Genomic DNA, 144,179 nt, shown 5'->3' on the forward strand with positions numbered 1-144,179 from the left:
CGAGCATCCTGGGTAATATCAGCCCACGGAGCACCTGCGTCCCTGTCCCAGAGCACTCACACACACACACACACACACACACACACACACACACACCTCTAATGGCCCCGTATCAGCCTGCCATACGGCTCTAATAGCCAGCTGTGTGAGCAGAAAACCGGTGGACCGTGCTGACACTCACTGATGCAGTTGTAATATTAGATCTGAGTTAACTGTGATCTCCAATTAGTTTTCATCACACTTGAAACAACCGATGAACACAGAAAACTACATGAAACACACAAAAGATATTTCACGCTTTAGCTTTGAATCCATTTTTTACAAAACGTTTTAGTAGCACAGGGCTCACGGCTTTACTTTTACAATAACTTTTTCTTGACTTTCCACCACTAGGTTGGCTGTTTTCTGAAGGATTTCCTCTCCAGTTTGAGTGAAAACATTTTCAGTGTGGGAAAGAAACCTGTAAACAAGTAGGTTAGAGTCGTGGTCGAGCGTGCAGGTCAGGGTTTTCACATGCAACTTAATATAAATGTCTTCCCGACAACAGCCTGCTACCACAGTCATTTCACACAAACACGTGTGACCTTAGAGGGGCAGACAGTTAGAGATACGAGAGTTTGCTCAGATGATTCAAATTGTTATCAGGTGCTCTGGCATGTAAGGAAGACACGGAGCTGCACAGAGTTAGCAAAACTCTTAATGACTCCCAGAACAAAACAACTCTGAACCCTCACAGCAGATATCATCACAGTGTCTCTGACAGATACGCAGTTCTTTGATAACATTTTTAAATGGATTGTATTCATTGGAAAGACTCAAGGACATCATTACACTCAGATTTACTTATGTAATCAGATCAGTACATTTTGCCATTAGTACACCGCAGAATGCTATAACACAGCGGTCCCCAACCTTTTTTGCACCACGGACCGGTTTATGCCCGACAATATTTTCACGGACCGGCAATAAGGTGTCGCGGATAAATACAACAAAATAAAACTAGTGCCGGTACCGAAAAAAGAAGATTTATTCATAACACACGTGAAAAGACCCAGGAAAACCGAGTTAACGATAAAAACGATAACAAAATAACGCTGAAAACCGATAAAAACCCTGAAAACCATACATTTCACACCTGAGCCTCAACTCTCGCGGCCCGGTACCAAACGACTCACGGACCGGTACCGGTCCGAGGCCCGGGGGTTGGGGACCGCTGCTATAACAATAGTATTCAAAAAAGGAAAACGGCTCCGGGAAATATTAAAAACTATAGGATGAGGCTTTCACTCGCACATACAATTTAAGTTAACAAGAACTTTCTTATTTCTGCAAACAATACCTACATTGACTTCTCTGGTCAGTAAACTCAAGCAGCTCTCAGTGAGTAAAAACTGCAGGACGGTTCACCTGCATGGTGTCATTTAACACGTGCTTGTGTCAGGTAATGTTTCTCCCTTTAATATTTGTTTCTACACAGTCCTCGAGTTAAATCTGCACGACCTAAATTTAAAAAAAAGAAAGAAAAAAGAATCCCCCCCCTCAATCCCTTTAATTGCTTTTGTACAATTTATATTGTGCAGTTTACAGCTGCTGTTTTTACAGTCACGTCTGTGGTCAGCGAGGCCTTTGCATATGACAGCTGCTCTTTTTATAATGTCGGAGGTTGGAGTTATTGCAATTGACTGCTTAGAATCAGTGATGGAATGACAGCTATTTTGATACGAGCTTTTACATGACTTTACATGCACCCTTCAGTCATTATCGAGATCAACTGATGGATTTCTGTGGAGCGCAGACATGACGACAACAAACAGGAAGACCCTTGAAAACAGCCGCCTTCGTAGGTTGATAGGTGTGTTTGATAAACACAGAGACACATACCGAGGTTTGTACAGGCTGCTACTGTAAGTGTCATTGCAGTGCTATTGAAATTTTATGATTCAAAAGATGCAAGATTTCCCACACAGAGAATGCATTAAACTTATCAGATTTTCCTGCCCTGCCTACAACAGAATCAGCAGTTCAACATTACAAGTGAAACTAACAGGAACTCTGTCCTGCAGATAAACTGTAAAGCGATTCATTGGTTTTCACAAAATCTCAACCTTGTTGCACAAAATGACACAAAACAGTGTAAAGTGACAGTGGTTGCATCCCAGTTTAATGGCAGATTCACTTTTGCAGGTGGATCACCAACATTTACATCATAACGTACATAAATGTCCAAAAAAAAGAAAGAAAAAAAGAAAAACAGTTTCCTTTTCAGCCAAAGTAAAAGTTCAATGTTGAGTGTGTAACAGTCCAAAGGTCCTCTTGGCATGTTTTAGTCCCATTTACAAAGACATCTGTAGTCATTGCAAAGAAAAGAAAATGTAATTACAACAATAATACTTAGATTTAAGTAAATACAAAGCTGGTAATAAATAGTAAAAGGAGCAAATTGTGAACTGGCTTTTTTTGAGTTTCACATACAGACAAGTCAATGCAGGGATCTCCAAAATAATTTTAAGGACAACACAAAAAAATTATATCTAGAAGGAAAAAAAAAAATCAGAACATAAGAGGTTATAGTATTTTTTTCCCTGCATGCTTGTATTTCTAAAAGGCGAATGCCTTCGCTGTGAGCTACCACTGCAGTTCAGTGCCGTTTATCCTTGGTCCCAATGTAGGTGCCTGTAACCTGAACCTGAAGGCATGTATGAGTTTGCTCCTCTGACCTGCTGTAAGCCTCTATCCCTGCAGTTATGTATTTATGGGGTTGGCTTTAAGAGGGGCAACATGCACTCAATCACTTTTTACAAACCGGATATGCACCTTTTATCAAAACAGTACAGCAAATACAAAATTTATTGCATTTTATCGACAGCAGACAAAGAGGATGCACATTCTTTGCTAAAACTGTTGGAAATGTACTTGGAGAGCTAGTAAGTGGGCTGTGTTTTAAATGCAGTCTAAGATGTAGAAGGTTTGAGTGTTTTCTTTTTTATCCTGTCAAAAAGTGGAAAACGACTCAAAGAATTAAATAAATCTGATTTTCAAAGACGTGTTGTCCTATGGAGCCTTTTCCCCATCCTCAAAACAAAATCCATGGCATAACTGAAGAGCATTTTCTCTCAGTGGCACTGAACATTGTCCCAAACACTGTTTTACAAACCAAAAACACTGGCTCTGAAGGTAGGTGGACTCACTTTTCAGTCAAACCATCCATAAATACTTTTCCCAAGTTTTTCAGATATTAAAGAGCTCTGATCATCAGCTCTATTAAAGGTGATGACAAAATTGTGTTTATTCACAGGTTGTCTGTGTGTGGTCTCTGCTGTTATCTCTGCTGCTCTGCAGACTGGGGGCTGTCCACGCTGCTGTAAGGGGACAGAGAGGAAGCTACTGGCCCTGAAGCTTTTGCATCATCCCCTTCCTCCTTCTCAACCTCCATTTCCACCTCACCTTCTCCTCCCACATCTCCTCCTTCTGTTCTGAACACCTCCACTGATCCTCTCCCGTCCTCACTTGACTCCTCAGACGGGGAGAGAGCCTCTTCCCCTCCCCTGCCCTCGATTGTGCAGACGCCTCCCTCGCTGGGACTGGAGCTCTCCCTGTCATCCTCCCCAGCGATATGCTCTCTGGTCTGGCTGTGGTGCTTAACGTTGTAGCGCTGGTTCTGGAAGAACTTGATGATTGTGTGTTTGGGTAGGTCGAGCTGGGCTGACAGGGTGTGGATCGCTTCCTGGTCCGGGTACAGTCCCACATCGCCAATGAAGCTCTGAAGGATTCCCAGGGCCTCCAGAGAAATCCTTGTCCGTGACCGGGCCTTCTTTGTTCCTCCACCTCCGAGGCCAGGGCTCATCCCGCGCTGAGGCCCATCTTCTGAGCTTTGCAGGGCTGGCGGGGGGATGGGCTGGGGGTCATCATGAATCGGGGATGGCGCCATTAGAGGTGGCAGGGGCTGCCTATGGAGGGTCTGTTTAGAAAATAAAAAAGGTTGAGTCACAGCATTTAGAAGATTTGTGTCGCCTATTCTGCAAACCAAGACAATGGATCCGTCTCACCTTAACAGAAATGTTTGCCTTTTCTTGATTTTCCATATCAGTTCATTTAAAACTTTGCCAAAAATGTACATTTAAAAAGCAGATTCAAGGTCAGCTCATCTTGTTCTGAGGCAGCTTAACACAAAGTTGACACTGTATGAAGTTAATAAGTGGCCCTTAGACATGATTTCTTTTATTTACTGTTAAATGTTATCACTTAAACTTTTTAAAACTTCCTCGGTGTCCTGTACAGATGAACAAATAAGACTCAAATCCTAACAAAGTATATATGTTATATGGAGTAACTGTTGTCAAAATAAAAGGCAACATCAGGTGTATGCTTTAAATACATTTAATGAAAATGTATTTAGATTTTGCTGGTAATTGATATGCAGCTTGCAAAGAAGAGTAAAAAAAAATATGTAATATACATTTGTTTGGCTTTTCTAAAGTTTTTGTCTTCTCGCTATACACAGTGAAATCAAGCTAAAAACAGTAACAAGATAAATTAACATATGTGTGTGTGTTTTCATACATGAGTGAACTGAACAAGTGACACAGACTTCACAAAAACTGCCTGTAGGTCGGGTTTTTAATAGTAGTCCTGCTGTAGATTTGAATAACTTTCACTGTGTGACAAAAGGAGACGGCGATTACTTTATCGCTGTTTTTATGAGTTTTTTTTAAGACAGCTGCATCACACGTGTATTTCCTGCATTAGAAACTCAGTAGGATATGACTGAAAGCAGTTAAAAAGGACATTTGGTTATATTTTTGTTTTGCTTTGTGTCACTGAAGAAGTTAGATGTGAAAGACAGGAGAAAAATATTTCAGCACTTAAAACACTTTCATCATTCCCTTTACACACGTTTCTTATATGCAAAGCTACAAATATACTGCCTTTTGATCATTTGTGTAGAGGGCATATTTGCTTTGCCATCCATGCTGAAAAAGGTTGCACATATTTGTTCATAAATAACTAAATCTCTTAAACTCTGAAGCTTTGAAACATCAAAATCTATTACACACTATGGTTTGCTCTGTCACAGTCTATCTGAAGATTATTCATTCTGTGTTCTCACACTCCTCATCGCCACGGGAGTAAGTGAACTGTTCGGCTCGTATTTCAGCTCGTGCCCCTCTGCAGACTCAAAGAAAATGTACTACAAGCGGAAGTGTTATCAACCAGCTTCCATCACCCGCCAACATGCACGCTAAACTCCCAGATTCATCACACAAACAAGCACGCTACTAGAGCTTATTAACAGGGTGGGGAGGCCTGCACACCCAAACACAGGAATCCAACACCATAAATCTGTGGTCCATCAAAATTAAAGGACCTAAATAAAGATAATGGCAATTCCTTTTTCTCTGCTTCAATAATTACAGGCTATGTTCTGAATAATATTGAGGTTAGGGCTAGACTGGAGAGCATTTTGGTTTTTGGGAGAGGGTGGGATGGAGGAGTGTTTAGCAGGAAATGTGTGGGCTGGTCATTTACCACTTCTATTTTCAATGACTTATGGGACACAAACATGACAAAGAGGAGGGCTGCTAAGAGGAGCAGGTGGTGGGATCAGACAGACGGAGGAGACAGAGGAAACTTTTCGACACAGCACAGCAAACGCTCACATGCTGGTTTTCCCATTTTCTCACTCGTAAAAACACTTTGATTGTGTCTTTTCTTACACATGGCTGCGCTGTGGTTGCGAGTGGCTGACTATTTTTAAATATCAGATTTTCACGCGTTTCTTTTGCTCCTCGGATTTTTAACCACATTTACCACATCAGTGAAACACAAAACAAACTTTCCGATTCATCCTTGAGGTCCCAAACTCCAACCACTGACTGCATGTTTGTTACCTGCGGCTCTGAGATGTGCAGGACGGTGTGCAGCCTGTCGCTGTGCTGCTGTCTCGACTCTTCTTCATACACCTGATCTCGGTCGGCTTGTGGCAACGCCAGGAACCTCCTGATGGTACACAGGTTCTCCCACAATGTGCGGTTCTCGGGGCTTGGGCTCTCTTTCCATCTTAGCAGCTCACATAGCCAACCCTGAAGGAAGAAGAGAGGTTAGCTGTGTCTTTACTATCAAACAAATTAATGTAGTGCCCACTTGTTTGCAGGTGTAACTCAAAAGGAAAGCATTAAAACTACTCTAGCCTCGTGTACTGAGCATTTTCCCAGACTGAGATCTGGATGGTTTACCAAAGGAATACTGGTGGTGGTGGACACCTGATTAAAGGGTGTTTACAGCAATTACATTGAAAGAAAAAGAAGGTGGGGCTTTTCTAACATGCTTCAGTAATTCGCAAAATCAGTAGTGAAATAAATAAAGAATCTTTTAAATAATGTTTTTGCATTCACGTAATCACCTACACAAAAATGCTAAAAAGTAAGTGAACTAGAATTACAATCCAAATAAACGCCCAAACAAACTTTATCTAGAGCAGCTTAGTTAAAACTAGTTTACAACTTTCCAAAACTGAAGGCAGGTAAGTTTAATGATTTCCCTGTGAAGAAAATGCTCTGTTATGGCATTTAGGTGACTAATATGAGATTTTAGGGCTACACACGAGGTGACTGTAACATTCGTTCTCTTTTAAGTAGCAAAATGATTTCAGTTACAAAGTGTCTGTACTTATATCCACAATACCTGAACCAAAGCATGACGTATATATGTACATATGTATAAACCACTGTAGACACGTATACACTGAATATATACTGTCAAGTCCTTATGTATATACAGTAAGCAGTTATCCATCCCTCGTTTATTCCATAATTTATCCCAGCATGTTTGCGCTTTTTCACCATTGCACATATAAATATAAACATACTATACAAGCTGCTTTTCTCTATTGTTTGTTCTGTCACATACACTGAGACCCTGCATGTGCACACATACTTGGTGAATAAAGCCGAGTCACTTTTTCTTCAATTTTACACTTTTTTTAAATATTATTTTATATATGTGCGAACATGAGTGAATCAAAGTTTGTCCCAAAGAGTGGAAGGAAAAACCAGAAGGAAAGTCTGATATGAGTGGGGCCTGCAAATGAGTGCATGCATGTGTGTGTGTGTGTGTGAAGATTGCATTATCTCTGCTAGGCTGACCCAGGATCTGCCACCAGCTGTTGTTTATACACAGCCTTCAGCCTGGAAATTAATGGTAATAATGTGATCATCCCTCCATCATCTTGTCTGTCTTCTCCTCCATGTTGCATCCTTCTGTTCGTCCTGTGTTCTCATCCTTTAGCGTTTCAGATTTAGTTTTTAAGCATCTCTCAGTGAGTCTCACACACCCAAACACACCAACTCGGTATTCATAATAAATGTAGTCTGTTGTCAGAAGATATTTAAACTGGTTTTAAAACCATAGCGTCCTCCTTCTCCCTCCCTCCCTCCCCGTCTCCCCCTTCAGAAGCAGACTATGCTTTGATCTCGCCCTCGATCGCCCGCATTGTTTATCTGAGGATGGAGTCATGATGGTATGCCACAAGTGGGTAATCAGATACCGCACACGCCCTCGCACAAACACACAGTCACACACGTCTACACTACACCCTCATCAGCTCCTTCAAACATTATCAACTCAGAAATTTTTACTCATGTTGAGACATTTTTATCTCAAGTTTGCACGTGTAACCTTCTGACTACATGCAAGTTTAGGCAGCCCACCTACAGCCCACACCCGTTCAGGCTAAGTTCACAGCAGTGGGCTGTGATTACAGATTCAGATTTGAGTATAGTTCGGTTGTGAAAATAAAAAAACGAAACAACAAAAACAAGGACTGACCTGACTTTTATTAGCAGCCACCTTAGCGAACAGAGCCTGGGAGACCTTCGCCCTCTTCATCTCCTGCTGGATCTCCTCATAGATCCCTGATGTGATGTTTACCAGCGAGTCCAGCTTTATCTGCAGCTCCGGGCCGGGCATGCTGCATTTTGTCTGCACAAGACCAAGAAACACAATCTGACGTCAATGAAAAATAAAGATATGTTGGAGTGAGTGACGTGAGCTAGACTGTAAGAGTCTAAGATTTTTCAAGTTTTAGTTGAAAAGAAATCTGTTAGCGCTTTATTTAATGTGCAGAGCTTGTATTTAAATGTGTGCTTGTACCTGCGCGTGTCTGTGTGTGTTGGCACTGGAGATGTGGTTGGTGGAGTGGTTGTGGTTAGTGCTGGTACTCCTCTCCCTCTCCTCCTGGTAGATCCGGTCTCGCTCGCTCTCAGGCAGGTTGAGGAAGTTTTGCATGGCTTTCAGGTTGACCAGGAGAGACTGAGAGGCAGAGCGAGGATCCTCCTCCTTACGGAGGATTTCTGACAGCAAGCCCTGCAGACGCACACATTTAAATAGTCATTCTTACATTATATAGAATGAAGTCTTTTATAATGATCTCCACATTTGCCTTAATTCCACGTTTACCTGTGTGCGGTTAAAGGCCACACGGGCAAACACAGCCTGGGAAACGCTGGCCCTCTTCAGCTCATTCCTGACCTGCTGGTAAATGTCGGAAGAGACTTCGGCCCCGGAGTTGAGGCTGGGCTCAGAAACAGCCCCGGAGATCTTGCAGCTCCGTGCGATAGGAGGATGGTTGAGGAACTGTTGGTTGACTCCCTGTGGGTGCTGGTGGGCAAGCAGCCGGCTAACAGCCAGCTGCTGGTTGATGAGGTGGGCCATCGCGAGCTGTTGACGTACAAGCTGAGGGGGGAGTTGGGGAGGCAGGAGCCCGCTGTGGCCCAGGAGAGGTGGAGCCTGTGGACGAAGTGGAGGACTGGGGTGATTCTGTCCACTAGGGTGAGGCAGGCCGTGAGGCTGAGTCGAGGTCTGAGTGTCCCCGAGGCCACTCTTGAGAGAATGAACTCCGGACCCACCCAGGGTGCCCAAATGGGTGGGAGAGGGCAAGAGAGAGGGAGGACGATGGCTGAGGACGCTCAGGTCCAAATCCCGCTCCACTACGTCAACACACATATACAACATTGTGTTAATATATCTGGATTAAACCCACACCAGGATGTTCAAAGGTTAACATTTCTTAGACTGCTGGTATTCAGTTTGAAGTTTCAGACAAATCTCACACAGGAAGCATGCAAACACTCTGAGACACTTCTTATTAGCGAGCATCATATGTAATGTAAATGTCAGAAGTATTTAATTTTCATTCCACTAGAAACACACAGACGATGGACGTACCTTTTATATCCGACTTCTCCTGTGACGACCACATCTTTTCAATGTATTCACCTACAAAGAAAGTGAAAGCGAGAGGACCAAGACTGTTAGCAGTTTCTTCAGAAATAAACTAATTTCTGCATACATGATTACCCACGTAGTTCAATGATCCTTTACTTATAAAAATGATCTACACTGTATCCACTCCATTAATGGTTACTTCATGTTTCTCATCCCACTCTGACATCAGACAGTGTGAGCAAAAGTTACATGGCTCAGGTTTTATCCAAGCCTCAGTAGTGACAGTAGAGGAGCTTGTGAGAGATACTATAGGGATCGTTCCAGGAGTTCTTACAGCAGCGGTTCTCAAATTAGGTCATGGGACCCCCAGAGGTCCAGGACCCGGAGTCAAGAATACCACAAAATTTTGCTCCAAGTCACAAAACTGTACTGTATCATTTCAAAGTGTGAAGATCTCAACTACAATTCCAGTCCTCAGGGGACAATCTGATCACAACCTCGGCTGAAGTATGGTCTTATTTTCACTTACTGTCTCCATATTCACGAGATAAGATTATCAAATAAGTAAAGAATGTTTCCTCTGAACTCTTTTCTTTCTGTTCCCCTGGATTTTAACAGCCTCTCCACGTAAGTCTGCTTCTTGTTAGGCTTCCACTCCGGTTTGGCTGTGTGTCGCATTTTTGGTTATTAAGGGAATAAAAAGTTGCAGCAAGGTTTGGCAGGGGATCAGATTTTTACCTTGTGTGTGTGTAATAAGTATTATTCCTGTGTTTTGTTGGTGTGTGTGTGTGTGTGTGTGTGTGTGTGTGTGTGTGTGTGTGTGTGTGTGTGTGTGTGTGTGTGTGTGTGTGTGTGTGTGTGTGAGCTTGGGGGGGGGTTACTGCTGTTTTCCATTAGGAGTTAAGAGCATTTAGTTTTGTCATGTGTATTAAGGGTGACATTAATGTGAACCATGTGTGACAGTTCCTTCCTACTGAGAGCTGTCACTGACAGACGTCTCATGCAGCAGATTAGACACACAGAGGCTGGCACACGTGCTCAGACACATACAGGGGGTGGACAGAAGAATGGAAAAGCTTCATTAGGAAGGATCACAAAACGAAGGCATTAAGGCAGGTGAGTCATATTAACTTGAGATGTGACTAGCAATAAGTGTCACTTCCTTCTTTTTTAAAAAAAGTGTCTGACAGTTTTTACCTTTATGAGTTTTCAAAGCAGCAGAAAGCAAATAAAGTATAAACAGCTGAACAGCTGGTGGCTGAGGTTCAGGAGAGTTGTTCAAAAAACTGTAAAAGTTTTTAACAAGGCAGGAGGGGGACACTTAACCGGGAGGTTACCAAAAGCCACACACCTAGACTCAAAATATAATCACTACATTGCAGCAACACCTGGCAGTGAGGACCAGAACTGTACATACACACAAGGATCCGGTACTCAAAAACCCATGTGTGGCCACATTTCTGCTCACTGCTGCGTAAAAAATATCATTTTAGTCACCAGCTTTCCTTTAAAAAAACAAACAAACAAAAAGATTGCAAGATGACCTCATTATCGAGTTTGTCATTTTTACTTGTTGTGGCAGGAAAAGCATGTGTGGAATCAACCCGGGAAAACAAACATCAGCTATTCTGATTTAACCTCCGGGGGAAACACCTTCATGCTCACACCTGAAACCTGCTCTAATGTTAATGGTCAACAAAACTCTCCTGTTATTTGGGTTTCAATTAAATTCTATTTTATTTTGTTAAATATATAGACTGTTACAATAACCAATGCTCATATTAAAGATGGCTACATTTTCAAATAACACGACCAATAAATGCAGACATATAAGGTACAGGTGTAGTTTCCACTTTTGAAAATATTGTTATTTATATTTTTATTAAAGATAAATAAGGATATTTTCAACTGTGAGAGTCGAGGAATGAAAACAGAATTAAGCGTTAAAGTTTAAATGACATGAAACTGTCATTAATGACATCATTAGTTACATTTCTTCGAGACAAAAGTGTTCACAGTGGAAAATTACCACCCATAGATTTTCACGTTGTACAAAATGGTTCACTGGCAAACTGTTTCAATATTGATCCTATAGTCAAAGAGACACATAATGAGCTTCTTTACCACGGAGCAGGAAAAACACTAAGGCAACCTTACATCACATCAGTCTTTATCTCGTCTTAAACATTGTTCCACTTTAAAACAACAGCGTTAGTAAAACCAGGGGAATCATTTGGTAAATCATAAAGCCAATTTACAACCGTAATGCCATTATTCATTTTTAAAAAGGATAATTAGGGACAAATTCCTTCCTGCTTCAAACTGTAGCATTTCAGCCAGGGCGTTAGAAAGCATTCAGTTGTCATAATCTAAGCGAGAGCGCACAAGCTGCAGCTAATTAACTACATTGTGGTCCCATTAGACTTTGCATGCTGTTGTCTCTGACAGCCAACAAATATATGCAACGCTGTTCCATAATCAGAAAAATACTGACGAGTCTCCCACTGAGCACCTTCACTTTAGCACTTTAGGGCAGGAATATCTGTGCCCAGCTTGAGGCTAGTTTGCAGATATAGCTTGCTTAAAAATGAAAGAAAGAAAAAAAGGAAACCGACTGCCTTAATTACACTCAGCTACCTGATAATGTGAGTAAGGCTTCAGAGTTACCTTTGATGCGTTTGTATCTCTTGTACCAGCGTCCAAACTCCTGGCACTTGGAGGTGGAGACGTTGGCATAGTAGGAACTGTTGACGATTGCTGAGATCATACTCTGACACAGAGACAATTTGACATAATACATTAGTCATTCATGGGGTTAGCCAAAATTTTTGAACCATTAAGCAACAGCTTTGTCTTTCAGACTGATTAAAAATCTCAAGTCTCCGCAAATGACCAACAACTGGCCACTTATACCGAGCAAGAGATGCAAAAACGCCAGCAAAAGCTCAACATGGGAAACACTGAGGATTAAAAGTCACATGAGTCAAGCTGCAAATGCACACCACCCACACACTTCCCCTAATCACTAATTACATCATGACTAAGTCTTATGTATAAATCACAAGTCGAAATGACACACTCTCGACTCTAATGACTGCAGGGTGTGTGTGAGCAGGATAATTGAGGTGTGCGTGTTTGCATCCTTTCCCATGGGATGGTACCAATATTTGTGTGTGTGTGTGTGTGTGTGTGTGTGTGAGAGAGCGACTCAGATTACACATTGCACTAAGCGTGTGGTGAACTGATGATGAAACCATGTGCTTAGAGACAAATACTTAGCATCTTGGCTATCAATAAGTGTGTGACAAAAACGGCAAAAAAAAAAAAAAAAATGGCAAAAAAAGAAAAAAGAAGGAGTTTAAACTTTGTCCTTGTGTTCAGTTCATCACAACACATCATAAAGAAAATCTGAATATCAAGCAACCTGCAGGAACATGTAAATATGTACTGCATGTGCTGATTATAGCTCACATTTGTGGCTTATGGGTGCTAAAACCTGAAGTATAAAGCATTTATTATCTGGGACTTAGCAAACTAATTCTTTTGAATGTTCTGTTTACACCATCTAATGTGAGTAATATGCAGTGACTGAATGGATTACCTAAAAATCATAAAAACATTCAGTTTATTCAGAGAAAGAGCGACTCGAGTCTGATTTGGACCCATGACACACTGTAACTCCTGCTGAGCTTGAACTCTGCCTGGACAGAGTTATGAAGCGGTTACCTGGGAGAGAGGACACTCCTTTGCCAGAGCGCTCTGGTTGGTCTCTCTAAGCAGCTCTTTGAGGGCGTTCCTCACGGTGGCGTGGGTCCACTGGTCTGACGGCAGCTCCTCCAGCCGGGCAAAGCTACATGGAAATGACAAAACTTTTCTGTTCACTCTTTCAAGAGCAGTGCTGATTACAGAAAGAAACAAACAGGAATCTGATGTAATCCAAGCATTTAGAAGACAAGACTAGTTTTGACCCTTGTTTTCTGCAGTCACTGGTTGTAAGAGGCTTTCCTCTTGTATTTTGCCCGTTCCAAAGTGATCTCTTGTATAAATTATACCTGCTGCACACATATGATGAATAATGTAATGTATAAAAATGTATATAGTGCATTCTAATGCTTAGAATAGGATTCTACTCAAGTGTATTTATTCTGTAACTCTTAAAAGTCACCACTATAATGAGTGGATGGGTAAAACTGTACTTTTGGGCTCCCAGTGACACCAGAGCTACTGGCCTGTGTGCATAGTGTATACATATGGTCATCTCCATATGTCCACCAAGCACACGCAGCAGATACACACACTGCAGTTCTGTTACTGCAAAGTGCCCTCTGCAAAATGAAATTAGATGAACAAAATCAAGTCAGCTGGTGTGCCTGGTAGTTATTTTGAGGGGATGCTCCACCAAAAAAAAAAAGCTGGATTCCTATGTACAATCTGCAATACACAGTGCTGACCTGTGCAGTAGGATCCGCAGTGTGACCATGTGGTAAACATCCAGCAGCATGTCCGCCACCGTGGCCTCCGGAGCATCTGTTAGGTAGTGGATGGGCATCGGCTTCCACCGGCCCACTTTAATGATCCCTGATGACACACACACAGGCCAATTACTGTTTAAAAGTTACCATTTTAAACTCTTTTGTTCCCGTCAATATATTAAAAACAGCTCAATCTGTTTGTGCCTTTTGACCTGTTGGTTAAACTCTTGGTGAATCTTTGAGCATCATCATGATTTGAACATTCCCCTGGCCTTCATACGGCCGTGACTGGAAGTGCAAATCTAAACAGACCTAATCACATTAGGATCTTCTAAATCAAACACAGACCCTGTCTAGTCTTAGCCTGCCAGCCTCAGTTGTGTGCGTGTGTGCGTGTGTGTGTTGCGTGAGGATGCTGGTGATAGGGGCAAAGAACAAAGTGTGTTCTCTTTGGCCTCCACAGTTGATTAATCAGAGGAGAAATGTAAAATCAGCTCAACATTAGGGCTGAAGCAGGCTGTGAATGGGTGCGCTGTTTTGATGCTGATGCTCCAAATAAACACTGTGAGGTCATTGCTCTCTTGTCTAACAGAATATCTTCTGATAACCGGCAGTTTTTACGTTTCCTAGAGCTGCCATGTCTTTAAAATTATTGATACCTTCACATGTGGTCAACTACACACTGAGATGCTACTTTAACCTTTTAAAAACTCTCACTTGAAGTGAATAAAGCTTAAATTGCTGCTGACAGGGCAGATGTTTAGGCTTTATCATTTTACCAATCTGCAGTCTTCCCTAGAGCCCAAACAATACCTCATATCAGTGTATCTGTCTGCATGTCAGGCGCAGAGTAAGATTTTGCACTACATATTTTGCAAGAGGGTTCGACTTCCTCCACAAAGACCCAAAAACAAATCTTTTTTTTGTTGTTAGAGCAAAAGGATGTTTATCAGAGATTAAGCTTAAATATTAAACACAACTTCCTGTCATCTTTTCATACGACTCTGCAAGGTCTAAAAGATGAGTACTGGATTCTTGATGGTACAATTTACTCACGTCATACACTATTAAACATACCTGCATGCACACCAATGCATTTCTCCCTGCATTTTTTCCCCACAGACGCACATCACAGTACTGTATCCAACAAAATCACAACTTTGTAGGTGGGATAAGATTACGAATACAGACATTTTTTGACAATGCAACAACAAGATAACGCAAAAATGCTAACTAACTGAAGATGACTAACAGACAGATGCTAATGACCTAAAAGCAGCACACATGTAATAAAACAAAAGGGCGTTTTAGTCATTTAATCTAATTATCAAGCAAGAAAAGGTTTTATGGAGAGAAAAAAGAGACACCTAAAGGAGCTACGTGTTCCACAAGCAGCAGTTTGGGGGATTCAGAGGTACCGTAAAATTTTATTTTAAACATTTTAAAATAAGTGGGTGCCGACATAATCTATGTTAAGTTATGTTAAGTGCAGTATCCTTCTTAAAATAAAGTTTGGGGTGTTTAAAGGGATCCACTAGTGGTTTGAACACTTTAAAAATAGTCATTTTTAAGTTTGTAATATCAGTGAATGTTTCCAAAAACTTGACCTTAAGTTAAATTTAGTTAGACTACTTCTCAGCAGTGCACCTAAGCCCACGTTACAACCCGAGCCTTAACCATATATTCCAAATAAGAAATAGCTGCTTTTTAATTAGCCATAATGTGCAAGTTAATTAAAGAAAAAAAAAAGCCCTGTGCCATTCAGTGAAGAGTTTAAAAATACTCATCCAGTCAAAGTTATGCAAGATGCAATTCAATCGCAGAAGAGACTCTGTATAATTTTGGTCGTGACCACACTCGGGGGAAAAATGCATGACTCCAGCCAAAAATTATTTATTTGAAAAGAAAAGGCTTATTTCTCAGAACAAAACCTAGCTATTTGGGACAGGCGAGGGGGGTCGTAGGGCGTCGGCCACATGGTTAGAGTACCCTGTGTTTATGGGACACACCAGGAATTTCAAACTGCCCTGCTCTGTGAGAGTGAGTGCGTCTCCCTGTGTGTGTGAAGGCAGTTGAACTGGATGTTGCTTGCTCTCCTGTTTTGATCTCTGAATTTTGGTGCTGGTCTGGGGTTTTCAGATATAGATTTATTGTTCAGTTTAACCGCCACGCAGCCAGGTGGGTGTACTGAATCACTGAAAATACTTTCCTGGTAAATACCTCTCCTGTGACTGTCCCAGAGTTTTGCGACATCAGTACTCACTGTACCGATGTGGAAAAACCCCACTCAGTAATATTTCATTCAGCTGCTGCTGGATTAATTACTCAAATAACTAACAGGGCGGTAATAATGAGTAAGGCATGAGGTTTCCCATCAGCGTGTAATAACAGAGAAGTTTACAAACGCATGTTTCTCACATGTGAAGAGGCTTCAAATTAGTCAACATCCGATCATGTTTTTTAATTTGTATTTAAAAGATGTGGCATGACTACAGTTTGGCTTTGTTTTCACTGCTCTGCTGTCTGGGTGGCGTTTAAGGGGAAGTTAAAGCCCTGAAGATGCTCACAGTAGATCCCCTCGTGTCTTGGATGTTCTTAGAGAAGCAGTAAGTCATTCAGATTTAGAGGCGTCAGTTTTATGTGGATAAAATTTACTGATTTTAAATTGTAAGTCAGGGCTGCAGTTTGCCTGCTATTCCTTGTCATGTCATCTGTGAGATTTCTTAAAAATATATATAATGCCAAATCGCATAAACTATCACCTCAAGGTGTTTTATATTGTAAGGTAATGACCCTACAATAATAGAAAACAATAATAGCAAACCCCAACAACCTATGAGCAAGTACTTGGAGACAGTGGGAAGGAAGAAGCCTCCAGCAGAACCAGGCTGAGGGAGCAGCAGACATGCGCTGATCGGTTGTGGGTGAGAGGAGACAGACAGAACAAAACAACTATGGATTAAATTTAGCTCCCTAAACCTGTCAGTTTAGGGAGAAATGTCTAAATACATTTAGAAATGCATTTAATAAACCCAGGTATGATCTTAAATTCAAACACATGTCTGCACCTCTGGATCACTTCTAGTGCAACTGCAACTTTTAGATCATTCCCTGGAAACGTCCCAGCCAGCTTGACTTTGAGATTGTGAATCAAGGTTTCTACTCCAACATCTTGAGGGATCCGAGGGTGAACATTTGGTACAAACCACCTGAACTGTGACACACGACACTGTTTGGCAGTACCCACCATATAATTTTTGGCTACACCAACATTATCTGTGCACACCACCTGTCCTGCTTTACAGATTTGGCTCTCAGTGACTTCATCCTTAATCCAACAAATGAAAATCTAGTTGACGAGTCACTGTTTCGAGGAGCTCCAGTACACCTTACAGACCAAGAAGTGGTCAGTATGGGACTTCCAGAGGAGACTAAAAATACTAGCAGTGTCAGGAGATGTGCCCAGATAGACAGGGCGATGAGCCAAATTTAAAAATCAGTTATGGTTCATTTTTAAGGACAGAGTTGAGTCCTCTTCATAGTGAGTAACATCTGAATCATCTGAAAACCACATGAATTTACCTTTTCAGACCTACCCACACCCACTGCTTACCTCGTGCCTGCACAGCTGAGTTATGAGAGTATCCGAGAGCAACCAGTGCCGTCTCTACCAGCTGTGTGAACAGGACATCTTTACGAACCAACACAAACTCAGCGTGGCGGTCGCTACGCCCCTCACAGTTGCCTGCCATTCCCATGTCTGCATGCTCCACCACACAGTAGACTGGGATCATCAAACCTGGCGCAACAAGACAGAGGGAGAAAGTTACAGCGCTAATGTGTAGCTCACCCTCTTCCCAGGTCCTCGCATTTAACGGGAAATCGCAGGTCAGGCCTTACTAGCGTTTCACAGTGTTTCCCTCTACCCCACCTGTTAATGTGTTTTTATCTGAGGAGGGGAGAAAATTTCCATGATACGCATGACAAACAGAATATTTCAATATTCAACACTTTACAGGTAAAAGGTAGAAAAAAATCCTTTCAGGATTTCCCATCCCTGGCCTTCTTGTTGCTGTGGGTCTCGCAGTTAAAGCCGTGTGACTGGAGTGAACCAAATCTAATTATCTGCATCAGTCTGGAAAGTGTGGGAGAAGAAAATGTGGGATAGTTTACCCTTTTAGCAATTACTATCAAATGCTTGAGCACTCCCCTCTCCCACCCTCCCTCTTATCAATGAAGCGATATTCTTACTCTGTTAAACGGTGACAGAGAAAATGTCTTTTTTGCTGTAACACAATGTATCATTATAGTCATGAAAACAACTGTTACTCATCTTATAAAAGGTCTACAATTATTTGTATAATAGGCAGACAAAAAAATAGTACATTTTCAAACATGTTAAGTCCTCCCAGTTGGGCTAAGGATTTGTGCTAATATGTGGACATATTTAAGATTTAATGCTACATTACTGACTGGAAATTCATCCGAGGGAGTAACACAAACTTAATGTTATAAATTACTTTCTCCAGGGATTCCTCCAGAAGTTGAAGCTCACAGCCACACTTCAACAAATTTGTCTGTTCAGTATTTAGTGCATCAGCACTGCTGCACTATAGCAGCTTGGTGGTCTCATTGTGTTACACTGGGCAGCTGCCAGTGTCAGTATAAGTCAGTGCAAGATCGTACAACTGTATTTGTGTTTGAACCACATATTAAAAGCCACAAGGGTTAAGACTTGTTTCCAGAACCGCTATTAAACTGCTGCATCTAGCGCTCAGGAGCCATGCCACGACTCTAGTGGTGAAAACGGTTCCTATGCATCGGTCTGAACTTGTTATCGGGTAAGTGCTTAGAGATCCTCAAAGCACAGAACCACTCACACCCATCCAGTCCACTCGTCTGTCCCACAGGAGCTGCTAATTAACAAGCCATCAATCCTTCTCCCCCAGTGTGCGGAGCAGTGACAGATCAGCCGGAGCCAAACCGCAGCAGCATCAGGCACGCTATCAGCCAATAACCAGACCGCTGAGTGGAAGGGTGGAGGGAGGTAACTCAGCAGTGTGTGTGTGTGTGTGTTTGGGTGTGCGTGTATGTTCCGCTACAGTGTTTGTGTGATGATGCATGATGATGTTTTCAACTGCATGAGAGAATAATGGGCATCTATGACTGAGTGTTTTCTGTACCTTCTGCTCTGTAACACTATCCATGAGCCGACGTTGCACAAACTCTCTATAAAGCTCTTTACAATGTGTTTCTTTTTCTGCCAGGGGGAGAAACTTGGGTTCAGTTTCTTTCTCAAAGCCATGCCCGTGATTGTGATGTGATTAGCAGACAACCTGCTTTGCCACCAGAGCCATGGCTGTGTCTTTTAGCCATTATATCCAATCATTACAACATATGAATGCGCTAGAAAGTAGTATGCAGTGATAATTTTACTACATATATCCTCTTTGATTAAGGCTGGGACAGCCTCAGAACAAAGCAGTTTTTACATAGTATCAAGCCTGCTGGATGTTCATATGCTCAGTACACTGATGTGGAGTGGAAAGCACGCCGTAGACAAGATATCATAAAGATTTAGACTGACATACATTTTTAAACAACCTCCTGTCAAAGGCTTTCATGCCGAGCTCACCTTCAAAGATGGACTCATTCATTTGTCACATGTCCAGTTGCATGAAGTAAAAAATAAATAAAAATAATTAAACATGTATGATCACTAACCAAGCAGAAATACCAAATATTCTGATTTGAGGTTAATAAAATTGATGTAAATACATTTATAATAATTACATGAATAAAACTAGAAGTGAGCACTTTAGAGATTCTTTATGTTCCCTTTACACTGCTGAATTTAATTTAAGGATAAAAGTCATTTTAAATGAGGCAGGTGTGGCAGGACTGCTGGGTGTCTTTCAGTGTCTGACCGTTTAGACAAAGTTGGCTCAAGTGTAGCATTTTACTGTGTGTTTATGGCATAGAGAGAATTTGGGGAGACTGATATAACTTCCGTGGAGAATCCAATGCAGAGTTGGAGCCACTAAATGTTTATTAACTCCTTTCACTGTCTGTCGACAGCTTTGACACTAAAATAACTTTTATTAAAACAAACATGTACACCTTTATCAAGCTATCCTGTTGACAACGCACCTCCAAGTGGTCTCAGCGGTGTGCAGTTCTGTCGGGTCCGTGGGTTTGTTGGGCTGCCATTGACCTCCATACGGCTCAGCTTGCACTGAAGACCACCGCTAGAAGTGGGACTTTCCCCTTTCTCCCCCATCTCCTCTGGGCTGGCGCTGTCCTGATGGCTGGGGCTCTCCGCTTCCCCCCCTGCGTTTCCACGCTGCTCCATCCTCTTGCAAACTCCAGGAGGAACACACAGCACAGCCTGTGAAGCTGGCAACACACAAGAGCTTTGCTTTAGCACAATTGAATCTACAGCGATTAATAACTACAACATGAATTAGTCAGTAACAGCTCTACAGCAGTGAGGCCACAATTAACAACCTAGAGATAAGAGACACATGGGTGGATTACGAAATACAAGAAGTCTTTGTATGAGCTCACCAGTCTGGAGTGAGGTTAAAAAAACTCAACAGAAGCTACTTTTGGCTGAACCCTTATTCACCAGCAGTCCCCACAGCAGGTAGTGCCACATGTTTGACTTCACTACACATCCTTCCTGACACAATCCCACAGCTGTTTGTGCATCCTCCCAGGATCTAACCGGGGAGCTTTCATTTAGTAGGTGAATGCATAAACTACACCATGAGGAGGAAGAAGGAATCAAAACCTCATCAAAAAACTGCAAATCACAGATCCTTATAACAATGAGTCAGTAACAGTGATGTTACAGTAATTGTCCTAGACAGCTTCTCCTGAGAATTAGCCAAACTTTGCAGCCTTCAAAGAAAGTGGAGCGGGAGGCTAGCTTACATTTTATTACACATCCAGGTGGTCCAGAGATCTACCATATGCATAAATAGCTTGCACTGTCATCTTTTCCAGTGTTTTCTTCACGATGGAAAGAAAAACCCACAGCACTAAAACAAAACAATCGTAAAAAACAAAAATAACAAAACACACGATATAGTTGATCTACAGCGTGCAGATCAACTATATCATCTTTCTTATTTTACCACTGTTGACAGTGTAGAGCCATTACAGACTGTTTCATCAACCACTCTGACTTTGTTCCTTCCCTGCACAGTCAATCCAGCTAACACATTTTTTTCTCTTATTTACACAGAAGTGAGGCAGGGACGACCACAACAGACTAAACACAGACCCGTTTATTATCCGCTGTTTAGGCTCACAGGAGTACACAACAGGTTATAATGAAAGACGTGAAGGTGCTTAAAGCACATATGAATACAGTGATAGTGCACACTGTATACTGTGGATGCAAATAAGCAGAACTGTACTTTATAAAAATAGTATGCTATGCAGTAGTAATTTTCAAATGCCTACATTTACTCTCTTCTTAACTTCAAATCGCTCGAGCCTCTTCTAAGCAACAACAAGAACTTAAACTGCACACTGCTGCAGTACACATCACTATATGCTAATGAGGTCATCTTTTGCAATACTATGTGAATGTGCTCGACTTTTATTCCCGTCTTTTCAGTCGGCATCTAAAAAACATCAAGAAATTAATAAAAAATAAAATAAAAAGTCTGTTTTGCTTTCATTAATATGCTAAAATATGCAGCCGCTTTCTCCAATATACAGTCCGATTAGCTTATTTACCTGGAGTTCCTGTGGTGCGACTATGACGTTCCTGTCACTCTGCTACCAGAGAGGATAAAATTATAGCAAATAATATTCAAGATGAGATGCCTACTTTTGCTTCGAGGTAGATCCAGTATCAACTGTTATGCACACGATTAAATAACATGGACAGCATGTGAGACAACATGACAGGGAAGGACACGACAGAAGAAACCAGGAGAGGACGGAGTACATCACAGCACACAGCATGAAATCACAAGACGTGACACTGTGTGACCTAAGGGGAGGTTACAATACTATATAGTGTTTTATAACTCTCAGTGACAAGACGAGGTGAAGTTAACACAACCAAGAAAGTAACTGCTGTCGCACTTTACACATTTTTGCACAGATTTAAAAGAATTTGCGTGCTTAACTTTATCTCTGGAGGGTGAACTGTTACATTTGAACCAGGTGAGCCGTTTCCCTCCGTTCCTACTACTTTTGATAAGCTAGATAAATGAGCTTAACAACTGAAAGACATCAATGGGCTATGAATATACTCATGTACAATTTAGACTAAATGAAAATTAACACACTTCCTGGCAATCACTTCAATAGACAGCACTGCAACTGGGCACATGAGATCATATCATAAGAAAGAAAAAAAGACAAGAAGGCCCAAAGCAACACGATGATGTGATTGAAAGCACTTAAACTGCAAATCTGTCCTCATGGGTTCCTAATCTTGCACAAAGCATTCAAACAATTATTGCTGAGGCTCATTTAAAAAAAAAAAAGTGTGTACTCTCTAGATTTATGGCACATGGTAACAAACAACTGATTGTTAACTAAGAAGAATGAGAAACATCCTGTTTACACATATTTCTGTATACTATAAAAAGGTTTATCTGCACTGTCGTGCTGTCAGAAACAACAGTCCTCTTATATTTAAATTCGCTGAAGCTTCATGAGAAATAAGCTCAGAACCTGAATCCAACTGACGCCGTTAAATAGACTCGGCGCTGCTCGATTGTGCTCACAGCTTTGTGTTTTTCCTCACGCTGTGTGGTTTGCAGTGGTATGGCCGTAAAGTCGGCAGTGACACGCGAGTCTGCGCCAAATGTGACACATTATTATAATAAAAGTCACATGCAAAATTAATAGCTGCCATTAAAAGAGTTTGGCCAACACAAACAAGGAAAAAATAAATAAAGAATCACAACGTATGGAGCACAATGAGGCCCCTCCACACTGGTACAGGAAACAGAAAAGAAAGTCCTGAATGTTTCAACGGTCCTGTAAACGGAATTCCTCGTCTTTACATTTGCTGAACTTCACTTGGGCAGGCTCCTTAGATCTATTAACAGCTGTCAAAATATATTAACACCTCATTTCTATTGTCTGACGCCTTCTAAGGCTTCAAGTAGTACAACTATGTCTCTCTGTTCACATCATCTGAAATGACACATGCAAGTGTTCCTCGAGTGTTTCAACATCAAAAACGGCCAAACTTTCAGCTCTCACACGGGACAGTTTGAGCTTGGTTTTCTCTTGCCTTTTGAGTTGATTTGATGTAAATAAAAAAGAAATACTCTGGTTTTGTTTAATATACATCCTCTCACAGCATGTTAACACTCAGCTGTCTGGTTCAGCTCCATCAAAAGTTTATACGTGCTTGCATGTCTGCAAGCAGAAGCTGCAAACACTGAGCGCAATGAGTTATTCTGGTTCATGCTTGGAGTCTGCCTGTGTAGCTGGGATATTGTAATGTAGTTATTGTAGCGTAGTATCTGCAGATTTGAGCTGAAGGTCACGCTGTCACACACTCACAGACAGTATAACACTGGCGTCAATGTGACAACACTGAAATACATTTTACATACAGTTATTCACACTCACTAAAACATCTAGTAGGAGCTTGCACAAATGACCCCAGTCCCCAGTGTAAGAACAAGCAGAAGCACCCTCCTCACACCTGGTCCTGGAAAGGCTCAGCTATGCTTGAGACACTCAGTGTTGAAATCAGGTTCTCATCGTGAACCCTGTGGAGAAAACCCAGACCGTGCTCTTTGCACCCGTGCTCTTTGGTGAGAATAGTCAAATGTCAGTCTAATAAACACAAAATAAAACCCTCACGATCTAATCCACTTCTTCACAATCGTAGTTTCAATCAGATTATTTTTCCAGTATATCCAGTGTTACTCTACATTAGATCTTTTTTTAAAATTAATTCTGATTTTATTGCATGTAAACTTAAAACAACAAAGTGCTCTTTCTCCCTCTCAATTTGAGTTTGGTCTGCTTTTAATAAGCACATTTTTTAAATATTTGGGGTAATGGATTATAATCAACCCCTTTCCCTCGTTCACATTTTCTCCACTAACCAGAGCAACATTTAAGTCATTAATGAGGAGACATAAAATGTGGGAAGAAAAAAGTAAATGGCTTTGAGGTTTGAAAAAAAAAAAATGTAATGTGGACATGGAGGCATCACGGCGAAGCACACAGGATGTGAAAGGAATCAGTTTAGATTTAAACACAAATTTTAAGACTTTTTTGAATAATGTTTGAGCTTGCTATGCTTTTAAAACATGATAAACTTCTGCTAGAGTCTGATCAATGCTGGCAGGGAGTAAAGAAATATTCTTTATATGTTGAAAACTATGCTCTCACTGTTTATTAACTTACCAGGAAAGCATTTTTCAAACTAGTAACTTGATATGACGCCACCATTTGACCCTGCATCATCCTGCTCTGCTACATGTGCTGCCACACAGCGCTCAGAGTGCTGTGAATTGTGTGAACACATTCTGCTGTGTATGAGAAACCAGAAGCTCATAGTGATAAACATCAGCCATCCTATTCATCAAACACAGTTGATGTAATGAATTCAATAATAAAATGTTGGAAAATAGACTAAAAAGATACCTAACATTTATTTTTCCTTCACAGAAATGACCAAAAATACCTGCAGATTTATTTTCTCTTGATGAACCCTTTACTTCAGCTCGCTTTGTGACCCATGGACCATAGTTTATGCATTCGGATTATGACTGGACTAATTTTTTCCTTCTATATTTTACACGTGTCAGAGTGTAAAATCGAGCAGTTCATCCAAAGAAAGCAAACCGCTTAACCTACCACGTATCCATATTGGATATAGGACCCTTGGAAAAATTGGCTCCATTGAACGTGAGACAAAAAAGGAGGAGGATAGTTCCTAAATTCTTCATCAAATGCATATGTAAAAACAACTCTGGCCTCATGCTGTAATACCTGTTTGACTTTAAATGCAACGTGCCAGGATACAGATGTGTGTGGGTGCACGCCATATGCCGAGGCCAGGCGATTTATTCAGTAAAGAATTCCTATCATTTGTTTAAAGATTCCTGTTGCAGGCCCAAAAACCCCCTTATTTTAAAGGTAAACTTTGATTATGGCATGGGACCTATGAGTTTATAAGAAAAGCTTTACTCCATTTTGATTTTACACCACATCAGTGTGGCTGAGAGGCCTTTATTGACTTAATCGATCACTTCTGTACATAAAGAATACGACATATTCTAGCCCTACTGTGACTACACATTCTTGAGCTCGCTGTATGGTTATGCTGAACCACGTGAATATATTTTAAAGACAGGCACCGACTAGAGTCCCACATATTTCAGAGCTGTAACTGAAAAGGCATTTTACTACTCTGATGTCTTAAATTCACATCAAAAACAGAGGGGGTAAGACGTAGTTAGCCTTTGTATGTTGCTTTTTGGAGTAAAGTGTCTTTTACTCACTCATACACACATTAAAACTACTTCAAGCAACACAGTTGGTGGGAGTACAGCTCAGAGACCACACACTCCCAGCACGCACTCTTTACTAGCGCACATGGAGGCCAAATGTACAGTCACACTCAGTAGCCTTTGACCGACAAATCACGTAGAAACACACGGAAAACCTCCAGCAGACTCTAATTTAGGGAGTGTGCGTAAAAGCAGAGCTTAAGGTGCCTTTAACTGCTTTTTAATGAATTAAACTGTGAATTCTAAGAGTAGGGATACTGGATTAAAACCTGATGGCCCAGGAGATTAAAACCAAGCTGAGTTGTATTTAGCTGAAATGATTGGGGTCTGGTGACACCTAAATGTTTGTGGCGAGGGTCTTAACGACTTCTGGAAGATTTGTGGGTTGCTCAAGATGCTTTCGGGATCTATATTCTAAATATGTAGACAGACAAGAGTTAAAATCTGTATTTCCAACAATCTCATCATGTAAACACACTGCTTCAATCAGAAGATGAACTCTTGACCAGAGTAGTGTAATAATGCTATAGATTCAATGTAATTCATTGCAAGCACATTTAATACCTATAGCATGTGAGCCGTACAGGACGACAACTGGTGATTGTTAAACTAAACTATGAGGATTATGCAACTATGCTTAATACACTATATCAGCAGCAAAACCACCTTAAAAAAGAAAGTTTACATCTCATCAGGAGCCTCTAACATGGCTCAAACATATAGTTTCCAATCACTGCTTGCTCACTTAGAGAATAAGGAACAGATCATACTTAGGGATTTTTTTCTTGGAGAAAAAAAGAGATGAGAAGCTTTTTTAGAAAACCGCACAGTGACTCTGTCCTGTAGATGGGAAATGATGGTCTGGAAGCTCTCAGTGTTTGTATGTATCCCACTTAGATAAAAACCTGTTATAAGTGGAAAATCATTTTCCCATTAACACAAACTCCCTATTTAAAAAAAACAAAACAAAAACAACAAAAACGTTTTACTTTGCCTTTCTTCCTGTACAGTGAAATTACTTTTACATTGAGGGCATTTTAGCCAATTATTTTTTAAAGTTTACTATCTAACACATATACTAGCGAATACATATGATTATTAAATACTTTATAACACACTGTGTTCCCCACACTCCTTATGTTGCCATACTTAATATGACATATTTGCCTCTAAAAGCTGCCTCCTGTCAGCTACTGTAGCTTGCAGCTTGTTTCAGCAGAACCCCTCCTCTCGTCTCTCAAAATCACCTAAATAACAGTTATTTATGAATAATTATTAATAAATTCGCAGTATTTTAAATACTGGCTAACTCATCATTAATTCGGCATACATATCCACATTATTACTTACTCTACTGTCGTCTGAAGTTATAACTTACACCCAGAGGAACAGCAGCAGCTATTAGCAGCTCTGAAAAGAAGAAAAAAAAGCAGCTTTTTCTCTGGCCCTGTTGTGGCAGGAGGGCAAACACAGCTGCAGCTAATAAAATTAGGCTAATAATGGCTCCGTTTGATTCAGGTGTGCCAAATGAACCACTACTGACAATATACGCCAGTGAACACCGACAGAAACGGCGCTATTGTTAACGCTCAGCGGCACAGTGAGTCAAACGGTGCTGGAGTTATTAATTTTATTAGCTGCAGCTGTGTTTAACCAAAGGCGCCTACGTGAAAGAGGTCAGCTAAACAAAAGGATATTAAAATAATGGACGGCTTGCCAAAGTGAAGAGGGGAATATTCGGTTTTTAGAGAAAAGGCATGTTCATTTCAAAGATTTTTTTTTTAACTGAAGAGAGGGCAACTTTTGCCTGCTGGCAAAGGCCTCTGGCTAATAGACCAGTCAATTAAGTGGGGCCTTAATTAAGCTAACCCTTTGCATTGACAGTGAGGAAGTGTTTTTGGTGTGGTTTATTAGTTTTTACCATTTTAAAATAATACGGAGGTCATAAAAGAAATATTTTATACCAAGAATAGGCCACTTTGTTTAAATGAATCCATGTTAATCTCCCTGTTAATACACAGATGCTTCTTACATTTAATTTTCCAGCTTTTCTTAGAAATCACTGACAGTCTCCCATCATCTGTATTTAATATTGGTGGGAAAATGCAAAGCTGCTTCAAACTTCAAAGCACAGAAAACTGAAGGAAGAATTATTTGAAGTTAGTGGTCCCAAAACTATTCAAAAAGAAAGGATGTGTCCAGCTTACAGAGGGATAGATAGAGGGTGTTGGAGGCGAACTTCCTTCACACAAGTGTTTAGCAGTTATTATGGCACCATAAAAATAAACGAGTGTTAGGATTAACTCTTTAAAAATTAGTAAAATAGACATGTATTTACTATGCAACGCAAATGTGCCAAAGAGAAGGGGTGGTATTGATACATGATAAGAGAAACAACAATTTTCCAATGTGGGTCTTGTGCCTAAAATACAGAATCAAAAACTAAAGCTAAAGCTGTTAAATAACTACATTAGGCTTAAAACTGTACTTTAAGTCTTCAGAATATTCCACAAGTTAAAACCCATTAATATCTCCTTGTAACATGATTGTGAGGGATGTTAGTGTTTACTTTATTTAATAACTATTGACAGTTTAAGGATAAACTACCATGACTTCTATCAGCTCAGCCTGGCACCTGCTTACTTACATATAAATATATATGCATTGACCCTTGTGATTTTGGTGCTACATTGTCCTCAAGCATGAGTCAAAACTGCCATAAAACTTCAGTCTGTAAGCTCTTTGGTTTTAATATGTCATTAATAATTTGTAACAACTGCTTAACTTTTGGTAACATCTAAAAGCATCATTTCAACTTCTACCCATTTAAGCTTGCCAAAGTTTTATGTCTGCTTACTCGAATATGAATAACTCACTTTTCAAGAAGTCACTGTGTGCGCTTGGGAATAAACTCCATCCATTGGTGAAAACAAGTGAATCCAGCCTGAGAGAATAGGAATTTTCCACCGTTTTCCCTTCCTGGCGACAAATGGCACGACAGTGGACCGAGCAAGGAGATCTAAAGACAAGGAGTGATGAGGACAGACTGCTGCTGGCGGGCTGAGTAAAGAGCAGTAAAATGACACATGCAAAGAGAGTGAGAGAGAGGGGAGAGTGCAGGAGGCAGGGAGGGAAAGAAAGGGGAGGGAGGAAGGTCTGGGAGGGAAACTCAGAGACAGAATGACATGAAATCAGAAACAAAATGCAGTAGTCACATTTATTACTGCCCCCACATCACAGTGTTAGCCTCAATTAATGTAAAGTAGTTACAAGTGCAAAGTAATGGACAAAGCTGTGCAGGTAAAATAAGCCACTTCTTTGTTCTTGAAAGCCGCAAACTAAAATGAATAATGTGATCACGTTAGTCATTAATTCATATTCCAGATGTGGCGATAGCAGAGAACAGGAGGACGGGGAGGAAAAAGTGGAAACGGTGATGGCAGAATATTAATGTCAGAAGTTCATCTTGGAAGCAATGTCAGAAATCGTGCAGCTCATAAATAGAAGTAGATGCGGAGATCTATAAATGAAAGACACAGAGATGATTCCTTCATATATGATAGGCTTAAAAGTCCTGTCTTTGTCTTTATGTCTCTTTATCCCACAGCTCTGTTCTTCTATACTACACAGAGTTTTCCACGCTTTGGCATTAGATAGATGAGCAACACGCTTCAACGAAGCATTAAAGAAATGGTTACGTGAAGCACTAAACTGATGGAAAGCTAGGCCTTTTTATGAAGCGGAAAATTCAAAATTCAGCGGGGAATGCTGGTGTCCAGCCGTCTTTCTGTGTTTTTCTCACAGTGTAAAATCAAGTCATTGTATTGAGTTTGTGGTCCCTGATTATAAATGGATTTACCTGATCAAACCACGGGGCGCTCGCTGTACTCTGTGTGTAACATGTTAGTGCTATTGGATTATAGCTGATTGTGTTTCCATCGTCTTTACAAGATGATAAATGGGGAATATTATCTCCCTTGCTTTTAAGGAAAGCAATAAAACCCTGGACTTTCCCCATTATTTATTTCACATATATACACCGTCCATCCACTGGTTATATGTTTGTTTGTGTGTGCGTCCAAATAGCAGGCCTGGGTTTTCCCAACAGTGTGGTCAGCATGTCTTGATTTATTCTAGATGGAAGAATAGTCACCTATCATTACCACTCAGCCCGTCTGCCTTCCTGTCGCACCTCCTCTGTGGTTTTGCTCTCTCTCTCTCCCTGTGTGTTGTGTGTGTGTGTGTGTGTGTGTGTGTGTGTGTGTGTGTGCCCGCACTGACAACACTTGTCTGTCCTACATCATCTTAAGTATCTTTGACAGCTCACCACAGGTCACTCACCGTGAGCATAAGGTGTGTGTGTGTGTGTGTGAAGGTATGTACAGCAGTTAAAGGGTGCTTTCAGAAGGCTCCAGCGGAAACAAGCCGGCTCTTATAACCTGTAATGGCAAATATTGATGTTACACGTGCTTTAACGTCCTTAAAAGACCACGCGGTGTGTTCTTGATTGACTTATATGGCATAAAGCGAGATGTCTGCAATCTGCTTTAAAGCAGAACAAAGTTTCAGCGCGGCCGATTGAAGGCCTCAAAGTTACTGCAGAGCGAACCGTCACATCACAAATAAAAATCAAGTCTCCTTTTTTTCTCTTTCAATCCATGAGGATTTTTTTTTTTTGCTTTTCACATTTTAAGAAGACACTTGTCAGATCAGTTACATACAAAATATAATCGTCAATAATAATCAATAATCACTCTTTGGCTTCTCTATTAAATGGATTAATCTTGAAAAAGATGCAAAACTTTTCATATGTAACTCACAGAGGCTCAGGACTACGTTTTACTCACAGGCCCACAAGATAAAAATGTTTCTATAACTTAATATGTAATATAATAAAAAGAAAATGAAACAAAGCCAATTGGAAATGTTTAATATTAACATTCAAAATCAGTTATTAAAATAAAGACATGCATTTTCCGTCTGTTTGGTGACACTTGTCACTGGTGCAGGAGCACTGCTCTAACAAAAATGAGAGACTGTACATATACTGGACCTGTCATGAGAGGAGCGCGTGTCCTTGTGCTTTTCTGTGCAAATGCTGCCTCACTGTGGTGCCAAGGGGGAAATTATATGTTTGCTACTGAGGGTGTGTAAACTAGTCCAGAGCTCAAGCTTAAGGTAATTACCAGGTAATAAAACTAAATACAAAAGTAAAAGAAGATGAGTTTTTTTCCCTAGTTGAAATAAAAAATACTATAAGAAAATGTGTGTTAAACAAAATTAAACAGATGGAATATACTGTATATAATAAAAATAATGAATCAATCAATCAATACATACATGTACAGAAAATGTCTCCTCTACCAAAGCCACATGTAGTTCCTTTGTCTGTCTTCCGTGGTTCACTGTGGCTTTGACATCCTCAGAAATAAAGATAAATTAAATTGTGTCACCTGTACGGAGAACAAGAATAAAGAAATCATTTAAAATGTTTTTAAATGTGCCTACGTAACTTCTACTGAGCTACCATGGATTTAAACAAATACATTTACATTGCTTGTTTTGATTCCCAAAAACCACAAATCCAAGTAAGAAGAGGAGCAAGGAGAAGACCCATCATGGAAAGGCAGGCTGCTGCACGCACCACAGGCAGATAGAAGAAATGGCTGGCACCCAGCCTCTATGGATCTTGGCTGGACAAAAGCCTACCAGTGGCTTTTGTCCAGCCAAGATCCATAGAGGCTGGGTCTACCACACCAGCCAAGACCCCAGGTGCAGGCTGTGTAAAGATGCCCCTGAGACAATCCAGCACATAACAGCAGGGTGCTAACAGGAAGGGCATACACGGAACGCCATAACCAAGTGGAGGGCATACTATACAGAAACATCTATGCCGAATATGGCCTGGAAGTCCTGAGGTTCTGGTGATGGCTAACCAACGGACATAGTAGTAGTGGACAAGCAGAAGAAGATGGCTGCAGTGAGAGACGTAATGATACCGAATGACAGCAACATCAGGAAGAAGGAACATGAGCTGGAGAAGTACCAAGGGCTCAGAGAAGAGCTCAAGAAGATGTGGAGAATGAAGGTAACAGTGGTCCCAGAGACCAACAGAGAGCTCAGTGCAGTGACTCCCAAGCTAGGCGATTGGCTCCAGCATATCCCAGGAACAACATCCAAGAGTGCCGTCCTAGGATAAGCAAAGTTACTGTGCAGGACCCTCAAGCTCCCAGGTCTCTGGTAGAGGACCCGAGCTTGAAGGATAAAGACCGCCCGCAGGGCAAGAGTGTAATTTGATATGAATATATATTTCATAATCTCTATATAAAATATGACAAAATCACAAATCAGGGGAAAAAAACAACTGTGCTTTAGTTGGCTTTATTTCTTTAACCAGGTCTGTTGAGTGATATCACCAAAAACCAGCTGTTAAGCCAGCCTTGTTCATGTCTATGTAAAGCCTGTGTAAATGCTTTTACTTTCATGTGAGCACAGCGTGTATGTGTCTGAAAAGGGCAAAAAGTGAGTACTGACTGCAGAGATGAAGAACTGCTGCCATTGCTGCACTGAGATGAAAAGAAAACAGATTATCCACAGAAATATGTAACTAAGTGAGCGGACTAACCAGGTTTCCAGTGTGAAAAGTTTACAGCCCAAACCACAAGCTGAAGATGGAAGATTTTTATGCTACACAGCAAGAAGTGCATCATCTTACTTCTAATATGAAATTCAGAACTGAAGTGTTGAAGCTCTGGACGACAATGCAGCGTTTTGGACTGAAGAGGAAGAAGTATCACACTGACTGAATGGCAATACACATCAGCAGTTCAGCTAATGTGAGTTCTAGTTTAGCTCAGAGTTGCTATGATTAAGTGCAGTTTAATATTTATGCAATCATCCGTCAGTGTGTTATTTGTAACTCTGTGTGCGTGTGTGTAGTTAGCACTGTGTGCAGTATGTTTACAGTTTTCTGTAAAGAGTTGGTCAGTGCCTGAGGTCTTTATGTGGTCTAATCCCACAGCCTCTTTCTGGAAAACACGAGTAGCAGTGGAACCACTGACTCAAATTTTGGATCTCATTCTCATGACCAAGCAATTGTGTGAGTTTCAGAGGGCTCTGAAGCTATAAAAGAGGGCAATATGAGCACATACGTTACATTACTTGTAGATATTTCAAGGGAGGCTAAACAGTGAAGCACAGTCGGTCCCAAGATGGGCAGGGTGAGTAGAACAACATTTAGATCTGGCATGTAAAATCATTAATACCAGGTTATCACTCACATACAATCCCCCAGATCATTTTCTACGAGGACAAGAACTTCCAGGGTCGCAGGTACGAATGCGACAGCGACTGCACCGACTTCCACTCCTATCTGAGTTGCTGCAACTCGGCCCGTGTGGAGAGCGGGACCTGGGTGATCTACGAGAGACCAAACTACTTGGGTTACCAGTACGTCCTGAAGAGAGGGGAATACCCCAACTACCACAGCTGGAATGGCCTCAATGACAGAGTCAGCTCTTGCAAGATGATTCACTTTGTAAGCCATCTCAACACATCAGGTGCCTCGTACCAAGAGGTCAAAGACACTGTGGTTAGTGGGAAAGTGGCTGTGATACCCTAAGATCCTACACATCTCAGGGGATTTTTATAGCATTTTAAAAACGCCACTTCATTTTCACATAAATGAATCTTGAAAACTGGATTGGAGGAATAAATCCATGATAAGAAACAGCATATTTCTGTAGTGACATCATTCGAACCTAGCTTCATTGTTTTCCCAACCCCCAACCCTCCCCTCTACCTACTGTCTTCTGCTTCACTCAGGCCCCTGGAGACCCCTACAAGATCCAGCTGTACGGCAAAGCCGATTTCTCCGGTCAGGTGTTTGAAGCGAGCGAGGACTGCGCCTCTGTGCTGGAGACGTTTCACTGGAGAGAGGTGCACTCCTGCAGGGTCCTGGGAGGCTGGTGGGTCTTCTATGAGCACCCCAACTACAAGGGCCGCCAGTACCTACTGGAGAAAGGCGAGTACCGCAGGCCTGTGGACTGGGGCGCTGTCTGCCCCACCGTGCAGTCGTTCAGACGGCTGACTGAGTAAAAGAATTCCAATTATTATTATTTTTTTAACCTTTTCTTTGGCTTTCGATTAGCTAATAATTTGCATCAATGCAGCTGCTAAATAGGTAAAATAAAAACTGAATGATGAGACATTGCGAAGTTGTTTCATCCCTGTGTGTGAGTGTGTTGCTTTAAAGTGTGGAGATGAAAAAGTCTAGCCCGTGTGACCACAGCTAAATTATTTAAAGCCGTATTAAAGGAGTTATTAAAAGGGACTACAGGGTCTAGTTGAGGGGGTTGTGGGTCCTGTAACACCCTTTAACGGATTTTATGTTAACAGATTTTCCCAAATTAAAAAAATAAGGCACCACTTCGGTGTTTATGCAAAATTCAAGCTATTTTAAATCAAGACTAAACTTGGCAAGCATGCTCATGTCCTTTAGAAAGCTCCAATCATTGCTTTTGCATGAGTTGTGTAACACCTGCATTCATTTTCAGTCAGTCTAACATTACTGCTGTGTGGTGCACACCTTTCAAATCACTTTACAGACTGGTATCCTAACAGAAACCAGTGCTAGCACAGTAAAAGGAGAAAAGAACATGCTTTTAGTATTAGAAGTCTTTCCTTTATATGATTGACTGTAAATAAATCAAATGAAACTGTAAAACAAACATTTATTCTCAGATCTTCTTGAAGGTGCTCATGATAACAGTTTCCAACAGTTTAAAATCAACATATTTACATTGTAACCCGCATGCCAAACTTTGTCATGCAGTAGGATGTGTGGCATGCTGCTCCCGTCTCTTAGTCGAGTATCCCAGTCTTCCTCCTGTGTGCTCACATCGAGGACTGTCCTTCATCTACAAGGCTAAGCTGGGTGGTGTGCTCCCCCCACTCCACCCTCTGCAGGTCCAGGGGGGGCTCTCGGGAACGTGACGCCATGCTGGAAGTTTGGAGAGAAAACTGAGGCTGGATGTCAGACTGGGAAAGGGAATGAGGATAAGACTGGGACATGAAGTGGGTCTCTGACTGGAGGTGGGACTCAGAATGGGATTGGAGTGGGAAGTGGGGCCGAAGCCGTGATTGCGGCTCTGATAAATCCACCAGAAGGGGAGTGATGGATGATGGGTGGCTTGATGAAGAAAGAGAAGGGATGGAGGTAGAAGAGGAGGGATGTGGCATGATTGTGTGCTCGTGGGGAGAGCTGTTGAGCGAAGGGGGAGCCGAGCGGTGAGAGACCGGGGGAGTGGTACTGGTTTGGTGAGAGAATGGAGGACTATGGGGGGAAGGAGAAGAAGACAACTCTCCTTGAAACACCTTGGTCATGCTCAGCTGTGGAGAGGGCGGTTCATGCATCATGGACGACGGAGGATTTTGATCATCAGAACAGTGCACAGGTGCACGCTGGGTATTGAGGTGTAGGGCCAGAGAGCAGCTGAGTGGGGACACGCTGGGCGAGGGAGTCACGGCACTGGGTGTCAGCAGTGTAGACGGGTTGTGAAAGAGAGGCTTGAGAAGTCGCGTCATTTCCTGCAGCTCCTGACTCACAATGGATACTTGATGGGAGAGGACAGACATCTGGAGGACGAGACGAAAGGATGTGAAAGCAAAAATAATATTACTGGTAATCTCATATAATACAGCATTTCTCAGTAACACATAATTACAAGAAACTTTTATCCCAGACACTCTTGTCGAGATAACCCCACAGGGATTTGTGTCTCCTCCTTGAAGGAAACTGAGGATCTCATGCTCATGCTCACTGGCCAAATGTGTAAGCCACTACACTTTGGAGCTCCTCTAAAATGGCTTATAACTGTTTCTTAATATATTCATTGGTCAGTGTCATAAATAGTTATGAAGAATGATTTCATTCATTCATTCGTTCTTCTCATTTGGTCTAATTAACTTCCTGCCCTAATGAGTCTAATCAAACCAGTAGCGAGTGATTAATTTTTACTGTCATCATGCAACACAAATTACGCCAAATTATATACAGATGAAGTCTCTTTATGTCTCCAACAAATCATAAATAATAAAGCAAATAACAAATAAAAAGAGCTGATGAATTCCATCATCTCACCGCCAGAGAAAAGAAACTGTTCTCCAAATCCACACTGTCAAAGTCTATTTATTTCAAATTGTGAAAGTACACAAATAATTAGGCAAACAGGAAAAAACCTTATGCCTCAAGCTTAAAAACAAGTACTGAAATATCCATATTCATAGGTGTTTCACATTTTGAAATCCCTGAAGCGCACAAAGCTGCTTAAGGTAAGTAAAGTTGTAGAGCTATCTTACTTTTTTTTTAACAAACCAATCTCAACCTGGGGCTATGGGAGGTATTTTGGCGGGGTGGGGGGGGGGGTAAATTCCACAGTGGATTTGATTTGGCACAGATTTTTGCTGGATGTACTCCCTCTAGGAGTACACTAGCTTGTGCCCCAGGGACCATTCACATGTCAGGGGACTGGTTTCATCACATAAGGTAGTGTATTTAAAAATAACAAGGAAAAGCGACACACATGCAGTGCATGAAATGTGCATACAGTATACCTTTCTAGCATTTGGGGTCATCGACTGGATCGATTCCTTTAATTATCACCTAACTGCTTCTTTGTTAAAGCCACAAAGAAATTGAATAAAGTTTTGATGGACTATTCTTTTGCCCTGAAGTAATACACAAAATCTCTTGACAAACAGCTACATCTTAGGCCCCTGAAGGTTCTTATCTACATCATGTTATAACATCATCACGTTGCTTATCAACCACCTACCAACGGGCTGACCTGTTCTTAACTTTTAAGCACCTAACATCTAATGAAAGAATTACATAACTTTCATGTAATGCCAGTCAAATCTGACATGTTATATTTAATGTAAAAGTTGAATTATACATGATATATTATAATGTTTCCTAGCAACCGCCTAGCAACAGGCTTAAATCATAAATTTTTAGGATTTGGTGCACCTAGAACACCTTATCGAACAATTGCATCATTTTCATTTAACCGCATACAGCACAGACAAGACAAACAATATTCTAATATGGAGATGTACTACTATTACTACTACTACTAATACTAATAATGATAATATTTATTACTAACTTCATGCAGTTCTTAGCATTAAAAGATTCATATCTTAAAGTGTTGGCAAAGTCTGAACCTGAACCAATTGAGCCACTTTACATGCATTTTGTTGAGACTGTCCTTAGAAACAACAAGTTAGACAGAAAGTTAAACTCTTACAGCTGAACAATTGTGTTCTACATGGTTGTGTAATAAATCCTTAGCTGCCACAAGTGCCCAGTAAAAAAATGCGGACGTAACCACAGATTAAGAGCCTGCTGAAAAAATGTTTTGTTTTGTTTTTCATGACACTATAACAAGCCTTACCTCATGTTTAAGCTTTGTAATGGTTTGCATGGTTTCATCCCGGGCCCCTGTGGACACACAGATATACACACTTACACACAATGCATTAATCCTGAATGAATCAGGACTTTGGAAGCTGGTATGAAGGATGATGTAAAAATGTGGCCTTCAGAAGTTTGATACCCAGTGAGCTGGACACAATAACAAAAACATCCATCATATAAGCGAATGTTGTTCAGCAGCAACATAATATTCACAAAGGCTCTATCCATCAAAAAACTTCAGTATAACTGTGCATTAGTTTTTACCTGCTCTTCCTGTTCTTTACCTGAGGTGGCTGAATGCGGGCCGGGCAGAAAGCTCTGGGTTGCACTGGGAGAAAAATCAAATCTCGGAGTTGAACCGCTCTGGTTTTCTGTCTCGATCCCATCCACAAACCTGAGGTAAGACAGGGAGGTGATGAGAGAACATTTCACGCAAGACAACAAGATAACACAATGAAATTTGATTTAAAATATCAGATAATTGCCAGTTAGTATAATAAGAGACTCCAGAAAAAAATGGGAGCAGTTTGGGGAACTATTTTATCTGAACGTGAGAGTTCAGCTATCAAAACCTGCTGGTTAATGACACAGAGACACCACACGGTGGCAGCAGACTCTGCCAACAAACTGCAATACTGGGTAAAAATGACACATTAAAAGCTGCAGTTATACATCCAGGCAGGTATACTGGAAATGGCTTTTACTTGTTTAAGACAACATACACGATCCCTCCTTCCTCACGTAAATGTAAATCTATATGAGCAAGTTCCAAAAAAATAAGTCATTCGTTGAGTCCAGAAATACACTATATTTTTATTATATCACACAGAACTCCTTTAGAGTTTCCAGGAGTGTGATTAAGGCACTCCCCAAAACCTTTCAGTTATTTTATATTCTTAACAGCAAATACTTTCTTTTCAGAGTAGAGTAGTCGACAAGATTCATTAGCCTGGGAGGCACGAACATGCTCAATAAAATGTCGTTATTATTTTCCTATTAGGATCTAAAATATGCATGAGAGTGGTGCATGAGAAAAGATCGAGCTGTGCCCCGTCCTCTGAGGTGCATGCATGTGCTCAGTAAATTTCAAAGTGACTGGAACCTGGATGACAAACCAAAAATCCGTAGGCAGCATGCAAAAATAAATATAAATGTAATAAGCGCCATCGATTTAAAGTCTATAGTTTTGTAGTTGAGTTCTTTTATGGGAAACTTACAACCCAGTACATCAAAAATGATCAAAGCATCCTCGCTCCACATTGCTGTCTGTGCTGAGAGTGCTTCAGCTCTGAGAGGAAAGTCTCTTGGATCTATTATCTGCTAGACTCCTGCAGATCCCAGACCTCCATCTGCTTTCTACAAACCCCGCAAAGTTCACAGACATGTCAAAGGCTCACCACGCCTCTCCGAGAACTCATCGTTATAGAGAGGGTTTATGGAAGCGCTGCCCAGCTGTCAACAGTCAGTGGGTCAAAGGTCGTGCTCAGTGTGAGCAGATGACGGAGAGAGGCTGCGCACCTGTGTACTAATTACTATCCACACTCCTGCTCACTCAATCATACACAGAGTGTCTGACTGTAAGCGCTCCCTCATTCACTCATCTACTATTTAGTCCTGCTAGGACTTTGAGCTTTTGGATGCTAATGAGTCACCACCGACAGATGTAGTATTGCATAACACTAATGTGCATGCCTATTATCTCAGGAGGAAGGAGGAAAGTAGTGTTGCATTGTGGGATTTTTAGCAAAATGAGGTTTAAGGTGAAACTTAATTTATTTTAGGAGTTTATGTAGAAATTGGACACAAACTACCAAAAACAGAAGCATGGATTGAATCAAAATAAGGTTTTTTATGTGGATATAATGTAACAAGAATCACTCCGAGAGCGCAAACCACCATGGTGGCTCACTCTCTGGGCGCCATTTAGTTTTATGGGAATAGTGTTGTAGTGTGTAAATAAACATTATGTAGGAGTAGCTAATGGATACTGACTTGTAAATAAGGGCGTTAATAACTAGAGATTATTATATAAACTTATGCTACAGTATATTTATAAGTAAGTACGCAGCTCATTCTTTCTCTTGACAATACTTTAAAGATACGACACACCTTGGGGCCAACTTGAAAAAACATAAAAGTTTGGTCAAATATGACTTGATGCAAACTATAAAGTGATATTTTAGAATTCCCATTCACCACAACACGTTCTCATCCCAACAAAATTGTCAGTATGTTACGTCTTTGGAGCTGGTTGGAATGAATCTGCACATGTAAATGTGTTTTACGTTCTGATCATGAATCGCTTTGGAAAACAATATCTGATAGGGTTAAGGTAATGGTTACAGTTATGGTTAGGGTTAGGGCTGGGATAGACGACAAATCATCGGTATGTTATGCGTTGGGAATGAGAATGCTCTTTTCACCAGTATCATTTCTTAAATGTTCCCAATACAAACAAAGGCAGCAGAATTTTAAGTTTTAAAGATAAAAGACATATTATGTTTGACCTTATTTGACCTTGAAGAAGAGGTCAGAGTTTAAAACATAACATCATAATTTTAATCTAATAACAGTACTTTGTATATGTTGACACACACCACACTTGCAAGAATCATAGTTTCTAAGTTCTAAGTAACTCAATGATTTATTGGTCAATTTTCGACCAATAAATCACTGAGTTGACCTTGAAGACCTTGGTAGATGTGAACCAATTTTAATGGACTGTTAACGCGACCCTGCTCTACACCCCTACAAAGTTTCATCAGAATTCACTCAAAAGCTTTCCAGCTATCACGGTTACAAACAGAAAGACATTCAAATACTACCAAAAACATAACCTCCTTGGCAGAGGTAGTAATCGACGAGTTTGCGACAGTTGCTTAGATATGCTCTTACTTCCTGTTCCACAGCTTCGTCCTTTCTATAAAAACCTAAAATCCATCTGCCAGCTTTTTGTGAGACGTAGTGGAAAGATTAACAGTGCCCATTCTGGTGAAGATTAAAAAAAACAAACATCCTTTGAAGTAATTCAGTGAAGTTACATTGGACATGACAAGTTGACACATCTCAGCTTTGGGACTTCCCATAGTATTACCAGACACTTCAGTCCCCAAATCCAATTACCATGTTCTTCCTCTAAGCATGTGGCGTTATTTATTCGTCTAATTTTGGTGAGTTTCCCAGTTTTGAAGATATTGGCTGTAGAGATGTCTGCCTTCTCTTGAATATAATTAAACTATACAGCGCTTGGCTGGAATTGAAAGGATGAAAAAGGATGACTGGGAAAAAAATCAGCAGCAGCATCTCATTTCAGAAATCATGACCCACTTATTCAAAATAAAATATGCCAACTTTGTTGGGAGCAGTTTCATATAAGAACTATTCTCTTTGCTACGTCCACCAATCATATTGCTCTACAGTGCAGACCCGTGAAGAGAGCTGCGTGCTTGTAATAGGATGTATTAAAGGCAAGAACTGAAACCCCCTTCAGTTGGACTGTAATGTTAGGTAGAGTATATACGCCAAAACATAGAGAATTCCTCCAAAAAACAAGAGCACGCACAGAGAGATTGTATGATTTCGTTCTTGGATAAGTCTTTAATTTATGAAAGCCATTTCTGAAACCACTCTGAGACTCTGCCTTTAGACACAAAAGGACAACTAGACTTTTTCCTCTTCAATATTAAAAATAAAATCTTCTGAAAAAAAGCATTTTGAGAATCTGCAAAAATTAAATTTTGTAACATCACTTTAGCTACACACAAACGACTTTTAAAGCAGTAATATACGACACCACCGTAGCGTCACTGACAAAAGAGAGGGGGGAAATTTTTTGACCCCTTATTTTAAGAAACCAATATGAAATGAAGACAGAAACATTCTGAAAGGAAATGCGTACATGCAGAAAATGAACAAATGCAAGTATGTACTGTGGGTCTAATGACAGCTGGGGTACCCCACCATCCTTTCTGTGGTCTGGATCCAACCACAAAATTTCATCAACATCACAAAGGATTTTATTCCCTCACCAGGCAGCATGGGAAATATGCCCTGGTATGTCTAATCCAGCCTTGAATATGCTCTATGGAAGCATCTCTATCGGCCTCTTTCATGGAAATTAAGAGGTATTCTATTGAGGGATTTCTGTCAGAAACCTTCCACTGCTATGATGAGAAAAATTCCACTACTCTGCAGTGAGGTGCAAGGGATGTGAGGGTCAGGGGAAAAAAGATTTGTGAATGTGGGGTGGTCATAGAACCAAGCACAAACCCGAGCAGACTGATGGAAACCGACATCTTAACACATGATAACGTACTTTTCACTGCTTTTGTCATCTTCTATTTTCTTGACAGAAAGTGTGGACAGTCCATGCCACAGTGAAGGGACTTAAAGTGTAGATGCACTGTTTGTCCACCTTCCTCATTTTCTTTACTTCTTTCACTTTCAATTTATTTATTTATACAGTTCCAAACCACAGCAACAGTCACCTCAAGTCGCCTAATATTGCAAGTTAGACCCTACAATAATACAACAGAGAAACCCCAACAATCATATGACCCCCTGTGAGCAAGAATTTTGGCAACAGTGAGAAGGAAAAACTCCCTTTTAACAGGAAGAAACCTCCAGCAGAACCAGGCTCAGGGAGGGGCGGCCATCTGCTGCGACCGGCAGACCTTCCTTCGTCATTCTCACTGGCCCATCATCCACCATCATCTGTAAACAAATGGCCCAATTTATAGGGATCTAATTCATGTGGCTTTTTTTTCACCAGATTAAAGGTGAATTCTTTGAACTATATAACGTGTGTGCTTTCTGAAGGAACACAGGAGGATATGTTGCAGTGAATGATTTATCAGATTTTAAGTGGATAAAGCAGGACAATTAAGCCTTGCCGATCCCCCGAACTTAACCCTATTGAAAATTGATGCCTACCATCAACAAGCTTTCAACCAAATTGTTAGTATGCAATGTATTAATATATATGAGGCTGTATGCATACTTTCGGCCCTGTTTGCATCGGAGAAAACCCCAAATAAATCCAAGCTTATGCACCGAATTCTTGTTTTTTAAAGTCATTAAAGATGTATGCTGTGCAATCATTCCACCCAGGAAAACAGAAAGGTTCAAAGAAATCATTAAAAGCCTTAAATTGTCGTGCTGTTCATGCAAACTTCTGACCACAACTGTATATGTGCAAAAAGGGTTTAACACACACACGATCTGATATCGTCGTGTTGGTGTTGTTCCCAGATCATCATACTAAATGTTGTTCCAGGATCAACATTGCAAGCGACCAATGAGAATGTTGTTACGTCATACTTTTGCGACTTCGGGAAAAACCGCTGTAAAACAAAAAAATGTAGTTAAGCTGTGATAAACCGCCTCTGTCCGCTGATCAACGGACCCTGACCCTAACCCTAACCCTTTAATAAACGGTAAGCAGAATTGATATTGTCCTTGCAACATTGGAATTTCATAAATGCATGAATGGCTTGGCGTGCAAAAGAATAACGTCACAACAATGTGATTGGTCACTTGCAATGTTGAACCTGGAACAACATTTTCATGATGATCTGGGAACAACACCAACACGACGGTATCAGATCATCCCACACGCACGGAAGCTAGTGAATATGTTTGGAAGTTTATAGAAAGATGAACATCATTTGAGATGTGAGGTAATAGCCTAATAGCTTTTTAGCTTCTTGTATTGTGTTGGCCGTTTGGAAAATCTTAAAAAAAAATGTTGAAATTGTTCTTAAAACAACTGAACGCTTGTTGCCTTGTTGCATCACTCCCTTGTATGTTCCCTGAAAATGGCTGAAGATGTATTTACCATGTTTAGCAAGTTTCAGTCGATCAAAAGTTGCTAAATTACAACTTCACTTCCTGTTCGGCAGCTTTACCGGTGGTTCTCTTTAATGGACAAACACTGTTGAAAAAAATATCTATAAGATAACTTTTGAAAGGCTTGACTTTAAGATTGGTAAGCAAGGCCGACAGGGTGCCTGACTGCTGCTCAAGCCAAAGTGCATTGAACCCCTATGGTGCTTTCTCCGAGTGGCAGACCTCATTTATGCTAGGCCTGGCTGGGCTCGAGAATGAGCAAAGGCCCAACCAAACAGCGCTTGTTCAGGCCCCTACCCAGGGCCTGGCTCCAGGATGAAGCTCCAGTGATTATGTCTTGGTCAGGGTGAACTATTCCCTTGATCTTGTCAGCATATAAGGGGTTTTCTGAATCTCTCTTAATTTGGACCCTCACATAGGACCAATTTGTCCCGAACAAAGGGCCAAACTTCTCAGGCTGAATGGTTGCTATCCCAACATGAGCAAGCAAACCTCTCCACCATGATAACATAGCAATCATGGAACAATGTCCTACTGGGAGACCGGGTGCACACTTCTGATATGCCAGAGCATGTCTGTGATCTGCCTCCCAGCCAGCATGGCAATACCCTTGTATCCACCCTGAAGAGCTGTAGGAGGTAGGAGAGGAAGGTCTGGGTTTCTCAGCTTAGACTGCCGACTAATCCAGACATGGATACGAAGTAGAAAATGGATTTAAGACTATTTTTACCAACTTTGGTGAACATTAGAAAAAAATGTGTTTTTTAAAAATTTTAACAGTTTCATTTTTTTTTAAATAATATCCTACAAGACAGTAATTCATATGTTTGGGTGCTTTGAACTCAACTTTATTGAAGAAATCTAACTGTGCCATTTTTTTTTTAATGAAACGTGTGATTTAAAAGTCATGTGCCAAGAATCACCCTCCATCTGCGACCCAGTGCTGGCATTTGGGTATAAAGGCATTAGATGAAGAAAAGGTAGAGACAGTGTGGGTGTCTGTGCTGATTTACTGGTTGTGCCCAGTTTACTAAAAATCATTAAAGGTAGGTGATTTTTTTTCTTTTTTAAAAAACCAGCTGTAATCCTGCTTTCCCTACATGTATTTTTGTAAAACCGACACAGTGACACAATTTATGCTCGTCTGCGCCCTCACACAGCTGAGCCAAAATAAATTGATTCCCCAAGCCCAGAGTCTGCTGCCACCTCTCCAGGGACTCCATGCAAATTAGCCTGTGGATGGTTTGTGTTTATGAATAATGTCACAAGTGACAAGCAATTCAGGCCAAATTCCCACTGAGGATTATTTACCAGTGAATGAACTCCTCCAGGCGAATCTAATGCTAAGTACCGAGTCAATAAATCCGTGAATGGCTCCCTACCGAGGGCTGAGGTCCGGCTGCAGGCAGCTGAAGCTCACAACAGGGATCTGCAGGCTGGAGGGCCGGACGGGATCACTTGCTGGCCGGAAGGGCCTCGGCGGCAGGAGCGGGGAGCGAAGAGGGGAGCGGAGGGGCGAACGCAGGCCGCGGCCCAGCCTGCCAAGGGATGACATCTTGGGTAGAGGGGAGCGTTCGCCCTCGGACCCTGAGCCCTCCTCGTCTTCCTTAATGGAAGGAAGCTTTTTCATGATTCCTCCATTACTCTCACAGTCTCCCTGACGGGGCAGAAGTTAAAACAGGAGGTTAGAAAACATCATCAATTTTCAGCAAGACTGAAATTAATATTGAAATATTCTTCTTCTTTTTTTTCTACAGATCACCTTTTTTAGTCTTTAAAGTGAAAACACAAAACAATCTGAAAAGCTTTTTGAGAGAAATCAGGAATGGTGTCATGTCACTCGCTGATCAGTAGGGGGAGCTGCTGAGTTACTCAAAGCACTGATCAGGGTGAAGACTCGCCATTCACAATAGCTGCAACAGCTCTCATCTCCATTCATTTTATGAGCAGCCCTGCAAAGAAGCGTTCTCATTCAAAGCCGAGCAAACGCTCCAGTCGCTGACAGTCAGTCTGTGTGAGGTGGACAAACTGAACTAAACAGAGTTTAATTCCTGCACTCAGCGTGTTGTAGGCAGTAAATGCATTGTATTAAAAGGTTGTTGGTTGTATCTCCTGCGCCTTTTCTCTTTTTGCATGTATGCATTCTCACATGCTCCAATTCAAAAGCTGATTAAAAAAGCTGGCATGCAACCCCGTTTTCTCTTTTCCCTCTATTCTCCCTTGTCCTCAATTTTTGTTTCCCCCTGTCACCAACACCACCCTTCCCCTCCTCTCTCCTCTGCTTGTTGTCTTCTTCATCCAGTCTTGGGCTCACGTGCCTGCTTGGTATTTTTAGATCACAGAGGTTTAATTTTAGCAGAGGTTTGCCTGGAGGGAACTAAGCGGAGAAGGGACTGTTTGGAGTTTCAGTGTGTGTGGGTCTGTGTGTAGCATGTGAGCAGCACGTGCAGTCTTGATATGCGGCGTGCCACAAAAGGGTCACCGGGAAGTTATTGGTGGTGGGTTGCAGGTGTGGAAAACGGTGTATGTATGAACACTGGGCTGGAGCATGGCCAGTAACATGTTGTGTGTGTGCGTGTGAGTTTCTACATCTTTTAGCAAGTGCAAATATGCTGTGTTATGTTAGTCCGCTATCTGCAGTGTGTTTGCACTTAGAGGGCATAAACGTGTTGACACAATCACATCACTGTGAAGTCTGGCTTGAGTCTCCAGGAAATGAATGGAAGTAATTGTCTTCTGTAAGTGATGGAAATATGACTGTGCGTGAGGATTTCTTTGTGTGTTGGCATGTGAATTCAAATATCAGCAAGGTTCTTCCTCCTTCTTCCCCTGCAGCTTCCCCTTCATCCTGATGTTTTCCTCGTCTCGTCTCCATCTGGATATCGCTCTATTTTTATCCAGCCGGGGATGACCCTGCCCCTCCCACGCACATCTGACAGCACTATTTTTAGTCCCACGCTGCGCCCACTTAAGGATGCACCGCTGCTTTCGCTGCACGTGCATATATATAAACTCTATATGTGGGTTTGTGAGTGTAAGATGCTGACAAGTTTGGTGCAGTGAGTTTGAGATTTATTCTTTTCCTTTCATGCTGCATCTGCATCCATCTTGATTCGACGACCGTTACGGCTTCACATTTTTCGTGTACCGGTAAAACATAAACCCAAGACCTCTTCACCCAGGAGCCTAAAACACATGGAACTTCATCTGTCTCCACACATGAATACAACCACGGTTTGACTTTACATTCACCACACAGACAGTAGAGCGGTCAATTTGAGGTTCCCAATCTTTGAGAAAAATTTCAATTCAACTTTAGGGTTTTTTTTGCTATTTTTCCTATCATCTGCACGATTATAGATAACAAGCTAATACTTTTATCATCTGTGTTTATTGTCTGTGTGCATCCATCCACTGGCCACTCTGTTAGACAGGCCTACACCTTTTCAACTGCCTGTTAATGCAAATATCTAATCAGCCAATCACATGACAGCAAGTCAGCACATTTAGAATGGGGAAGAAAGGTGATTAAAGTGACTTGGAGCATGAATCTGCCCACACAACCATCTCTAGGTTTTCCAGAGAATGATCTTAAAAAAGAAGAGAAACTTTTTACTTCTTTCATTTGAGACCAGGAGACTGTCACTACATTTCACACAGGATCACCACAACTGGAAAACAGAAGATAGGAAAAACATTTTCTGGTCTGGCGAGTCTGCATTTCTGAGTAAGCAACACAAAAGCATGACTCCATCATATCTTTTAATAGATCACCCTGTTGGTGGTGTAATGGTGTGGAGGATATCTTCTTGACACATTTTGGGCCTCTTAAGTACCAGCTGAGCAACATTTAAACATCACAGCCTGTCTGTGTATTGTTGTTGACCATGTCCATCCCTTTATGACCACGTGTACCATCTTCTGATGGCAGCACAACGTTGGACAACTCACAAAGCCCAAATCATCTCAAACTGGTTTCTTGTCAATGCACTAATTGAATTATTCTTGTTGACAGCATTAAACCCATATTTTTCCAAAACTGTTCTTGGCTTTGAAAACTTGTTTTGATACATCTTTCGAGTAAAATTCAGCTGGAACAGAGTTGAATTTTAATTGTGTTTGTTTAACCTGTTTGAAAACATGACCACATTTATCTTGTAAGGCTTAAAGATTCAATTTTATCTTCTAAATTATTAAATTTTAGAATTTGAAACTAGGTTATTTTCAGACAGAATGAATTTAGCAATAAATGTTAAGTGAAAATCTAATATTTAGTAAGAAATTACTGCAATCGTTTCATACCAGGTGAAATCTAACTTTATTATACTACACTTAAAAATGGGACAAGGTTAGGATTTCTAACAGCAGTGATGTTTTTATACAAGAACAACATCAAAAACTAAGTAATTTAAGTGTTATTTACATATTTTTCTCTCTTTTTTGTTATACTATATGAATGTCAAACTCATTTTACATTGTGGACCACACAGAGCCCAGTTTACATGACTTTGGCCTTAAATTGTAAAACTGTAACATTACAGCCCACGAGTGAACTCACTGTAAAAATCATCAATTTTTACAGTAGATATTGAAAAAACTGCAACCTTCTATCATCTAATTGTTTATCTATTACTGATTTACTTTGGTACAGACTGAATGGTCATGGGTGAGGTTGTTATCAGTAGGAAAAGCTGTAAAAATTATTAAAATACAGTTAAAAGTCTAAAATTCTTGCCATTCTTTACATTTTTCCAGGGGGACCAGACTGGTGTCTTTGGAGGGCTAATTCTGGCCCCCAGGCCTTATGTTTGACTGTCTTTGCCCTCTTGATGGCTTCTCTTGCCTCTGTGCTCATTAGCAAGCTTACTCACAGTAGAAATGTGACTTATTTCTAGTGTAAGCTGGTTTTTCATGTGCATGCTACAGCTGAGATCCATCTGTAACGCCCTGGCATGTGAATCCTCGTGTTTAGATCGTGTCTTTATCCGCTGGCTGTGTCTCAAGCAGAAGTCGCGGGTTCCTCCTCAGTCCCGGTCCAGATGGCTAATCCTTTTCAAGTGCAAAGCCATCGCCGTGGCATGGCGTAAAAAAATAAAAATAAAAAATTTGGGTGGAGGAGATCATTGCACAACTGAGACTAATCTAAGACACAGACAAACTATTTTCGTGGCTGTTACATTTAAAATGTATTATTAGCATGAGTCAGGTTTTACACTTGATCAAGGCAATGAAAACTAATTGTAATAACTAGAATTTGGTTCGTTTACACACATGCAGTGATTAGGGGTACTTTAATCTTTTTTTTTTAGCCAATTAGAGGAGGTGTGTATTGATTTCAGTAGAAATGAGTTTTCGCCCTTTGTGAAGCAGAATAAACTTGGTTAAGGAACACATGTCACAGGTGAATCGGTGACGCTTTTACTAATGCAGGTAATGACATAGCCATAGTTCTGCACATAAGTTATGGGGAGTGACTATAAAATGAGTTTGCCATGACTTTGGATGTTTTTGTTAAGTAATTGTTCAGTTTTTAGTGATATTTCATTTTGGCATCAGCGTTTCCTTCGGCGCCTCTTCTTGATTTACTTCCTGCCTTTGCCTTTTCCTCTCAATTTTTTCCTCATTCACATTTTTGCCGTTTAGGATTTCAGGGCTTCGTGTTTCTGGCTTGTTGCTTTTTCTTCTGCCTATTTCGCATTGCACTGAGGTCCACATTTAAAAGAAAAAATAATAATAATAATAAATCTTAGAGCTAGGGTAAGAAGGACTCATAACATTCATAAGGACTCTCCAGTGGAAGGGTGTTTTTTTGGGGTGGCATCTGCTCTGTCCCTTAAATCAACCCCGAGCATAATGGAGGGATTATACATCCCATCTGGCTGTAAACATGTTGATAGGAGATGTGGCTGTGGAGAACAATCCAAGTGCTTTACCTCCTTCCACCAACCACCAGTCACTGCTGGCACCTTACTTGAGTTTATTTGTTTTTCCTCTTATTGCATTGAACATCACTGATAAAATATCACCACTGCAATTTATAATGTGTGTTGCTTCAAAAATAATGTCTAACCTGAAACTAAAATTAATGTGGTAAAATTGTTACTTGACAACAAAGGTAATGTAGTGACGTTTGGCAGTTGCTGTACCTCAGTGTTGTGCCCTTCTCGTAGATTGTACGTCAGATCGTTCCGGATTTCTGTGATGAACTTCTGAGCGTAATCGGGATAGAGGCAGAGCACCTCACGCAGCCCTTTGAGGCTGATGTACTGCAGATCACAGTAGGTTAATGCTTTCACACAGGCGTTGGTCTTTATAACTTCCTCCTGTGTCAGACAGTCAGAGCCAATCAAGTCACCGCGACCTGGAAAGCAGAGACACAATAGATAGTAAACACTGTGTGTGAGGTGTTACCAAAAGATGATCAAAAAACTGAACTATGGTTTAGACTTCTGCTGGCAAAAAATGGTGTCTTAAAAATACTTTAAACTACAGCAGTGGCAATGTAAAAGGTTTGTAATGACACTAGGAGAGACCTGACCGTCCTACTGGCCCAACCTTACTCCATTTATTTCTTTTGCAAGTAGCCTACATACTTCTGTTTAAACAATGAAACAAAACAATGAAAGACACTAAGTGAAAAGGGAGAGGATCCTTCTGGGAGTGACAAAGAAAGAAAGAAAAAAAATCAAGTCAGTGTTGAGTGGATTAAATAACAATTAAAAGTAATGCAAAATAACTAACTGCTTCTAGTCAAGCCTTAACTGCGGGGGGGAGACACTTGACTAACACAACTTCCACTAGCATCACATCACTTCTTTTGACATTTAACATCAGTTAACTAAACTATCACAGCAGCCTGGTGTGTACAGCTCCCGGCTGTGATGTGACTGAGTTGAATGCACTTTGCTTGGGACACATGCATCTAACTTGCTAGCATAGCTAGCTTGCTATGGTAGCTGAGAAGCTAGTAGTTAAATTTTAGCACTTCATAAAAGTCAGTTTGCTCTTGGGCCTCGTTACCAAAATAAACACCTTGTTCAGAGCATTAAATGAAAAGTAAACACGGGTGTTACTAATGTCTACTTTAGTGGTTCAGCTCTTTTTGGATGTGAGCTTCTTGTGACTAGTTTCACCTGTGTTTACCCACTGTTTCATGTCATACTGTGGAAAATGTATTTTAGCAAAAGAAAAGCTTGACTTCAGATATGTTTTATTGTTACTGAGAAAAAAATTCTGTACTCAGATGAGTGAAATTCTAATATTATTTTATGTCTGTGTTCACATCAATCAGTAGGCATCAGTTAAAACAGTAGATAAAACTTGCTAACCAAACTAACTAGTCACATCTGGCTGTACTGACAAGTATGGCAGTATGGCCATATCAAGACTTCAGTACAACCCATTGGGTAATGTCACAGTAAGTATGTTCATATCTGTTTATCTATGTTATGGTTCCCAGTTGAGGGCCTAAATCCCTAGGCTGAAAACTACTGAACTAAACTACCAAATAAAACTAAATAATTAAAACTAGCTTAATAAACTAGCTTGCACACTGAAGAGTCAATATCAACATTCTGATGTTATCACACATAATATCAAATGCAAATACACATTTTGCCCTACAACCACCCTTTTCCTTTGATGCTCTAAATGTATTTAGCTGATTTATTGTGGACCATTCCCTAAAATACTAATATGCAAGCATTTGCCATGCTACAAGCAGCACGTGCTGGCAGAGCTGGGAAAGTGCTCCCACTGGAAATAAACTTTGAGGTGAGACCATGTGCCACGTATTTCACATAAGAACCCGAATGCAGACACAGAGACAGACTGAATACTAAAAAGCTAATTTTTTTTTTTTTTTTTTTTGCTGATTGATAGTCTAAAAGACCCTCCCAAAAACACATCAGGTAGACGGTAAAGAAAATCCAAAGAAGGCTGTAACACAGTGGGAAAGGTAACACTGTGAAAATGAACAAAGGAATGAATGAGAGGACTATATATACTGATGCTCTCTCACTCTCTCTCTCTCTCTCTCTCTCTCACACACACACACACACACACACACACACACAGATAGCCTGATAGCTAATCAGGAGGATGAGAGACAGCTGGTGAGACAAGGTACAGTTTAAACTAATTAATGAAAATTTGTCAAATGAAGCAAAACTAGGGACAAATTACAAGGGACAAAAGACTACCAAAATAAAACAGGAAGTAACAGGGAAAGCTAGCTTAAATAAATAACGAATCCAATATATGACTTTAGAAAACTGATAGAAACTCAAATTCTAAAACACCAAGAAACTCATAATACTAGAATAATCATGGAAATGCACAGAAATCAAGATATGCCTCAGAAAACTATGAGCAAAGAAACAACCATAAAACCACAGAAGCCTTTACAATATTTATAGAAATAAGGAAAACCTTAGAACACCTACAACAAGACTCACAGACCATGACAAGGTGACATGTATTATTAGACTGTGAAGTACAAATAAACAGCTATGAATTGAAATAGAAGGTCAGCATTTCCTTCTTCTGCTTCCCCTCTTTACCACACTGTCGTCTCCTGAGCTGTAAATCCAAAGTGGCAATGCCAGAGCAATTTGTGCGCATGTGTGTGAGAGAGAAAGAGCAGACAGGAATACTGTGATAAGAAAAAAAGCACTGTTTGCTCACCTCTAAATGTATAAGAAAGCAAGAAATGCATGCTTTTATGCGTGGTCATGTGTGCACCCAATAACACATGTGCACACATAACACACGCAGGCCAGACATACTAACGAGTTCCCTGTCTCTCCTCTGTAGGCAGCAGTCACTTTATTATTTACACCAGATAGCTCATTAAAATGAAAAACATTGTTGCTAATTTGCCACCTGAACTGGTTCCAGTGCTGTTTGCGAGTGTGTTTATGATTGTGCATTCTGTTTTATCCACGTCGGAATGGAAAGCGTGTCGATGTACGTGTTGTAGGACAAGACCCTGGAGAGGCTCTTATTGTGGCGGTATGACATTGACCCAGGTTGGTGATTTCAGCTGTTTAACAAGCTGCTTGTAGTGCAATTTAAAGGTGAAACTGCAGGAATATTCTCAGTGGTGGTTTGAGGTTGTTAGCCATTCCCTGCTCTTAAGTGAAGCTGCTGTCTCTGTGCTTCTTTTTTGCATTGACATTGGCTCAAACATCCTGAACCCACAGATTATTTCCCATATCCCAGAGCTTTTTAGCCCGTTTTTTGTCTTTCTGACAAACAGCCCTCACCGCAATAAAATACTTGCGGGATAGGACGAACAGCTGCATGCCTTACTCTGTTTACGTATAGTGCAAAGTGTCTGACAGCATGTCAACATGTCTACAACTTGTTCCACCGCAGCTAAGTGGAGAAATGAATAATTCATTAATTCACACATTAATGTTGTTTATAGGTTTGCTTTAGGGTTTATGGGTGCTCCCCAAACGGTCTCATCAATCCCTGGGTCACACTCCATCTTCCATCTGATGGGATGTTTATTGTTGCCCACAGGGACGGTTTAATATGACTGCAGTTTTATAAGCTCTGGGCCGCTCTTCTTAATTATGTTCGTCTCCATAAAAGCCGGCTATTAAATCTTGAAAACCTAATAACGACCTTAGTGTTAAACAGCCTATTTCCATCTTTGCACACAGCACTGAAACCAGACAAAACATATTTGCTTGCAAGCAGATGAGATTAAAAAGGAAGATTCCTTATCCTCTATTTTGTCTTCCTGTCTTTGGTACTTGGTTGATTTCCCATGCGTTTTAAAAGCAACCTTATATGCCACCATCACAACTCTAGAAATTATTTTTCCAGTTTTTTCTAAATATTATTACTTCATAGGGGTAACCCTACATTTGTACTTGCGCACAAATGTCATACCAGAGCTGGCAAAGTGCCACCACTGTTTAACTAACAGGTGATGTAAGCTTCTGCAACTAAACTGTTAGTTTCACCTGGATCACCTTTGGGTCATCTTTCTGTGCAAACATTTCACTGCAACACAAAGAGAGACCATGCAACGGTAATGGCCACGAATGAAGAGCGGAAAGAGGTTTCGATGACTCGACTCGAGTGCAAACCTCCCACGACGGGTATCTGGCACTCAACGAAGGCAATAATGACAGCGCTCTTTTCCTCTGAAGCTCACTGAACTCTATTACTCATACAAAGAAGTGACCGTAGGCCCTCGTTAGCTCCATCCTCATGCACTCTCAGATAAATGCTGGTTTTTAAGACCATAGAGAGCTTCTATGGTCTGTAGTCCAAGACAGGCCTGACACAAGGCCTAATGCTCAGACACTTTCTTCCCTTGGGTGCATCGCCACTCATGTACTTAACAATACTTTTTACCTGATTCTAGGCATTAGCATAAACTAGTCCTACCTCTTATGCCTATATTTAACTCTATATTTTCATTCTTGGACTCTTGGACATTAAACACTTTGCATGTGACTGGGTAGCATTAGCAATTTATAGCCAATAGCCTGTGCCATTTATGTTCTTTTTTGTAGACATTTCAAGGAAATACATCACTTTTTGATCAGATTAGTATTTTGATTAGAGTTTGATTATTGGGTGGGCCCCATTGGATTGCCTGGTTTTTAAGGGTCTTGCAGACTTTTTGACTTTGGGAATGGGTGTACTACATAAAGAACTGTCAGTACTCCTTTAGTCTCTCACAAACAGGGAGTCTGAACAGCAGGTGGGCAGACTGGGCTGTATGGTTGAGGTGACCATATTAAAAATCACTCTTCTCTATGACTTAAGACAGAGCCAAGAGTATAAACGTAAGCTTCTGGGTCACAGGGATAACTTGTGTGCACACCGACCTCATGGTTTTAAATTTTGGTCATGTTTAATATGAGCGTCTCTCATAGTAACAGTGTATATATGACAGAAAATAAGGAAAAATAATTTATGATTGAACTGTTTGAGTTTGTACACAAAATTAGCTGATTTCGATTTTCTTTACCTAAAATAGCCAGCACAGTGTTGTCCTTCAGGACTTCCATGGAGCCGGAGCATACAAAGTAGATAGCCTGGAGCGCGTCACCCTGGCGGATGAGGAACTCTCCCGGAGCGCAAAAGGAGGTCTTGATGATCAGGGAGAGGGAGCGCAGACACCCCCTGCTGGCCGATTCAAAGAGCGGCAGCTGCAGCAGCTCTTTATTCAGGTGCATCGCGATGTCGGCTCTGAGCTCATCCGGGAAGTCCTTCAGCAGCTGATGACGGAACGAGAACATGGCTCAATCTCTGCCTCAGCTTCTGTTGCTTTTAGACGCTTCTCAACTTTCTCTACCATCCTCTGAATGTAACTGTGTGGGAAGGTGAAGGTAACAGCCAAAATAAAACCTTTTCACCTTCCCACATAGTCACAAGCAGCTGATACATGCATGTCCAGCAAAAGGTTTAAAGGCTTAAAATGTTTTTGCATATTTACTCACTCGTGCGATCTCACTGGTCTCTAAAGGGAAAGGCCTAGTGTGATGTGGAAAAATGGGAAAACTTTGCAAGGAGGAAAGTTGTTGGTAGTCATGTCAAAGTAAGAGCGTCTGTCCTCCATGATGTTATTTCTTTAAAAAAAGACAGGATTATCTAGATTTAAAACCAACTGGTGGCAAAACACACCAGGAGTGAGTTTAGCGTCTGTGAGGCCATTAATCCGTTAAATTAAGATGGCTGCTCCAGCGTGAGAGAAACCAAACAAAAACCAAATCCTCTCAATGACTGGGAGCTGGGTTTTATTTATATATTTATTTATTTTCTAGTCTGCCTGGAGGACAAGTCACCTCATCTGCACTTTCAGTCCACTTTATCCCATTGTGGCTAACAAGGTTAATCCATGCTACAGAGGCCACATGTCCGTTTGAGAACGTTAAAGGAACAGTCTCACATTTGTTTCCATCTACAATTCACTGAATTGGATGCACAAACACTCCTATGAGTTTTACTTTTGCCTCAGGGCAGCAGTACCTGAGATCTAACTTAGATTCCAGCACTATCAAGACCAAATGTCATCCTTCCTACCTCACTGACATCAATACCGTTGTTGACAGACCAGGTTGTCTGGAAACACTCCATCATGCGTTGCTCCAGCACCTTGGGTAACCTGTGCACACGAATAAAGTCCTTCAGGTCCTTGGTGCGGGTGTGGTAGAGGGAGCGACGTGAGTACATCCTCTGGATGATGGCAGTCACGTTACCAAAAACCACAGCATGCATTAATGCTGCAGAGGAGACAGAAAAGATGAGATGTTTTTTGCAGTACTTGAGGAACTTGTGTGATTTCGCTTAACGTCCAGCATTAAATGTGCAGTGTGAGGTTTAAATAACTTGGGATTACTGGGCAAAAGTGGCATTTTCTTATATCATGTTTGTTTTGTTTCAAATCAGCACTGTAAAAATGTATATATTTCTTTTAACAGATTTTTTTTCCATATTTTGAAAACCAAGCATGAAATTTTAACACTACACAATTCCTCATTTGCATAAAAAAGCAAACAAACAAACAAACAAACAAACAGGTAAAATACTAGCAGAAAATTACAAGTAAATTTGCTGCTTTTTAACAGATTATTTTTTTCTACATAATTTTTTGGTTGCTGAAAAAACCCTATATATATATATATATAGATATATATATATCTATATATATATATATATATATATTTTTATTTATTTATTTTTTTATTTATTTTTTATTGGCTCAGGCTTTAAAGGGTTAAGAACATCTGATTTTGATGTTGAGGTTTTGCCCACCTCCGATCAGCATGGTGCAGATGGAGAAGATCTTCTCAGAGTCCGTGTTGGCTGAAACGTTGCCAAAGCCCACGCTGGTCAGACTGCTCAGGGCGAAGTAGAGTGATGTCACGTAGGAGCTCCTGACAGACGGTCCGCCGCTCACTGTCATCCCTGAGCCATTTGGTGCCCTCACTCTGGTCTTGCTGCCATTCCACTGGCCTGAATCCAACACGCTCGGCCCGTTCAGTGGCTCCAAACTAGAGCCGTTCCACTGGCTGTAATTGCTTAGTCCTGCTGTCACAGTCTCTTGAGGCGATTCAGAGACTCCCAGCAGGGAGGTCAGCGGTGCCATAAAGTATGGCGTTCCCAAGCGTTTGGCCAGTTCATGGAGCCAGCCTGGTGGGGGAAGTGGGACAGTCCAGAAGAGTTTGTCAGTTTAATGAGAGTGAATCCGTGTTTGTTTGATGACCTTTACTAGAAGGCTTCATTAGCGGTGGTAACAAGCCTGGAAGGGTAGAGTCATTCCTTCAGCTTTGGTGTATGTGCATTTGGGAGGCGTACACGTCTGACACTGCATGCAAGCATTTTAGATAATGTCAGATTGTATTTATGCACAGTGCAAATAATAAGTCTCATTATCTGTCAGCTTGTGGCTGTTTTAACATTTTGACAGGAAGTCAAAGTCTCTTAGAAATTACTTACATCACAAGGGACTTCTCATATTTGCTTCATACTACTACTTGTTTTTAATCAACCGCAGTAACGGGCATGACTTATATAAGCAGAGCTCATTCTTTGAAGTACTTAATATAAGAAAATGTCAGAACCCTAAATGGCTTTAAAATGATTAGGCATAGTGGCGCACAATACCGATATAACATACTCTTATAATGCTTAAAAAAGCTAAACTCTATCATCTAGTCATATATTCAATTCAGTCAAAACACAAAACAGATGCAAAAATGGACAAAAACCTATGACTAGATCTAGAACAGGCTGTTCTTTAGTGCCTAAAGATACAATTTAAAATGTGTTCTTTGCTAAGTTGTCTGTTATGTGTAAACACAACATCATCCCTATCCTTCTTCTTGGCCCTCCAATGGCCAAATAAGACTTTGAAAGACCTTCAGAAACCCTGGAGAACTATTGCTCAAGACCCATTTAAACAAAACACATAATGCCCGTCATTTGGAAGCAAAATACAGAGACTTTTGTGCATTATTGTCTGCTCCCTTGTCTTCTTTCCTGCTGAGTCTCTATCAGAATGTTGCAATTTCAAGAGTAAAACATAGCTTTTTGTCTGAGTTGTAGCAAACCCGGAGCTGACTTGTGTAGTGTTACATAAATAAACTGGTAAGAGAGCTTTTAAACCTCGTGTGCACAACTCTCATTAAGCTTGACTAGTGGAGAACAAGCCTCCTCATCGGAAGCAATTTGTGCAAGCTCAATTACCAACCCTATGATAAACGGCTGACCCACTTCTCCACCTTAGCCCACCCCACGTGTACATTTACATCCATGTACATCCCCAAATCAGAGAAAACGATATATCTTTAACCGCTGCTCACCGTCGTCCTCCCTCTCTAGTCTTTTGTCTCATTGCGCTTTGTTGCGTTAAATTGCTCAAACAGGATAAGCACCAGCACCACATGCACCTCGCAGTATTGTTGTTGTTTGGCACCGGTGAGCGCAGTAGGAGGGGAAACAGATCACCATAATTAGAAGTGTTTTCGCAGTGAAAGGACACACATACAAGCTGCACATAGAAGAGTGTCTTCATGCTTTGCTTCGGAGCATTTAAAATGACACGCACAATCTTTGTTTGGGTCTGTCTCCCTGTCTCTTTGCTCTTTCCCCCCCATCAAATGAATCCCCTTAAATCTTTAAATGAAACCACAATACAGACACATAGACACAAACCTATATCCCAGGAGGTGAGGCTATTACTTTCGATCTCGCTGCGCCCAATGAAGTACCACACACAGGCCATCCAGTGGGCCAGCAGTGCAAAGGTGGACATGAGCAGTGTGAGGACCACAGCGCTGTACTGGGAGTAACGATCCAGCTTCTGCAGGAGGCGTAAAAGGCGTAGCAGGCGCACCGTCTTCAGCATGTGAACGCCGAAGTTCTGGGAGTCAGAGACAGAAGGGAAGGCAAATACTTGTAACGGCAAATATGACAAGTAGAGCTCATTAGGATGGGATTAGTTACTCTCAGATAGGTAGGGTAGAATATTTACCAGGACTTGAATTAGAAATAGTCAGGTTTAATCTTTTTCACATCTGGAGCTGGGGAAGGTTTGTAATTAGAAGTATTCGTGGACACTGACAGTCTTAATCAGTCACCTTGATAGTGAGCTATGTTACTGAGGGACCTGGTGCACAAACCTATTTACAGCTCAGACAAACAGCAAAAAAAATGCCTCAGTAGCCTTACAACATAGACAGAATTAAAATAGCCCAAGAAAATAAATTCAGAGCTGGTTCAAATTCAGTTGTAGCAGGCAGAGGAAGTCACTGATGTTATCATACTTTAGTGAAAACAGTCCTGATGCTCCATCTTACCTCCTCAAACATGCTCACGATATTGATTTTTCTCATTCTGTGCAATTCCTTTCTCATTTCTGTGTCCAATTAGTAGCCTGTTCACTGAAGCAGCTCTGGTTTCCACACAACGCATGATGGATTACACCACACAGAGACAAGAATTAAATCCAGAAACCTGGACGTGATTAAGAATCGGCAAAGAAGAGACAGGTGTATGAATGCTCTGCTTTGCTCCTGTTCTAATCACAGAGGAAGAAAGTTACAAAAATATGATGATAATAATCTAAAAAATAAATGATTAGAAAAAACCCAAAACAAACAGACTAACAAACCAAAAAACTCCAACTCAGTGTCATGCTAATCACACACTGTATATACAGATCTGCCTTTAGTTACATGGCTGTGTTGCACAAAAAAATCAGAAAAAAGTTTGTGGTTCAAAGACGACTTCATGGGAAGTGTAACTGTAATGTTTTTAACAAGCACCTGTTATTATGATTTCCAGCTCCTTAGTTTTATTCTGGGACTTCACTAAAGTGGTGTTTGAATACAACATTTTTTAATTTTGGTTCTGTACATTACCACAATGAATTTTAAATGAAATAACTCAGACGCAGCTGAAGTGCAGACTTTGAGCTTTAATTCAGGAGGTTGAACAAAAGGATTGCATAAAAATGTGATGAACTACAACATTTTTAACACAATCCCATCATTTCAGGGGCTCAAAAGTAACTGGACAAATTAAATAACTGAAAATAAAGTGTTCATCTCTAATACTTGGTTGAAAACCCTTTGCGTGCAATGAGAGTCTGAGGTCTTAAACTCATGGAAATCACCAGATGCTGGGTTTCCTCCTTTTAAATGCTATCATAGACCTTCACTGTAGCGGCTTTCAGTTGCTGTTTGTTTGTGGGGCTTTCTGTCCAAAGTTTAGTCTTCAACAAGTGACATGCACGTTCAATTGGTTTAAGATCAGGTGACTGACTTGACCGAGCAAGAATACTCCACTTTGTTGCTTTACTAAACTTCTGTTTTTTTGGGAGGACAGACACTCTTCAATCTTTTGGGTCATCGTCCATCTGTATTATGAAACTTTAACTGCTTTTTGGCTGAAAAAATACAGTATATACACTCCACTTGTCACATCAGTACTTTATTTTTTTTTTTTATAACATCTAGTGGTTAAGGATGCAACCAGGAAGCCTTAAAGAAGTGCCAGAAGTCTGGTCCTCCACATCTAGAGTCCCACAGCCTTTTAGACTTGCAACCCCTGAAAATACAGACATATCTCTTTATGAGAAACAGCACAATGGGGACATGAGCTGTAAATGCTCTATAAAAACGTAGTAAAAAAAAAATATTATACCTAAGTAAAAAAAAATAAAATTGTTTTTTCTCATATATAAGAAATCTTTTGTGCATTCATAGCAATTTTACCATCTTGTGGTCCTTTAGATTTCTCTGTAGTGTAGCCTCACGAGCCAGTTGCAATCTTTTCTGTATGAACAGCTATCAGGATCTGCACTGAGCATCATCTGGCTAATCTACTTGTCTCAAACGGTAATTTGTCCTCAGCATACTCATTTATCAACTTAATTACCGGTTACCTAATAATGAGTTCTGGTTGATGCTAACCCTCTCGGCTTTCCTCCCTTTCGAAGCCACTCTTGCAACATATTTGCACAGGAAGAGCAACGTTTCAAAAAAAATATGGAACAAAAAGTTGTCAGTCACTTTTCAATTCGAGTTTTTGTGAGTTTAAGTGCAGGCGTTGTTGTCTTGGTGACCACTGAGCATGTTCAGTTTAATGGCCTTATTAAATCAGCAGTGAAAGAGTGTCAGCAGGAGAGTGCTACTGATAAAAGAATGAGGTCTATGACCACCAGCGGGGCCCTTAGAGCCGCTACCTTCATGTCACGTGCACAAAAATGCATAAAAATCATAACTAAAGGATCACAAAAGCACAAGCAACAGTCAAGCATGCAGGATTTATGCATCATGCCTCTATTCTAACCATTGTGTAACCAACTAAGAGTCATTGCTGCAGACTCACCACACTGATATTGAAGGCATAGAGCAGGTCAAAGGGCAAGGCGGCGATCAGATCCACAGACAGCCAGGACGTGACGTAGTGAATATATATAGAACGGGCGTCATAGACCACCTGACCCGACGTGCTCACGTAAGTTGTTCGGAAGTTCAACACGATATCTAGAAAGAAGCACACGAAAGGCATCATAAGAACTGCAACCATTAAATCTGGAGAAGTCCATGTACTGCTGTATGATGACCCAGTTGGATTACCAAGACCACACTGTAAAAAAAAAATCCTAAAAAACCAGTAATATTCTGGCAGCTGGGGCGGCAAAATAATACCAGAAAATAACTTTCCCATAAAAATACGGTTATTTTCAGTAATGACAATACAGTTTGTTGCCCTAATTTTACATGGGATTTTGCCTTTTTCAAGTGCTTTTAAACATTAAATTAGGAACATTTTAATGTGATTAAACAATGAAATTACCTAAAAACAAGGTCAATGAATGCGGCAATATGAATAATAATACTTAAATGTACAGAAATATACAGTTCACTCTTGAATTCATACACTGGTGGAGGCAAGCTACAGTTGTAGCCACAGCTGCCCTGGGGCAGACTGACAAAAGTGAGGCTGCCATACTGCGCCATCGGCCCCTCTGGCCATCACCAGTAGGCGGTAGGTGAAGTGTCTTCCCATAGGACACAACAACTGAGACCGTCCAAGCCGGGGCTCGAACCAGCAACCTTCTGATTACAAAACGAACTGCCAGCTCTTGAGCTACGATTGCCCTAAATAACATTAATTGATGTAAAAAAAGTTTATAAGAATCATTTTATATATTTTTCCATAGCATTACATTTGAATTTAACAGTTCAATCTTTCAATTAACGGACAAATATTTGTGAAATTATGATACATTTGTGAATGTATTTTAACAATCTAAATATGCAGACAAATACATTTAAAAAACAGGAAAATTATGTTTTATTACATTTACAGTGATTTTATGTTATTTTACATTTGAAATGTGAAATCACTGTAAATTTAATGATATTCTAGAAAAACAGTACAAAACTGTAAAATACACAGTACAATACTTTTATATTACAATTTTTTTTTTTTTTACAGTGCAACCCAACTTCTATTGAAATAGAACTGGCTAGCAAAAAATAAAAGGAACTCCACCTTCACCACAGATAAAAACAAGAAAGAAAAAGAATGAAATCACAAATGAAGGTTGAAATGCAGTGTGCCAAAACCTTAAAGTCTAATTGACCCTCCTTCTTGTGATTAATCAGTCACTTTCTTACCTAAAGCAACACTGTGTCAGTTTGGTAACGTTTACTTGCATTTTTTATGAGCAGTAGATGAGAAATTTGATACTGCAGCCATGCCTGTAGCATAAATATGAGGCTAAAGCCAGCAGCCAGTTACTCGGCAGAACCAAAGGGACTGAGCTAGCACAACCAGTACCTGTAAATCAAACAAGTATTGTGTTTGCTAAACCAGGGTTGTCAAACATAAGTCTCAGGGGCCAGAATCGACCCGCTTTTCTAAAGCCACTGGACAGCTTTGGACGAAGCGCATAAATCTTAAATCATTTTAAAAATTATTTTTGAAGGGTGGCATAAATTTTACTTTTATCTGTGTTTTCATAACTTAAAGGACCTTCTCCACGTTCATTCATAAACCATTAAATGACTGAAAGTGCCTGTTTTTTACTGTTTAATTTTGAAATTTACAATTTTTACAGTGGGTTCACTGTAAAAAAATTAAAGTAAAAAGAGGATTTTCTGTCAATTTTCCATTTTATAATTACAGGACAGTCTGTGCAATGAGCTAACAGAACTTTTTCTGTAAATTTATAGATTTATTTCTGAAGCCCATCATGCAGAAAAACTGAGATGTATTGTTGAAATTTTCTTCCACTGTGGGCTGTACTTGGCCTACGATGTAAACTGATTTTGACATTAAGCTCTAAACAAAGCCAAATGGCAAAAAAGAAAAACAGAAAAAAGAAAACTGTTTTGCTTGTTTGTTTTTTTCACTTGCTGTTTCTTCCTGTCTAAAGTCTTTATGCTAACTAGCTGCTGGCAGTAGTTGTGCACTAGTTTCCTCAGTTTTAATGTTGCTCCCAAAAAAAAAAAAATCTGTATAAAAGAGATAAATCCCATGGACACAGCTGAATAGAAGCCTACACGAGTGACTAATGTGAGCTCCTGGTGGCTTTTAAAGCAGTCTGATCTTACAAGTTCCACTTCCAGACTGACCCAGATTACCTAAATACAAACTGTATTCATGTTTTGGTACAAATGGAACAAAACACAGGCCTGGATGACCTGGTTAGTGCAGCTGCGATGGGAAATGTGGAGTCACATGGACACTAACATCCCCTTTTGACTGAAGGGACTTTTCGAGAGCTCAGGACAGTGGGTATCATTTGTCTCACAGGCTGTTTAATGAAAACATTTATGGGATTTGGGCCTTTGTAAATACTTTTGTGTGAGTTCTATATAGATACTTGATCATTTCAGGCTCATATTATATTCACCATTCATAGATGTTTCCTGCAGAAAAAAAGGTGCTCATTTTTAAATGTGGTTCATAAAATTGGATAGAAAATGATAAACGGATAGGAGTTAAAAGAGAAATGACTGGCAGAGAGAGGGGGAGCATCTTCAAATGGGCTTACCAATGATAAAAAGTATCTCCACCAAGATATCGCTGACACTCGGTGGGTTTCGCGCCGCCGAGCCGCCGTCCTCTCGTATCTCGACAGCCGTGAAGCAAACGTTATAGGGAACGGTGATGGCAACGTAGAAAGTGGCCAACAAGATCAGCCAATCCCAGCCGGCCTTGAACGCACCGTAGTGAAGGAGGATGAAACGGGATTTTTGGACATCGGCCACCTTATACTCGGGGACAGGGTTCGCATTGGCTCCGAGAACGCTCTTGATGTGCCACACGGAAAAACACACAGGAGAATTAATGGGCATAAATTAACAATATTAGCATTATATATCTGCCAAGTTAACAATGGGGAGGGGCTTTTCATCTCCATTAAATATTTCATCTTTAGCACTAGATGTGAAGGTATAATTTATGGTTCCACTGGATTGGCGTGATTGAGACTTATATCACCATCAAATCTAAATAAAATTGGCCAAGCTGAAGACAAATGGCTATTCCGACTGTTCCTCGCATGTTGGAGGCAGTTTGGCAGTCTTTATCTCATTCAGGTTGCTTGAATTTACAAGCATTCATCTTTTTGAATTAGAATGCAGATCACAGTCACAAGCAAAGCTCTTGAAACCATGACAACCCTCTTAATCAGTAAAGCCAGTAAACCCCCGACACCTTATAGTCTTGCTCTTCAGTTGCACTCTCCTGGAGGCTGCAGCTTTCCCTACAGGCAAAACATGCTGATGACACAGCTACTTTTGGCCTCACTAAAGGCTTAGTCAGGGCTCCAAAGTCAGTGACGGGGTATTTATATTTAAAATGGCGCATCCTCTGTGGAGCAGGAATTGCTTGTCAGTTACTTTTGATATTTTTTGATATTTAGCAAAGGAGAATTGTCACTGTAGAGTAAAAGTCAGAGGTCACTGAGCTTTAAAAAAACGACATTGGCTGTGGATAATTTAAACCACCAAACACAGCACATCTCACACTGTTGATCTTCAGCTTGCTCTTGGTTTTGTCCTGTTTCTGCAGGTGTCCCGACAGCTGATAGAGGACAGCCCGACTGCGCCGGCGCTCCATGTTACAGCCTGAGGGGCGGCTGATCTGGCGAATCTCCAGACCAGTTTCCTCATCTGAGAACAAGGGCACACAATAGGAGAACAAAGCACTAATGTGGCAGAAACTCTCACCGTGCTAACCTGCACATGCCTACAACTGAATCTAAAAGGAGGCAAATGAGAAATAGCTTGGGGACGACTGTTGTCTGGTTTAATTGAGCAACATTATGAACATTGTAGTGTATTGGCTACACTGAGATCTGTAATCTAAAGCTAATGTGTTTCACTTTAGGTCCTGGCTGTTAACCATAGTTATTGAGAGCCATAATCTAAATGTCTGAGGCCGTGCAAAACACTACCTGTGAGGTGATGACAGCATTAGATTAGTGGAGCGATGCTGTACATTTACTCCCGGCTGCTGTGGAGCTGGTGGTTATGTCTTTACATCCCTCAGCCACACATACAGAAAAGTTTTCAGCACATAGCAAATGCCCTCCACAAAGCAGAAAACAGCAAAAAAATAAATAAATAAGGTGATGAATTCACTGTAAAGTAGGTCTGTCTGATATTCCCATGTTGGTGTTCTTCCTGTGTCATCCTAACAATGTTGGTCTAGGATCAGCGTTGCAACTGACCAGTCACGTTGTTGTGATGTCATAGCTTTGGAATATGGAGGAAAAGGAAAAAACAAATTCCTTTGTTTATATAAAACTGAGCATTTCAGGTGTTTTCTTTAGGAATTCATACAATATAATAAATATATTATCAAGTCAGGTTTCCTGTTTGCCAAGTTTAGGTTCCCCATGTTGGGTTCCTCGTGACAGTTAGCTAACTTCTTGGCTAACGCTAACTGAATGCATCTGAATGCTAAGACAGTGTAAACAAGTCAGCTGCGACGCTGATTCTGGACCAACATTGCCATCATGATGTAGGAACAACACCGACACAGGAATATTAGACCATGTGGAAATGTAAGTGTCCACTTATATTTTCAGATAAACAGTCAAAGTAGCACACAGAAATCTCGATATGTGCTTTAAGTTCTTGATGATAAATGGTAAATGGTAAATGGCCTGTATTTATATAGCGCTTTTCTAGTTCCTAAGGACCCCAAAGCGCTTTACACATCCAGTCATCCACCCATTCACACACACATTCACACACTGGTGATGGCAAGCTACGTTGTAGCCACAGCCACCCTGGGGCGCACTGACAGAGATAACAGTAAGTTTGCCTAAAATTTACCACTTGGGAAAGCAGGACAATCGACTTGCCCGACTTGTTTGTGTTCTGTGAGAAACTGCACTGTTTCATTCATGAAGCTCCATCAGACCTTCAGATAGACAGCTGCAGCAGCTCTGCGTTTGCTCGAACCACTAGCATTATTTACAGCTCATCATGTGCAACGCGCTCACACGTCACTCTATGCTCACATCATGCTCTTTAAATGCAAAGTGTATTTGTTCAGTGAATATGTGCTAGTGCATTCATGCACAGCACTATGCTTATGTGTTTTATAAGTCCATGCACAATAGTCTAAAGGATGCCGTGTTTATTTGACCCCTTCTCTTTAATGGAATCGTATGAACTGATCGGCTCTTTGCCATCTCTCTCGACAGAACTGACAGCAGGTAAGTAGAGTAGGTAGTTTGACTGATACTCGTTAATGCCTTGCTCATTTCACGTGAATTGGACAGGGAGTGGATGATGCTCACCAATGTCAGATTCATTGCCATGGTCCTGGTCCTTGTTTTCTGTGATGTCCTTATGTGAGACCAGGAACAGAACCACCTCGCCCTTCTCATTCTTGATGGGAACAATGTCCAACAGACACCAGAACTCAGAGCCTTTTCAATGAAAAGAGATCAGAACAGAGACACATATTGATTTGGAAAAAAGAAATACTGCACTATACGCTATTTAACTTGTCAGTCTGCTCCAGCGACTGAGTCTTACCGCTCTTCTTGTACAGAATGATTTCAGTCTTGAACTCCCGGCGTTCATCCAGAGCTTTTTGCATCTGCGTGGTGAGAGGGTTGCTGGTCTCACTCCCGTACAGAAAGTGACACATGCAGCTCTTCTGCATCAGCTCGCCGCGGGCAAAGCCAGTCAGTTCGCAGAAGCCATCGGAGCAGTAGACAATGGGATAGAGAGACTGGACCTGAGCATTCCCCAGGACGAAGTTACTGTCTGAGCAGAGGGAAGACGGGAAAGTGATGAAGCAAAGTCACAAGGGAGGAAAAAGGAGAAACATAATCAGGGTAAGAGTGTAAGAAAACTGGAGAGCAGTTAGAGGACAAAAGAACAAACCCAGAAAGCTCAAGTCGTTCTCTCTTGTTGTTAAATGCTGATAAAATACTTAATCACCATCAAACAACAGCTTAAACCTGCTGAAGCTGGGAGCTGTGCCTTTAAGGATGAATTTTGCTGTGCATCCTGTCACATTTATGCACCACGCTGTGGGGTCAGCACCTACAGGTTCACCAAGCTTATTCAAAAGATATCGCATTAAAATTTCATCCACGGCTGTTTTTTATTTTTTTCTTTCAGTGCTCACTCTCGCTGAGTGTTTGGCTCTAAAAGGCTTCTTCTCACTTTGAAGAGCTGTCCTCAAGGAGAATTTAACATGCCTGCTGCTTTTCAATGAACTTCAAAAAAAATAATCATCTCCTTTTCTTTGTTCGTCTTCTGCACCTCCCGTGCATTATAATTTTTTTTTTTATTATCTTCAGCTGTTTCTTTTAATCACATCTTTTATGATTTGGGGCCACATCAATTTATCCTTACTTAACCTTTAAATAGTTTCAGACCGAAAATAGCAACAGTATTTTCTTCTTTGTGTCGGCTTTATTAGCTATTATAAAAATACTGGCATATCCAATTTTTAAAGCTATATAATATATTAATAGTTAGCCATAGCTCACTTACTAAATTAATTCTGTGTGATATATTTTTCTATAATTTCTTTTAATATATACTCATATGAATTACTATGAGGATTTTAGGTATAGACTGACTTGGATAAAAGCTTCAGCTAGATATTATAACATAAAACCACAGACTGTATATAAATGATGGATGCAGTGGTGTCTTTGACTAAAATCCTATTTAATGGCCAGCAGGAAGTGACTCCAAAAAGATAAATATCCCAGAGATGCTGAGCACTTGGTGGCCCTTTTGCCTTCACTCTGCGGTCCATCTCATCCCAAACCATCTTGATTGGGTTTAGGTCAGGTGAAGGCCAAGTGGAGGCCAGGCCATCTGGTGCAGCACTCCATCACTCCCCTTATTGGTCAAATAGGCCTCACACAGCCTGGAGGTGTGTTTGGGGTCATTGTCCTGTTAAAAAATAAACGATGGCCCAACTAAACGCAAACTTGATGGGATGGCATGTCGCTGCAGGATGCTGTGGTAGCCATGCTGGTTCAGTGTGCCTTGAGTTTAGAATAAATCCCCAACAGTGTCACCAGCAAAGCACCCCCACACCATCACACCTCCTCCTCCATGCTTCACGGTGGGAACCATGCATGTAGAGAGCATCCGTTCACCTTTTCTGAGTCACACAAAGACATGTCAGCTGGAACGAAAGATCTCAAATTTGGACTCATCAGGCCAAAGCAAAGATTTCCACTGGTCTAATCTCCATTCCTTGTGTTTCTTGGCCCAAATAAATCTCTTTAGCTTGTTGCTTTTCCTTAGTAGTTTTTTCTTAGCAGCTATTTGACCATAAAGGCCTGATTGACACAGTCTCCTCTGAACAGTGGATGTAGAGACATGTCTGCTAACTGGAACTTTGTGTGCCATTTATCTGGGCTCTAATCTAAGGTGCTGTTAACTTGTGATTTCTGAGGCTGGTGACTCGGATGAATTTATCCTCAGCAGCAGACGTGACTCTTGGTCACCTCTTCTTCCTTTCCTGGGGCGGTCCTCATGTGAGCCAGTTTCATTGTAGCACTTGTAGCACTGGATTTTTGCAATTGCACTTGAGGACACATTGAAAGTTTTAGCAATTTTCCAGACTGACTGAGCTTAAGCTCTTAAAGTAATGATGAAGTGTTGTTTCTCTTTACTTAGCTGATTGGTTCTTCAAGAAAGGCACACCTGTAAAGTGAAAACCATTTCAGGTGACTACATCATGAAGCTCATTGAGAGAAGGTCAAGGGTTTGCAGCGCTGTCAACAAAGCAAAGGGCGGCTACTTTGAGGAATCTAAAATATAACACATATTTAGAGTTATTTATCAATTTTTATTTGCTACATAATTCCATATATCTTGCTTCATATATTTGATGTCTTCAGTGAGTATCTACAATGTGTGTCCAAACTTTTGACTGCTAGTGTGTGTGTGCGTAAGCATACGTAACTTGACGAGCAGGCTATGATATAAGCCAGAGCTATGACAAATCTTTTGACAGCTTAAGTTATGCAGCCAGCCTTGAATAATTCATTATCAGACACTGGGTTAGGTATGATAACTGACTCACACTCTTAAGACATTCATTCCATTGAGATCATTAAAGTCCATGCATAAATGAATCTGGAGGACTGGAGCAACCACTTTGAAGAATGTGAGCAATACAGGATGAGAGAGCAAATGATTGAATGAGACGAGCAGCAATAGATGAATCAATAAATGCAGAGAAAGGGAGATTGCTTGAATAACTGGGGACAATGAAATTTTCTAATTTGCACATTAATAAAGCATGCCCAATGTAAATGCTCTTGCCAGACCTTGAAGCACCACTCAGACATAAATACAAACTGCCTTTCAGTGCTAGAGGCTCATGGAAAGTCACATACTTCTCCGAGGCAATACACTGAAGTTGTAAATCTGAATAATTAACTGACAAAAAATATTTTTGTGCATATCGGGTCATCATTAAATATATGGCTCAAGAAAATCTCATTTATAGTGACACAGTCATGAGAAAAAGAAAGCTTTCATAAGATAAGATAATAAAAAATAGCAGCCAAATGCTGCTAATCAACTGTATTTGATTGGCTGATAACCAGCCAGTGTGAGCATCTCTTAAAAAAACTAAAGTTTTGGCAGTTTGCTGGTCTGGAGCATTCAGGTGTGTAAAACAATGTCACAGTCTTCTCAGGAGTGGATACCCAGTAAATTCCACCAAAGGTCAGGCTGTGCAATGCTCAGAGAAACTACAAAAACAAAACAAAGAGCTACATCTACAGTTAGCATGTTAAACGTTAAAGTTCATGACAGTACAATTAGAAAAAGACGTTGCCAGGAGAAAGTTTCTTCTCTCCAAACAGTTCATGCCATCATGGCTTAGGCTTGTAAAACTGCATCTGAACAAGCCAAGAGACTTCTGGAACAATGTCCTCTGGAGAGATGAGATCAAGGTGAAGATGTCTGGTCATAACAGAGAAAACTAAACACAGCATATCAGCACAAACACTTGATCGAAACTGTCGAGCACGGTGGTGGCGGAGTGATGAGTTGACCTTGTTGGAGCCACAGGACCTTTACACCTTGCAGTCATCAACCATGAACTCCTCTGCATACGAAAGTATTCTAGAGTCAAATGTGAGGCTAAATGTGGGGACAATTAAAGTCTGACCCAAACTAGATCGTGCAACAGGACAATGATCTCTAAACACAGCAGCAACGGCTGAAAAAGAAAAGAATCGAGGTGTTTCCTGTGACCCAGTCAAAGTCGAGACCTCAACTCAAATCCTGAGGCAGTTGTCAGCACACACCGCACACCCATTCTTCATAAAAGAATGAAGATAAAAACACTGTAAATAAAGACTGAACGGCGTTGCAAGATGGTTGAAAAGAGGAGTGGCAATAAAAAAATAAAGAAAGCAATAACAATTGCTGACAAAGGTGGTTCTAAAAGCTACTAAATCGTGGGGTGTTCTTAGCTTTTCGGATGCAATGAGTCGTGTGAAAACTTTCTTTTTCACATTGCTGTATGAGAAAGCCACAATTTCTGCGAGTTAGATGAGAAGATGAGTGCTGCTTTATTTTTTTGCACCCTAAGTCGTGCAGCTACACAGCATAACGCTGACTAAAGGGAGGATAATAAGGTGATAACGTCAAGTTGTATTATTTATTGGTCTCCTGGAATACACCATGCACAGCAAAGGAACTACACATACTCTTTTGAAAAGGGAGCTTCCTGTTCAGAGAAAGTCTTACAAATTATTTCCAAATTTAATTTAATTTAAATGAGGATGTTCTGAGTTAGCTGGGAGCTGAGTCCAAACCGGCTACAGCACTGAATTGGAGAAAGGGAAGAAAATGGATGGACTTCCAGCAACTGTTAAAAGACTTCATTACATATATAAAAGTTTTATTTGCTAGCTGCTGGTAGTGGGGAAACACATTTTTTCCTAGCGACTTGTAATTGTCACGTGGTTGCCGACCTGTCTCGAGGCCTGAGTCACCTGGGATTCAGTAGTATCAAACCTCTCAACTAACTGATGGCAAAACAGTGATGTATATTTCCCCAAATGCTGGCAATTCTTTTAAAGAGCTTGTTTCTTTTATTTTTTATGATTGCTGGGAGGCAAAACTGTAAATATAAGCTTTGGTTATTGGCTGAAAGAAAAAGATTTTTGAGTGCAGTCGTGCATTAATTTCTTTCACTTCAAATTTAGTTCGCTGCCACCTACAAACAAACAACGTAAGTAAATCAGTTCAAACATTATTTTCACTCACCCATCCATCTTGGCCATTATGTTTCCACAATATGTAGGAGGAAATGTATGTTTCTGTATAAAGGCCATATGGTGCTGCTGACTGCAGAAGGGCATATCAATCAGTGAAGTGTAATTTTGTGGCTGTGCTTAGCTAAAGGCAGCTGCGAGGCCTGCGAAAGCATGTTTTTGCTGACTATGATCTCAGAAAAGCCCAGCATGACAGACTCATGTTCTGAGCAGCTGTTTTTTTCTGTGTGTTTTTTCTCTTAATGTACAGCTTTATGAACAATGGACCACGGTGAAGCTTGAGATGTAACAAGTGTGAAGCCGTGTTACTCATACAAAGCCGGGTAGACGGGCACTGACAGCAGCCACGCTGGTGCCGTCTCCTTCTTGTCAGTTTTAACCAGGTGTGCTGCTGTAGAAACGGGCTGTAATAACACCTGATCATTCAAGCTGCTCTGTCAGGGAGCAGGGGAGGGAGGCGCTCAATGATTTCGCACATAAGGATCCGGCGATTCTGAAGAGTGTGACAGAATATAATGGGATATGATGAATCACTGGGCAGCACGGTGGCACGGTGGTTAGCACTGTTGCCGCACAGCAAGAAGGTCCTGAGTTCAATTCCAACATCAGGCCGGGGTCTTTCTGTGTGGAGTTTGCATGTTCTCCCCGTGTTTGCGTGGGTTCTCTCCGGGTACTCCGGCTTCCTCCCACCGTCCAAAGACATGCAACTTGTGGGGATAGGTTAATTGGATAAACCAAATTGCCACTAGGTGTGAATGTGCGAGCGAATGTGAGTGTGAATGGTTGTCTGTCCTTGTGTGTTGGCCCTGCGACAGACTGGCGACCTGTCCAGGGTGTACCCCGCCTCTCGCCCCATGACAGCTGGGATAGGCTCCAGCGCCCCCCGCGACCCTGAAAAGGAGAAGCGGAAGCGAATGGATGATGAATCACTTCACCCAGAAAAATAGCCTTGTACATTTGAAATGATTAAATGGAAGAATGAAGGAAAGAATATATTAATATTTAATAGCGGTGAGCCTATTTTGAAAAAGAACAAAGGTAGGCTTTCAAATGAGGCTACATTAGGAGCTTTTACTGGGACTCTTAAACTTTCAGGGTGATGTGATAGAAAAAAACTCACAATGGGTATTTTTGGAAAATGAAATAACAAAAATGCTTACCACATTTGTAATTACTGACAATGATGTTTTAAAACAGATCAATCCAAATATCGATAGTATTGACACCAGCGCTGGTATTGGTATCAGATCGATACTAACCCGATAGGATCAATATTTCTTTCTGCCCTCTAAGCTTAGTAAGTAAGCTCAGTCCTGTATTTACTTGGTATCGGACCAAAACTAAAATTTGCAGTATTGCGTAGCACTAAATAAAGGCACCCTGACAATTTTTATTCAAGCCTAGCAGTTCTTCTGTAGTCTTCTTCCATGTTTAGCTCCTGTAAACTGTCAGTAGGAATGTGCAGGACTGTGTAGCATATATGCATGAATGCATCTGAGTCCAAAGCAGCAACACCCAAGAGCTAAAAGATGGCACACTAGGGACAACAGGAGTTGGAGACCGTGGCATAACCACATGCATTTATTGCAACTGTGTGCCTTTGACATGGTTGCTTTGAAGATGGGTTAGGGTCCACAGCCACTCCCAGCCAGTTGTTGTCGTCAAAGTGCCTTTGGCGCATCAAGATGGCAATAAAATGACAATAAGATTCAGTCTGCTGTCAGTTTGAGATTGAATGAAGTTAAGTTGGCAATTGCATGCAATCTGTTTGTGATAATGCAGCAATTAACTGTGAAAAGTCAGCAACAATCTGCTGCTGTCTACATAGAGATTCACATTAACTAATACTTCCATTCCCAGTCCAGCCAGAACCTCATAGACTTAAAACAGAAATTAAGAAAGTCATCCACAAATAGTGAGGTAGCTGCTGCAAAATGACCAAAGCACTTTGCAACCCTGCTTTTATATAGGAATATAACCAGAATGCAACAAGTTGGCAACTAGCTGAGTTGAGTCACCTATTGCAAAGAGATGCATCACAGACAAATTGTGCTTGAGTAATGCTTTAATGAATGTGTTGTTTATTCTAGGTTTTATATAAAAGATGGATATAGCCACTATTATGTGGTGTTGGCAGTCTCTCTGCATTTATCAACTGGATGGAAAGTATTTGCGAGACTGCAATCAGTTGGATTGCAGAGTCAAACTTGTGATTGAAAGTCTTCGCCCAGAAGTTTAGGGTGTTGCACACTGAATCTCTGGGTAGCCAGCTAGTTGTGCAACTACTTACATTTGACCTCCAACGGCTAAAAAGTAGCAAAACTAAATTCAGCCCAGTCAGCTGATCATATGGGCAACCACTAACTTTTCCTTGTTACAGCAGTTTGCTGTCTTATTTCACTCTAGTGTGACTGAGCTTCAAAACAAGTTAGTTTCCATAGTCTCCCATGTTAAAAGCATAAAGATACACCTTGCTAACATAGCAAGCTTGCTAGCATTAGCTGATAACTCTACCTTCTCTTCCAAATTTGCTCACTAATGGCTCCAAACACAAACTAAACAAACAAACAAAAACATGTAACCAAAAAGCTAAATTTGATAAGTGACATAATGGTGGCTTTATCCATCTTTTATATACAACCTAGAGTAAGTAACACGTTCATAAAAGCATTCCTCCAAAGCACTACTACTTGGTCAAAAACTCCACAGGGAACCCGTAGAGCATTTTAACAAACAAAACAATGTATTAATTCAAGCGTTATTTCTTTGAGTACCCTGACAGCACATCATCTTCAGCCTTAGCCTTGGTTCTTGCTTTTTTTGTAAGCATTTTTCTGTCTCTCGTTGTTATGGATGCAGTCATTTTCTGGCTATGGAAGATGACATCCACATTCTTAATCCCACATCCAAAGCTGTGATTAGCTTGGTTGTTACCGAGCCAAGGAACCAGCATTCAGACTTCTCCTTAATGGGAACAAAAGAGCTTAATCCAAACCATGGAAATACACCCTTACCAAATGTACAGAATGCTTGCGGACAACTTTACCCCAAGCTGTATTCATCATTTTTTCGAAATACTGGGAATAGATATATTTTTGCGCTGCTAATACAAAGCAAAAGAGTGGTTGCACAAAACCAAAATATCACTGAGCCTCTTTGCACTTTTAATCTCATGAAAACATAAAAGAATGGAATAGAAAGAGTTTCCTGCAAATGCTGAATCACATCTTTGCACCTAAACATGTGATGCTTTCTGCTTCTGCACTGTGTGCAAGGTTACAGAGCTCATTACATACACATGCGGCGGTCGGCCTCATAGTTACATGGACACTTTCCCTCAGAGACGTGATCTGCTTACAGAGGAAACAGTTTCCTGTGCCCCTCCATTTTCCTTTTGGCCTTATGCCGTGATAGTATTTTGTTTTTGTTTTATTTTCTGCTCATTCCCCGGGCACTAGGCAGGCCTGTCACATCCCCACCACAATCCAGGTGTAATAACGTGTGAACTGCACAACAAAACCGCTCAGACTCAGCCCCTGAGCGGCTTAGGGAACCCCGATAAACCCTGCTACTGATAACACTGACAGCGACAGCCTGCCACAGCACATTCACGCACAATGTAAGCCTAACACACGCGCACAGGCCGCAAACATTACATGTTTGTTTGCAGCACCCGTTTGGAGGCGTCTACTGAACCATAATTACTATAATTCTAATATTATATAAGAATATAAAACAATCTCTCCTTTTTACCCATTTCTGATACACTTTTAAATGTTTCTCATATAATTTAAGTATCGTGTGTGACTTTGTCTCATATAGTAACACCTTTTTTTTTCTGCAACTGGCATTTAGCCAATCACAACCCAGCACACAGCACAACATGTTTGCTGAAGTCACTTTTGAAATATTGATAATTTTGAAGCATCAAGTGCAGAAACTGTAGACACACTGTTGACCAAAATTATTAATATGCGTTTAATCTGGCTTCCATTTATAGCTGAATTTGTCTGTGCGAGAGCCGCTGCCAATGAAATGAAAAGGGAACAAACAAGTAAAGACACGAACACTGACAGCTGGACGATAGCAGTTATTAAAGCCGCTCTCTGACACGTTTCCTCGACTGTAACTGAAAACACGTTTTCGTTTCCAATCGGCTTCAAAACTATTTAGCCCATGGCTTTATGTATGACGAAACTCCAGTAACGCAAAGCAAGCAGATGTGTGAGCTAACTCAGAGCTACTGCATGGCCAACATTGATGCAAAGCAAACACTTAATTCTTACATATGTTGATAATTACTTGGACAAAATCTGCTTAATGACATTGTTCTCTGCTCTGGTGAAGGGACTTCCATATTTGCTCAGTTAAAATGTTTTCCTGCTGTCATTGTGCAGTACTTGTGTGTGGGTTTTTTTTTATAATGTTAGTCATTAAAGTGTCATTTTGAGTCTGAGCTATTTTACTATCTGGGTTTTGGTCTTTTATCAACAGTGTGACCTGCAGTGTACCCCTAAAATATCACCTGTTATTAACATCTGATCTGTATCTGACACATCGTCTGGATGCTGACAGCCGACGCATACATTTACATATATTCCTGCAGCTTTTGTTGGCCTCTCTGTTGACCTTTTGGCTGATGTTATTTATTCAGAACGTGGTCACGCTGTGGGCCCCAGGTGTCACAATAATGATGTGTTGATGATAACTGTGATATTTAAAAAATGAGGCATCCATAAATTTAAAATGCACGTAAGATGACGTCATGGATAACTGTGTTAATTGTCTCTGTCTGCCATGAACTTTTACATTTTGATTTTGTAAATTTTTGATAAATCTTCTATAAATTCTGAAATCAGACCAGCTTTAAATACTGCAGTTACACCAAGCTAAGAACCAAGAGCAAAGTGCTCCTGACCGTTGTTGGACTGATTTACATCCACAAGTCAAGACTTGACTTGTTTTACGTTTCCCTACAAGTTATTTGAACAGAAATCTAAAGTTGTTACAAGACATGCACTCATCTGTCACTACCTGTTCAACTAATCAGCCAGTTACATGGCAGCAACCCAATCCCAGTTTAGGTATGTATACAGGGTCAAAACAACCTGCTGACATTTAAAGTGATCATCAGAATAGGGGCGAGAAAATATCCCGTGAGCGGTAGTTCTCTGGGTGAAAATGTTTTGTTGCTTTGAGAGGTCAGCGGGTATTTAAGAGACTGTTTAGAGCTAATACGAAGGCAACAGTAAGTCAGACGTTCTTCTGTGTACCTAGAGTATAATGAGGTATGCAGAAGAGCGTCTCTAAATGCACAAAATGTTGAAGCTGGACAGCAGCAGAAGACCACACTGGGTACCACTTCTGACAGCTAAGAAACTAAGGCTACAATTCACACAGGTTCACCAAAACAAGCCAATAGAAGATTTGAAAAACAGATCTTATCTGATGAGGCTTGAGTTCTGCTGCTACATTTGAACAATAGGGTCAGAATTCAGCCTAAACAACATAAAAGCAGCAAGCCATCCCGCCTTGTACCAACGCTTCAGGCTGGTGGTGTAACGGTGCATAGGATATTTTCTGGGACCCCTTAGCACCACTTGTGCATTGTTGGTAATGCCACAGCATATCTAAGAATTTTTTCTGACTGTGTTCTTCAAGCACCTTGTCGAATTAGTTCCTCAAAGAGTTAAGGAAGCTCTGAAGGCAAAAGAAGGTCCAACAACCTTGCCCGGGTATGTTAAAGTGTCCGTTATTTCAAACTAGCAGACCTTCATCAGAGCATCACACATACTGAACTCACTCCCAGCCAACAGTTAAGACTGAATGAGGAGTCTGTACTGCATTTTTGAAAGTCAGAAACCATGAAATTAAAAAATACTGTTGAACGAAAACCTAATTGTTAAAAATCTGTCGCCACAAAGCTGACAGCTACCTTCAACATTTTCTGAGATTTGCTATCAAACTGTTATTAAACGGCTGACTTTGTACGTTTAAATATGCATGAGGTGGACTGAGATATCTCTGGGTTAAAAGGGAGTGGATTTTGCATTTTAAGCTTTCTTCTAAAATGAACGAAAGGAAATCAAGAAATTCCCTGGAGTCTCCCTGCTTCGTCTTGCTCTATTAATGTTGTATGAAAAAAAGACAAGACGATCCAACCTAAAAATACTCTTCTGCTCAGCTGGTAACGGGCATTTGAGGAGTCACTGTGAGTCACAAAGAACAGGTCCTCTGTTCTGTCGCTGAGCATAGGTAATGACAAATGAAACCAGTGAAGTGTGTGAAGATCACTGACATCTGAAGCAGTTTCACAAAGATCTCAGACAAGTTTGCTCAAAGTTACTGAAGTCTCTAAATTCCTACCCTTTGACAGTTTCTTGACAGCATCCCCGTTGACAGCGTTATACAGTTATACTGTCATATGGTTGGAGATGCCCCTCTTTAAAATTCCACCTCTATGGTTTTACCAATGGCCTGTTAAAGGTTACGGGGGAAAAGCGAATTCATGAATGAGAAAGTCAACATTACCATCATCCCAGACATCATTCGCATGCGGCTGTTCAAGCATGAAGAGCTTCTGCTTATCAAAAGTCAACATTCATCCAATCTATTCACGCGTTTATCCCCCGTAGCTGATTCCGTTTATGATTAATGCTTATACGTGTTTAATCAGGCCTCATTGAAGCCACTTATTGAAATTCTGTTACTGTGAACTGCTCTTATTATCAGCTTTTGTAGCAAGGAGCATCATTTTAGGTTGGTTCGAGTCAGCGTTAAATACGCACAGCTCAAAGAAAGGATAAATAAACATGTGATAAATCAAAAGTGGAAAAGTAAGTTTATGCTACTGAAAAGGTGTTGGATCTTATCACACCCAATATTTTTTACATCAATTATTTCCTGTTTAACGTTTGCACCAATACACATATTTCTTTTACTTTTGCTGTAAATGTTTTTTCCGTTTGTGTTTGAATGTACGCCACACTCGTCTTATTTCACGCAGATTCTAATATTAAACAAACTCTGGAATTTCCTCTTTTTTTGTTACTTTATGCATTATTTGTGCAGCATTAAAGTACGCAGAATCTCTCGAGAGCACGGGAGTTAAATAAATCTGTATAAATAAATCATCGGTTGGTTCATGATAGTCAGTGTTCACTATTTGTAATGCTGCTTTCTGTGGTATCAAAACTGATTCGTGTGTGTGTTGTTCTTCCAAACCTCCAGACAGTAGTTTATGTATATAAGGAAGGGAATAATAGAGGAAATAAATTAGAATTTCTAATAACCTTTCCTGCAATAGTACAGTGGGGGACTTTGACATCATTTATATATGTTTTACAGCAGTTTCCAGCCAATAACAACGCCTCAAAATGTACTTGCATAAGCCGTTCCTGGGATTCTTTTTTTCCAGTAAACATGTACAATATCATTGCAAGTAGCAATTTTGATCATCACTGGTAATGTTTTGCATGCAAGATCAGATGGAATCAGTTTGGAAGTGAGAGGGAATTTTTTCAAGACTGATATTGAAAAAGAAGCAAAAACTTTTAGCTGAGGAGAGAAGAGCATGGCACACTGTCCACCCCTGCCATAATTTGATTAAATATATAAACTCAAAGGATTATTTATTCAAATAATCATTAAGGAAAATGTCCTTGGTATAAAATGAATATGTACCTATTGAGTACATTTTGTTTGGCCATGAGTGTAAACCTTTTGGATCACTCCTCCTGATGAAACACCAGGAGACACTGCATGCTTTCATGTGATGGTTACATGTGGAGGCAGCCTGTAGTTTATGTCCTAGAGTCTCAGACTGTCCACCAAATACCAGAAATGAACCCCGAACAACAGACTAGCTCTTTAGGTTCATGGTGATACATGCTGGAGGGCTAAAGGAAGCTTTCCTGGTGCTCCGTGGACTCTGTCCCCCTGGGGCATCTTTTTGATGGGTACTAAAGCTGCTGCCTTGGACCTTCTGATTCCTGGATGATCCAAACTTTAATTCTGCAGAAAGCACAGGTGCATACCCTTTCTTGTTAGCTGGGTTAAATAATATTCAAATCCAGGGCCAGTTCCTAATGAAGGGTAAGCTTTATATTTCTTTTGATAAGAAAAGCAGGTGGACAACTCCTCAAGTCTTAATGAAGTGGGTGAAATCCCTGCTTACTCAAACAGTGTGTCTAATGGATTTCCTCCTGCCAGCCTGTGCACTGGGACCGCCGGGCGACTGTAAGAAGTGATCAGAAACAATCTGCTCTGCTCTCACTTTAGAGTTGAACTGATTGCTGTTGACACAAAATGAAAAAATAATCTAATTGAATCAGTGCTATCTCATGAGACTTCAACTGCACGGGCCTCGCAGAAAACACTGCATACTGAATATATTATTAGACTTTTGATTTTTCCGCAGCATTTTGCAGCAGGAAACAAAAATCGACACAAATGACATTTATTTTGTGTATTTATTCAACTTAGAGCTTAGAAAACACAGCTCTTGCGCATACAGTGCATCAGCTCTCAGTCCAGGCTTTTAATTTACACCTTCAGGTCTGTGTTATGTAACTCTCTTAAGCAACTGTATGTGCTGATTGACAGCAATATTTGTGAGCCTAATGCACAGTGCAGCATTTTTGCAGTGAATGTGAGAACAGGTCAATAATAATAAAAGGCTGGGTTTTAATTGGTTTGACAGTCCCAGTATAACACTCTGACTGAATGTGCTTATTTTCTTTTAAAACAGTGTTACTCTGAAGATGTTTAGTTTAAAGGAAAATCGGATGTCAGAGCATTTTAAATGAGTTCAGGTGGCACCATTACTTTATGAATAGATCTATGGTGACTTTTATAGCTGATGTAACAATTTGAAATGTTTTTCTCACAGAGCAAGATGTCAAGGCTCATTTCTAGAGGCAAAAACTCGAGATGGCCGAAATCTCCAGTATGAACAAACAAAAAAAGCATTAGCTGGGCACTGGCTGCCTGTCCAGGTCCTTTCACCCTATAACTACCGGATAGGCTCCAACCCTTGTGAATCTGAATAAGATAAAGAGAGGAAAATGGACTGATGGTTGGACTCAGTACGTCCATCAAGATTGAAAATTCCAACCACAGGTCCCAGATCCAGAAGGATATGATTTCACGTTTCAAGTTTATTTGTGACATAACATGTCGAAACTGTTCCAAAAAGTCCCAGCTCTAGATCAGGATTGACTCCAAACTTTAATCACTTGTGAGTTGGGCTAAGCCTCATCTCTGCTAAAAAGTTTTCATGCTAATCCATGTGCAACTTTTTAAGTGATCCTGTTTACAAACAAACAAGCCGGGCCAGTCACATCACCTCCTTGGCAAATGTAATAAGGATTTTAAATCAAGTCCTGATTTCTAACCTGAGCTTGAGGCCTTCTAATCTATTTCCAAGACCTTCATAATTAGGTTATACACTCATAAATTAAAAAAAAACACACAACAACAACAAGACAGCAAGCCAGCTGAGAAAAGATAAAAACATTGCACTGAGAGTGGAAGGACCAGGACGTTAATCGGGGTTTGACAGCATGTTTTTTGCCCTTCTGGGCTCCATCCGTCCATTTTCTTAACCGCTTATCCAAGTTGGGATCATGAAGATTATCCCAGCTATCATAGGGCCCAAGGCAGGGTACACCCTGGACAGGTCGCCAGTCCATCACGGAGCTAACAAAGAGAGACAGACAACCCCACACTCTTACATCAACAGCCAATTTAGAATCCCCAAGCATGGTCTGTGGACTGTGGGAGGAAGCCGGAACAATCCAAACTGCACACAGAAAGGCCGGCTAACGGCGCAGCACCACTGTGCTGCCTGGAGTCCATTAGCAAGTTAATTCAACCGTGCTTGAATGAGATGACTGATAAAGGTTGTGATATGGTAAACTGAAGCATTTTGAGCAGACTGACATGTATCAGATACAACCTTTCAAGTACTTACAACACATTATCTATATCTATTAGACACAGAAACTCTGGCGTGTTATATGAGGAATCAGTGCTGTAAAGCTCAACTTATGATGGATACAGTGATGTAATAATAAATTGGCACCGGGAAAGTTATGATCCAATACGACTAACTTGGGTTTTAATGCACTGTAAACTTACAATAAGAGCCATGGCTTCTGCAGGTCATTGTACTCAGTGCATTAAACTCCTTTGGCCAAGTCTGAATTATCAAGTAGCCTATGCAAAATTATCTCTAAGCTGGCGTCTCAGGTAGGCGCTTGATGAATTTTTCATATGTTAAACAATAGTCTGGGCTTTCTTTCATTCATCATTACTCATTCATTAAAGAATCGGCAAGCTTCAAGTGTCCTAAATCCCCATCAAGCACTTTGCATGTCCCCGGAGGAGCACTCTGTACAGAGTTTGGATATTTTAATCTTTTATTTTTAAAAATGTTTTCATAGATCCGAGTAAGTAAATAAGTCAGTGATAAATAAAGTGCTGTAAATGTCCATTGCGCACAATAAAAATTTGAGGATAAGGGGAATTCTCGGAGAAGACATGTACTCACGGGTGCCATCAAAACGAGTGGCGATAGTATCCAAAAAGGTGTTCTGTGGCGCGATCAGACCCCGCATCACGGGCATCCTGGAGCGGGTCGAGCCTCGTCTTTCCCGGCGCTCTGAGCCATGGCTCTCGCCGGCGGTTGACACGAAGCCCGGCAGAAACCTCGAGGATGCCCCCGGCGCTCCTCCTAACCCCTGGAGGAGGGCGCCGAGCCGAGAAACCCGGGACTCCACGGTCCAAAGCTGACCACCGACCACCGAGCAGGTGATCCGGGCTTATAGGAGGAGAGATGAGCCGCTGGATGCTACAGGGGTGAGGACGGAGGGATGAAGGGGGGATGGAAGGACCACGGCGCGGATGGTCACATTTACGCACGGATGTACTGCATAGCCATCCCTCTTTCCTCCTCCCCTTCCCGCTCGCTCTTTCTCTCTGCCTCTCTAACACAAACACTTTATTCCTTTCCAAACACTCTCCTCTCAGGCTAAATGACCATTTCCAGTAACCGTTTTCTTTTTTTCACCCAATATTTTCCCCTCTATCGCACCCCTCCCCTTTCCTCCTGTCTTTGAAATTCTGTCAATCTCTCTTCACCTTCCCTGCTTTGATGTTCTGATGGAGCGTCTATTTAAAGCTGGTAAATTAAAGTGTCATATTGTCCTTATTTCGGGTACTGTTTACACTGCGTGATTAACTATTACCAGCATTGTCTGCCACGTTTCACACTTGAAGCTGCAACATTTGTCACTCAAAGAACAAATGAATAATTTAGTCAGGATGGACATGAAAACTGTTAAAAACTCTCATCAGTATGATTATATATATATTATAATCCACAATCCACTCAAATATACAAAATCCATGTGCTTATGTGTGCAGTTAGATCAGTGGGAACATATTATACTTCTCCTTATTTTCTGTCATTTGCATACTTTTACAATAATAGATGCTCATGTTAAACATGGTACGAGGTCTAAAATAGTTATGTTTGGTTTGCTAGTTGTTTGTTTATTTGGTTGGTTGATTGGTTGGTTGTTGACATTGAAGGGAGGAGATATACCTAATATGGTCATTTCATGCAGCAACTTTAGCTGTGAGCACAAAGTCCCACCCATCTACTGTTCACATCTTTTGTTTGCAAGGGGCAGCCAATCAGAAAACAGCTGGCTTAAGTGATTGAAAAGGGAGTCAAAATAGTTTGTTTTCAGACAGAGGATGAACTGAACTGTGAATGATACAAGCTTAATCTGGTACAGTCCAGAATATGCAGCTGAAAATGAGCATGATAATAATAAAACATTTTATGCATTTTTCTAATATAAACATATCAAATAATATGCAGTGTGATACAGATGTGGTTTGCCAAATGAGATGATGACATTATGTGGCATTTGCATTTTCTCTCTGTGCAGGATTCCTGTCACTGGGCTAGTTTTCTCCATCAGTCAAAAGATTAGAGACTGCCACTTACACCCTGGTTCAGTGAGTCTTAATGGATCCCCGTCTATATGTCAGCAATGTGAGTGGCAGCACATCCAGAGTGCAGCCCTCCTTTAGCTGGGATGGTGCAGATAGTGCTAGGATGTGGATGGAGGCCCAACCTCTGCATTTGCTGATGGTGACAGCTTTTCCTTATGTTGAAGTGCTTGGGCTTGGAAATGTGGTTGAAAACCAAAACCAATACTAAAGACTGCCAACCCAAGTTAGCCTTAATGGCCTTTAAAAAAAATCACATGTCCGAAAGTTGTTAGAGTTTAAAGTTTTAAAAGAGGCTGTACCCAACCATCTCTTAAATGTGGTTAAAGCTGATGTCCCACTGCAACACTGCAAAACTAGAGAAAAGGGATGATGTCACTAAAGTTCTGCATCTTTTATTTATTGCTGCCACACAGTTAAGACACACTTTTGGTCAGTCGGTAGAAAGTGGTTTGGTCCAAAGAACAGATTAAAGATGTTAAACACAATCCAAGAGTGGGGCTTCTAAGCTCAGAAATCCCATCTTCTGCAGTTGGGCAAGCTTTTCTTAGTGGCCTAAGGTGTGAAACAGCTATGATGTAGCAGAGACTATGTTGTTTAATTTCTTACACCTACATCTATTCGGTACATACAAATGGTTTAATTTTCAATATTCTATAAGCCTGCCATGTAGGACCATGATGGTACTCGTGTTCCTCTTTAAGTAATGTTTTCTTATGATATAACTGAAATTAAATTAAATGTAAGACACTTTATATATATATATATACATATATACGTATCTTTGCTATTCCGGTTTTAAACAACATGCACCATCCCACAGACTGAAGACAGCATGGTCCTGACCCCAAGCTGAAAACCTGCAGCATTTTTTTTTTAAATATTTGTTTTGCATATTAAAATTCTACTTTCAAGGCCTTCGTTCTGCACATCCTGCCCTTTGGGTGCAGTCTCATCAGACTGCAGCTGGCTTGCAGCTAGAGTCTCCCTGGCTTCTCTTTTAAGGAGATCTCACAGAGAAAGACTCAAATATCCTGAAATGTCAGGGACAAGCAAAGCTCCAGCGTTTTCACACTTATTGCACTTTGTCTGCTTCGGGACCCCCAAAGGTCTTAATGCTCCTGGAACTGCAAAGTAAGTATGCCTCTACTCTAATACCCTTTAGAGAAATTCATTGCAAATGCTTTGCACAGCACACATGAAAACATACAAACATACCTATGTATATAAGGTGATGCAGTGTTCTAGACCTCAGTATTTCTTAGCGAGAGATTTCAATTCAGTTGGGTCGACATTGAATCCCAAGCACATGTTACGCAGCGCAGCGGCTTTTAACAAGGTAGATTCAATACAGGAAGCCCTGGCGAGTGTGGTCTGCAGATAAAACAAGGCTAAATTAAATCATCCACACCTGCGGCTGTCTGGAATTGCTGCAAAGACTAAAATAGGCTTAGAAGTTACTGTTAGACAAGATAACGGCATCTCGAGAGAAGAGGCGAGCTCCTCTCTGAACTGCTGCAGCAGAAACCTGTCAATCAAAGAGGAGGGGGTGCAGAAAAGAGGGCTTAGGGGAGGGTGGGGATGCAGTGGTGGGGAAAATTGACTGGGAGCTGGTCCGAACCAGAATGGACTCCTTCACTCTGGTTATGATATTGGGAGTATAAACCATGAGCATACTGTAACATTACAGCCCCATTCACAAACACTGAAAACCCTGACCATCAATGTTGTAAATAAAGCAAGGGTGCCATCTACAGGAAAATCTGAAATATTCTCCAGGGCAAAAGTCAGCTCTTCACTTGCAATGGTGTGTTTCTTATCACAATCAAGGGGATTTTAATTAAAAGAAAAGAAGAAGAAAAAAAGGACAGTGCACCACACAGAGGATCAGTTGTCTGGATGACTTAAGGGTGATGATCAGGACTAAATTCGTAGCAATGATTTGCTTGTTTCCAGATTCGGAGGAAGCTCCCGTGAAGTCTGAAAATATTAAAAGCGTGTAGTGTATCAAATCAGAAGCAGCAACAAAATCCGTACAACAGAACAGCTGTTCAGTGCTTTAGCAGCTGTTTAACAGCTTGTGAGTGAGTCTGATTCTGTGCAGAACAGGTGGGTTAAGAATGTTCTCAAATGTAACGGACCACAAGAAACTCACTGTGAGGTCTCTGAGGTCCCGCCTTGTAAGAGAAATCTGAATGTACAGTGCGATTCTGCACTGCGGTATGTTATCTGTTTGGCAGTAGTGCTTGGTTTAGTGAGATCTGCTCTAGTCTAAACAGCACCTCTCGTGTAATAAATTATACATGGCTATGTTACTGCTGGATTTTGTTTTGGCGAGACCACGTCCAGTGCAAAGATCGCACCTGTTTTCCAGCTTTGCATCATCGAGGCAGTGTGAGCGTGAGTGAGTGAGCCTCCCGCCCTGGTCTTGATTCGCTTATGACCAACTTATTTTATCTTGTACTCAATCGCAGCCAAAGTTTAGTTAGATATCCACGAGATGATGAGATCTGATACGCCATCTAATAATGATACTATCCCCAACATCCCTTAAGTAATATCACTGATTTGAAATTCACAGCTATGGCTTAAGTCAGATACAACTTCATAAAGTCAGCCTTGGTGAAGTGGACAGTTTCAAGTTTTGGCCAATATTATGAAAACTCACCCTCTAGACGCCCTCGAGTCAAGATAATAACCGAGAAATTATAAAGGGGCAGTTTTTTCCAACCCACCGCGGAGATCTGAACAGTATCCAGGATAATGAGGATGTGTTAGGTGGAAAGACTGAATGGTGATGCCTTTTGATCAATACAAGTGAATGAAGACAAAATGAAGGTTTACTGGTAAACATCCCAGCATCCGATAGATGGCTGGATATGGATAGATAGAGCGTGCAAATCAGAAGTAGAGTGTGGTTTGTGCTTCCTCTCCCTGCACGGTGGGAAGTCATTATACATTTTAGCTGTAGTGGGTTGGAACGATTTTCTATATCAGAGCATGTTTACAGCAGAAGTGAAGGAGCCTCCTACTGAAAAGACTGTAGCTATTTGACTAGTAGGTCATGCAGGGGATTTGATGTGTTGTCTATTACGCTGTAGCATCCTTCTCTGAGTAAGTAAGCCTAAAGGCTCCGGGGCAGTCACCAGAGCAGAGCCAGACTTCCTAATCAGCATGCAGAGCATCCAAGTGTCACTGGATGTGATGCTGCTACTTCAACACATGGCTGCAAAGAAAAATGCACCAGCAACAACACACTTGATAAAAAATGTGCAACAATTTGCTCACACATAAACTCTTTCCTTTATAAAGATGACATCTGATGACCTCCCCTCGTCCCTTAACGATGAGTTTTGACACAGCAGTATTTATCAATACAGACATGGTTTTTCGAAGGGTAGCTGCACAATCAGAGATAACTCTGTCTTCTGATACACACTCAGTCATTTTATTCTATGAACAGGCCTGAAACAGGCATACTAGGGTTAGTCCTAGGCACAGTGCTGTATATGATTTTAAGATCTTTTTTTCTATAGATTTTTGCAATAATATATTATCATGATTGTCTGATGCTGCGACAGCCCTACTAGTACTTATAGCTTGAACAATAAAAGTTGCCATGCCAATATCAGCGCTTGTCTGGGATTGGTCAAAAATCAAACTAAAGCAAATGAAGATGCAAGTAAAATGTAAGAAAATCACTTATGAAGTCATCACTGAGCACATTTCCTTGTAGCCTTGTGGTTTCAGATTCAATCCGTCTATTTGATCTAATTCGCTTTTTATTTGTTTTCTTTACTTGAAAGCTAGCATTTATTAGGAGGTGTCTGCTTTGACATAATCAATCCTTTCACATCTAAAGCTCCCATCATTTGGTCTAATCATTTTATTTATAATACACATCCACTTTCTCTGTGTGGACTGCATCTAATATTCAAACAGAGAATGACCCAAGAAACTATGAAAAGCATGTTTGATCAAAGCTCTTCACATATGCTTTCCTGAAAGCCAGCTCCAGATCATCAGTGCTGCACTTACACTAAATGAATTGTTCTGGAATAAGATTTCATGTCTGTGGAAAAAGTTCCCAGTAATCAACGTGAAAACTGAAATACCCAAACAAACCTTGAAACGAGATCACGGGCTCCATATAACTAAATCTGACCTCAACCAGTAAAACCGCAGCACACCAGAAAACTCCTCAACAGCAACGATGGTAACAGAATTATACTCTCCAGGAGAAAATTAAAGTTAATTTAGATGCTGCTTCAAATAAGTGGAGTAATTCTGACAATAAAAACAACGATTGACACAACCACCTTCCATCCATCCACCTTCTTTTTTCACCCGCCTTTATCCAATTAAGCGTGGCGGCAGGGCTGGAGCCTCTCACAGCTGTCATAGGACAGGAGACACTGAGTGTAATTTTTCACGATGTCTGAAAATTGGCTGAACTGATCCTTTAATAATAATACTAACAATAACAGCAACAGCGTCGCAGTTCACACGAGCCACCAACAGATGTCACTGCAGGATTAGTGACAGCCTGCGCTTCTCGAGAGTGACGTAATCCAGTGAAGCCTAAATGAAATCCAAAGGTATCTCCCTCCCCCCTTGGGCTTAAAGTTGTAAAAGCAAGAGTGTAAATCTTTTATGCTTCAGCCTATATATACCTAACAGGAAAAACAGCTGTTTCAGAACAACAGTAATAAAATTAATAAAATAATAAAAATAAACGTTAAAACCCGGAATGAGGAGGATGAACTGTATTACAGCTTGGACTGATGGAAAGATAGAAGAGAAAAGTCACACAAGCCACTCACAGCTGCATTAAAGGGTAAACCAATCGGACCTGAGCGCGTGCTACTGGGATGAGCATCTGGCGCGCGTCTCCGTCACTCTCCTCATCCCGAGTGCTCGCGCCCGCGACGCTGGAGGATGCGTTGCCGCGGAACGGTCTCGCGCTCCGCCGCTCCAGCTCTCCGTCCTCCGTCACAGAAACCGACAGACTAACCGCACAAGCCGCAACCACGGGACGATGTGAGGCGCAGCGGAGGCCACTTCCATTTTATCTGACTTCGCGGCGTCGCGTGTGGGTTTATTCCCGGTGAAAATGGCGACGGGGGCAGGCTGGCAGCCTCCGTACAGCACCTCGACTAGCAGCACCAAATATCCCCCCTGCACAACCTCCAGCATGCTCTACGACGGGAGCCTAACGCTGGAATACACTCAAGACCTGCATTTGAAGATGAGCAAGAAGATAGCACAGCTGACCAAGGTGCGTGGACGTGAGTGAGTGAAGCTTCGTGGAGTGGTTCAGTCATTTAGAGCATGTAAATGAAGTATAACTGTGTAATAACTGTGCTGGTGCTGGATGTCATTTGTAAACATTGCGCTTATTTTTCCTGTATTTTTCATTAACTTTGGTGTGTTGGCATTTTGAAGCAGGTGCTCTGCACGCCTGCAGGGTTCAGAGGTCACAGTTAAATACCCAGGCTGGGTTTGTTTGTTTGTTTAGTAGTTGTTAATCAGTGGCTGTGATTGCTGTGCAGTACTTACACACTTCCCCGTGCATGCTGGTAGTATACCTTACTCTGTGGCCAGGCTGTTTTCCCTATGGCTGTTGATAGCTAAGAGCTTTCCAAATGCCCAGAGGAATGTGTTAATGTGCATCCACCCTCTCCCCACCACAGTTTAACTGTTTTCTGCCACCACTGGGCTGCCTCTGGTACCCAAGGACTGAGAGAAGTTATGTAATCTCGGAGGGATGCAGAGGTTTTTGCTTTCTTTGTAGTCCACCTGACACCAGGGTAGGATTCAGGGGTACTATGCCCTGCAGTTGTAGGAGATTTAAAGTTGCAGTACATTTTTAGAGCATTTAGGTTTTTGTCAGAGTGGAGCTGAGGATGTAATGTAAATAAAGCCGTTTATGCATATCAAGGAGAGACAAAAGCAGGAGTAGATGACAGAAGATTTTACATAACACTCGCGGTGACGGTAACCCAGCGGGGAATTAGACACTCTGTAGGGTTGGATAAGCTGTGCAAATATCCACAGTATATTGAGCAGATTGGAAATGTGGACATCCAAGATTAAAATTCAGTGTTTCAGTGGTTGATTAAAATGTATTTGGTGAGAGAGCAGCGGCAGCATTAAGGTCCACATTTTGTCAGCAATCCAACTGCGTGTTTGAACCCGGGGACTTTTTCTCTGTGTTTATTCGTCACCATGTTTTCCCCTCATGTTTGGTGTTTGTTTATGCGGTTTCAGGTTGTTTCCTGCTCCTCACCCAACAAAAAATAAATAACAAAAAATCCTGAACAGCCACAAGCCACAATCATCGATCCAAATGAAAATGAAAGATTCACCTCGCCGGCTGAATTACAAAGAGGATTTAGGACCTGCAATCAATCCCAAACTGGCTGAGGGATGTTTTACTTCACAACTCTAACTTGCAGATTGGATCTTTAAATACTTTCCCTAGTGTTTTGGAAAACAGCAGCTTGGCAAAATCTGTCATCTGCATGCCTCTCAGGCTTTTAAAGTATTTTGTATAATCGATGTAAAATGTTTGCAGCCAAGTCAGCGATGGTTTAACTTTTTCAGCAACTTCCAAATGAGCCCATTTCTGAAAAAAATGATTGTGTTGATGGAGTTCCTTAAATCTAATAGCTGCACAAATTGGGAAGCAATGCTGCATAATTAGATTGGAGTATGTGTAAAGCGGCATGTTGTGTGAGCAGGATCTGAAGCCGGAACAGTTTGTTGTATTAACAGATTGACAGCATAGCTGATTAAACACTTTCAAGAAGATATGGTGAAAGAGATACTCGGCATTTTCTCCAGCGCAGCATCTGCCATGTAGAAAAACAAGCAAACATAAAAATAATAGTAAGCCGCAGCTCGGTAGCCGGCAGCTTCAGTGCCAGTCAGATTTGTCCTGAGGAGATCTCAGAAATCCCTCTGAGTTTAACTTGGATTTTAACACAGATTTAGAGCTTGTTTTGTTGCATCGTCCGTCCTCCCTTAAAGCGAACAGCACCTTCCTCTGCTGTGAATCCATGTGTCTTTCGTTTTTAAAAATTGAAAGCGTCATGACAGATTTATGCGTCTCTGTTTTGTTTGTGTGAGTGCGTAAGTGTGTGTTTATCTGCAGGCTACCGTTATCTGTTAGTCCTGCTCAATGTGGCGCATGTGTTACTCTTCTTTGGAAACATTTTAATTTCAGATGAGTGAGTCAGACATTCCCAGCGTTTCTATTCATGTGTTGTTCGTCCACGTAGTAAATCCGAGCTCTCAGCAGTGCTGTTGTGTGTGTTTCGGTCATTCTGCCTCTGCCCACAGGACTGCCCACGTCTTCGCAATTGTGCTTCTTTGTTAAATTCACAGGTGCTGCATTGCCTTACCTTTTCATGAGGGTCATGCAGCAGCAGCGTTAGACGAGGAAAGTGGGCCATTTTCAGGCTGCAGCATATTTCTCAAAAAGATTGAACACCCGGTACCATCAGCAAAGAGATCAATGAAATGAAATTAAAATGATATATGCAAATTACCAAAAATTCATCATCAATCATCCACTGTATAATCCAGGATGAGGTTGTGTTACAGTAGATATTCTGCTGTGCTCTGATTCAGTGCAGTGCTCTGACATGCTTGATTTTTGCCCTAACATTACATCATCTTCACTGAAGAGACGATACAGTGACACACAGAGCACTAAACTTACTTTCAAGAGCCTACAGCAACAGCTTTGAATAGCTGTATTCAGCCAGTCTAACCCATTGTGAACCTCAAGGTGGAACTGTTTTCATCAGCTCAAATGAGAAATGTCACTTTTGCCTGACATTTAAGATGTTAAATCCAGCCTCATAATCAGAGTTGTTAATGCAGTGAACACAAAATTTGCTTTGACCCCAAAAGTCTAATGGTGATTAAAAAAATTGTCACCAAATTAGTAGAAAATATTGATCATCTTGATGTGAGCAGCATCGCTAACAGCTCACGTTTCAGTGCAAAATCATTTCAGCTGTGACCTCAGTGCTTAAACATCTGGCAGTGCATATAACCTCTTATAAAAGGATTTTTCTGGGAGTACAGCATTGATTAAATTGAAGGTTGCACTACAATGTCATATGTTACATTAGTTTTATTCTTTAACACTCCAATCCGTTTTAAACATAAGAATTTATTGCAAAGACTCTTTTTGAAACACCTGCTCTACATTCATTTGCTTTCTACTGCTTATCTGGAACCTGGTTGCAGGGGTGGAGAAGGAGATGCCAACATCTCTCTCTCACCAGCTGCCGCCTCCAGCTCTTCTGGGGGAATACTCCCAAGTCATCCAAGAAACATAATCTCCAGCAAGTCCTGGGTCTGCCCGAGGGTTTCCTCCTGCTTAGATATTTCCAAAACACCTCTCCTGTCCCTGCTTGTCTATTTCTTCCCTATACATCCAAAACTAATGCTCACCCCAAAATACAGACACATTTTCAGTTACACTCTAGCCTAGAGAGACTGACAAAACCCACAAATGAGGGATATCGTGATGGTTGGGCCTTAAGAGTCATAAAATGTGGTCAACAGACACACCTGATCTCTTCTGTTTGTATTAATATATGAATTACATATATGCCTTTTGAAGTGTGAAAAAACCTTTACATATCAGGAACCAAAGTCACACAGAGGCAACACAATTGAAAGTTTGTCCAGTGGAAAAAACATTAAATCTAACTTTACATTCTGGCAGTCCAATTTGCAACAGCTATTGGATCTCAGCTGTAGCAAAGGTAATTTATGCTTCAAAATAAATTATTTGTTGTGTTTAAAATGCCATAGAGGAATCGGTAAATGACCAAAGGCTGGCTGATAAGACTGCTGGTTGATGTTTATGCCTGGCAGACAGTAACGATTCATAACTCTGAAGCTTAGGCATTACTTTGATTGAGTGACCACTTATTAGAAATCCATAATTGCCCGTCTGGGTTTGGCTAATATTTTTTGCAATAACTCTTGCAAATGTAAGTCAGCATTGAAAGATTTATCTAGCCGGAGTTTATACAAACTAGCTGACAGCGGTGAAAGTATCAGAATTGAGGACTAATTAGCTAATTAGAGTTTGAATTGATCTACACATTTGGCTGAAACTCTCAAAACTCTTATCATCCCCCGGGACACTAGCAAACCATCCAGGGTTTGGATTAGGTTTGGGTTTTGTTTTAGCCACATGCTAAATAGGTACATGTTCAGAAACGTCACGGAATCGCTTTTTAGTCTCATTAAGTCCTCCTAGAATACTCCGCCCGACTGTATCCTCAGTTGAAGTCAGCAACGTCCCACTCGCACTATACATCACATGATTAGAGCGCTGCTTTGCCAGAATCCCTCTGAGGCAGTCCAAAAGTCTTTTTCCATGGCCTCACCGAACTCCTCCCACACCTGACTGGGGCCACAGCTGCAGTGATGAGGATGCTCTACAGGTCTGTCATGGAGAAGCGAGAGCTGAATATGAAGCATAGCTGTCCATTTTTCAGTTGGTCTTCGATTGATCTACGACCCCACCCTCCAAAGCTATTCATGTGTTATTATTCCATGTATTAAATCCCATTTCAGGCACTATCCAAAGCTCTGGTCATAATCTAATCTAAGAATTAGATTATGGATACAAGCGGCTGGAATGAGCTTTCTCAGCTCCACTCTCTCTCAGGATGGCTGGCTTCTCCCTTAGTGAGAGGATGAAGAGTACAGGAGTTTGAGGGAGACTCAGAGTAGTGCTGCTGCTCTTCCACATTCAGAGGAGCTAGTTTGGGTGGTTTGGGCATCCGCCTCCTGGGTGAGGTGTTCCAAGCAAGAGGAGGCACCGTGGTCGACCCAGGACACGCTGGAGAGATTACAATCCTTGGCTGGCCCAGCAAGCCTTGATGTTCCCCCAGATAAGCTGGAGGAGGAGGCTAAAGAGGGAGGGCTGGGTTTCTCTGCTCAGGCTGCTGCCCCTGCAACCCCGCCCTGGACAGACAGCTGGATCAGTCGAGGCTTACTTTTAGGTTGTAACATGCTGTTATGGCTGTCGCAGAAACATTTTTCTATCAAAGACACAGTGTGCCTTTGTTCTTGCTTTCTGTTTCTGAGGTTGTGATGTAGCCTAGTGATGCTCAGGGAGGAAAAGTGTGCGTGAGCTGAGTGTCCTTGGAGCGCCTGAGCTTCGAAATGAAAACAGAAGGAACAGATGCGAAGTGTCTTTAAACCAGGAAAAAGTAAATGCGATGTGCTCGTCGGCTAATTGGTAACAGAGCCTGTGTTGCCACTTCATGGCGCGTCTGGTGAAGGAAAACATTGGACTAAAAGCTCAAATGTTGAGGGATCCCATTAAGACTACAGCGCATCTGAGAGCCAGGCTTTCATTAATCCTTTAATTAGTGCATATGATGGTAATCCTCTGAAAATGACAAGAGCAGAGCAACAGAGCTTTGTCAGAGCCAAATGCTGCAGTTGTTCCTCTCCAGACTTTAGTGACCTTTCTCCTGCGGTTTGATCAATAGTGATCGACTGTAGCCTCAGAGAGATCCCTCCTGGGTGCCCCCACTGTCATTTTTAGCATCATCCCTTATCCATCCTGCACACAGAAGCTCTAAATTTGAGGCCTCGATGATAGAGGACTCCGACTGTAAATTCTGTGCATTACTGTTCGGAGGAGAATTTGCTGTTAAACAGTCTGTAATGATAGATGCGGTTCAGTTTGATTGATTTAACACGTGCTGCGTGGAATTCAGCTGATCAACTTTAATGATACTCTTCTATGATGCTTTAATGGCTGTAAATTTTATACCACTCCGAGAGGAGTAAAAGGACGCAGCAGGAAACTTTTTTAATCTATTCAAATAGTCATTTTAAAGCTGGACCTGATTGATTCAAAATAGCCTCATTTCAGTTACCATGGGTTCCTGATAGCACTTCTTTGAACACTGATATCTCAGTGTTTCCCACAAAATTAGACTGTATTTGTATTAAATGACTGGGAAAAAAAAAGAAATAAAAAATTGTCATCTGTATAATCTCAATTTTATAACAATTTCGAGGTATTTTTTCATCATTTTGAGTTAGTAAGTTGAAAATTTGAGATACCTAACTCCAAATTTTAAAATAATACTCTGAGATTTTGGCTTGCAGAAGAAGCTTCTCTAATTCCCTTTTCCTGTCATCTTAAGCCCGGATGATTGAAAGGGAGTCTTTGGTCAACAACATCTAGAAGTAAAGATCATTAAAGGCTTCTGTAGGTGAACCCCCTTGAAGATTAATTAATGGTTTGCTTCCAAGGCTTTCTCACTGAGTCTACTTTTGGAAGCACACTACCAAGGTGTTGCTCTCCATCACACTCCCAGGTTTCCTCAGGTTCACAGACAACCTGCGGTGGAGGCTGCAGAGCCATTAACAGGGGTTAGGTGTTGCCCATGAAAGATGAGCTTTTTCACCGTGTTATGAATAATTATGTTAAAATATCAAGACTAAACTAGAGCTAGCATGGTAGGTCACGTTCGTCTCTGCATTTAATTTGATTTTTGCACAGTTTAGTCCACCTGGTGGGTTAATGGGAGATAAATATACTGTGTATCTATCTAGCTGTTCTTGAAGCACACTGTAGTTTTTTATTCCTAATGCCAGTAGAGTGAGATGAGCAACACTAAAAGTGGTACAGAAAGGTGTTTCATGATGTTTTTGTGCTGTTTTTTTCCAGCACTAAATAACTGTGTGTAGCTGCAGGCTGTTGTATTGCCTTTAGGCTTGTTTTGATTGGAGCCTCAGGACAGAAAATGTTCCTGTGAGACCTCCAGCAGAGAAGAAAGGAAGAAACTATTGGTTGTCGTTCTCTTCCTTTTGTTGTCAACCTTGTCATATCCAGCAGTGGACGTGTGCATGCTCTGCTTCACTTTCATGCATTTCTCTTTGGGAACCTGTTAGGTAAAAATAACACGAAACAAGTGCTGGTGCATGAACTCCACAACCCCCTCCTAATGGCTACATTAAACATATACAGATAAATAGATAGTTGTTATGTATTCAGCTGTGTGTGTTGCTTAAAATCACACAGTTGTGCTACATTTATCATGGCTGGAAGTTCCTCATTCTCTGCTGCTGCAAACATTAATCAGCTTGTTATGGCGTGTCAGGTTGCATCTGTGTGGTAGACAGATGCCAGTGAAGTCTGTTTAAACATACCTAGCTGTACTGTAGTGCTCTGAGAGTGACACATATCACACTGTGTTTGCTTTTTTCACCCTAAAATCTGAGCCAAGCAAGTGTTACAGTCTGCTTCTATGCAACCACGCACAAAATGTTTATCACGTTTGTAAATCTGACCTGCAGCAGATTTGTTTAACGTGGAAAAATTCAGAACAGCTACAGTAAAAATCTTAGGTGCTTTTAAAGAGTAATGAACCACTTAGTTGCTCAGATTAAGAGCAGGCAGTCAAATGTTTCACATCATATCAACTATTAGAGCCTGACTGATATATCGGCAGCATTAATATATCAGTATCAACACATATATTGTAAAAAAGCAAATAATAGAAGGAAGAACCACCATGTAATCATGTTATGTGTTGATGTTGATGATGTAGTTTGTCCACCAGAGGACACTTAGATTACACTTAAAATTACCCAAGTAATCCACAACTTGTTTTAACACATGTATTTTTCCAATTTTCTTAACTTGCATTGTCGTATTATATTAGCAAGGATTTGTCAGACTTTTTAAATTGCCAAATATTGGCTTTGGTCTTAAAAATCCTGTATTGGTCCGGCTCCATCATCGATATCAGATTTAGAGACTACTATAGAATAAAAGGCAAAAGTTTAGATTAGACAATTTTACATATTTTTTAATCTACTCTAACATCTACAAACGCTTGTGTAAAGTGAAGCCTTTTTTAAATTCTGGCTGGATGTCTCAAATTATATTGCACTGACTACATCCTGTAATCTCAGAGAATTCTCTGGCTGTTCTCTGGCTAACCTCAAAACCAAAATAATTTTTTATCAGTGTTTCCCAGAGAACTGTGTGACCAATAAATTAATGGCCGATATGTGTAGCTGCCTCTTCAGTAAGTTTCTTGTCTTGTACAGCTCTAACTCCACTTTCATGGACAGCAGGTAAGTGCAGTAGTTGTCGCTCTGTTCTGCAGCCTCACTGAGCTCAACATAGCAGCTTGTTAACAGCTTCTCCACCTGTCACAGGCTCTTTTTACCCCTAATTTATACTAAGGTGTAGTCTACACAAGTAGCAGCCACCATTGCCAGCATTTATACCTGTACATGATGATGTGCAGTTACATTTTTTGGTAGGTTTACATCAGATTACGCAATACGTTATGGTACAGGGTTTCAGAAAGGTATGCGGTTTAAGTTTAAGTACTTCAGTATAAATCCCCTGTTAGAGTGGCCTTCCAGTTCACAGAGCGTCTTAAGAGCTGAGCAAGACCTGTCATCACCACAGTAGTTCGAGAAGAGTCTACAACAGAAGAAGAGCCTCTCTAGAGGGGCAGCTGAATGATATCGAGGGCTGCCACAACAGCGACCTGGTACATCTGCTGACAGGAAAATAGAAGATGGGCTGGGCCTAGTTGGTTAGAAGCATCCATCCATCCATCCATCCATCCATCCATCCATCCATCCATCCATCCATCCATCCATCCATCCATCATCCATACATCCATCTTCTTCTGCTTATCGTAATTCCATTTGTCAGCTGAGCAGTGTCTTCCAAGCCTCCTTGAGTGGCCAATTGTACTTTTCCCACAGTTAATACACCTGGGCAGCTCTCCCAAATAAAGTCTATGAGTAGGAAACACTGTCATCTAGTTTATGGTGACATCAAACACTGAAAAGCTGCAAATCAATAAATCTGAAAAGCCGTAATCAGAGAGTGTTTGACAGCTTTGCTAAATGATTCATGTAGATGAAAAGCTTGACTTTTCTTTTTCATCAGTAAATTCATCACTCATTAACAGTCAAAAGTCAATAACACTATCTAATTACCAAGTAAGGTTTTATCAGTGGTTAATCACAGCAGAATTTCCTTTGCAGCTAGGTTACTTTGACACAATTGCTCCATGAGAAATTATTTATGGAACTCAAGTCTCACTGTTATACCATGGATACAAATAGAGATGTTAGGTATCTTCATCCCTGCGAGATGACGAGACAAAGAAGAAAGTGTAAGAGAGAGAAGGGAGAGAAGAGGGGAGGAGAGATAAAGAACAAAAAAGGGAGATGAAAGGATGGGAGCAAAGAGAGAGGAGGGAAAGAAGGAGATGAAAGCAGCAGGCACAGCAGCGTCATTAAAATAATCATGTATAATTGAAGGAACAGTTCCACGGCAGACTTACTGCTGGGAATCAAGGCTCACTCTCAAAGAGAGCGGAGGGTTGAAATCCACCTTCCTCTCACTGATTTTGCTGCCAGCTTAAAAAAATAAAATAACCAATGACAAAATTTCAGCTTAGCACCAAGAAAAACATTCAGGATTGTTGTAAAGTGGAAAAACACAAATGAGATCATGTGTCACTCTTTTAGATTACAGGTGTATAGGATACCAGGCAGTGGTTAATGGCAAGAGAAATCCATACTTTTAATTTAATTTGATTTCAGATTAAGTCAGATTCAAGGCTTTTTGTTTTATTTTGCAATTCCTCGGCTGCAAGTGTGGGTCCACTCCTTTGCTCTATGGCGAGTCAACCATTTTGTAGTGCTGCTCAAAGGCTCGGCTGCAAATTGCATTTAGCACATACTGCACTACAAAATCACATTAAGTTCTCCATCAACTGACACCATCATGCATTATGACATATTTGTGGTTAAAAAAAAAGAAAGAAAAAACCCCAAGAAGAAATAACTATATTTTTTTTCCCTGATGAGATAACGTCCATCAAACTTGTCAGCTGTGCACTGGCATCCTCCCTCCTCTGCCTCGAGTTTTTTTTTTTTTTTTTATCTAAATGTGCAGAGAAATCTCAGTAACTATATGCAGAAAATAGCATCACTTAGGTGTCTTTGGCCTCCACAGGGGTGAAGATATTTCTCGTTGTTTAGTGACAGGGATACTTTGGAATATCTGGTGCTTAATCATAAACGTGTCCAAATTAATAACAATAAGAATACCTTTTTCTTTATAGAACTCACAGACACCTTACAAGCAATTAAATAATAAAATCACAGTTTGCATAAAGACACCGTAGAATTAATCCAGACCACTACATTTGGCAACAAGTGTGCTTGTAGCTCAAAACGCTCACCGGTACTGATAATACAATGAGATGAAAAACGTACAATTATCCTATTTTACCTCAGACATACAGCTAGATGTTGCTCCGGGTCAGTTGGCTCACTGAAATGATTTCTCTGCCTCCCACATGGTCCCATGTCAACTTATTTTTTCTTCACGGTGCATTTCTTTAGGATAAAGTTTTGAGGACGCAACACATTCAGTGTACATACTTTAGACGGCAAGTTTGAAACTGGAAAATTCTGAATTTTGCGTTGCGAATGCATAAGCAGTCACTGAGAGAAGACATGGGAGGGTTATTCCAGGCTCAGTAGACAGATAAAGCTGGGTGTCATCAGCATAGCAATAAAAATATATGCCAAACTTCCTAAAATGTTGCTAAAGATAAGGAAGACAAATAATAAATAAAAAGGGGCCTAAGACAAAGCCCAGAGGCACTAGTTACATAGTTGTTCAGTGTGATTCCAGTTACTGGGTCACATTCATTATCATTAAGATAGCTTAAAGGCCGTAGTAAGGCTCATCTCCTCTGGGGTGGCTCGACCTCAGGTGGTAGAGCCCCATGTAGTCTTCTGCACATCACAGCTGCTGATCCTCTTTCTGTCAAGTAAAAGCAGCACGTATAATCAAAATGTTGCTGCTTTTAAAGGCACTAGGAAATCAAATGTAATATAGAATATTAAACAGCTGTTATATTGAGTTGCTGTGATACAGTATGTATCACAGCAGTGGTTTTAGTATTTCTTGCTGAGTACAGTGAAGTTTAATAAAGTTGCAAATACCCTGCAGTGATGATTACTCAATTGTTGATCGCAGTGGTGTTTAAGACGTCAGCAGTGTGCCCATAAAGGATAAATATCCCCCACCACTATACCTTTATGTCCACTTCTTGCTGTAGATTTGTATGTAACCTTTTCCTCTCACCTGTAAATGGAGTAAAAGGTGGACCCGCTCGTCTCGATGCCAGCGGGGCTGTAATTCAGCTGACCGTGACTGAATATTAGCTGCTCTCCCTGCAGGCTTCAATTTGCTGAAGCTTAAGCTTTTTTTTTTTTTTCAAAGCCCTTGCATATCATTTACCTCCAGCACTTGTAAAACCTACTTATATTCCTGGTAGAGAGAGAGCAAGCATGACTGACGAGATGTTATTCACTTAGGCTTGTGCAATATGCAGCAGCCAGTAGAGGGCTTTCCTGTGACCACAGGAATGTCTGTGCTTACTGTGAAATGTTCACTTATCTCCTTTGCACCAAATTTATTATCGAACACCCGACCCCTCGCCCCCCCACCTCCCTTTCTGGGACTTTTGTTGTGTTTTGTGTGTAGCGTAGTCCTGGCTCAGTGTGTGACTGTCTTTAATCAGAACACGAAACATAATTCTCTCCTTTCCTGATGCTGTTGGTATTGATTTTGTTGCACTCTCAATGCAGAGCTGAGCATAATCTTCACTTCTATTGATCTGATATTGAAACAGTTAATAAGAGCTTTCTTTCCTGTCTTCTTTCTGTCATCTAATTCTGCTCATTTCTCCAGGTAATTTATGCTCTCAACACCAAGAACGATGAGCACGAAGAAGAAATCGAGTCCCTGAAAGAAGCTCACGAGGACGAGGTACAGACACCGAACACCCTGTTATTATGTGGAGGAAAATACTCTGTAACTGATAAACAGCCGTGTGGTTTGTCACTTGTGGGAATGAAAGTGTGTTTAAATGGTGTTATTTCATTTACATTATAAAAGTGTGGTGAAGCAGAATTCTCCTTAGTGAGGTTTCCCCGTCATTTGTTTGGTATTTTAGTCACTGTGGAGAGGAGAGGAGCAAATTCAGTGGCAAACTGCAGTTTTGTTATCAAGGCTAACCATGTTTTTGCTGTCTGCCACCCTCCTGCAGCGAGCAGGTCAGCACTGCAGAAAGGGGCGCCCACGTAGACCTCTTCATTCTTGCTGCTTATCGGTTTCACTTGGATCTTTTTTTGTTTTTGTCTGTGCAATTACAGTAAACAGTTTATTTAATTTGACTGAGGCGGTGATTAGGAAAGTTAAACTAAAGATGAACTTAAATCTTAAGAGCAACTGTTACCCACAGCTGTTTCCAGATGCAAAGTTCTGACTTCTCAGCTGATTAATTCGCTTCACAGCTAAATCACCATGGTAGGTACAGATGTTTCCAGTGGTTTGTGGTATAGCTTCCTCAGGGTTGATGATGCTCACTGTTAAACACATGACTCCAAAAATCTCCCAGAGGTATTAATCTGGGTCAAATCTGTGAAGAAGTCATCATTTTACACTCCCTGTGCCCTGATGTCTGTAGAAATATCCACATTTATAAGGTTTTTTCACTAATGTGTTCATCCGTAATGTGCCACAGGTATTGTGAAATTACGTGATTAATCACATCACCAGGATTTTTTTTCCAACCTCACATACAAGAACATAACAAAAGCACAGCAGAGTTCCCCCAGATTGTCCACTTAATTCAAAGGGTTCAGCTGATTCAGTGTAATCGGTGTGGATGGTTTCCACCAGCTGCCTTATGTTCTAAATGTTACAATTTTCTGAACTGGTTTCAAAGACACAGAATAAGTCTGGCACCAAATCAAAACCCATTATATTCAGTGGTGGGCAGAGTTTATTTGAGGACGTGAACTTGGCCTTTACGAAACTGGTTTAAATCTACTTACTTTCACTGGTATTTCTTTTAGAAGGAAGCTCTAGTGCACCGTAGTCTGCAAGGTTGTTAATTAAATGAGTGTTTCTTTCAAGTGTTAAATTTTCAAAGTGAGACTTTTCTCCCCCAGCCAACATTTCTTGGAGTCCACGGTGTTGTGCTGGCACCTTTTTCTTATTTATTTTCACATATTTCTCCTTAGGCCTTATTTCCTGCTACTCTGTTTGTAAATTTATGATATTTTTCCACTTTGGAAAAGAACAAAACAGTTTTAATCCTGCTCATAATCATCTTAATCGTCTAAACTGGAGCTGAACTTTGCCATTTAATTCTGTTTTAAAGCACTGGCTGCTTTCTTTCCTCTTGCTCAGGTCCAACACATTGTGACAGAAACCAGAGACAAGATCATGCAGTACAAGACTAAAATGGCGGACGAGGCGGATCTGAGGCGGCGGCTTGCCAGTCTCGAGGAATCTGTAGAGCTCCACGAACACATGAAGAGACAGGTCATTCAGCGCTGCCGGGCACCACGTGGCTTCATTTAGTTTGGTTGTATCTAGCCAGGCTTTGCTTAGTTTGTGTATTGCTTCACATATTCCTACGTTGTCATCTTTAAGCCATAGTATGTTTTAATGTTGTAGCTTTTTAATATGGATTATTTAGGTGTAAAAGACTGGATAGTATCAACTAATACAGGAGTGGGTGTGTTATATTGCAGTTGTACATTTCCATAATGTGCTGCATTTGTCTTTATGTAACACTGTTGTGCTTGTTGTCTTCAGGCTCTAGCAGAGTTCGAGATGTACAGACAGAGGATGGAGGACTCGCAGCTGTGCACAGAGGCCCAGCACACGCAGAGGGTCGTTTCTATGAGCAGAGAGGTAAGTTTGGGCTCATAACAAAAATAATACCTGATTGTTAACTTTCATGCATAAACCCAATTCCCAAAAGTGTTGGGATGCTGTGTAAAATGTAAATGTAATCACACATACACATGCAGAACATGCAAAACTTACCAAAGGTTTAAAGTGAGAAGATACAGTACTGTATGTGATTCTTGTGGTCTTTGTCATTTTTTTTGCTTCATGATACTCCAAATGTTTCACTTGGTGAAACGTCTGGACATGCAAGGACTTACCTGAAAGAGATGGGAGCATATGTTGCTCTAAATCTGTATATAACTTTCAGCATTGCTGGTGCCCTTCCAGATGTGCAAACTGCCAGTCCCTGAGGCACTTATCCACTTACACCATAAGAGATACAGAGTTTTGGCTTGAGTGCAAATAGTTCCTTTCTCCTCGAGGATAAAGAATCCACGTTTTCAGATGTGAATTCTTCTGACCACAGAACAGTTTTTCAACCCGCCTCAGTCCATTTTAGATTAGCGTTTGCTCAGAGGATCAGCACCCAGGGGATGATAGTGCTTCAGGATCATGTTAACATATGGCTTCTTCTTTGTATATAGAGCTTTAACACTTCCACAGTGAACAGTGGAAGTGTTCCTGAGTCCATGCAGTGATTTCCATGACAGAATCATGTCTGCTTTTAATGCAGTACCGCCCAAGGGCCTGCTGATCACGGGCATCCAGTATTGATTTTTTGGACATTGAAGATTTCTCCAGATTCTTGGAATCTTTTGATGATGTTACAGTGGCTTCCAAAAGTATTCAGCCCCCTTGAACTTTTCCACATTTTGTCACATTACAGCCACAAACATGAATTAATTTTATTGGAATTCCACATGAAAGACCAATACAAAGTGGTGTACACGTGAGAAGTGGAACGGAAATCATACATGATTCCAAACATTTTTTACAAATAAATAACTGCAAAGTGGGGTGTGCGTAATTATTCAGCCCCCTTTGGTCTGAGTGCAGTCAGTTGCCCGTAGACATTGCCTGATGAGTGCTAATGACTAAATAGAGTGCACCTGTGTGTAATCTAATGTCAGTACAAATACAGCTGCTCTGTGATGGCGTCAGAGGTTGTCTAAGAGAATATTGGGAGCAACAACACCATGAAGTCCAAAGAACACACCAGACAGGTCAGGGATAAAGTTATTGAGAAATTTAAAGCAGGCTTAGGCTACAAAAAGATTTCCCAAGCCTTGAACATCCCACGGAGCACTGTTCAAGCGATCATTCAGAAATGGAAGGAGTATGGCACAACTGTAAACCTACCAAGACAAGGCCGTCCACCTAAACTCACAGGCCGAACAAGGAGAGCGCTGATCAGAAATGCAGCCAAGAGGCCCATGGTGACTGTGGACGAGTTGCAGAGATCTACAGCTCAGGTGGGGGAATCTGTCCATAGGACAACTATTAGTCGTGCACTGCACAAAGTTGGCCTTTATGGAAGAGTGGCCAGAAGAAAGCCATTGTTAACAGAAAACCATAAGAAGTCCGTTTGCAGTTTGCCACAAGCCATGTGGGGACACAGCAAACATGTGGAAGAAGGTGCTCTGGTCAGATGAGACCAAAATGGAACTTTTGGCCAAAATGCAAAACGCTATGTGTGGCGGAAAACTAACACTGCACATCACTCTGAACACACCATCCCCACTGTCAAATATGGTGGTGGCAGCATCATGCTCTGGGGGTGCTTCTCTTCAGCAGGGACAGGGAAGCTGGTCAGAGTTGATGGGAAGATGGATGGAGCCAAATACAGGGCAATCTTGGAAGAAAACCTCTTGGAGTCTGCAAAAGACTTGAGACTGGGGCGGAGGTTCACCTTCCAGCAGGACAACGACCCTAAACATAAAGCCAGGGCAACAATGGAACGGTTTAAAACAAAACATATCCATGTGTTAGAACGGCCCAGTCAAAGTCCAGATCTAAATCCAATCGAGAATCTGTGGCAAGATCTGAAAACTGCTGTTCACAAACGCTGTCCATCTAATCTGACTGAGCTGGAGCTGTTTTGCAAAGAAGAATGGGCAAGGATTTCAGTCTGTAGATGTGCAAAGCTGGTAGAGACATACCCTAAAAGACTGGCAGCTGTAATTGCAGCAAAAGGTGGTTCTACAAAGTATTGACTCAGGGGGCTGAATAATTACGCACACCCCACTTTGCAGTTATTTATTTGTAAAAAATGTTTGGAATCATGTATGATTTTCGTTCCACTTCTCACGTGTAAACCACTTTGTATTGGTCTTTCATGTGGAATTCCAATAAAATTAATTCATGTTTGTGGCTGTAATGTGACATAATGTGGAAAAGTTCAAGGGGGTTGAATACTTTTGCAAGCCACTGTAAGTGCCGGATATTAAAATTCTTTGCAGTTTCTATTTCAGTTCTGTATTCTGTTTTGAATAAAAGATGAGTTTATGACATTTGCAAATCTTTTCCTTGTGTGTTTAATTACATATTACACAGCATCCCAATGTTTTTGTATTCAGGGCTGTAATTGTAAAAATGTAAAGTGTGTTATGCTCTAAATGCACAGTGGGCATGGTTTATTTGTGCTGAATGCAGGTTAATCAATCAAACAAGACTGATACAAGCATTAGTGAGTAATACCACTTGACACCACAGAGTTTATACATTAATAGGTTTTAACTGGTACGTATGATAAAATTGATAAAATATGTTATATTATTGTTTAATTGTTTAATTTATAAACTGAAAGACAACTTAAATTGGCATCAATTAGATCGTGATGCAGGTAAAGGACGCTGTCATCAGGCTGTAATGACGGCGTCAAAATAATTTAAAAATCTATAATAATGAAGCCCACCGAATTAATTCTGAAGGTCTGTGCTTCAGTCACATCTTGATTGAAAATTAAAAAAAAATGATCATTGTCCAAATACTTATGGTCCTGATTTAATATGCACTGTGTAATGCTACAGCCACATTTGGGAAAACCGCGGCTGGAGACTGTGGTGCGACCAAAATTATTGGAAAAAGTAATTGTTACTTTTAAAACTGGGACCCCCGTTTGTGACCACTTGCAGTTAGCTGCCATCTTCAAAGCAACTTTGTGCATCAAGACAGTGATATAAGTCTGCAATCAGTTTGCAATTAAATGGAGTCAAGTTGGCAATTATGTGTAATCTGTTTGTGATTAACTGAGACAAATCTGTTGGCATCTGTTTTAAATATTTTGCTGTCTAAACACACAGAAGTTCACATTAACTCCTTACATCCACAGTTCAGCCAGAGTCTCACAGATCTGAAGCAGAAGTTTTTCCACATATAGTGACGTAGTAGCTGAAGGACATGGCATCCAGTCCCAACTGCAGAGAGACGAGTTGCAGACAGGTTGCAGTCATCAGCATAGAATGACATGCTGTCTGTATTTTTAAATTAGACAGCAATTATTTGCAAACCTTCATCAGTCTGAGAGTGATTGCAGTCAGTCTGAGTCAGACTGTGATTGTTTGGAGACATGTTGCCTCCCACCAGGTGACAGCGTGGAACACCCACAACCTCTGTGTCATTTAGCGCTACCAGTTTCACTATTTTAATTTAACATGTGGTACTAGCAGTCAGAAATAATGAGTTGGAGGGGATAGGTATGAACACTATAAATAGTATTTATCCTCTCTTAGATCAGATTTATTTTTCCCCGGCATGTCACGCATACAAGGAGACTAGATCTGCCTGTCGGTGTCTCTCTAGTGGTACAGTGTAGAAATAAAAAAATAGGAAGTGTCCGATTGAACAAAGAAAATACTGACAGTGTACATTACATACATAAGGCTATCTTTTACCGACAAAATATTATATATTACATACAGACAGATATACACACACAGTTATGCTTGTAGAGTAGCAGCAACATGTTTTTAGTAGTGCAGCATATGACACTAAAACAAGGGTGACACACCAGTCACATGGGCAGGAGCATCTGCCAGTGACACACGAGTGGTAAGCTGTTTACGAGCTGCACACAGCAGGGGGAATGTCATAATCATTACTGGCATATGTTGATAAAGAATAAGGATTTAACTTTTAGTGCCACAAACGTGCTCTTCACTGCACTCTTCTTTTGTACGCACCTCGCTCCCAAAATTAAAATTACACTCAGAATGAAGTGCTGCTTGGCACATTTGATTAGGAGAAGGCGGTCGATTGCTTATTTACACAGTAAGTGTTCACTTTATTATAAGGAAGTATGATTTCTACTTGTTATAGTCTGCTATTACTTCAGTATTGCACAGATTATGTTATGCTACAATGACTATAATAAAAAAATAGATGTTAATCTAATATTGTTACATGTGTCATGTCATGTCATCTGTCATGTCATACGATCATGTGACACAGTTTCATATGCACTCGTCTGATGACTGTGGGGACAAAGGAACATCTCAGCCCTACGTAGATGTAATGAGCTGGTGGGTAAATAAACCCAGCTCTTCATCTCTTACATTTGGATTGTTGTGTGTTTTCTTTGGACTTTACACACTTTCACAGTGTCTGCTTCCAGTTTGACCAAAAAGATCTTTACCAGCACGAACAGTTCGCATCACATGACATATGATATCACATCACATGTTACATTTTTCTACATTTTTTCAAACTGTTTCAGATCTTGCGCTGCAAAGAACACTTTGCTAAGCTTAGAGGTGTACGTAGAGAAGCTGCACGCTTTTATTTTGGAATTCACAAACAAGTACTGAGAGGCTTAAGATGCTAGAACTGAATGTTTTGTGCCTCCCTGAGTGTTACGGGAGGATTTTGAGGCGATGCTGCGATCAGTTAGCGTGACACCATTAGCGACTGGGCTAGCAGTAACACAAAAACAGATTAGAACATATTCCGTGGTTTCAATAGGTGGAGGAGATGCGTCGGGATTTTGAGGAGAAACTGCGCTCGTTCAGCCAGGCTCAGGCGCAGTTTGAGGCTGAGAAGCGGCGAGCGCTGGAGGAGCTGAGGACCACCCACCGCCAGGAGGTGGAGGAACTCCTCAACAACCAGCGGAACCAAAGCGCCTCCTCCACAGAAGACCAGGAAAAGCTGGCTGAGCTTCATAGACAAGAGGTGGGCGGAGCTCGATTGAGCGAGGGAGATAGATGAGGTTTGGACGGACGAAGGTTTGGATTGGACTGATGCATGTTGGGATTTTTGTAGAAAGTTGATAAAGCAAGTTTCTTTCGAGGGTAACTGCTGTTTTTTTAAGGCTTGTCAATGAAATGAAAGGATGTAGTGTTGTAGTGCAGTTAGCTTATGAGCACAGTATAAACCTGGAGTGATAATAATTTGGCTATAGAGATTTGTTGCATGTCATTCTCTTATTTTTCTCCCATTTTTCTTTTCTCTCAACAATAAAAAGACTAAAAACTAACTTAAGACTAAACATAATGTGGTTTAGGGGCATGATCTATCCAAGACATGTTGTTTTTGTTTTTAAAAAAAAAGTATTTTGGCATGGGTCTTGACAAGCTCTGTGTTTATCCATCTCTTGGTGTAGGTGGAGGCATTGATGGAGAGGGTGGAGGAGCTAACAAAGGATAAGGTCCACCTGGTGGAGGAGTATGAGGCCAAGCTGGCCAAGGCTCAGGAGTATTATGAGAGAGAGCTGGAGGCCATGAGGAGAACACACCAGCTCACCACTGAGAACCTGCTGGCCTGGAAGAGGACGGAGGTAAAAGCTTATTCTTCTCCTTTTTAAGACAGAAGAAGAAGAAAAGCAGAAACCACATTTTAAGTACTAAACTCAGGCATTTAATTTGTGTTCATTTGTTAGGAATAATGTACCGCTTTATTAAACAGAGTCCGAAACATGACGTTCTGTATCAGGCCTGTAGCTGTTTGTGTTCCTGAGAGAGACACAGTGCTCTCTTTATTAACAGGTGTTGTGTGTCTTAAGACAATTATTCCATTGCAGTACAGCTACAGGCAATAAAATGTGTTTAAACAAACAGGCTTATATAAAATTCTTGTAAAAAGTCAAGAAGTTGGTCTAGAATAAAGCCGTCCAATAGTGCCAAGGGCTTTATTTATCTTAACTTTAGAAGGTAGAAGCACTTTATTGAAACAGTTTTATATTAGAGGTGAGACTTTTTCTAATTCCCTCTGTTTGTTAAATATAATATGTTGCATTAGTTTCCACTGCTGGAACTCTATTTTTTTGTATGAAGCTTTATTCTCGGGTCTAATAATACTGTTAATACAAAATCAGCACTTCCTGAATGCATTTCTCGTCATTGCTTAATATGATTTTAATTGTAAATACCATATGTAAGAACAGGCAGACGGTGTTAAAGTTAATAAATCAAACGTAAGAACAGCTGTTGAAAACAGCGGGGTGATATCGTTGTGTTGTAAAAGTACTTTTGTGATTAACTCACGCACACTTACATGACCGACACCATGATGGTTTTTTTGTTTTGTTTTTTTCTTGCTCATTATTTGGGACATATTCGCTGCTAGTTTTCACAAGCTGACTAGAGCAGTCTCTCCCAACTTTTTGGAGCCACGACACATATTTCACATTAGTAAAATCACACGGCACATCACCAAACAAAAATGCAATTTTCCCTGCGCACCAGGCATAGCGGAATTGGTTCGGTTTGTCCCCAGTATACCTTTTTTGCTTTCTTGTGACCACTACTCACACTGGGGCCTTCATCTGGGTCGAAATGTTCTCCAGGACCCGGGTCAGATTGACTACTTCCTCTTGTCAAATATTTATCTATTTCTAATACACGCTGCGTTGTCTCACTCGCAACATGGCTATGTAATTTCTTCTTCATCTTCAACCCATTTAATTGGAGCAAAACGTTGCACTGCACTCTAGTGGAAGAGAATGTAATTGTTCTGCCTGTTTCTCACGCCGGTCGCTTAGAACAGCATATCCCAACCTTTTTTGCACCACGGACCGGTTTAATGTCAGACAATATTTTCACGGACCGGCCTTTAAGGTGTCGCCGATAAATACAACAAAATAAAATGATACGACCAAGACAAAACCTCTAGTATTTTGTAAATATGATAATAAACGCAAATTCACTGTGTAATGTGTAACTTTATTAGCAGCGTCTTCCTGAAGTGTGCCAACAACAATGAGAGTAACATCCTCCTCTCTGTCCCTTAATGCTCTCTGGTCGCTATGGTGACGCGTAAATATTTCTTTCAAGACACACGACTACAACACGGGAAAAGACCCAGGGAAACCGAGTTAATGATAAAAACCCTGAAAACCATCATTTCACACCTGAGCCTCAACTCTCACAGCCCAGTAATAAACGACTCACGGACCATTACCGGTCCATGGCCCGGGGGTTGGGGACCGCTGGCTTAGAGTCCTAATCAGGTGAAACCAGATAATTTTCCACAGCACACCTGATCATTTCTCATGGCACACATATGACACAGTGGCACAGTTGTTGGGAAACACTGACCTAGAGAAAATGACCTCTGAGTAAACTTTTAATTTAGGGAAGCACAGTATGCCTTTGTGGACACACAAACTCAGTTGATGCTGTTAACACCATTAAAGCATTACCTAACATTAAGAATTGATTATCTAAAAGCAGCATTAGTTGGTTGGTTTACGCACTTCAAACACAATGCTGATAGTTTACATACATTTTTCATGGGAATGTGTTTTTGAATGTGTTATTGTTAGCAAACAGTTCCCTGTTTTTGCCTTTAGTAGATCTACATTCATTAGAAGGCATGTTTCTGTTTGATTTCCAAACACATTTTAGCTTACACGACTCCAGTGTGTTGATGTGCGTATGTCTTTGCTAGCTTACTTGCCAACTTTGTGTTTGCTGTTGGGCAGGTGGGTTGGGTTTATTCATGGTTTATTGCTCCCTGCTGCTGCTTGAAACGAGGTTAATTAAAGCCCTGAAAGCCAAAACGGTATTTGAAAAGAAGCCTAAGGTAATTATTCACACCTTTTACATTACATACAGGCGTTTGATCTACTGTTTATATTAAAATATGGATTGATTAGTCCAGCTTTTGTTTGTGTCTTCGTCAGTGGTGGTGGACTTGCATGTTATTGATACATGAGAAGCAGTTTTTGAGACACTGCCTTAAAGAAAGCCTCATTTATCTCAATGCACCTCTCAAGGTTGCTTGTGTCGTCTGCTTTTAACTCACACAGGCAGGTGCTGTTGGCTATAAACATTGTGTTCTTGTATCAGAGTGACTAATTTAATTCTGTGTCCTCATGAAGGTCGAGCTTCGTAAGGAGTTCCAGGCGCAGGAAGTGGCATTGCAGCGTTCACTGTCCAAGCTGAGGAGTGAGCTGCAGAAAGCTCAGGAGGAGGCCAGAGAGAACCGCGACAAGACCAACAGACTGCAGACGTCACTGGCCAACGCAGAGGGAACCATCAAGGTGTGTGGGGTACGAGTGGATGAACACCATGTTTTATTGTCAAATAAAATGAATAAGACAAAATAATGAAAACCCTCTGGTTCAGATTCCCTTGATGTTTTTGTAATGACAGAAAAATAATGTAGCAGTATGTGCTAATATTGCTACTGCTGGTTTTATCCTTCATCTATTTGCAGGATTTCCCAAAATAGTACAAATAATATAAAGAGTTTTTCTTTGCTTCAGTTTTAAGTACAAAGTGGGATAAATTGAATGGAAAACGTTTTCTGGAAACAGAAAGCCTCGGGGTGGAGAGTGTTTTTAAGAATCTTAAGGTGGTGGGAAATGTAGTGTGCACTGATGGTCCTGCAGGCAGATCTGTTTGGAAGTAGCTGGAGAGAGTCTGAGCTGAGGTTTTAAAATGCCAAACGTTGTATTGTTGTAACGTAGCTGAGCGTGCGTGTGTGTGTTTCTGTGCGTGCTGCAGAACCTTCACAAGCAGCTGGAAGAGGCAATCCAGGACGGAGAGATCTGGGTGATGCAGCTTAAGGACACCGAGTATGAACTAGAGAGCAGCAGAGAACGAGTTCAGCAGCAGGCTACTGAAATCCTGCACAAAGCCAGTAAGATATGCCCGCTGGTGTTCACCACTGCGCTGTGCAGTGCTGTGTGCAGATGTTTCACACATCCATTAAAGAGGAAGTCTGCTATTTGTCATCCTTATGCTCACGATTGTGTTTCATGTTCCCCAATTTGCAAAAGAAATCCTCACACACTGCTGCAAATGAAAGCGATGTTTCACAACGTGTTTTATAATTGATCGTCGCTTGCAAATTTCAGCTAAATTTGCGAGTCCAGCAGAGCTCCTCATGCTTAATTAACTAATGTTGTAAATCTCAGCTTGTACTTTTAAAATTTGATGAGGTATTTCCATTTATTCTAATTGGTCCATTCATGGCTACGTGTGGCTTTTTAGCCTTTCCGTAGACCTCTGTAACCTGTGCAATAAAGTTTCCTAATGACATGATTAAAATTCAGCAGTCAAAACGTGTCCGCGTAGAAACAAATGGATTATAATTTGTTATAATTTTATGAAAACCGTTGGAGTAAAACAACATACAAAATCCTCAGACACACTGAAAAACTCTGCTGTTAACTGGACTCAAATTCATATAAAGATTTTTCTTTTAGTTTGAACAACATTCATAGCCATTCAGCTGTAGATTTCCGAGTTTACATGGTGCACCTGAATGCACCACGAATAGTATATGTTGACTGCTTTACAAAGCGGTTTAGACTAGAGATGGCACGATACCACTTTTTTATGTCCGATACCGATACCGATATCATAAATTTGGATATCTGCCGATACCGATATTAATCCGATATAGTGTGTTTTTTAATCAATAAAACTGTTTTTTTAATATCTTGCTGCATTTTGTATAAGTTCATACTCAGGTTGATATAAACAACAACACTAAAGCTATTCTGTTATACCTGTGTGTAAAAAATACATTGCACCCAAAATATTTCATAGTTCAGCAACACTGATCAATCTAATAAACTTAAACCTGCTCCATCCTCCCTATTCTGGTATTTTAAAGAGTACTTAGCAGAAATATTAAGCAACCTAACTAATAGGGTTGCAAACTCCCAGCAAAAAAAATAGGGAACCACCCCCCACCCTCCACCTCATGATGCTTAATCGATGTAATCAACTTTAATTTGATGCAGTGTGAAAAAAATGCACAGAAATAAATTATTTTTCAAGAATAATTAAATAGATTCAACATCTTTCTTCTACAGAATTGCAGACTGCACAGATGGTACCTTCCCAAAGGAAAAAGTACTATAGCTTACTAGGGTATATTAGACTTAACAGTTACTATATATAGTAATGGACTTCTATACATTTTACATCAGATTAAAACTTTGGGTGTAAGATTCAGATAATTATTTATTAAAAGTTAGACATTTTAAATGAGAATAAGAAAGAAAAGTCTTTGTGCCCCCTTTTCCCTGTTAATGCCCTATCGGCCCCCCTGGCTAAACTTTGCTAGATCCGCCCCTGCACAGTTACCAGCCGTCAGCTACGTAGAAAAGGATCCTGGTCTAGGAAGTAATATTAAATACATTCTAACAACAGCTTATCAAGGTTAAACGCGCCGCTGTTGTTCCGCCGCTGGTTTCCTCTCTCTGGTGCAAAGTGGGCCAAAAACAAACAAGAGAGACGGACTTGCGACAGAAAAGCCGATCAGCTGATCATTGAGGAGTTTCATGAAGTAGTGGCAGGAGAGAGGGAGAGAGAGAGAGGCAGACGCTCCATATATCGGTGGTTAAGCTTAACGCAGGTACGCTTTACAAACATTCAGAGATGAACTTACACACTTGCTTTACTTCTCTCTGGGATAACTTCCTCGGAGATGAATTGCTGGATTGCTAGCGAGGCTACAAATACACACAGCCGCTCTATCATGTGAGCACACTGCTCTGACTGCTACGGTTATGAGCCGAGTTACGCCGTGTCGCAAGTTTTGTGAGGTGCTTTTTTGATATTTAATGGATCGGATTACATTTTTTATTTTTCGCCGATATCCGATCCAGTAATTTACGTCAGTATCGGACCGATACCGATACCTAATATCGGATCGGTCCATCTCTAGTTTAGACACCCAATCGATTAAAGTGTAGTTGGCAATATGATTGCAGGGAGTTTGTGTGTAGCTTGAGGAGTCTCGGTCGACGCCTGTTTGGGAGAATATCACGCAGAGAGTGCGACAGCGGGGAGCCGGGCTCCAAAAATAGAAAAAATCATTTCGCGGAGGGCAAAGTTTTATTTTGTCCAGCTGCCACAAACGAATGGTTGAAACACAGTTTTTTGCACCTTGAGGAAATTTATGTGCATGGATAATATTTTTCCCTCCAGCATCGGTGCAGCGGAGCATTTTTCTATTATGATGGGAAAAACAGCTCGTGTCTCGCAAGGTCCAGGTTGGTTAGTGATACAGGGCTCAAGCCAAGGGGTGTCTGCATGTCAGGGTGCCTGTGCTCAGGCCTTATACTGTGTGATCTCTACAGAAGCGTCTATAGAAACTTTAAAGCTCTCCTCTGATTACTGCGTTGAAATTGAGCTTTTATGTCATAAGTAGTCTGAATAAATTCATGCCACATGTTTTCCTTTGACTGCTTTTCTTTTTAGAACATCTGTTTTCCTTCTGGCTGCTCAGCTAACCACACTGTTGCACCACACTGTTTTTCTTGTTTGTTATTTAAAGTTTTTCCCACCAAGTTTTACAAGCAGCTGATATTTTAGATTAGCAGACTGTCGACTTCCTGTTTAATAACACTGCTTCTGAGGCCACTTCTGAGGCTCCATCTAGTTTAAAAGTTGGCTCAGATTCCTGATTGTAGAGCCTCTTTAATGCACACACATGATTTCGATTTGACTGCATTCAGGTCAGATCGGCTCCTTGCAGGCAACACAGATGGCCCACGAGGCGACCATCAGGAACTTGGACCAGGAGCAGAGCCGCCTCAAGGAGAAGATCAGCAGGCTGGAGGAGGAGAGGGAGGTTCTGCTCAGCCAGAGCCAGACCGCCAACGACCAGCACAAACAACAAGTGCTCAAACTGGAACAGGTACTTTTTTTTATCTTTTCTTTGTCTGTCACAAAAAGCCTTTTTATTTCCTCTAATCTGCCTCTTGTCCTCAGTCTCTGCGCGAGGAACACCAGGGCTATGAGAAGGAGCTCTCCAGGTTGAGAGCGCACTATGAGGAGGAGACACTTCGCTTCAAGGAGGCGCAGGTCAGAGCATTGGAGGAGCTCGAGGAGAAACACCAGGTGATGAGAGAGGAAGCCCAGCAAGAGAAAGAGGAGGAGAAGAAACTCCTCATGACGGTGAGTCCAGCGTGAAGGTTCGGTGTTGATATCGAATCTGACGAATGGAAACTATCCTAAAATCCTTCACAAGGTTTTCTTAATCTATTTTCAAGGATATCAAACACTAAATATGATACAAAAAAGTCAAAAATGGGGAGCAAAGTCATCATTTCAACACAGACAGTGTGACAGACAGATGGTATTGTTGCACATGTAAAATACACACGAGCACAGTCGCAGAAACGTGGCCATGACACAGTAGGTCTCTTTGTACTTCATGATCTTCATGGGTTTTTATTCATTGCATTTGTGTGTGTGGTGTCCTCATTTGGTCGAAACATGTTTGGTCAAAGTCTTCACATATTTTAAAAAGCTGAAAACGAGATTTCCAACATCCTGATTTTCTCTGCCTCTGGATATAAGAAATTAGGTTCGAGGAACATTTCACCATCAAATTCTGAGTTTGCTGCTACTAATAAATTTAAACACTTTGGTAATAATAATGTTGAGAAGAGCCTCTGCAAATGTTAAATGAAAGACATTAATTCTCTGTAGCTCTGAGCTGAACATTACCTGCACCATCATTTTGAAAAGTTGTAAGAGTTGAGGAGGGTGTGTGGATGTTTGAGGCGGGAGTAGCTCAGCGAACCTCGGGGCATAGGAAAAATACAGAGTAACACAGAACCTTAAACCATCTGTCACAGAAGTGGACGACTTTTCTCATCCACAACCCGCTGAGTCAGACATCGCTGTGGTGGAGGACCGTGGTTGGTCCTGAGCTGTGTCATCCGTTAGCTAAGCCTATAAACTGTAACCCATTGGTTAGCAGCGTCCCGTTGAGACACCTCGAGCCGTTTAAGCCGTCATCGTCTTGGTGTTTTGAAACTGTTAGTGGAGGTTGGAGCCACCACACTCCTATGGTGGGCATACACAGCTTTATGGTCCTTTCGTCGCCAATGAAGACGGTTACAAAATGAAAATCTTAAATTGAACTCTGTCAGACTTTAAACTAGTGATTGAGACTATAAAGTCACCAGGAAGGGTTTGGGTTTTTTCTGTAGCTTTCTTGTTACTATCAGAAGTCTTCACCTGGACGGGGTGCAAGAAGGAACAGAGGTTTAATCCACTTCACATTAGCTTTACAATTCAGAAGTTATGTCCATCATTATCAAGTGAATGTTCCAGATCCAGTAACGGCGGAAGCCATGGCTCACTCATTCTTGTCTCCCTCTCGCTATTGAGGGAGTATCCTGCCATCTGCAGTCTGATAAGTCAGAGCCACACGAGGGTCTGGAGAGTGTCATGCGGCGGTGTGTCTATTCCCCTTGAAATCACTGAATAAAATGAGGCTTTTCAACCAAATTGAAAAGCCCTAAGTAGAGGGGTTTTTTTAAGAAAATGAACACATATGAATGAAGATTATGTTTCATAGACTCCAAGTAAAGGGCAGAGGCTGGAGGCGGTGGGTTGGCCATTTCTGATTAGATGGTATTAAAATCTAATGCCATCTAATCATTTCTCTGTCTTTGTTTATTTTTAATCAGTTTTGATCAGTGCCAAAAGACTGACTCTGTTACGTCTTTGGCTAAAACCAACGTCACGTCACTCTGCTGGCTGTATTTCTTTGTGTTGGCACATGACTGAGAATTTACATTTACATACTGCTGTCTTTGGCCAAACCCACTGTCAGTGTCACTGCAAGGAAATCACAAACTCAGCAAGTGTTGGTCACTTGGATTATTTTAAGATATTCAAACTAAAGGAAGATGGTTTGTTTTGACTTTTTGCTGTGTAACCATCTTGATCATCATTCTTTATAAAATGATAAAACATGCAAGAAGCCATAAAGATGTTTTTTGGGGGGATAAAAACAGTAATTGGAACACAAATAGCCGAAGGTTTCTCTCAGGGTTTGTGTCTCTCACTTTTTTCACAGAAACATTTGCAATTAATTTTCCTCAGAGCAAATGGCTTTAGTCATTAAAGAAATATGTATCTCTAAAAGAAATGCGCAGCCCCCCTCAACATTTAATTAGGTCAACATTAAGACTAAAGACATGAAGCGCAGCATCTCTCTGTGCCTGTGTTTTCTCCTCTGCGTCTTTCAGTCTGTCATCGCTCTTTCTTTCTTCTTCAGCTTTTCTTTTTTTCACTCCTGATTTGCTCTCCTCTCTTTGACTTCAAAGGGGAGGGGTTACGTGAGGAGAATACGAACGGCCTTATTGCCAAAGAAGCAAAGACAACTGATGAGATTACCCAGGTTAAATTAATTTAACCTGATCTGTTTAACATAACAGCAACAACAACAGGACTGCTGGACAGACTCATCTCTTTCTTACTTGTCTCACTTATTCTGGATAGCTAAATAAGCAAAAACAGGCCTTTATGGTAGATCTGAACTTATTTTCAACTACAGGGAATATCTGTTTGATCAATGGGCACAGATTTTCAATTCTTTGTGTTTAGCAATAAGTGGGCTTGTGTTTTTCTTTTTGTTTTTTTCTTTTTTGTGAGCTCACATCTAAAATTGCTGATCTCCTGTTCTGTGCTAAAGGACAACTGTGGGCAAAGTGCTGTCCAAACATTGTCTGGGGTTAATCTTACATTTCTATCATGTTAGCTTGTTGACGTTGAACCTTGGAGAGTGCTGGCAGCGCCGTGGACCAGATTGCTGCGGCACAGTGTGAAAGTTGTAAAAATCCACCCACACCTTTAGTCACAGGCCTGCTCGTCACACGAGCACAAAATCAAGGATTTATTTTCAGTTTTTATTAATTGATTTTGATCTCCTGATGATGTACTCGTTCAGCTTGTTTCCCACTAATTCATTAGATAAAATGAGTTCAGGATCAGAAAAGAGAGAAAATTTGGAAGGTCAGTGTTTTTAAAATCACAATTATTTAATTACTTCATAGCGATTTTACTCATTTAAATTTTCTTTAGGACTAAAAGAAATAATATAGAAAAGTCAAATCAATTAAGAAACCAATCTCAACGGATATTATCCTATAGATTAAAGATAATAAGATTAAGACCTATAAAATTTTAAAAGTGCAACTTTTAAAATGATATATTTCTGTCTATGTAAAATTATAGAAGCCTATAAGAATTAAGAATTTGGCCTATATTAAAAAATATTTATTATAAATTGGTTCTGACACGCTATTAAAAATTTCTGCTATCTGGTTATTTTTACACACACACATATAATATCAGTATCTTCTGTATATTTAATATCTGTAACAAATTTCTTTGTTTTAAGCCTCACGTGAGTCATAAGGCGATAAAAGTCACATAAATGATCTGCTCTGACAAAATCTTTTGATCACTCTATTACACTAACTAGCTCATGCCTACACTACGGTAATGTTTAGTCTATTGTTATGTGGTTGCTAGGCAACTTGACAACATCTCATAAAATATCAAAGATAATCAAAGTTTTGCAGATATAAAGTAGACGTTATTGTGATAACGCTGTAAGGTGTTCGAGGTGGAAAAATGTTCAACGCAAGTCATTTTAGCCCGTTGCCCCTAGCAAGGCGGTCGCTAGGCAACATGATGATATCAAAATGTGTGATAAAGATATATAGATGTACCCCTGTACGAAGTTTAGTTGATCGTGTAGGAGTCTGTGGACAGAAAGACAGAGAGAGGTGTACGTTGCAGTGGCTCCACTGTGGCGGCTCCACCAGACCGAAAATCTGACTTTTCACTCATTTTGCATCTTTTAAAATATTGTTAAAAAATACAATTTGAGAAATAATGAATGAATAATGATTCTTTCTTATATGTAAGAAAAACACATGAGTATCAAATTGACTAAAGTTCCTGATTGTCCAGTAAGCTCTAACCTTTCCATCAAACTGTGTCAGGAAGGATAAACTTATATTGAGCAGTATAGTATGACCAGGACATGGCTTACAGCTGGAGCTGGTCCATGGGGGCTGCACGCTGCCTGCCCACTACTCCCAACGCTTAAGATGGGTTAAATGCAGAGAATAAATCACTCTATGGGGCTCGGTAAAGGCTGCCCTCCTCTCTTATCTTATTATCCTATAGGCCAGTATGACTGTTTTGCTCTGAAAAGGCAAACAGTGAGCAGAATAGTAGGTCCTATTCCTGTCTTGTTTATATCTGTTACAGCACATTACACCCCCTTTATTCACGCTCACACGGCTCCAGCTGCATTTAGAGCTGAAGTTCAGCAAAGGACAGCGTACATACTGGAGTTTGCTTCCATCCAATTAAAATGAATTAGCTAAGAGGCATGAAGGCAGTGTAATATATGACAGGCACAGAGTAACACAAAACACTTTGTCTCAAAAGTCATTCCTTTAATATTAAAGCTTGCCGTCCAAAATGAAGACGTATCTTCTTGGTCTGAAACGATTAGACGCTGCATTTTAAATCACTTTGCGCTCGGTGTTTTCTCTCTTCCGTCTCGTCCCATATTTCTCCTCTTTCATATTGTTGCTCTCTCTCTTTTTTCCTTTTTTTTCGCCCCTCGTGAGCTCACACTTCGGATGCTGTTTGAAGCTGACTGCTAATTGGTTGATTTTCATTGACATTAAATCCTGCCTCTAAGCCAAGTGAGAGTCGTGCATGAGCGTGTGGGCGTGTGTTTATAGATTCCCTGAAAGACAGAGCGACGGAGAGAATGGATGGAGGGGTTGATGAAAAAGGGAAATATTATGTAAGCCGAAGCTGCGTTTAGATTAATGTCTGTTTTTATTTGGGGTGAAACGAGAAACGGGATGCAGGACGAGAGACGGTGAGACAAAGATGCAGACAGAAGAGAAAGAGACAGAAGTGGTAATTTGGAAAAAGAAGAAGAAAAAAGCGATTCATTCTAAAACGTCTTCATCTTTGTACTTCTTAGTTTTACGACTGTCAGCAGATATTAACGAGTTTTTCAACCGAAGCAATAAAGCGACTAATTCTACAAATTGCTTGTGCTGTATTAATTCATAATTCACCACGGTCTACTTAAGACCAGATGAGACAGCAGTAGAATAAAGACTTTTCATTGGTGTTTCTAATCTCCCTGCACTGCTGCACATGTAGATTCATTCCTCTGATGGGTTTGTTTGCAGGTGAACGCAGCTTCTCTCAGTTTAAAAATGAAAGTGTCCATAATGAAGTGATAGGCTTTTGGCATCGATGCAGCTTTCTACTCAGTGTCAGCAGCGTGTTGTCTTTTAAATATGGCAGCAGCTGAAGCTTACGAAGGCAGCCAACTGTCACTTTCAGTATTGTTTACTGTGCTGATTGTTTTCTAGATCGGGGATGTCAAAGTCATTCCTCGAGGTCCACATAGAGCCTGTTTTGATCTTAAGTGGGTCAGACAGGTGGAAATCCCCTTTCTGTCACTTTGAAGATGTTTAACCACACATTTAATCCCTGAGATATCTCATTATAAGAAGGAGAAGTGCAGTTTCAACAGCTTGTCTCAGTTTTTCTAATAAAGAAATGCTGCTGTAGTTAGAGAATTCTGTCTATCATTAAAGACAGATATTGTAAGAAATGTATAAAATTATAAATGATTTCTGGCAGCACATCACCTCCACAGTTTTGGAATTATAAAGCAGAAAGTTTTTATTTATTCATTTATTTATTTATTTGACTCTACATTGTAAAAAATAAAAAATAAAAAAACACATTTTTATAGCCGATATTTAAAAAAACACTAACTTTTACTTTAGTGTCGTATGATGGCTCTAGCGGTGATCTTTATCAGCAGGAAAATTTCTATGGAAATATAATTAAAAGTCCTGTATTTTTGCCCTCCTTTACAAAGGGACCATTTCCAAAGATGGAAATAGGCCGTATTGGAGTCTTCTCAGGGCCAATTTTGACCCCCGGGCCGTATTTTGACACCATTGTTCTAGATGAATTGTTTGGCTTTTAAACAATCATAAAAATGTCCTTAATCAAATTTCGTGTTCTTTTTTCTATTTGTGAAAGTTAAATATGTTTAACTGAGGCAAGGATCGCCGTAGTCAAAGACAATTTCATTTCCACTTGCAGTCATTTCGACACAAACACTATACGCCTGCGTATGGGTGAGGAAGACCCCTCACAGACCAGAGCAGTAACACGAGATTTGACACGGATTGAGTGAAGCACTCTGTGGAAGGTGGTGCTGGATTGCAAAGCAGCTTTTGGATGTGCAGCAACTCGAGGCGGGCTAAAGAAGCTTAAATACTGCAATCCTATATGAGACCATCAGTAGGACGAGCCATCAGCTGGCGTGCGCTAGCATTCAGATTATTCGAGTAACTGATAACTGTTGCCCATTCAGTTTGTTTAAAACCTCTGTACATTATCAAAACAGAGAGTATGAAGAGATTACAAGTTCTAGCAACAGTGCAGTGGCCACAGTGAGGTCCATCCACCGGTTTTCCATCTTAACCATGTAAAAACTCCAGGGAGTTGGAGACTATCCCACTGTCAACAACATGTGAATCAATATCAGATAACTAGCTAACATAAGCTAATTAGCCCTCACTATTCATTTATAACTGAAGGGTTTCTTGTCCTTGACCTGCCGATTGATAGAATTATTGCCCCATCCAGGTAAAAAATGCTCTTAACCAGCTCTACTTTTATACACTTTCATCCTGCCGGGGGTGACAGCGATGTATCACATATCACTCTGCAGGTGATGTGTGATACATCGCTGACGTGGATCTCTGGTAGAGAGTTGAATGATTGAAATGCTGCGTCTCGCGCTATAAATCATTTCTAAGTTCTCAAAGCTTGCAGTTTGTTCACATGTCTTTGTTACACTTCTTTTGAGACGTGATCTAAATATTTATTGGCTGAAGACTTGCACTTGCATGGTGGTGTGACTGGCATGTTGTAATGCTGCAGGTTTTATTTGTTTGCTCGGCTTTTTTTCCCTTCCAAGACTTTGTGCTTCTCACTTAATTGAAATCTGTGAATCGGGGCTACAAGAGTACAAGCTCTGATTTAATTTTAATCTTGTGGCGCTCTAAAGCTGCACGGGAAAGGTGGCTCTCCTGTGAGTGGGCTAAAGAAAGAGGATGTGGATTACTGGGTGGCTCCCAGGGGGGAAAGATTAAAAGGGGGGTTGCTTTATATTTTGCTCACGTCATCGAAGAGATTCTCATGGATACAACTTGCCTCAACCCAACGGGGACGTCAAGATGATAAATAGTAGCTGCAAATTAGACACTAATGACTGAACCCTTATTGATCACTGGTAAGACAAATGCACAGCTGAATAACTAGATGTACGTGCCCTCTTTTTGTATTTGCCTGTAACAAACATCAGATGATCAGAAGATCCAGAAAATATTCTAAATTCACCTTTACACTAAAATAACAGCATCTGCAAAGAATGAACCACCAGAAACCTGTTTCTCAACACTGTTACTGAATACAAACAGAGCTCAGTATTGTTTAGGTGTATCATAAAGCATAGACAGTAAGGATCTCAGGAATTTACTGAAAAGAGAGACTTAAGAAGTAGACCAAAAGGAGATTTTCATAAGAGGAATCCAGAGTGGCCCAGAAAGGATTTGACGCTCTGGTTTGAAGGATTATAGAGACTGGATGTTTTGAAGAGATGGCCTTTTAAGTGTAAATGACAGTTCACGTGTCTTTTCCTCATTCAGTAGCCCTGCGTCACGCTCAAACGCTGCCATGACTCCACATTGTGGCAGAAATTGGATTTTCAATAGAGTGGCTTTTAACTCTCCTCATTTTTTTTAGAGACTTTAAGTTTATATCAGAGGAAAACGGGCACAAAGCGTTTTCATATTGAAAACATGCATTGAGAATTTGTCTCACAAAGACATTTTAGACATGGAGGAATGTAGAATAAATCTCTAGTTTCATGGTCCAGCACTAATCAACTTGCCCAATTTCTTGTCCTATTATCCTTCCCGTTCTTCTCATCCGTCTTTTCATCCAATCTCGTTCCTTTTCTTCCTCTCTCTCTTTCTTCCCATCTCCAGAAAATGAGCCAGGAGTTTGAGATTAAACGGCTGTCGTTAGAGGAGCAGAGGGATCGCCTCCAGCAGCAACTCGACAACTTGAAAGAGGAGCTCTCGGCCAAACTCAACATGGCCAATCAGGAAGTATGAGTCAGCTCTTACTGGAGCGCTAGCGCGTGACCAGCATGATCTGATCGTCTCCAAATATACCGACACGTCTCAATCAACTGAGTGGTTGTCTCCTCAGGTGTCCCACCTTCAGGAGCTGGTGAGAGAGGGGGAACAGAACCTGAGTTCAGCTCAGACGCAGATTACCTGTCTGAAGGAAACTCAGGAGAAACTCAAGATAGAGCTAGACGCGACTCGAGCCCGCGTCCGAGAGACGAGCAACCTGCTGACTGACCTACAGGTGAGGAGAAAGCAAAGACAGTACTGAGGTTTGGAGAACCTGAAACGAGGGTCCTCCTGTCTTACTGAGGATAATCACTTCAATATCAATATCACATTTATTTCTATTCCACATTTAAAAGCAACAAAGTTGACCAAAGCCAGTGTAAATTTGCTAAAACTGGAGTGATGTGTTCATACATTCTAACACCTGTTAAAAGACGTGCAGCAGCACTTTAGACTAACTGCATCTGATGGAGAGATGAGTGTTGAAGACCCAAACAGAGAGAACTGCAGTAGTCCAGTGTAGAGGTGATGAAGGCATGAATAAGTTTTTCTGTGTCTTTAGGAGGAAGATAAGGCTTCGCTTTGGCAATTTCACGTAACTGATAAAAAAGTGTTTTTCACAACTGTGGACACTTGCTTCTCTAATTTAAAAGAGCTGTCTAAAAACACTCTGAGATTTCTTACAGGGTGCGAATGATGACAAGCAAGAGGACCAAAGGTATCAGTTAACTTATCCAAAAGGGGCGTGTCTTCCAAAAACAAAAACTTATTTTTTTTAGGGTGAGAAAATGTTGTGTTAACTGGTCTTTAACATCATGTAGACAGTTAAGCAGAGGCTGCAGTGGGACAGAAACATCCCGTTTCAAGGGGAAGTAAATTTGGATGTCATCAGCATAACAGTGAAAGGGAATGTTGTATTTCCTTCAGTAGTCACAGATCACTTCTTAATATTTATTTTAGTATCCTGTAAGATGTAAAAATACAGAGTGTCAAATTACACAGATTGGTTATCAGTGTCACACTCGGATATTCAGATGTAGACAAATGAACAGAGCGTTAAACCGCAGCTGAGAATATGCAAATTCTGTCGTCTTTGTTTTGTTTTGTAAAAAGTGTTGAAAGTATTAAAGGTGCAAATAATGAAGTAAGCATATGTATAAGTATAAAAATAATGTAAAAGTAAGCCACTGATAGCTTTCTAGTCTGTTTTCTTTCTGAATCAGATTTCCTTATAAGGTCATTGCCCCTCAGCGGGCTTCCAGAAGATGGCCAATCAAAAGAGAGTGGGATTTTAGGGACTGGAAGGGGACTTAAAGAGACTTTAAAAATATATATTTTGGGGCCTTTTTATGGGTTTATTTTTGAAAGGGACAATGAAGACTGACAGGAAAGTGGAGGAAAGAAAGAGGGGAAGACATGGCAAAGGGCCGGGTATCAGACTCTAACGCGGGCCGGCCGCTCTCAGCCGTGTGGCATATGGTCGCCTGCTCATTCCAGTCAGCTAAACCAGCGCTCCCCAAGGATAAACTTAGGGCTGTTAATTTCTGGCTCTTTTTTTTGTCTAATGCACGTTGTTACACAAACTCACTTAAACTTAATGGATTAAATCCCAGCTTTTATTTTACCAACTTTCTGGGACTCTGAAATGAAGTAACCTTTGCAAAACTCTTGACAGGTCAGGTCAACCAGTCAAGAGTTTTCAGACCCGACACTGAGACTGGCAGATGGTAATTTGCTTCCTGACATAGTAAGTCAGTGTGACAGCCTGTCACATAGTCTGACAATAACAGCTCAGTCAGTCAAATAAATGTGGTGATTAAAAAAAGCCTTCACTGATGACCGAATAGAGAGAGAGACAGAGAGAGAGAGAGGGGGGAAAACACAGGCAAGGATGGGAGGATGGAAGGATGGGAGAGGGGAAGAACATTTTGAAAGCAGGAGAGCAGGAAATGAGAGTTAACTGAGAAACAAGCGCGGTGCTGAAGGCCAGCTGTGAGATAATGATGATGAGGCCATTATGAGTAGAGTGGGCCTATGTTTGAAAAGAGCCCTGCTGGTGTGAGACGCAGGAAGAGCGTTTGTGATAGAGAGCGTGGCTTACTGTGGCAGGGGAGGAGGAGGAGGGAGCGACTGGATCCTTTCATTAAAATTATAGCTATTAATACTGTTATTAATAATAGGAATGATATTTGTATTTAAAGGAACTTATTCATGATAATAAGTCATCAAATGAGAGTTTGGGAAGGCTGAATCATTATAGGACTGTACGATAAAAAGGTTTAAAGTAGAATAAAAATGCAGAATGGGATAGAAAAAGTGTGGAAATGTCTTAGCTTCAATAACATGAATTAAAACAACTGTTAATAAAGGCAGAAAGAAGAGGTGATAAGAGGCACAATGCAGAGAGGCTATATGAAGAGCGATAATTAAATGAAACTGCAGAATGGTGCTCTTTGAATTCCCACCAGGCTTCTTATTTAAAGTGCTATTTAAAGAGCGGGACTGGGGCAGTAAAAAAGCCAAGCTTGACACAGGATTGGATCCTGTGTTCACACTGAGCTCATTAGCATAGACACAAGCTCAAAACCAGCAGAGGCCGGCCTCACAGTAAATTTAGACCAGCTATTGTTTAGCGCACAATGAACCTTTAAGTAGATTACTAGGTTAGGAAAAGTGCAAAGAGAGATGGTTTCATTTATATCTTAAATGCAGAAAGTTCACAAAATAAAAAAAAATGAAATAAACTATGATGTCATTGTAGAGATTACATCATGTGTTCCTCAGACAAGCAGCCTGTCAGTAAGTCATGAGCCCTCATGTTTCATGGTTTAGATGTGTTGTTAGAAGTTCCACAAAAACAAAATAATTTTATGTTTTTTTCCAGTATTTCACACAGCGATTGCAAACATGCTGGTTTTATTTTGGACGCTTACATTATTACACATTACAGGGAGTGCAGAATTATTAGGTAAATGAGTATTTTGTCCACATCATCCTCTTCATGCATGTTGTCTTACTCCAAGCTGTATAGGCTCGAAAGCCCACTACCAATTAAGCATATTAGGTGATGTGCATCTCTGTAATGAGAAGGGGTGTGGTCTAATGACATCAACACCCTATATCAGGTGTGCATAATTATTAGGCAACTTCCTTTCCTTTGGCAAAATGGGTCAAAAGAAGGACTTGACAGGCTCAGAAAAGTCAAAAATAGTGAGATATCTTGCAGAGGGATGCAGCAGTCTTAAAATTGCAAAGCTTCTGAAGCGTGATCATCGAACAATCAAGCGTTTCATTCAAAATAGTCAACAGGGTCGCAAGAAGCGTGTGGAAAAACCAAGGCGCAAAATAACTGCCCATGAACTGAGAAAAGTCAAGCGTGCAGCTGCCAAGATGCCACTTGCCACCAGTTTGGCCATATTTCAGAGCTGCAACATCACTGGAGTGCCCAAAAGCACAAGGTGTGCAATACTCAGAGACATGGCCAAGGTAAGAAAGGCTGAAAGACGACCACCACTGAACAAGACACACAAGCTGAAACGTCAAGACTGGGCCAAGAAATATCTCAAGACTGATTTTTCTAAGGTTTTATGGACTGATGAAATGAGAGTGAGTCTTGATGGGCCAGATGGATGGGCCCGTGGCTGGATTGGTAAAGGGCAGAGAGCTCCAGTCTGACTCAGACGCCAGCAAGGTGGAGGTGGAGTACTGGTTTGGGCTGGTATCATCAAAGATGAGCTTGTGGGGCCTTTTCGGGTTGAGGATGGAGTCAAGCTCAACTCCCAGTCCTACTGCCAGTTTCTGGAAGACACCTTCTTCAAGCAGTGGTACAGGAAGAAGTCTGCATCCTTCAAGAAAAACATGATTTTCATGCAGGACAATGCTCCATCACAGCGTCCAAGTACTCCACAGCGTGGCTGGCAAGAAAGGGTATAAAAGAAGAAAAACTAATGACATGGCCTCCTTGTTCACCTGATCTGAACCCCATTGAGAACCTGTGGTCCATCATCAAATGTGAGATTTACAAGGAGGGAAAACAGTACACCTCTCTGAACAGTGTCTGGGAGGCTGTGGTTGCTGCTGCACGCAATGTTGATGGTGAACAGATCAAAACACTGACAGAATCCATGGATGGCAGGCTTTTGAGTGTCCTTGCAAAGAAAGGTGGCTATATTGGTCGCTGATTTGTTTTTGTTTTGTTTTGAATGTCAGAAATGTATATTTGTGAATGTGGAGATGTTATATTGGTTTCACTGGTAAAAATAAATAATTGAAATGGGTATATATTTGTTTTTGTTAAGTTGCCTAATAATTATGCACAGTAATAGTCACCTGCACACACAGATATCCCCTAAAATAGCTCAAACTAAAACAAACTAAAAACTACTTCCAAAAACATTCAGCTTTGATATTAATGAGTTTTTTGGGTTCATTGAGAACATGGTTGTTGTTCAATAATAAAATTATTCCTCAAAAATACAACTTGCCTAATAATTCTGCACTCCCTGTATTACAACGAATCTGAACGTTTGTTGTAGTGTTCAGCAAGTCTCACACATGCCTCCTGATCAGTCTTAGCCCATTCTTCTTCGGTCAATCTCTCAAACTCCTCCAGATTTGATGGTCTTCTGGATTGGACCCTGGTCTTCAGTCCACCTCACTGATTTTCAGTGGCAGTTAAGTCAGGGGTTTGTGCAGGACACTCAGTAACGTTCACTTTGGTCTTTGTCGTGTTGGAAGACAAAGCGACGACCCAGACCCAGCTTTGCTGCCGACTGCTTGAGATTTTCTTTCAGAATCTTCACACATCCTTCGTTTTTCATGGTTCCTTCCACCTTGATGAGATTCCCAGTTCTAGTTCTCATCTGACCAAATGACACGATTCCAGTATGAATAGTCTCCTGGTCATCTTTAGCATACTTCAGTCTGGCTTGAAGGCTATTTTTTTTAATTTGATTTTATAAGGTTTAAGCATCACAGAGTTAAAGTAGAACAGTAGTTTGTGCTATGGCTCACTTAAAAAAATCCGCTTTTAGTATTAAGCTTTGTCATTTTGATTTTTTCTGAAAAAATTCTTCTATTGTGTGCAAAAATGTTTATAAATGCTCTGTTAAAAAAGAAATGCGTAAGGGGGCTAATAGTTTTAACCTCAGCTTTACAGTTTCTTGTTTTATAGTCTCATTTCAATAAATTTTTAGGCTTAACAACGTTCAAATATATATTTGAACTACATTTGTAGTGCAAGATTTATCCTGTGACACTTTGAAGGGCCCCACATACTGGAGTGAACTGCACCACCCTCACTAACCTCTGATGCACATCCAGTCATTTTGTTCTATAAGCAGCTAAAATATGACAGAAACTGAACAGAGCTTTAAGGGTTACTCGCAGTTAGCTTTAATGTAGGTGGTTAGCCTTTGCTGTAGTTTCTGATTTATCAAAAATGCTTAATCAGTGCTTTTTAATTTATTATTTTTAGTCAGCTGAAATAAAATGAAGCTAAAATGACTGAGATGAATTTGATTTGTATTATGTCACATTCGCGGACTGTCTTACAGATCTTCTGGCTTAGGCAGATATAATTTGTTGTCTGAATGATTCAGAATTATAATTATTCAAGTGAAAGTATAATGAAACAAATACAGACTTTTTAGGATAATGTTACAAGTGAAATATGAGTCATGTCCGTGGTTTGATTTTTGTTCTTTTCTTAATTTGCCGTTGAGCACATCAGTCGCTTTTTGAGAGAAATCCAGCCCACTGTGGCTTACTGAAGCATATATCTTTATTACTATAAATGTCCAGTCCCCAGATAACCTGTGCACTGTTCCTAAAACAGGCTTTTAAATAATGAACAGTAGCTACTAAGAGTCACAAACACTCAAATCCGACTGGTCATATACGTATATGTTTCTTCCTGCATTGCTCCTCCAAAAATCATCTCCACTTGTAAGAAATCCAAAAGCACAATTTTTTTTATTTTTTTTAAATCTTATTTAGATTCCCAGAAATGTAAATTGTCCTCACAGTGGATTTAACCACTCATGTGCTTCCCCTTGCAGCTAAACAAGAGAGCTTTTAGCTCTTCTAATGAGCTCATCAGCACTTACAGCCTGCAGCCTCTTCAGCAGCTGGAAACAGCTGACCCGGTGAAGTTTGTTTCTGCCTTGAAACCAGCACATTATAAATGCCCTGTAGCCATGGCATTATAAATGCATGTGGAGGTGGGCATTACAGTATGAGTCATCCAGCTTCAGCTATTGAAATGTGGCATCTGGTCGGAGATGCAGACTTGGAGAAAAAAGAAAATGCACTTTTTTACTTTAAGTGGCTTTAAACTTGCATTATTAGGGCATCAGCACTCTTTAAACACCAAGGTTATTTTAGACATTACCTGCCTGCATTATTATAGATTTTACTCTGAAATTCTTTTATTACATATTTATTGATTGGGGCTTAAAATTAAAATGTGATGTCAAGCAAACCAATGCTGTTACTAGAATCTGCCATAAGACAGTCAGTCTGATGTCACACTGTGATTGAATGGGGTCAGGATGGCAATTATAATTACAAATTCACATCCAACTATTACATTTGTGCTCATCAGTCTTCCTGTTCTATAGGAATATAACCAGAATACAGTCCCTTCGAGTTATGCTTATTGACAAAGGCTCATTCAGACTGATTGCAACATGTTGGCAATCTGTATTTATAAATTAGACTGCAATTATTTACAAATCTTCGACAAGCTCTCTGAGACTGATTGCAGTCAGTCCAAGTCAAAGTGCAACTGTTTGCAGAAAGGTTGCCTCCTATCAGGCGACCTGTGCAGTCACAATGAGATCAGAAGTGGTTGTGAGTCTGCAACATTTAGTCACTACAGGTTGTGATTGGTCACAGAGCATGTAAAACAGCGATTATTCATTTTAATTTTGTAGCTGTAAGGAGGTCGCTGTTCTGTTTTATTTGTGCTCTGAATTAGGAGGCAGCTTTGTCAAGTTACCGGTAAGTGTGTCCAGTTTATCACTTTATCGTCAGGTTTTCTCGGCTAACGTTATCTCTTTTATCTTTTTTGTTTTGTTTTTTTGCTGAGCTGCAAAGAACTAAAAAACAAGCTGTGAAACTGAGTCATCTTGCACACTGGGGATCAACACTGGGACTGGGATGCAGTTATTAGTGGAAGAGGCCACGTATTCCAAGACTGAAGGTGGCACTTCATGCTGTTAGCAGCAGCAGTTTTTGTTTAGCTGTAAAAAAGAAAATCATGAAACGAGGCCCTGAGATAAAATTACCATAAATTGGAAATCTAAATATCAGATCTGTTTATGTTGAGCATGAGTTAAATTTTATAATCTTGAGATGCTTACATATATTTTATTTGGTAAACACATTTTTTGGGGGGTTTTCATTTGATTTCCTCAAAATGAAATCTGAGCCCGGCCTGGTGTGGTTTTAATATGTATTATCTGTGGCAGTGATACAATAAAACATGATGTCTCCTCAAATGTGCTACTCACAAACAGTACAGATGTTTCTTACCAACTCAATTGCTGATTTCAGACTGAGATAGCAAAAGAATATATCAGGAATACTGATACTGTGTGAGTGGTGTTGGAGTTCAAATTTGTGCACCTCTTTGTATTTGCAGGAAGAGATTGAAACCCAGAAGCAGCAGCATGAGGCCAGAGTGATGTCCATCAGAACAGAGGAGAAGCAGAAGATGGACAAGATGGCAGATGACTTGGATCGGAAATGGAGAGATGCACTGCGGTAAAAGAGAAAAAACAGAAAGCCCATCTCCCCTGATGTCTCGCTCTCTGTCAGCCTGTCAGTCTCACTTTTCCTGTTTTGCTTTTTCTCTGTTTTCTCATTCGTCTCTGTCATCTCACAGCCCTCTTCACAATCACACTTATTATCCCAACAAGTCGGCGTCTCCCCAAAACACTCATGTATATTGATGAGAACGAATAGGAAATGAACACAGTCGGAAGCAAGTTTATAAACGCATGCAATATTTACAGATGTCTTTTAGCAGGACAAAATCGAGCAGCATGAACACACGCACACCGAAAGTACAATGTAATTAATTTAGTCAAACTTTGTGTCTTTCTGTAGGGAAGAAGTGCGTTTGTTAAAGGAGGAGTTGACCGAGGAGTATGAAGCAGACAAACAGGCGGCCATGACTCAGCTGTCCCAGCAAAAAGAGCTGGAGATGATGGCAGCGAGGGAGGGCTGGCAGAGGAAGGTCGAAGACCTGCTGGAGCAGGTAAAGCACACATGCTAACACTGACGGGTGAGGGTCCGCCCTGTTTTGGTTTTGTAACAGGGGCGATCGTGGCTCAAGAGTTGGGAGTTTGCCTTGTAATTGGAGGGTTGCCGGTCCGAGCCCCGGCTTGGACAGTCTCAGTCATTGTGTCCTTGGGCAAGACACTTCACCCGTTGCCTACTGGTGGTGGTCAGAGGGCCCGGTGGCGCCAGTGTTCGGCAGCCTCGCCTCTGTCAGTGCGCCCCAGGGTGGCTGTGGCTACAATGTAGCTTGCCATCACCAGTGTGTGAATGTGTGGATGACTGGATGTGTAAAGTGCTTTGGGGTCCTTAAGGACTAGTAAAGCGCTATATAAATACAGGCCATTTGTAAGGTTACCACATACAAGTTTTAGGGCTTTAACTCCAAAAAGCCTGAAGCATAAAATAATAACGAGACACTCTTAAAATGCTGCTTAATTGTACTGTATTTATTTTATTTCACAGACATCGATTTAACTGTAAGGCTAAGTGTAAATATATTGCATTAAACTATGACTTATATGGAACTTTGATATTCTGGATCTTTGTTTTAGAAGATTTTCTGTAACTGGACCTACTGGAGCTACTTTTTAATTGAATACCCCTGCTGTTGAACATGATAGTGTCGTCGCCCAGTTTTGGAGATGTCAGCTGTAGACATGTAGACGTTTCTCCCCAGACATTGACTGGTTTCATTTTTCTGTCTATCAAACCATACCCACCGACTGTGTCAGGAGGAAGTGTTCATCCGCTGATGATGAGAGGCTCACGTAATTGACAGCAGGGCAAGATTTTAACGTTGTAGAGACCCCCCGTCAGCTGAGCTTTCATGTTAGCTAGTCGCGCACTTCTTTTAATTGGCAGGCAGCAGAAAGAGATCTGACATTGCTGGATCTTTTTTTTTCCTTCTTGTGGTGAGAAGGACATGATTTTTACAGATATTTTTAGAGCTGCTTATTTTTTTTTAATGTATTTTTAGTGTTTTGAGAACCACAAGGTAAGTACCATTTAGTTTCAGCATATACAAGCAAAAGTAGACCTTTATATGGCTGATGTCTCAAAAACTGGGAACTTCACACCAAAACAATCCAGATGGATAAATAGCTCTACAGTAAATATGACTTGCTGTTGACATAGCAACTCTTAAACGTATTCTTTTCTTAGAGCTGCCTTACAAACCGACCCCAGTCTCAGCTGATAATAACAAAAACACAATGCCAGCCTGAACCAAGAGAAAAGAAAAGGTCATGTCAGTCTGAGAGACGGAGAGAGGGAAGCTTGGACTGCTGATTTGACCAACTTCTTCTTCCATGTAAACGATTGGCTCTCTTCTTATAGTAGTTACTAACCAACGTTGTTAGTATGTTTGACTTTGCCTTTATAGTCAGACCCACAAACAGTAGCTTTCTGAGTTTTCTGTAAACAACCAAAAGCTACAACACAAGGTCGGGAGCACATGCTGGTGAAGCTGCAGTCATCACTGCTTGCAGTATGCGATAAAGCATTCATGTCACACTCCAGGTGTTGCAGGTGAACACTGTTAGTATCCGGGAATGCAGTTATTCATTTTTTATGCGTTTTTTGTTCTTTAACAAGCGGTTGAAATTATTTATCATTTACTTCAGATTTCTTGGTCTATTCCAGAGTAAAACTTGATGTAATTCAATCATTTATTTTTTCTGTTGCTTTAATAAGAGAATCCCAGCAGTGACCTGTAACTCCCTGTTAACCTAAGGCCCCATTTGATTGACAGCTTCACTGTGAGACAGCCTGAAGCAAAAAAAGAAAATCCAAATAAAGTCTCACAGGCATTCCTCTCTTTCAATAACCGTGTGAATGTGATTAACAGTAGCGCTGTAAATAGCTTCTTCACCTGCTTCACAGCTCATGTAACTCCCACAGCAACAGTTAATTGGTATGGAAACAACAAAGGCTGTAACAGTGTTAATTTTGTCCTGTTATAGTGAGGTAGAAGAAAAGGAACAGCCTCTTTTTTTAAACTAGGTTGTCTCTAAGCCATATTTTAAGGCACATGATGCTTGTATACATATGCATGCTGTGCATTTGTAGCCTTTAAATAGGTTCTTTAAAGAAGGCCTTTGAAATTAATGCTCCTTCAGATGTTCCAGTAGCTACAGTTCTGGAGATTTTATCTTATGAGGATTGAAATTAGCTGCTAGGGTCAGAATGAGAGCGCTGTAGGAACAGAGCGAGCCGTTTGACGCTGGTTTGGGAGCTCAGACGCTCGTCTACTTAGACTCATGTAGCCGTTCCTGCAGAGCATACTGCCTCTGGGTAATTCAGAGCTGAGTCACAACTGAAACCTCAAAGAGGCTCGTCCTGAGTTTGCCAAGACGCTGGTGGCTCCAGATAAACATTTTCTGACAAGCTGGAGTCACCAGTGCCAGCTTGGCAACTTTTCAGACGGCCCCCAACCAAAACCGTGACAAAAGCAGCTCACGGCAAAACGAGACAAAGTTAAAGAGCGATCTGACTTTAAACTCCAACACAAGATACAAGAGATTCTGTTTCACACAAAGTTTTGTTCTTCTTCATAAAATATTTTCGTTTACCAAAGAAAAATTGTCCTTTGGTTTTGAGACATCTGTTTGTGGTCGGCGGCTCTGCGATGGACCTTTGACTTTTAATATAGCTACTGTGTTGGATTTTCTTTATTACTCCAGAAATCATTTGTTCTGCAGACTAAAATTAAAATATTTATTTGCTTAATTGAAAAAAAATGTGCAAGCTAAGGTGGCAGTTTTCAAAAGAATCACCAAATATTCAAATAAATGATCGCTACCTATTTGTTTCAGCTATAGATATGATACTATCATTTTTAAGATGAAAGGAAGGAGTCCTCATTGATGTGCCTGAATAATTAAAATGGAATTTCATAGTGGGCTCTTTAGGGAGCATTATTTCTTATCTGAGCATCTGCAGATTATAGATGCTAGATTAGGAATCATGTAAATGTGGGTCACAGTATAAAAAGAAGCATTTTAAAGTTATAGTGCCAAGCGGCTAAAAATAAACTTCAAACAATATCACAGATCGGATATCTAAGGAGCTTACACTGTATGTGTACTATATGTGTGTCTCTGTCTGTGTGTCAGATCGCTCTTTTTTGTCCTCAAAGGGGTGTGTGTGTGTGTGTGTGTGTGTGTGTGTGTGTGTGTGTGTGTGTGTGTGTGTGGTTTAGGAGCAACAGAAAAAGAAGACTAATGTGTGTACATGTAATACTGTAATCCATGGATATTATTAAGTGTATATACACTTACCAGAATCTCTTTAAATATGCTTTGCTAGTACCTCTTTTGATTTCAGATCTGCATTAATTCCTCATGGCATAATTTCAACAAAGTGCTGGATAAATTCCTCAGAGATTTTTGTCCATATTCACACGACAGCAGCACAGAGTTCCTCATCACAAAGGTGCTCTATTAGATTGGGATCTGGTGATTGTAGAGCCCATTTGGGTTCAGTGAACTGAATGTCCAAAAAAAACAGTTTGAGATGATTTGAGCTTTCGGCTTGGTGTTAATACTCAGGTAGGCTGTGGCAATTAAACGATGCCTACCTGGTACTGACGGGCCCACAGTCTGTAAAGAAAATATTCTCTACTCCATTGCACCACGAGCGTCATAAATCATTGATACGAGGTAGGATGGATCCCTGCTTTCATGTTGTACACACCGGTTTCAGACCCTACCATCTGAATGTTGCAGCTGAAGTCAAGATTTATCAAAGCAGGCAGTGTTTTCTAATCTTCTGTTGTCCAATTTTCGAGAATTATAACCTCAGTTTCCTGTTATTAGCTGACAGGAGCGGCATCCAGTGTGGTCTTCTGCTTTAACATTTGCATGTAGAGATGCTCTTCTGCAGACATACTTTTTACAAGTGATTATTTACTATAAGTGGTTGCCTCAGTGTCAGTTTAAAGCAGTTTGGCCATTCTCCTCGGACCTCTGGTAGATGGCATTGGCCATCAACCAGTATAATTCAATGCAGAGAGGTCTATTAACACATAGTGAGTGAGAAAGGTGACTGAAGAAGAAATACTGGATGCATCATGGGAATCCCCCAGCAGCCAATGCCTATTGCAGCATAACTAAGGGAGGATTCGGGGTCACCTGATCCAGCCCTAACTATATGCTTTTGCAAAAAGTTAGATATTTGTGTTAATGAGCAGTTGAACCAGTGTACCAAATAAACTGGCCAGTGAATGTAGGCTTAAATACTGTTTTCTTTGCTGAAGGGACATGGAAATATAGCCTTTTACACGAGAAAGCTTTCCTAGTGGTCGGAGCATAGCAACAGCAGCAGGGTGCAGTAAAAGCCAGTCATTGCTCTGAGTTTGATATGGCCCGGGGCACCAGTACAGCATTAAAGTGAAGTGCAGATAAGCATAATTTTCAAAATCCAAGACCATGCTATATGAACATCACCTGAAAAAAACATTTCCAAGTAGTTTAATTCATGCTTAAAAGATCATTTTCAACCCAAAATATTTAAATTTAATTTTAAAGCCCAGTTAGGAATGTTTTAGCTTATCCCCGTAATACTTTCAATCATAGACTTGCGCAAAGATTAACTACTTTATGAGAAAAAACAGCAGATATGCAAGCTGGGCCACTATAAAGACAAAAGGACGAAGGTATTATTACAGTGATCTGCACTGTATTGACCTACTTACAGCTCTGCAGAAACACCAGCCCTATCGGGGGAGACTCATCAGTCTCAAGGAGAAACTCGCAGTCCCCTCAGATATAACACATCACGTTGCATTTTAAGGAAATTCTCACACTGTTCACACATAAGCCATGATTACAACTAGCATCTGTCAGAGTGATAACGGAAATATGACGGACGTATATTGGTCGATTACCCATTAATAAAGCTAAGAATAATAAATTCTCCGCTTTATTTATCAGAGAGGGTGATATTATATTAGAAGCGCTTTTAGATTGTCTCTTGTTACTTTCCTGGTGTGGTTTTAAGGCTGTCAGTGCTTCACTGTGTCTCTGCACCTCCTCTGTATCATCTTTACAAATTCAAGTTATTATGCATTCAGACAGCACCAATCCCATAATTGCATCAACAGAGCTGTGTTATTTCCACCACCGTGGTGTGTACAATTTCTCTTTCAGTCAAAAAGATTTCTCTTTAAAAAGTAATTCCAGTAGCAACCACTGCTCTTCGGCATTTCTTTTGATCAGTGTTAATACTTCATACGCCGACCCTCCAGCCTGCCAGATGCTCCGTTTGCTCAGAACAGCAGAGCGGTGAGCATGGTGGGACTCTGTTCTTGGTTGCTGTGTGATGGATTTAATGGTGTGACAACTGCCATATTGCTGAATTTATCATTTAAATACATTTCAATACAGATCTAAATTTAAGTAGATGCCTTTCCTGGCTGGGAGAGGGTCTTGAGGGGCAGCTACAGCTGTCAGCACAATTAGTCTAAAAGTAAGGGTTTGTTTTTCCAGGAACACCCCTGTGATTGATAGAGTACTTTGTTTATTAACTGGAAATGAAGATGCATACCAAATCCAATCAAAATATTTCCCATTTTTTTCAGAAAATTAATTGTGATTTAAAGGTACAGCCATTAATTTTAAGCAGTTACTTTTCTTCTGCTACATCAGAGTAAACAGACTAATATAACATGGTTAATGCCTTTGTTCTTTCCATACCAATCTGTTGCCGCAATCACTTATTGTCTGCAGATTAGACAAGCAACTGGCCCATCTCCAGACAGCTGACACCTGTTTTGGCTAAACAACAACAGCTAGTTATAAGCTAACGTTACATATGTAATGTTTGGCTCAAGTGTCCTAAAAATTACACTTTCCCTCTGATAAAGAGTTTGATTACATTCTCACATCGTATCGACGTTCAATCATGAAGTTCCTGAGTCCAAAAAAGTTGCAACCATTACAAAGACAGTTTTAACAGTTGCTAACAGAGGCTAACAGCTAACAGTGGCTCACAACTGAGCTTTTCTGACTCCATATTGGACTCCTTTCACAAAGTTTTATAGCCTCTTCCAGAGTAAATAAAGATAGATGCTTCTCAGCCAGCTTTGACAGCTGAGGTAAACAGTGGACTGACAGCCTTCCACAGACAGGGAAAAACTCCGGGGCAGACCTGCATCTGGTTCACACAGCAGTAAAAACATGCCAGCCGGCTGCATCTGTTATGGGGTTCAGTCTAAATTGAATGTTTTTGATCTCTCTTGGCATGTTTAATTACCAATGTCAGTGTTATTTCTATTCTAATTTTAAAAACAACAAAGTATCCAAAGTCTTTACAAGTTAGTTAATGAACAAGCATGGTAAATAAATATAATAAAATAAGATATAAAAAGAAGCAAATATGATATATTGTGACAACATAAAAAAGCTACAGTGGCTATCCTATAGCAGCCACAGTAACTAGGATTATGCACTTGAATTGTGAGGGGTACAAAAACAGACCCCAGTTGCCTGCAAAATCTGCAATCCACCGACACTTGGCGCTGAATAATTTGACTCACTAACTTTAAAGAATTGCCAAGACTCAACAGGATGAAAAAATTGAATGATTTACTTTTTGACTGTTTTGTGCAGACACACTAGCAGATGTAATTAAAAATGACCCCTGACATCCTGAATTTTTGATTAACCAGTTTCAGGGAAGCCATGTATGCCTTTGCTGCCTTAGCCTCTCATATTTGATGGACGTGGCAGCTACATGTGCTGTTAAAGTAGAAAAAGACATTTCTGAAAGCCCTTAAGTGAGCGCAGGTCCCGTGCGGTATTGTGCGCCTGGGCGGATGTGCCGTAGTTATCTATAATGACTTCTTTTTCATTAAGATATTTTCATTACAAGGTCCTAGCCTGAGGCTCCAGTTTGTGCGCGCCAACATGTGTGCGCTTGGGATTGTGTTTAATTAAGTCACAGAGGGCTGGGTGCATGTTTTTGCAAACAAGGTCACTTAAGGTATTTCCACACTGCTAATCTCACACATCCCATTATTTTGCTGTAAATGTAAAAATGATTATTTGGAGTAGACAGGGAGGATAAACTGTGCAGGCCATCTTTTTTTTTTATCCAATGTAGAACCTCAGAAACTTCATCCCAGCCCTGCTCCTCATCCTCTCATTTTTAAATCCATCTTACCTTACACTTGCTAATGTGGTACTTCTTCAGCACTAAGTCCTGCGGGGGATTTAACTGCAGCGGCTCAGAGAAAGAGTGGCATGTGAAGGACCGGAGCCGTCTGGCTGAGAGAGTTCTGCCACTCACCGGCAGTTAGGCCCCTGATAGCTGCAGTATCTCCTCGAAACAAAACACTTTGGCGTGCTCTGATGGGGCTTACGCTTGTTGGCTTTTGTTATTGGGCTGTGTGCGCTGTCACTCGTCCTCCTGACGGGCTGTCAGCTCATTGACACGAGTGGAGAAATCTTCATCCGCAGCCCTCAAGTGGTTTTATTACATCTGTGTGTCGATATCACCACCGGGGAGTGGTTGTTAGAAAAAGGGGAAAAAAACCTAGGCTCTCTCCCCAGTTAAGAGCGATGCATTGGAAAAAATATTGTGGAGCAAAAGAGAGAGTTTTGTAATTAAATATGTGTGCTGTGTTAAGTGAGTTGCTCCTTTCCTGGAGGTATGTCTTCCTTGTAAATTAAATGTGATGTTGCCGCACAGTTGGAGATAGAGAACCACCTGGAGAGAGACACAGTGTTGTCCCTGCGGTTCAGCCTGTAATTACTGCTTTTATCGGATGTGGGCACGCTGACCTGTTAACATTTGCTTTTAATCTAATTTGTTCTGTCCTGTTACTTTTTTCTTTTTTTTTTAAATAAGCCTTTGCTCATTATAAACACCTGTAACTTTTACTACTTCCCCCTTTGCGTCCCTTTTTCCTCTACCCAGATCTCTCTGCTGAAACAGTCCCTGGAGCTGCAGCTGTCTCAGTCTCAGTCAGCTCTCCAACAGCTGCAGTCTCAGTTCAACCAGGAGAGAGAGCTCCTGAGCCAACAGCTCAAAGGTATGTACGCGCTTCCTCCACGGGGCGACTGCGGCTACAAGCTGCCGCTGGAGTTTCAACATTTCATCCTAAAATAACTTTCTTAAAGTAGCAATTTTGCATTTGTATGTGATTTTAACCTCCTTTAAACATTAGTTCTGATCAGCAGTTTTTCATCTCATATCATTTATATTATTTCCTTAACCTTAAAATCATTTTTAATGGAACGCAGCCACAAGAAAGATAATGTCTGAAAGTTTATGTCACTGATGCAACTATAAAAAAAGAGATTTTTTATTTTTTGATTATGGTAATTTGGAAGAGAAGGAAGGTTGGAGCTGTAAGAGCCAGTATGAGCTGTTAGATGACGAGTTGCAGTCTGACAAGTTTTATCAGGGCAAACCTGCCACCTCTAAATCAGCCATTCCCAAAGTCAAGAGTGCTGCGACCCACTTAAAAACCTGAAGATCCAATGGGGCCCACCCAATTTTAAATCATCACTCTAATCAAAATCCATGAGAAAGTGATGCATTCCTCGAAAAATTTATTAAAAATAAATAAACCACCCAGGATGTTGGCTATAAATTGCTAATGCTATTTGCCCAGTCATATGCAAAGTGGTAAGGATAACTGGGACATAAACTTTAATATAAGGGAAGTAAATTTAGGTCAAAATAAAGTAATATCACCTCCTATTTCCTGTTTTAATTCCATATTTATATAACTACATTTACATAAATATGTAACTGTGCATACTACTAATTTCAAGCTGAATTTCTGTTATTATTGCAGCCAAGCGGCCATGAAGGGGCCACTGCTCCCTTAAAAACTTTTGGGAATCACTGCTTCAAAACATCCATGAGGGAAATAACTGCATTCACAGCCCAGGATGTTCACTAGCATGAGATCGTCAGCATGTCGAGACAAATCATGCTGCAGTGCACTGTGCCACTGCTGAAACCGATTTTTATTCTGTCGTGAAAAATAAATAAATTCAGAAATGTAACCTAAATATTTAATACAAAGAGTCCAAGCATTAAGTGTTTAAATAGTTTGTTGTCACCTTCTGTTCAGCGGCTCCTGCCGCTGTGCGACTGGCTCAGATTGTCATATTGCCTTATCATGTCAAACGGAAACACGTCTGCTGTTGATGCATCTCAGTGTACACGTTGATATCTCTGTGTTTGCAGAGATGCAGAGAGAACATCAGAGGAGAGAGCATCGATTACAGGAGGCTCACTGCTGTGCCCTCAGCACCATGGAGGAAGCCAGGCAGCACCAGATAAGAGTACGACACACACACACACACACACACACACACACACACACACACATATATTTGCAAGCATGTAGGTTTGCATCGGTTGTCTTGGGATTTGTCACATAGTTGCACGACACTACCTGCCTTTTGTTCTCTCTGAAAGGGAAAGTAGAGCAGGTTCTAACTAACTTCTCGGGGGCTTCTACTAAATACATTACAGTAGCCTTTCTTGTACTGCAGCTATGTTCCACTGTGGACTTCACTGCAGTCTTCTTTGAAGTCATCTGTTTCTACACACAGTAAAAGTGCGAAGAGGATAGTTTAGACAGCCTCACCAGTGCAGCAACAACAGCTGCTAAATGCTACCATCGTTCACTAACAAGTGCTGTGACTGAAGCAATAATGTGCTGCAGTAATTCTAGTAGCAAGAATGCCAAACTAAATGAATAAAATCTGTGATTTTAAGTATGTTTTAAACAGCAAACCTTTGACTACTGAATGCAGCACTCGAGAGATTTATTGTTATTAACATGAGTGCAAAACACTGTATGTTGGTGGATCCTGTATGGCTGGGCTGGAGTTTGGTGTTGCAGAGATTTCAGTGTGATGATTTTTTTTTTAAATTTGGTTTGATCATACTACTGTCACCTCAGCCAAGTCTGAGACTGAGCAGACTTGCTATAGTTCAGTTTAACTCAGTCTTATTTATATAGACCAGCATAAGTCACTTCAAGGCACTTTATATTGTAAGATAAAGAAAATAATACAGAGAAAACCTCAAATATTAAACAAGCACTTGGCAAAAGTGGGAAGGAAAAACTCCCAGCAGAACCAGGCTCAGGGAGGGGCAGCCATCTGCCATCTGATGTGGGTGAGTGGATTTGATAGTTAACTCAAAAACAGAGTGATGATGTACCGCAAGGTCAGAGGTCAAGTTTTCTGAAAATCTTGTGAATGCGATGACTCAAGGACATCATGTAGGACTTTCAAATACCATAGGTGTTCAGAACCACCGCCACTATTTTTTACCTATGTGATTAAAAATGACTACAAGGCAACATTTAAGCAGAAAATTAACCCTAGAACACTATCGCCGGGTGATTTACACCCGAGCAAATACATTTACATGATTTCTCTCTCCTGCAGCTGTTTGCGTGTTGAGGAGCCTGTGCCTTCACCAGGGAAGTCTCAAATTTCCCAGGAATGGGTGGACCAAAGACCAGCTTTCCAGAGTCATTATTTTGTTTTAGGAGGGTTTTTTTTTTTCATTTTGTTAGACATGGCACAGTTGAAAGTAAAAGACGACCACTCTAATTTGTCATGTGTTGTCATATTTTGATATATTTTGATAACAAGTACTTTTTGTTGGTCATATTATATCAGGTAAAAATCACCCGGCATTAGTGATTGTGTTACTATTTATAGCGATAGTGTTCTAGGGTTAAAAACAAAAAGTGGCTACATTTTCTTCAAGTCATCAAAAACACATATGAAAACGGCAGCATTAAAACTATGAAAAGGTTAGCACTGCATGTGAACCATGATTGATATTCTGTCCAAAGCTATCTCTGCTTATAGGTTGATTTAGCTGCTTGAACAGCAGAGTAAGCAGTAACCTTGTGTTAAGCTAATGTTGACTGAGATTTCTAGAAGAAATTTAGAGTTTTTGACTAAATCCATCAATACTAACATATGAAAACAGATCATTCAGAGAGCGCAACTCCTATCAAAGGGCAACTGATGTTTTATGTTTTATTACAACATGATGATGTCAACCTGTTATGTCATCATTGTGACATAACAGGTTAGGTAATCATGTCCCCCAAGGCCTAATATATTGCTGTTATCGGTATCTACCATCACAGAAAATCTGAAAATGCTGTTTTGAAAACTGTGGACACCATACTGCTAACAAACAGACAGACAGACAAAACCAAGTACATACTCCCTCCGTTAGGGAGGAGAACAAACTAAAAACTTGCTGCTAAACTTAAATTAAAGAATTAAAGTGTCCTTTAGCTGTCTATCAGCAGGAGAGTAGAGAATTGTGCTTCAGTAGCTGATATCTCCATAATGTCACTTCCCTTGAACTTTGTAATACAAAAGTAAAATGCCTATTACCATTATAAATGTTGATAGTTTAGGTGTATTTTAAGTTAAAAATGAAAGAAAAAGACTGACAAAAATAAGAGTTGACCTATCATTTTACCTTTAAATCATCAAATTAGTTCATGTGCTCCTCTGGCTGTATCCTGTGTCTTTTTATAGTTCTGTAAAAATGTGACTTTCAGTACAAAAATCTGCAGCTGCTGTTCCTCTCTTTTCACCTGTGTTCTCATCTACTTTTTTATGTATGTAGCAGTCTGTGATCAGCAAAAGCCCTTAAAATAGTGCTTTATAAGAGGTACACAACTTGATTTGTCATCCTGGGAGCTTCTAGTGTCTGACGTTATTTCTTCCAGAGAGGAAATTATAGTGTGGAAGGTGCTGCAATTTGAATTTCCAATATAGTCCACAGCACAGCAATGATTATGTGTAGCAGAGTATCCATTGTGAAGTTCAGCGAGTGCTGGTCTACAAAACTACTTCAGAGCAAGTAAAAAAGTTTTTCAGCTTTTCTAATTTCGTTTAATGATCCTTTTATGTCTGCCACAGAGTCAAGAAGTGTAGAAGATTCATAGCACAATCAAACCCCTCAGGAAATTTCTGGCTTTCTGAGCCATTTTATTTGGATCATTAACTTTAATTTCACCAATTTTCTTGTTAAGTAATATTAAAATGAGCCAAATTATATAAATTAAGGTTGAGGTAGATTTTTTTTCATTATGTGGGACTGAGAGGATGTGTCAAAAAGCTCAGTGATTTTATACTTTTACACTCTTTAGTCATTTTCAGCATGTTGATGGATCTCGCTGTCAGTTCTGCTTCCTGTAGCTGTGTAGCTTCTTTGTTTTTTCCCCACATAGTGGGACAGTCTCCAAAAGTCTCTGTGTGTACTTAATATTGTCACTTTTCCCGTGCCAGTCTGTAACTCAAAACCAGCTTGGAGCTGTGGTTCGATTACACTGTTCATTTTCTCTCTTTGTCTTCTGGCTTTCTTTTTTACAACATTTCACTTTTATTTTTCAGCCAAAAATAAAAAGGAAATATTGAGTCAGAGAGCCAAACTACACTTTTCTCAAAACCACATTTTTCATGTAACATATTGTGTCTTGTCATCTTCGTCCTTTCTCCTCTCCTTCCTTTCCGTCCCTCTATCCTCTTTAATCTCCTTCATCGTGCCGTCTGCCAGGCCCTCGAGGAACGTCTGAAGCAGGAGCAGCGGGAGGAGGTTCACGCTTTGAAGGAGGCCCACAGGAGGACCTTAGAAATCCTCAGACAGCAGTCGGACCAGGAGCTGCAGACACTGCGATTTGAATTGGAGGACGAGGGGAAAGCAAAGCTGGGTAAATGATGACAGATATAGTAAACGTGGCTTTGACTCATCTAGGTTTGTAGTTATCGATCAGGCTTGTTTCCACACTGCCAGCCTCGCTCTGTGGCATGGTTTTAAATTGCAGCAATGATTTTTCTCCCCACCCTTTGGTGTTTCTACCTACTGAGACGTTCTGGTTCTGTTTCTACCTGCTGTGGTGATGTTTTTATCCATAGTGATTTCAACAAAATCGCCTTCATTATCTGCCTATTGATGTTTAGAAGAATAGAAGGAAGAAGAAAGAAGCATTTGGTGGTTGAATCGTAAGATGCTTTAGGAAACCAGTATGAAATTAACTAATGGTGAAATCAGCTTGCCGGGATCTGTGAACTTGTGCTAGGTGATAAAATTGATCTCAGTAGTTGCCTCCAATATTAAACCAACTAAAAGATTAAATCATAAAAGTACGATGTAGGAAAGGAGTCACAAAAAATGGGAATATATCTTTAATTTCTTCACACTGTTGTCATTTTTCTACATAAACGTTGCACCGGTACCCCGTGTTAAAATGATCCCCTACATTACCTGCGGCGTCTCTCCCCTGCAGCCTCTCTTCGTGCAGAACTGAACCACCTCCACGCGACAGCCATCGAGCATCTGAAGCAAATCCATCTCAAAGAACACACTGCCACCAAACGAGAGCTAGAGAAAGCCATGGAGCACAGCCAAAAGCAGGTAACACTGACAGTGGTTTAGTTCTGTTTTTGTTCTTTTCTTGTCTCTCAGTGTTTCGCCCTAAGTGATCTCAAGGTTCAAAAGCCTTCTAGCAAATAACTGCCTTTTCTGTATTATGTGTATCCTCTAGGAACAAGATCTCTTAATTCGTATCTCAGACCTGCAAGCGGAGCTGTGTTCCCGTAGCAACCGTATCACCGATCTGGACCATGAGATCCACTCTCTGAACGAGACCATCGACACACTAACCAGAGAGCTGGAGCTGAAGGGCAAAGAGGTGCTGCGGGTCCGCAGCGAAGCTAACCATCAGATAAGGTTCAGTAGACATTATCCTCCCATTACCCTTAAATACTCTTGCTTATATAAGAGCAAGAGTATTTAACTAAATAATATATGTGAACTTTTTGCATCAACTATCAAATTTTAAATATGCATTCAGTTTGCAATTCTGTTGAAGAAAGATGTTGAATCTATTTAATTATTCTTGAAAAATAATTTGTTTCTGTGCATTTTTTTCACCCTGCATCAAATTAAAGTTGATTACGTCGATTAAGCATCATGAGGTGGAGGGTGGGTGGTTCTATTTTTTTTTTTTTTTTTTTTTTTGTTGGGAGTTTGCAACCCTATTAGTTAGGTTGCTTAATATTTCTGCTAAGTACTCTTTAAAATACCAGAATAGGGAGGATGGAGTAGGTTTAAGTTAGGTTTTAAGTTAGGTAAGGTTTATTAGATTGATCAGTGTTGCTGAACTATGAAATATTTTGGGTGCAGTGTATTTTTTACACACAGGTATAACAGAATAGCTTTAGTGTTGTTGTTTATTTAAACTTGAGTATGAACTTATACAAAATGCAGCAAGATATTAAAAAAAACAGTTTTATTGATTAAAAACAAACA

At 40.7% G+C, this 144,179-nt stretch overlaps 4 protein-coding genes across 6 annotated transcripts in view; 2 read left to right on the forward strand and 2 right to left on the reverse strand.

The window, feature by feature from the left end:
* Nucleotides 1–2,134: 2,134 nt before the first annotated feature.
* LOC116321884 (DNA-binding protein SATB2-like) lies at nt 2,135–28,250 on the reverse strand. Of its 3 annotated transcripts, none has more exons than XM_031741828.2 (12): nt 28,081–28,250; nt 19,845–20,090; nt 17,308–17,493; nt 13,674–13,800; nt 12,949–13,072; nt 11,890–11,992; nt 9,223–9,273; nt 8,455–8,984; nt 8,149–8,361; nt 7,825–7,977; nt 5,889–6,080; nt 2,135–3,958 (listed from the first exon to the last, which is right to left on the reverse strand). In XM_031741828.2, the coding sequence occupies exons 2-12, from the start codon at nt 20,044–20,046 to the stop codon at nt 3,320–3,322; spliced, it is 2,520 nt and encodes an 839-aa protein (XP_031597688.1). In that variant the 5' UTR covers nt 20,047–20,090; nt 28,081–28,250; the 3' UTR covers nt 2,135–3,319. The 3 variants fall into 3 exon arrangements, with proteins under 3 accessions (XP_031597688.1, XP_039463502.1, XP_039463501.1); XM_039607568.1 differs by lacking the exon at nt 28,081–28,250 and adding an exon at nt 26,583–26,945; XM_039607567.1 differs by lacking the exon at nt 28,081–28,250 and adding an exon at nt 26,555–26,945.
* Nucleotides 23,334–33,340, forward strand: LOC116321864 (gamma-crystallin S-like). Its single transcript, XM_039606697.1, has 4 exons — nt 23,334–23,351; nt 26,842–26,880; nt 32,499–32,741; nt 33,029–33,340. The coding sequence occupies exons 1-4, from the start codon at nt 23,334–23,336 to the stop codon at nt 33,299–33,301; spliced, it is 573 nt and encodes a 190-aa protein (XP_039462631.1). The 3' UTR covers nt 33,302–33,340.
* A 614-nt stretch (nt 33,341–33,954) lies between these two features.
* Nucleotides 33,955–81,005, reverse strand: LOC116321868 (potassium voltage-gated channel subfamily H member 8-like). The gene is made up of 15 exons (XM_039606470.1): nt 80,870–81,005; nt 65,579–65,812; nt 65,338–65,469; nt 63,552–63,697; nt 62,575–62,833; nt 59,895–60,052; nt 57,216–57,423; nt 55,314–55,691; nt 54,582–54,781; nt 53,527–53,776; nt 48,677–48,891; nt 43,913–44,187; nt 36,968–37,077; nt 36,661–36,707; nt 33,955–34,840 (listed from the first exon to the last, which is right to left on the reverse strand). Exons 1-15 carry the CDS (start codon nt 80,943–80,945, stop codon nt 34,100–34,102), a joined length of 3,429 nt encoding a protein of 1,142 aa, XP_039462404.1. The 5' UTR covers nt 80,946–81,005; the 3' UTR covers nt 33,955–34,099.
* A 6,275-nt stretch (nt 81,006–87,280) lies between these two features.
* LOC116321863 (protein FAM184A-like) overlaps nt 87,281–144,179 on the forward strand; it is a 67,103-nt gene continuing 10,204 nt past the window's right edge. Inside the window, exons 1-19 of the mRNA XM_039607443.1 lie at nt 87,281–87,619; nt 99,149–99,226; nt 100,655–100,789; nt 101,066–101,164; nt 106,064–106,270; nt 106,701–106,874; nt 109,419–109,580; nt 110,047–110,182; nt 113,016–113,197; nt 113,272–113,457; nt 121,422–121,544; nt 121,648–121,809; nt 129,220–129,341; nt 129,687–129,837; nt 137,778–137,892; nt 139,062–139,159; nt 142,425–142,578; nt 143,155–143,282; nt 143,413–143,597. Of these exons, the coding sequence (XP_039463377.1) occupies nt 87,455–87,619; nt 99,149–99,226; nt 100,655–100,789; nt 101,066–101,164; nt 106,064–106,270; nt 106,701–106,874; nt 109,419–109,580; nt 110,047–110,182; nt 113,016–113,197; nt 113,272–113,457; nt 121,422–121,544; nt 121,648–121,809; nt 129,220–129,341; nt 129,687–129,837; nt 137,778–137,892; nt 139,062–139,159; nt 142,425–142,578; nt 143,155–143,282; nt 143,413–143,597 (2,762 nt within the window). The 5' untranslated portion in view covers nt 87,281–87,454. The remainder of the gene's footprint in view (nt 87,620–99,148; nt 99,227–100,654; nt 100,790–101,065; nt 101,165–106,063; nt 106,271–106,700; nt 106,875–109,418; nt 109,581–110,046; nt 110,183–113,015; nt 113,198–113,271; nt 113,458–121,421; nt 121,545–121,647; nt 121,810–129,219; nt 129,342–129,686; nt 129,838–137,777; nt 137,893–139,061; nt 139,160–142,424; nt 142,579–143,154; nt 143,283–143,412; nt 143,598–144,179) is intronic.

This window comes from Oreochromis aureus, linkage group 23 (genome assembly GCF_013358895.1).
Source record: "Oreochromis aureus strain Israel breed Guangdong linkage group 23, ZZ_aureus, whole genome shotgun sequence".
NCBI classification, from domain to species: domain Eukaryota; kingdom Metazoa; phylum Chordata; class Actinopteri; order Cichliformes; family Cichlidae; genus Oreochromis; species Oreochromis aureus.

Bases quoted from the DNA above. Each gene is read 5' to 3' on its own strand.
- LOC116321868 (XM_039606470.1), bottom strand. From the start codon at position 80,945: ATGCCCGTGATGCGGGGTCTGATCGCGCCACAGAACACCTTTTTGGAT. The intron at 48,892-53,526 runs GTAAAGAAAATC...TCTGCTTTCCAG, and splicing joins CACTGTGCTGGCTATTTTAG to GTCGCGGTGACTTGATTGGC. The intron at 44,188-48,676 runs GTACAGCAACTG...CTGCCCCGTCAG, and splicing joins GAGAAGGGCACAACACTGAG to GGAGACTGTGAGAGTAATGG.
- LOC116321884 (XM_031741828.2), bottom strand. From the start codon at position 20,046: ATGGAGCAGCGTGGAAACGCAGGGGGGGAAGCGGAGAGCCCCAGCCAT. The intron at 8,985-9,222 runs GTACGTCCATCG...GTGTTGACGTAG, and splicing joins GGAGAAGTCGGATATAAAAG to TGGAGCGGGATTTGGACCTG. The intron at 3,959-5,888 runs GTAACAAACATG...TTTTCTAAACAG, and splicing joins TGCACATCTCAGAGCCGCAG to ACCCTCCATAGGCAGCCCCT.
- LOC116321864 (XM_039606697.1), top strand. The intron at 26,881-32,498 runs GTCAGCTAAACA...ACAATCCCCCAG, and splicing joins AAGGCGCCTACGTGAAAGAG to ATCATTTTCTACGAGGACAA. The intron at 32,742-33,028 runs GTAAGCCATCTC...TGCTTCACTCAG, and splicing joins CTTGCAAGATGATTCACTTT to GCCCCTGGAGACCCCTACAA.